The 109,563-nt window shown below is 46.1% G+C and overlaps 5 protein-coding genes and 1 pseudogene across 6 annotated transcripts; 2 read left to right on the top strand and 4 right to left on the bottom strand.

The window, feature by feature from the left end:
* Positions 1 to 1,878: 1,878 nt before the first annotated feature.
* PIGT (phosphatidylinositol glycan anchor biosynthesis class T) lies at positions 1,879 to 11,080 on the top strand. Its single transcript, XM_042930839.1, has 12 exons — positions 1,879 to 2,104; positions 2,652 to 2,829; positions 4,634 to 4,761; positions 5,094 to 5,194; positions 5,358 to 5,444; positions 5,960 to 6,047; positions 6,159 to 6,256; positions 6,347 to 6,512; positions 7,423 to 7,623; positions 9,345 to 9,510; positions 9,618 to 9,701; positions 10,415 to 11,080. The coding sequence occupies exons 1-12, from the start codon at positions 1,918 to 1,920 to the stop codon at positions 10,665 to 10,667; spliced, it is 1,737 nt and encodes a 578-aa protein (XP_042786773.1). The 5' UTR covers positions 1,879 to 1,917; the 3' UTR covers positions 10,668 to 11,080.
* A 3,973-nt stretch (positions 11,081 to 15,053) lies between these two features.
* Positions 15,054 to 17,722, bottom strand: LOC122214834 (early lactation protein-like). The gene is made up of 3 exons (XM_042930076.1): positions 17,647 to 17,722; positions 15,329 to 15,544; positions 15,054 to 15,208 (listed from the first exon to the last, which is right to left on the bottom strand). Exons 1-3 carry the CDS (start codon positions 17,720 to 17,722, stop codon positions 15,054 to 15,056), a joined length of 447 nt encoding a protein of 148 aa, XP_042786010.1.
* A 29,475-nt stretch (positions 17,723 to 47,197) lies between these two features.
* Positions 47,198 to 53,303, top strand: WFDC2 (WAP four-disulfide core domain 2). Of its 2 annotated transcripts, none has more exons than XM_042930837.1 (4): positions 47,198 to 47,318; positions 47,828 to 48,025; positions 50,663 to 50,815; positions 53,139 to 53,303. In XM_042930837.1, exons 1-3 carry the CDS (start codon positions 47,240 to 47,242, stop codon positions 50,812 to 50,814), a joined length of 429 nt encoding a protein of 142 aa, XP_042786771.1. In that variant the 5' UTR covers positions 47,198 to 47,239; the 3' UTR covers position 50,815; positions 53,139 to 53,303. The 2 variants fall into 2 exon arrangements, with proteins under 2 accessions (XP_042786771.1, XP_042786772.1); XM_042930838.1 differs by having other exon boundaries at positions 47,199 to 47,318; positions 47,882 to 48,025.
* Positions 53,304 to 69,855: 16,552 nt separating this feature from the next.
* Positions 69,856 to 70,390, bottom strand: LOC122214833 (annotated as a pseudogene).
* A 7,798-nt stretch (positions 70,391 to 78,188) lies between these two features.
* On the bottom strand, positions 78,189 to 85,320 carry LOC122215485 (eppin-like). Its single transcript, XM_042930836.1, has 4 exons — positions 85,064 to 85,320; positions 83,241 to 83,372; positions 78,993 to 79,160; positions 78,189 to 78,509 (listed from the first exon to the last, which is right to left on the bottom strand). The coding sequence occupies exons 1-4, from the start codon at positions 85,146 to 85,148 to the stop codon at positions 78,502 to 78,504; spliced, it is 393 nt and encodes a 130-aa protein (XP_042786770.1). The 5' UTR covers positions 85,149 to 85,320; the 3' UTR covers positions 78,189 to 78,501.
* Positions 85,321 to 92,862: 7,542 nt separating this feature from the next.
* Positions 92,863 to 106,540, bottom strand: WFDC8 (WAP four-disulfide core domain 8). Its single transcript, XM_042930075.1, has 7 exons — positions 106,535 to 106,540; positions 106,301 to 106,392; positions 99,963 to 100,072; positions 97,555 to 97,695; positions 96,099 to 96,266; positions 93,984 to 94,124; positions 92,863 to 93,002 (listed from the first exon to the last, which is right to left on the bottom strand). Exons 1-7 carry the CDS (start codon positions 106,538 to 106,540, stop codon positions 92,863 to 92,865), a joined length of 798 nt encoding a protein of 265 aa, XP_042786009.1.
* Between the last annotated feature and the right edge of the window lie 3,023 nt (positions 106,541 to 109,563).

Raw genomic sequence — 109,563 nt, 5'->3', positions numbered from 1 at the left:
CGAGAGTAGGTTTATCTATTTTTCAGAGGAAGAAAAGTGACACGGGTTGCTTATGCTCATATGGGTTAAAAGCTGCTGTGGGGATTTGAACCCTTCTCAGTCTGACATCTAAACTCAGGGCCTTTCTTCCATTCCATGTCTAGTGGGAGAAGAACACTATATATATAAGTAGAATGAGGGCATAATGACACTTTTTGACACTTCCTCTCTGGTTGGTTGGGGCATATCTTGGTAGACCTGTCCAACACCAAATTTGGCTCTTTGTAGTAGTATGGTTGTGAGTTTCCCCAAGAGACTGTGGGCAAAATCTTTTGTGACTATGTTTCTCATAGGGCAGCTGGAAAAACCAAAGCAGGAATTTTAATGTTGGAACTTTACAACTCAATAATAAAAAGGCAAATAAACCAATAGAAAAAGGGGGAGGGGTGGGCAAAAATATTTTAACAGACTTTTCACAAAAGAAAACAGATGTATGGCCAATAAGCATATGAAAAGATGTTCAACATCATTATACACCAGGGAAACGCAAAATAAAACCACAATAAGATATATGTATACCATATAGCTAAAGCTAAAAAATCCAAAAAATTAAAAACAAACGTTGAGCAGGATGTGGAGTATCCAGAACTCTCACATATTGTTGGTGCAAGTATAAAATGATACATTTTGGGAAAAGCTATGAAATTTTCTTAAACAGTTAAACATTTACCTATTCTTTGACCACTCCTAAGTATTTACCCAAAGGAAATAAACATATGTCTACAGAGTAACTTATACAGCAACCTAGTTCATAATAACTAAAGTCTTGAAAGAGCTCAGGTGTTCATCATCAGGATAAACTAAGGTGTATTCATACAATTTAATACTACATAGCAATAAAAAGAAAAGCTGCTGATACATGCAAGAACATGGATGGTTCTCAGAAGCATTCTTCCTGTGAAAGAAGTCTTACACAAGAAAGTATACGCACTATATGATGGTTTCACTTATATGAGCCAGTAGAACAGATTAAGCTATATTGTGGAGAAAAATCAAAACATTGGTTGCCTCTGGAAGGAAGGAGGACGCAGAGATTGACTAGCAAGCGGACTAACCAACTCTCTAGGGTTTTAGGAATGTTCTAGATCTTGATGGGTGTATGCTCTTGTCAGACTCAGTGAATGTGCACTTGGATTGTGCATTTCATTGTATGTAAATTTTACACCAAAAGAAAAATATCAACAAATATTAACCTTTATTTAATGACATGCATGCTGAAATATTTAGGGGGGAGAAGTGTACTTATGTCTGCAATTTACCTTGAAATGTATCAAAACATAAGAATTGAGGGATTTACAGACCAATATGTGATAAAGCAAGTATAGTAAAATGTCAATGGTGGAGTCTAGGTGATGGGGAAATACACGTTCATTAACAGGAGTTCATTCTTTGAATTATGCTGTATGTTTGACATTTTTCATAATAAAGGGGACAGTTATTCGGGGGTTTTACAGGAAAAGCTCTGCATCAGGTTTAGGACTGAGCAAATGGAGACACCAGAAGCACGAGACCTGTCACGTGACCTAGCAAAAGTAACCTTTTCAGCCTGTTTCCTCAACTATCATCACATAGGCACAGCGGCAGTGGCGACACTCGGTACTATTAAGCAAATTCTAATGGGTAGGAATACCGCAAAGTAGGGAGTCATCCATTCAGCCCCCCATCCCACCCCCGTCAGGCCAAACGTCCACCGCCCTTCGTGCCCTACGGAGCTCCCTTAGACGAACCAGCCACGAAGGACCTAGCTAGCCCGTCTCTCTGGTAATCTCACCCCGGTTTCCGGGACGGCACCGGAAGTCCTTTCTCAGACGCTCTTCCTATTGGAGGCCGGTCTTTCGTGGGGGCGGGCACCGCTTGGAGGCGGAAGCAGCCGCAGGCATGGCGGCGGCCTTGCCGCTCGTCCTTCTCGTGCTGCTGCTCCTGGGTCCGGTGGGCAGGGGCCATACAGAGCCCCCACGCGACAGCCTGCGGGAGGAGCTCGTTATCACCCCGCTGCCTTCTGGGGACGTAGCCGCCACGTTCCAGTTCCGCACGCGCTGGGATTCGGAGCTGCAGCGGGAAGAAGGTGAGAGGGTGAGACTGGAAAGGTGTCTGTGGCACTTGCTGGGACGGTGGGTAGAGACGAGCTTTGGGAGGCGGGGCTTGGTTCCCGGGAAGGGTTTCTGGGCCCTGGACTCGGGCCCCGACAAACTAGCTCTTTGGGAAAAGATGGGAGAGTCATTGAAGAACCCCGTTATACCGGTGGTGAAACTGAGGCCCGGAGAGGGGCAGTGACTCCTCCTGACTCCTAGTTCAGGTGCTCTTTCCGCAGGCCCAGGCTGCCACTCTATAACCCTTTAGTTAGAACCCTGCGTCGACAAAACTGACGATGATGCTATTGGCGGTTACTGTTTATCCTGGGTGGTAGGCGCAGTGCTAAGTTCTGTGAGCGATTGTGAGATGTTGGAGATGTAGAGAGGTAAGGGCACTTGGTCAAGATCACATCACTAGTAAATGACAGTTTGGTATGGCATTCGGATGTCTCTGGCCCCAGCGCCTGGGTTCTGTTGCTTCTTTGGGGTGGCTGAGAACCTGTCCTCCAGGATCATCACTCACTTGCTCCCCCTTTCCAGTATCTCATTATAGGCTATTTCCCAAGGCCCTGGGGCAGTTGATCTCCAAATATTCTCTACGAGAGCTGCACTTGTCATTCACGCAAGGCTTTTGGAGGACTCGATACTGGGGGCCACCTTTCCTGCAGGCCCCATCAGGTGCAGAGCTCTGGGTCTGGTTCCAAGACACCGTCACTGAGTGAGTGCCCACCTTGAGGACTGTTGCAGGCCATAGAGGGGACGTAGCAGCCACGGGTGTTGTCATCCTGCCACTGCTCTTGGGGGGCAGCAGTTCCAGTGGATAGCAATTCTGTGGGGGGTGAAACTGGCATCAGAAGTAAGAAATGATATCACCGCTAAGTGGCATTCTTTACTTTGGTGGTTTTTTTTACTTCCCTTAATACTTCCACAAGGTAGCACATGCATGTATCTGCAGAGGCAGGTAACAAAGAATTGAAGCTTACTTAGATGTAAGGCAGTAGAAGACTGTGGCAAACTGGATAACCTTTTAAAAGACATTCACTACCCTCATCATCATCACACCAGGAGGGCCAAAGAAAACATCTGTGGGCTAGAATTGGCCTACGAGACCCCAGATCTCCATGTTAGAGGAATAGCTTCTGTTTGGGAGAGGGACAGGTTTAGGTACTGCTGTTGTACCACAATTTCCTCTTAATTCCACTGTGAGAAATCAGTAGCACAAGTATGATTTAAAAAGGGGGGAATAATGGAGAGGGGTCGGGACTGTGGCTAGAGAGCTTGAGAGGACAGCTGCCACTCAGCCTCAGTAGATCGTTGCCATGTGGGAACATTGTTGCCTACTGTTGTCAGATACTCTCATTTGCCAGAGATGCCAGAAATCTGGATTTTAGTGTGCAAATTGGCAAATGTAAATATCGGTAATTTCAAAATTTAAGAAATGCTGTGTGGGCCAATATTGTGCACACCAAGTGAAACCGGATTATGGCTTGGGTAGAGCTTTCAGGCTTCCAAGTTTGCAGTCTTTATTTGAGGCTTAAGGATTGGGGCGATTGGAAAACTGTGAGCAGAGGATTATTGAAAAACCCCAGGACAACACTGAGGTGGTATCAGCTAAGGAGCAAGCAGTGATTTCCAGATCTGCCAACCCTTTCTCTCTTGCCTGAACTCTGGCTCCTTTGCCTTCTTGCCATCTGCTTTGCCGTCACTGTCTCCCCTCAGCTCATAATTGCCTGTAATGTGGAGCTGATGTTGAGAATTTTGGTTTTATGCTTTCTGTTATGAATATAGAGACCAAGTCCATTGTGATATTTCTCTTTCTGATTTAATTTGATGTTTTTGTAGGGTCCTAAAATGGTTGTTTCCCCTTGTTCAGTGAGCCTTTATAGATGTAGGGCTTCCCACTCTGAGGGTGGAACCAGGACTTACTTTCATGCCCAGGGCATTCACAGGGAAATATGTAGTTTTGCCCAGCTGGGCACACCTCAGGTGGTTCATTGGGATGATCTCAGCCTCTGAAGATGTGGGGCATTTTACATGGTATTGTGGAGCATACGTAGGTGACCCAGACTTGCTCCTTGTCCCCTGGTTGCTCATAGCCTAGTTGAGGAGAAAAGATGCTTAAAACAAGATGCTGCCACCACCTAGCCATGTCCCAGGAGGGACCTTGTGAGAGGCCCATATGGTCAGAACGATCACAGCACAGGAGGAGGCTGTGGTTGAGGAGGGCAGGAGAGCCTTCCTGGAGGAGGGGGCTTCCTTGAAGGTGGGCAGAGAGGGGTGAGTAGGGCATTCCCAGGCAGGAGGAGGAATCACCTGAACAGAGACCTGTGGGGATGCAGGGATGTCCAGAGTGAGGAAGAAGAGGTGGGTAGGGCGAGACCCAGGAGGTGGCTGAGCAGGGCACCTGGGCCCTGGCAGCTCCGGGAGCTAGTCAGTCTAATGATTTGGCAGCCAAGTGCAGGCTTGGACGGAGGGAGCAGAGGCAGCCCCGTGACAGTGAGTGGGTTTGTGTCTCCATCCAGCGTGGATAAATCTTGGAAGGAGCTCAGTAACGTGCTCTCGGGTATCTTCTGCGCCTCTCTGAACTTCATTGACTCCACCAACACGGTCACTCCCACTGCCTCCTTCAAACCCCTGGGACTGGCCAATGGTGAGATAGCCCCGTGGCCCTTTGCTTCTTGCTGGTACCTCTTGCCTGAACCTCTGCCTCCTTTCTCCTCAGCTTCCTCCTTCCTCAGCTGGGCTGGGTCATAAATCCCCTGGGTGTGCAGGCCCGGGAGGAAGGCTTCCCGAGACCGTGCTGTCTCTGCCTTGCCTTCTTCTCCCGAGGAGAGGAGGGATCCCATCCCCAGCAGAGACTGTTAGGGCGGTGGTGCTGGAGAATTGCATGGCGAGCAGGAGGGGGGTCGCCCCAACTTTGGAGTATGGGTCCTGAAGAGTTGGGCCCCAAAGCCCACCCCAGACAGCTTGAGTCTCCCTCAGGCACTGATCACAATTTCCTGCGCTACGCTGTGCTACCGCGAGAGGTTGTCTGCACTGAGAACCTCACCCCATGGAAGAAGCTCTTGCCCTGCAGCTCCAAGGTGAGGCCGGAGCTCCCTGAATGTGCGTGGGAGCCCTGGAGAGCGGTCAGGGCTGGCGCGCGTGCCCCTTCTCTGCCTGCCCCCCCCTCCCCCAGGCGGCGTTTGGAGCAGGTGTCTCACCATGCAGGGCACTGACCTGTCCCTTCTTCCTGCTTCCCTCCAGGCAGGCCTGTCTGTGCTGCTCAAGGCTGACCGCTTGTTCCACACTAGCTACCACTCCCAGGCAGTGCATATCCGTCCTGTTTGCAGGGTAAGTCATGGGGAATGGGAGTGGGGGTGCCATCCAGGGCCCCTGAGGGAACGTGCAGGTAAAGCACGTAGCCTAGTGTCTGTCGCGGGCTGAGCCAGTAGTAAGTGCTAGCCGTGATGCTGATTATATGGGGCATTTGGCCACACACCAAGGAAACTGAGCGGTTGCCTGGCAGGTGGTTAAGAACAATAGCTGTGTGTGCAGCTGCCAGCCCAGTCACTCTGGGCATGACCTTGGACAGATCATTTCATTTCCCTGAGCCTGGTTTCCTCCTCTGTCCAATGAGAACAATAGTAGGATCAGTTCCTATGGGTGTTGGTGATGGTTCATTCGACTGGTGCATAACGCTGCTGGCACAGGGTCAAGTGCTCAGTAGTGAACAGTAGGAAACCAATGGGTGGGAAGATACATACTAGACAAGGAATTGAGTCCGGGTGGGAGTCCCCGAGGCTGTGTGTGTGGTAGGGGGCGGGGAGTGATGCGTCCTCACGGCCACTGTCTGGCCCTTGTGGTAGAATGCACGCTGTACCAGCGTCTCCTGGGAGCTGAGGCAGACCCTTTCTGTTGTGTTTGATGCCTTCGTCACAGGACAGGGGAAGAAAGGTAGGCTGCCCTGGCAACTCATTATCGCCCCCCACCATCACTGGTCCTGCCCTGTCTGTGCAAACAAGGCCTGTCCCCAGCCCCCGCTGAACCCTGCCCTCTGCCCCTCAGATTGGTCCCTCTTTCGGATGTTCTCCCGAACCCTGACGGAGCCCTGCCCCCTGGCTTCAGAGAGCCGAGTCTATGTGGACATCACCGGCTATAACCAGGTACCGATGTCTCCAGTCACAACCGTCCCCCTTAACCCAAGGCCGGCCTGCGCCTCTGCTCTCTTCTCAGCCCTGCCCTTGTGCCCCCAGGACAATGAGACGTTGGAGGTGACCCCTCCCCCAACCACCACCTACCAGGACGTCATCCTCGGTGCCCGGAAGACCTACGCCGTCTACGACTTGCTGGACACGGCCGTGATCAACAACTCTCGTAACCTCAACCTCCAGCTCAAGTGGAAGAGCCCCCCAGAGAGCGGTGGGTGCGGACGGGCCGCTGGGCACAGTGGGCTGCAGAGGTTTCATCTCTGGGGGAGACTCCTAGTCCTTCCTTTCACCATGGATATGAATGAAGCTTGTATTTAGACCCAGGTCCCAAGTCACTGTTTTTGTTTTTTGTTTTATTTTTTTTTTAATGTTTATTTATTTTTGAGAGACAGAGAGAGGGACAGAGAGAGAGAGACAAAGTGCAAGTGGGGTAGGGGCAGAGAGAGAGAGAGACACAGAATCTGAAGTAAGCTCCAGGCTCTGAGCTGTCAGCACAGAGCCTGACGTGGGGCTCTAACTCAAAAACTGCGAGATCATGACTTGCGCCAAAGTCGGACACTTAACCGACTGAGCCACCTAGATCCCTTGAGTCGCTGTTCTGATCTAACTCCATCTTCTAAGCTCTGTGACCTTGGGCAGGTTCCTAACCTTACTGTCTCATCTGGAAAATGGGGTCATAATTACCCAGCAGAGTAGATGACGTAATTAATGTAAAACACAGAGTTCGTTCATTCAATCAGCAAATATTTTTTGAAGACCTAAGATACCCTGCATTTGAGAAACATTATGTCTGTTGATTGAGGCAGACCTGAGACAATTAATTAGTTGTGATTGCATTCAGTGTTACCAAGGAAAAGTGCGGACTGTCACAAGGGCAACTGGTTTGGGTTGGAGGGGGCACGGAGCTCGGCACATATAAGTGCTTAGGAAGTTATAGTAATTCTGTCATGCTGTGGACCGGGGAAGACGTGGATAATTCCAGAATGCAAGTTTCCCAGTTCTGATGGAAAAGCTCTTCCCCACTGCCTCCTGGCTCGGAGAGTCTGAACGAGGCCAGGGGAGTGAGCATGAGGAGTGACCCTTGCCTTTAGGGGCTCTTAACCATGAACTTCTCTGTGCAGAGGCCCCTCCGGTGCCCTTCCTGCATGCCCAGCGGTACGTGAGCGGCTACGGGCTGCAGAACGGGAAGCTGAACACGCTGCTGTACAACACGCACCCACACCGGGCCTTCCCCGTGCTGCTTCTGGACACCGTGCCCTGGCACCTGCGGCTGTATGTGCACACCCTCACCATCACTTCCAAGGGCAAGGACAACAAACCGAGTGAGAGCCGAGTCCTGGGCCGGGCCCCCCTCCCCAGCTTGCTGTCCCCCCGGGTCCCCCAAACCCTCATGTCTCCAGGTCATTCCTCAAGTGTCTTGGAGACACTGCACCGACACAAAGTCCAGAAGGGTTTGAAACGTGGACAGGGTAGCCTCACGGTGCCAGATGCGGAAGTAATTTCTACAAGACAAATAATTTTAACACGTGGTACTACTGATTCTTAATAGGGCTTTACGAAGGCAGTGGTTTCCTCGTCGTTTTCACTTACTTGCTCCTCCTTCCTTGGTGCCCTGGTCACGTCCTTTTGTGCTGATTCATGGGCTTGCAGTAGAGAACAGGTTAGCAGCAGGAGAAACAGTATAGAAACAAAAAACGATAAAGCTGGTGTAGACGGTTTTTGTCTCCTTGGGAGGGTTAAAGAGCTGTAGTTTCAAAAATGTATTTGTATTTTCTGTGTTGAAGAGGAGTCAGTATTTACTGCCTGCTTTCCGCTAGGTGGCAGGCATAGCACTGGGGCGCTTGTCGTTTGGAGTGGAGGGAGACCTAACAGAGGACTTCTCAGGCAGAGGTCCTGGCACATCCCGAACACCCAGACTTAACGTGTCTCAACACTTGCTGTTGCCTCATTTTTCAACCTGGGGTTGTTGTACTTCTCTTTCGCACCACTGTTTGTATCACCTTCAGAATCTCTCCTTCGGACATCCCACCCCTGTATTTTGTGGACTTTTCTGTTTTGTTTTTTAACCTTTCGCTCTGGAAAGTGTCAAACGCACAGCGTATGACGCTGCCCTGTGCCTGTCACAAGCGCCAGCGGCCTCCAGATCCCCTCGCTTGTGATCTCTGCCCTTATTCCGTTTCTCGATCTTGTTACGTTTCTGCTGGAGTATCTTAAAACGGATCCTAGACACCATAGCCACCATGCTTCAGTCTATGTCTCTAACAGGTAAAGGGCTTCTAAAAGAATACCACCCATTCTTGGCACTCTCGTTTCCCCCAGTGGTCTTAAAAATAACACTTTATAATTGTTTTTTTGGGTGAGAATCGAAACAGCATCCTCACATTGCATTTGCTTGATAAGCTCTCAAGTTTCTCTCTCTCTTTTTAATTCATAGGCTTTATTTTCTTAGAGCAATTTTAGGTTGAGAGAAAAACTGAGCAGAAAGCACAGAGTTCCCATGTACTCCGTCTCCTCCCACCCTCAGTTTCCCCATTATTAACATCTTGCATTGGGGTGTTTGCTCCTAAGTCTCTCTTAATCTATAACAGTTCCCACTTTTTTCCCCCCAAGTCTGTTTTTCGGAGAAACTCGGTCATTTGTTACATGGAATGTTCTACATTCTGAATCTGTCCTTGTGCCTGTGTTTAACATATTCCTCCCTCCCTTACGTTTCTTGGTTGCTGGTGGTTAGATATAGAAACTTGATTAGATTCGGGTTCCACATTTTGGTCAGGAAACTTCCGGTTCTGTGAACTTCCTGTTGCATCACATCAGGGATCTGATGCCTGGCGCCCCGGTTTTAGCGATGGGAGGATTAACTAGATTGAACGTGTCTCGGGACAGCTGCCCTGGAAACATCTTTCCCCTTTTCTAGGACCCTGCTTCCCTCCCTGAGCCTGCCTGGCTTCTGCGATCCAGAGCCTAAGACCTTGATAGGTAGGGGCGAGGGTGCAGATAGTCTGACCCCAGGAGAGAGGTGTGGGTGACCCTTGCCTGTCCCCAGGTTACGTCCACTACCAGCCCGCGCAGGACCGGCTGCAGCCGCACCTCCTGGAGATGCTGATTCAGCTGCCGGCCAACTCGGCCACCAAGGTGTCCATTCAGTTTGAGCGGGCGCTGCTCAAGTGGACCGAGTATACCCCGGACCCCAACCACGGCTTCTACGTCAGGTGGGCTCCCCTCACGTACTGCCCCGTAGCCTCCTGACCCCCCGCTGTGCTGCTTTGCCCCTGGTGGGGGAGACCCACCCACGGAAGGCCTGTCTGCCTCTCCACAGCCCGTCTGTCATCAGTGCCCTCGTGCCCAGCACGGTGGCAGCCAAGCCCGTGGACTGGGAAGAGAGCCCCCTGTTCAAGTCCCTGTAAGTATGACCTCAGCCGCCTGCTTCGGGGCGGGCATCCACACAGACGATCAGGTTTCTGCTGGCCAAAGCAATGTGCAGAGTTAACTCAATCCCAATAAAAATCCTAGTGGTCTATAATATTTGTTCTGACTCTGTGAAATGATTCTGAACTGCTTCCAGAAGAATAAAGAGACGAGGAGAGCTGTAGTTCTAGCCTGCGCTTACTCATTGATTCTCTTAACGAATATTTCATCGAGTGCTTATCAAATGCCAGGTGCTTCAGAGAGCCCCGGGCATACGGCAGGACACAACACAGCCTTGCCCCTGCCCTGCTCATGTCAAGAGGCTGGAGGGGAGATTCTGGTCTAGAGTGATGGGGTCACAGGTGGTGCTGGGGAGTACTCCAGTGGGTTATCCAGGAGGACTTCTCTGAGGAGACAGCCTCGAGGCTGAGACCGGAGGCTAAGGAAGAGGCAGCCCAGAGAAGGCCGGGCCCCTTTCCTCACGTCAGCACAAGGCAGCTCTCCTTTGAACAGGTTTCTGTGCTGTCTTACGTGTTTCTGTGTTGATCCGAGATGTCTTCTGTCAAAAGGTTTTGAGGCTAAGAAAGCTTTGCAAACCCTCACCGCTGCGCTTGGACCCAGTGCAGCCAAGAGTGGGGACGGGGTGGGGCAGGGTGGGGAGGGTTGGAGCAGCCTCCTCCTGCCTCACCTTTCCTTCCCGACCCCCAGGTACCCGGTCTCCGATAGCTCTAGCTACTTTGTGCGCCTCTACACGGAGCCGCTGCTGGTGAACCTGCCCACGCCGGACTTCAGCATGCCCTACAACGTCATCTGCCTCACGTGCACGGTGGTGGCCGTGTGCTATGGCTCCTTCTACAATCTCCTCACCCGAACCTTCCACATCGAGGAGCCCAGCACGGGCGGCCTGGCCAAGCGGCTGGCTAACCTTATCCGGCGTGCCCGTGGCGTGCCGCCGCTCTGAGGTTTGCCCTCTTCACGGCGGGGCTGCTGTGAACCTCTGGGGAGGGGCGGTGGTGACTCCCAGGGCTCTTTCTGCCACGTGTTCTCTACAGAGTTGGCTTTCGAACCAAACCGCCCCTGGACGAGGCCGAGCCCTGGAGTGTGTTGTCTGGTTCAGTAGCCACAAGCCAGATGTGGCATTGGAATTTAATTTAAATTAAAAATTCATTTTCTCTGCTGTACTGGCCACGTTTCAAGTGCTCAGTTACCAGAAGTGGTTAGTGGCTACTGTACTGGAGAGTGCGGACAAACATTTCCATCATTGCAGAAGGTTCTAGGACAGTACCGACCTAGATAACGGGGCACGTTGAAGAACTTGTATCACTGTGTGGTAGCTGGAATTGGCTAGTTGTGGAATAAAAAGTGACTTTCTTAGTTCTTGGCCTCCTGTTCTTGAGGCCCGGGAAGAGGGGTCTAGGGCCTTTTGCTGGGCGCCTGCCTAAGACTTCTACACTTTCCCCCAAACCCTAACAAACAAAGTTCCTTCACCTGCTGAAAATTCCTTCTTCTCTGGCTTCCCTGGTGCCCTCATTGGTGATTCCCAGAACTCCCTGGGTTTGGCCAGGAGTGTTTATATAAGCATATCCATGACCATGAACGTGAATCATCCTCCACCTTCCAGGGGCCCCGAGAACCAGTCCCCGATCACCAGGGGTAGGGCTGGAGAGGCAGAAGAGCTCTGTGTGTTGGTTTTCTAACCATGTTGTACATTAGAATCACTTGAGATGCTTGTGAAAATAATGCAGCTTCCTGGGGTCCAGACCGTGTGAATTCAGTTGGCCTGAGTGTAGCCCACCCTGCCTTTGCATTTCTGTCAGACTCTTCACGAGCACGTGTTGTGGGTGGTCCTTAGACCTCCCACAGGCTTTGGAGCCAGGCCCATCGGATGGAGGCCTGCCCCTGTCCACCTCCCCTTCTGGTTCTACAGCCCTGGGTTCCTGTAGCAGATCCTTAGGCAGACTCCCCGCCAACCCCCCACCCCCCCCCCCCCCACCCCCACCCCCCACCCCCCCCCCCCCCCCCCCCCCCCCCCCCCCGCCCCGGCCCAGTCTTCTGTCTCTGCCTCTGGCACATTTGGCATTAGTTGTATCCGTATTTGCAGTCTGCCTGTCCCTTCCCCAGCTCTCAATCATAGCGTTAGAATGCCCTGTTCCTCCAACCACACACTCTCCTCTACTGCCTGGTTCACGTTTACAAAACCAGAGAGATGTTGCTTCCTCCAGGAAGTCTTCCCTGATACACCAGACTGCTGTAGGTGCCCCTTCCCTCCGCTCCCAGAGCTCCCTGGACTTACTTTCACAGGTTCCTTATCATCCCGGCTATTCTTTTTCTTAAACGTCCATTAAACTCCTAAGGTCCCTGGGGGCACAGGGGCTGTCTTCTGTCTGGACCTGATCCAGCTCGGACATGAAAGTGCTCCATCAGCATATGTATGAATGGGTATAGGCTGTTCTGGCCTGGGATCTGGGGTTCAAGGGTAGGGAGGGGAAGGGCGAGGGGCACCTAGAAACCCCACAAGTATTAGTGCTGGGTCTTTAGCACAATAGTACTGGTGATGTCTGTACCGCCAACATAGATGGGGCTGTTTAGGTTGCCTCTGAGGGTTTTCCAAGAGCCCCCAGAATGTACGAGTGATGTGTGTGCAGGTGTGTGTGTGTGTGTGTGTGTGTGTGTGTGTGTGTGTGTGTAGGAAGAAGGTGATGAGCTAACTGAGACCATGGGCAAAACCACCTCGGTTTTGGTCACTTGAGTTTTTCTTCCAAGCAGTAAATAAGCAGGGCATAAATGGGATGAGAGTGCGGTGGGAGGGTGGCCGAAGCGGGCTGCAAGCCGAGTCAGCAGGGGGTCATGGCCTGGCTGTCTTTACACCCCCAGCTGGGTCAGCACTCAGAACAACCTCCGCTACCATGTCCCACGTGATCCGTGCACTGACCACACCATGCTCCTCCCTGAACTCCAGATCCATTTACCCAACCGCCTCCCTGCCGTCTGCGCTTGGACGTCTAAGAGCATCTCGGATTTAATATCAAACCAAGCTTCCGATCCTCTCCCCTTCTACCCTCAACAGGCGCATCCATGGTCAGCTCATCTCTGTTAACAGCACCCCTCATCTTCCCGGTTGCCCAGGCCAAAAACCTTGGACCCGTCCTTTATTCTGCCCTCATGAGCCGTGTGTGCCCGTAAACAACGTCCTCTACCTTCAAAGTGAATCCAGGAGCCGACTCCCTTTTCACACACCCAGTGCGGCGCTGTGGTGAGGGCTAACCTATGGTGAGGGCTAACCGGCAGTGCCTGTTTAAAGCGCTGCCCAGCAACTAGCTCCCCGCTTTGCTGTTGTGGTTTCCCTCTGGCTCTCACCGCCATCAGCATGCAATGTGTCTTACTTATCTTGTTTATTAATAATTAAGCTCCATAAGGACAAGGATTTTTGTCTTGTAGCTGCAGTGTCCAGAACAGAGCCTGGCATGCGGTTTGCATTCCAATGATTGCTGAACGAATGAGTGAATGAAAGGATGAATCTCAGGCGGTAATTTTGCTGCGAAGCAAGCCGGGTCACCCAAACATCTGGGTTCTGCACCTTGAAATTCTTGCTGTGCCAGCACCTGAGCTGAAATCAAGAGTCAGACCCTTCACCAACTGAGCCACCCAGGAGCCCCGGTTCTCAGTTCTTACTGTCCCATGTCATGAGTTGATCTGAGCAACTGATTAAATTCTTTAGTTGTGTGTATGCCGATTTATATTTTTTTACTTTAAAATCATTTTTAATAGTCATATTTTTAAAAATGTATAAGCTTCAGAGCAAAGACACTATTTCATATACCAGTGAAACTCTATCCTCGATTAATCTTCTAGAGCTCAATCTCTCAGGTAGTTAAGAACATGAAAGAGAATGGGGAAATAGAGGGGAAAACATGTCCTTTCTCTCAAATATGTATTATTTATATGTATTTGGGAATATTTGTATATTATTTATATGTATTTGGGAAGGGCACACCAAGGACATGAATGAAACCACCAAGGACAAGTGTCTACTCTGGGAATCCCAGGTCCTGGATTCTAGTATTGCTGTTTGGTCCCAGGCAGCCTTATTTCAAGGAAGGGGGGGCAGCAGGACAGGGTATGGGGGAGGCAGCAGCGATGGTCAGGGCAGAGGCCACCCGGCATTCCAAAAATTATGGAGCAACAGAATATTATTTAGTGTTAAAAAGAAAGAAATCCTGACAGGCCGCAGCAGGGATGAACCTTGACAATATGATGCTAACACTATAAGCCAGTCACAAAAGGACAAATGCTGTAGGATGTCTCTCGCAGGAGGAGGGGTCCATTCACAGACTCGGAAGGTGGGGTGGAGGTGACGGGACTGGGGAAGGGGGATGAGGCGTCAGTTCTCATTGGCACGAAATTCCCGTTGAGGAGATGAAAATGTTCTGGAGGCGGACGGTCGTGACCCTTGCACATCAGTGAGTATGCTTCAGGCCACTACATTGTACCCTTAGAAATGGGTAAAATGGTGAGTTTTATGTTGTATATATTTTACCACAATTAAAAGAATATATAAAATCCTAATTTTTCCAAGATCCCTCTGCATGGGGGAAATTCCCACCTGACTGACCAAGATCCCCTGAATTTCTAGCTCTTTCCGTGCTCTAGGACGTGGCTCCAGCTGAACAGGTGGAGTAGAAGCTGAGCTGGTAGTCAAGCCCCAGGCAGCAAAGAGCAGGTGCCGGGGCCTGGGGACAGACACGCAGGTCCCCAGTTTTGCATTTAGTCTGGCCTCCATGAGGAGGACCCCCTGGTGATAGGGAGCTTGTGTCCTTTGTCCTCATCCTTCTGAGGGCACAGGACAATGAGGGCCTGAGGGAATAGGGGTGGGGTGGTGCAGGTTTGATCACCCTTGTTTGCTGAGGTGGCTGTGGGCAATTTGTGAGGACAGGTTCTGTGCCCTTGCAAGAAGGCCTCAGGCCACACTGGCTTGGAATGCTTTATTGACCCAGGCCCAGAGGGCTCCGGGATGGGTTCCAAGCAGGGCCTGAGCACAGGAAGGGAGGCCCAGCCAGCCTTCGGTCAAGGCTAGGAGGATGTAGGCCCGGTCTTCGGCGGCTTTTTACCTTGTCCCTGTAATAGAGACAACAGTCAGTTTCCTTCTTGGCCGGTCTTTTGGTGGCCTAGGGCCAGGGCCGTCAGCTGGACCCCTTACCCACCCCCTTCAACAGCCACCCTCCCAGGGACCCCTGCAGCTCTCTCACCTCTCACCCTGATCACTGCCACCCTCGCCTCCGTCGTCTCTGTCAACACCGTCATCCCCCGTGAAGGTTACACTGCTGCCTTCCCTGGGCCAGCAGCACCGCTAACACGACAAGGCCTTACTGCGCTCGCCAATGCCGCCTTCGTCTTCGCCACCCATGCCGCCGCCAACCGCAGCCTTGCTGTCTCCACCCCACTGCCCTCCCTCCACTGCCACCAGCACCTCTTCATGAGGCTGGTCGTTCCTGACGTCATCGCCTCCCGTGGCAACATCACCATGGCATCACCACCACCGTCCTCATCCCACCGGCTCCCTTCCCACGAGCACCGCCACCCGATGGCCACCTTTGCTTCTGCCGTTTCTGTAAGAGGACTCACAGGGGGGTTTGCAGACCCTCCGACACATCTCCGTGGTCTCAAAGTTGTTGGCATTGCCCCGACAGCCACCGTAGGTGAAGTGCTCACATTCATGGGCTGTAGAGTTGTAGAAATAGCGGTAGAAACAGCCTCGGCAGGGGCCCTCGACGGGGGGGAGCCGGCACAGGGCAGGCAGAGTTTGGAGCAGTTCCTGGGGAGCCTCTCGCTCGAGATGGGCTGCAGGGGTGAGGAGAGACAGGGACTGTCACGTGGGTGTCCTTTTAAAGAGGTGATACGTACTTTTCTTTTAGAAGCATGTCTTCTACACCAAGCCCCCCGCTAGGTGCTTGCCATGGGTTGCACGATTTAAATGACCTCACGGAGCAGATATTACTTTCCCTCTCCCACAAATGAAGAAATGGAGGCGCAGAGATGTTTGGTAATCTTCCAAAAATCATGAAACCCAGCAGTCGAGGCCTGGGGTTTAAAGCCAGTTCCAATTTCAAATCCCGGACTCTGCATGCTACATCTTCTCATAACTTCACTCAAGATATGTGCTGTGGCCTTGTTTATAATTGCCAACAACCATAGTTTGGATAAAATATCAGGGGACTGATGGGTTACACGCAGTCGTGGATGAGAATAGTGCTGGTGTATATATATCAACATGGAGAGAAGTCTATAATCTTGTGAAACAAAAATCAAATGAAAGAAGACAAGATCTAGAATGGTCCCGTGGATGTAAAATATACCGATAAAACCGTGCAATGATGATTAGTAAGTTGTTTACCACTGTATTTGTAATAGTTTTCCTGGGTGGTGGAATTTCAAGTGATTTTTATATTCTAGTTATTTTTAGTATCATTTAAATGACAATGAACAGTATCATTTTTATAACTAGGGAAAAGGTATTTAAATAATATTCACTATCCATGAGTAACGAAAAAATAAAGACATGGACGTATTTTACTAAATCACCTGTTATTTTAACTCCTTTCACATCTGACTCTGGTTATCACATGAAGTGATTTATCAAACATGTGCATGTATACCTCTTCCCCCCCCCCCCACCCAACACACACATCCTCACCCATTATTTGGCGGTGGACACACGGGATCCCAGTGTTCATGGGATGCAATACACATTACTTGGATATGTACACTCCCCAACGAGGATGCACCCCTAAGACAATGAGCTCATGGGTCAACTCTGCTCCATGGTACCATTTTGTGGATCTTCAATTGATATGACACGCTCCAGGCCGAACCCATTCTTCGCTAGAATTGGAAAGAAACCATTCTAGGAAGGGAATTCAAGGTCTTTCATTAGGGCAGCAATCCTCAATGTTGGTGGAACATTAGATTCCTCTTGGGGAACTTTAAAGAAATCCCAATGCCCAGGCTTTACCCAAGACTAATTAAATCAGAATCTGGGAGTATGGGACCCACGTAGCCCCTAGGTGACTCCAGTGTATAGCCAAGTTTCAGAACCTGATCTCCTTTTTATTTAAAAAATTTTTTTGAATGTTTATTTTTGAGAGAGAAAGACAGAGACAGAGACAGAGCACGAATAGGGGAGGGGCAGAGAGAGAGGGGGACACAGAATCTGAAGCAGACTCCAGGCTCTAAGCTGTCAGCACAGAGCCAAATGTGGGGCTCGAACTTACAAACCGCAAGCTCGTGACCTGAGCCGAAATCAGTCACTCAACCAACTGAGCCACCCAGGTGCCCCTGATTTCCTTTTAAAAGCAATATGAAAATCTATTTCCTCTTGTAAGAATTCTGGGAGTAGGATTCTGGAAGGCAGGATTGCTCAGGCTGGCTAAAATAGGGGACTCACTTTTTAACTTCATATATTTACATATTATTTGTCTTTTTAAGACAAACCCATGCATTGCTTTGTAATAAAAATTAAATTTGGTGAGGACTGAATTAAATCAAACAGACATCTGTGAGGTCTGGCCCCAGATCTTCCCCAGACTACATGGAGACCATAGATGAACACTTCTTGTTTCCTCCAGAGGTGGAAGTGACCAGGTAGCCCTATGCAGCCAGCCCCCCACCCTATGCCTCCCTCTCCCCCACAGGCTATGGGTCTCAGGGGTCCTCTTTTTTTTTTTTTTTTTTTTTTGAGAGGGAGAGAGAGAGCGCGCGTGCAAGTGGGGGGAGGGCCAGGGACAGAGAGGGAGAGAATATTAAACAGTCTCCATGCAGAGCCTGATGCAGGGCTCAATCTCATGACTGTGACATCATGACCCGAGCTGACATCAAAAGTCACTTAACTGGCTGAGCCACCCAGGCACCCCTCAGAGATATTCTTTTTTAACCCCTCAGCTCACCTGAGGTCTTTTCTGAGCTGGCGATGCCCATCAGGCAGAAGGGGAAGCAGAGGGCAAGGAACAGGCTGACCTTCATGGTGTCAGTAGTAGCTGAGTGTTCTAGAGTGGGGCTGGGAGACTAAAATTTATACCTGCAGCTAAAAGCAGCTGTGCCCTCTTCCTCAGAGTTGAGGGAAGTATCTGGGTTTTCATTACTTGGAAGAGGAAGTACCCTCGACAAGGAGCGTGGGCCCAGAAGAATTGGACGTCTCACCCAGAGGCAGTGCCACTTGCCTGGGAGGACTTCTTGAAGCCTGTTGAGCCAGTGCCCTAAGTCAGTGCTTCTTCAGCATCTGGAATGCCGGTCCTCAGCCTCATCTACTGCACACTTGAGTTCCTGTGACCTTGGACTGGTAAGTGACTTCTGGGGGCCTCAGTTTCCCTATTCCCTATCTGTCAAACAAGTGGGCTGGACAACACGGTCCCTAGGAACCCAGCTTAGCTGTTCTCCATTCTGTTATTACTGGTTCCCATCCAGATCCTCCCAGCTAGTTGCCTCAACATCCCAGGAGAGAAAACATAGCTCTTTGTTCATTGCTTTATTTATTTAACTAAGGAATAATGAGTTGATTGTTTTATATAAATTATCACACTTATTTTTAAAAGATCAAGCTATACTGAATAGTACAAACGAGAAGCAAATGCCTCCCCAGATTCTACTACAGTCCTGTGCAACAGAAATATAATGCAATATATTACAGTATAGTTTTCTAGTACCTGCCTTTAAAAAAGTAAAAAGAAAAGTTAGTTTCAATAATAGTTAATTTAACCCAATGTATCCAAAATATTACCGTTTCAACATATGATCAACATGTAATAAAAATATTAATGCAATATTTTCCTCTTCTGCAGTATTGTACCCAGCCTTTGAAATCAGGTGTGTATTTCCCATTTATCGCACATCATGATTCATATTAGTCATATGTTGTGTGCTCAGTAGCCACACGTGGCTAGTGGCTACCATACTGAACAGTGAATTTCCACCACATGAAGTAACTATTAGTGACTATTAGAGTTTACAGGCAGTATTTTCCCTGAATTTTTGCATATTGCCTTAATACTTGAAGGACAATTTGATGGGGTAAAAAAAAAAAAAAAATCCTGGGTCATACTTTCTTTTCCCAGAACCTGGGACCAGGGTGGACCTAGCTCCACCAAATTCTGCCATGGAATGTTGCTAAGTGGCCTGAATGTTTTTGTCCTTTGAATGTTGCTTTTTTCCTACCTGAATGTCTAAGGACTTCTTTGCTTCTCTTTGAGATCCAGTAACTTAACAAGATTATTTTGACATCATTCTGCATCTTTTTTTTTTTTTAACTGGGACATGGAGGGCTTTTATAATCTACAGATTTTTTAAGGGAAATTTTCTTGTATTATTCTTGGAATATTTTCTGTTCCAATTGCTGAATTTTCTACTCAAGAGACATCAGTTATGTCAGATTATCATCATTTGTCTTCTTGTACTTGTTAAAAGTATGGCCCCTGGAGAAAGACAAATTTATATTCTTTTTTTTTTTAATGTTTTATTATTCTCGAGAGACAGAGAGTGAGCGGGGGAGGGGCAGTGAGAGGGAGGGAGACACAGAATCCGAAGCAGGCTCTGAGCTGTCAGCACAGAGCCAGACGCGGGCTCGAACTCACAACCTGTGAGATCATGACCTGAGCCAAAGTCGGATGCTCAACCGACTGAGCCACCCAGGCGCCCCGAGAAAGACATATTTAAATGTCAGCTTTTCCATTCACTATCTGTGCTACCTCTGCCAATCTATTTAACCTCCCTGGACTATAGTTTCTATTTGGAGACAACGGAAGCTCCCTGCGTTTGGATTCCCCAAGACCATGCTCAGGTTCAATTCATGAAAAGGACTCAGAGGACTCAGAGTTATTCTTAAGGTTACAGCCAATGCATACAGATTAAAATCAAGAAAGGGAAAAAGCATAGGGTGTGAAGAATGGAGGAAACCAGGCACAAACTTCCCTCCCCAGTCCAGTTACACAGGATGTGTTTCATTCCCCCAGCCCAACACGTTTGAAGTGTTGCCCACACACTGAAGCCTGGGTTTCTTGGGTTTTTATTGTGGTCAGTCACATAAGCATACGACCAACTTAGCCTAGCACAGGGGTCTTGGATTTAGGTGGTGAGCACTCTGAAAGCTGTAAGGTGTTTGACCCATGCCTACCAATTTTGCAGCTTTGGCTTTGGAGATCCCCATCTGTCCTAGATCTGTTATTCCTTGCACAAGAAGATTCCTTTATTTATTTATTTATTTATTTATTTATTTATGTATTTATTTACTTACTTATTTACTTATGTTTTTATTTATTTTTATTTTTTAAGTTTATGTATTTATTTTGAGAGACAGAGTGAGCAGGGGAGGGGAAGGGAGAGAGAGAGAGAGAGAGAGAGAGAGAGAATCCCAAGCAGGCTCCACACTGCCAGCATGGAGCCCGACATGGAGCTCGAACCCACAAACTGTGAGATCATGACCTGAGCAGAAATCAAGACTTGGATGCTTAACCCACTGAGCCACCAGGGCGCTCCAAGAAGATTCCTTTAAAGTGGCAGATGTCCTAACGGGTTTTAATAGTCCAACTTGTGCCTACGGAGAATTTGATGTGCCATTGGTCAAAACAGTCAGCATTCCTTATCTTAATTTATTAACCCAAGTTCCCTTGCAGATTATGCTGCAAACTTACCTCAAGGCTTTGCAATGGCTGCCACCCATTGTGCCCTCTCAATATAACTGTCCTGTAACCTTTCCAGGATCCCAGAACGTTTCTGAGGACAATATCTACCTGTACATATATGTATATTGTTTGGACCAGAGAGCTGCACACAAGGGAGCAGAGCTCAAATCTGAAAGTGACTCACCCACCATCCTCAGGAACCATGAGAGGATCAGTGAGCCCAGACTGTTCAGTTGGGTCCTGGCCTGGGTGTCTTGTTGTACCACAGGCTGTTAGCAGGCAACTTTGGATCTCTTCCTCATACCGAAAATTGGAAAAAAAAAAATGATTAAAGACAATCTGGTGATACCAAATAGCTTTATTTAACACTTCGTGAAGTGGGCAATCTCCATTCCCAAGGATCCAGAGAACTGCCAAGTGGGGCAGAGGGCAGGAAGATTTTATAGGCTAAAAAATAAGGGACAAGGAAAAGAAAGATAGAAAGTGAGGAAGGAGCAAGGAGATAAGTATAGAGCCCAGAGCTGGCTTGGCCTTTGGGGATTGCTGACCTGCTATACTGTGTTCCTGGTCAAGTAGAGCATTTTCAGGAACATGAAAGTGTCAGTTTCCAGGGGCATCTGGGTGGCTCAGTTGGTTAAGAGCCCAGCTTCGACTCAGGTCACGATCTCGCGGTCCGTGAGTTCGAGCCCCGCATCGGGCTCTGGGCTGATGGCTCGGAGCCTGGAGCCTGCTTCCAATTCTGTGTCTCCCTCTCTCTCTGCCCCTCCCCCTTTCATGCTCTGTCTCTCTCTGTCTCAAAAATAAATAAACGTTAAAAAAAAAAAAAAAGCTTCAGTTTCCTGACATGACAGCTTGGGCAGGAGTGGCTCCACTTTGGGCTGAGAAATTTATTTCAACTCAGGCCTGAGCTCAGATCCAAACGTTCTGACTGGGATTTGGGTGTGATAATGATGATCACGATAGGAAGCTTGAATGATTGAGCATTTACTACCCAGGGGCACAAAGCTGAACATTCTACATTCATTAGTCTCAAATACCCTCACAACAACCCTTAGAAATGGGAGTTGATTTTATAAACAACCCCATTTTGCAAATGAGGGCACCAAGGCCCAGAAACTCTAAGAAATTTGCCAAACTCAGGCCCTCTTGCCTATGACACATGCTGTTGAAGGGGTTCAGGACAAGATTCCCCCCAAATGGGTCACTTTGGCATATGGACTATTTTTTTTTTAATTTTAAAAATGTTTTTATTTGTTTTTGAGAGACAGAGCATGAGTAGGGGAGAGGCAGAGAGGGAGGGGGATACAGACTCTGAAGCAGGCTCCAGGCTCTAAGCTGTCAGCACAGAGCCCAATGTGGTTCTCGCACTCACGAACTGTGAGATCATGACCTGAGCTGAGGTCGAACACTTAATTGACTGAGCCACCCAGGCGCCCAGATCCTGCAGGCTGAAGAGAAATTTTTGCACCTCCCTTAACTCCCTGGATGAATCTAAGTTGGGGATCTTTCCCAGAGCAAGAGTTATTACCAGAGATAAATTTTATCTGACCGACTCTCCTGTGTGGCAGGGCAAACACCTAATTACCAAGCGTGGTCCTGGGGACAATTTGAAAGGGGAAAAACTGGAGCTGGGGACACCCGGTAGCAGTGAGCCTGTAAGAAATACAGCTTCTCCGGTCTCACCCTAGACCTGCTGAACAGAATGTGCATTTCAGGGGCGCCTGTGTGGCTCAGTTAGTTAAGCGTCCAACTCTTGATTTCAGCTCAGGTCATAATCTCACAGTTTGTGAGTTCGAGCCCTGCATCAGGCTCTGCGCTGGTGTCTCAGAGCCTGCTTGGGATTCTCTCTCTATCCTTCTCTCTCTGCCCCTCCCCCCCCTCTCTCTCACTCTCTCTCTCTCTCTCTCGCGCGCGCGCACGCACACACACACACACACTCTCTCTCTCTCTCTCTCTCTGTCTCAAAATAAGTAAATAAACTTTACATATAAAACAGGAATGTGAATTTCAACAAGGTCCCTAGGCAGTTCACAAGCATGATAAAGTTGGAGGAGGCTGTTACCCAGCATTTTGGCCCCTGCAGGCAGAAGCCTGGGGAGGTGGGGAGGTTACAAAATGAACAGGACTGACCCCAGCTCCTCCCCTTCCCCACTCCATTCCCCACTGGCTGTCTCCACTCCTCTGCAGGGATGTGAAAAGCTCTGTCAGACCCCAGGTTTCCACAGAAGCCCTTCTGAAGGCCTTGAAGATGAGCTCCCTCTGCCTCTCTGTAGTCGTTCTCATCCTCTTGAGCACCCTGGTGGCCAGTACCCGAGGGGATGAAACTAGTACCTCATCCCCAAGTAAGTCCCGCTCCCCTGTCTTCTACAGGCTGAGCCCATAAAGGGGAGACATTCTATGAAAGGGGAACCAAACATCCCTTTGCATTTCTCCAGGGACATTAGGAAATTTTAATTGCAGGGATTTTTCATGACTCTAAGAAGTAAATCAGTATGTTTTCAGCTTTTAAAACATTGTCCTGCCTAATGCTCATCAGACAACTCTACCAGAACCTGAGCCCCATCTCTGAGACTCCCTATTCCTGGTTTCTGCCTCTTCCCTGAACCTCACTGTAGTGTAATGAACAAAATGACTATTAGATCTTTGTCTTGCTTCCAGCCACGACTCAGGAAACCCTTGTGATGTACTGTCTTTTGGGTGCTAATGAATGACTACAGGCTGGATAGCATCTGGAGGGGCTGGTGGCCAGAAAAACTGCTCAGGTTATTAAAGGGCTAGAATTTTCAGCCCCTACCACTATCCAACCTCTGGGGAGGAGGAGGGTACTGAGAGAGTTCAATCACCAATGGCCAATGATTGAATCAGCCATATCGATGTAATGAAGACTCCATAAAAACTCCTAACCATGAAGGTTCAGAGAACTTCTGGGCTGATGACACATGGAGGTGTTGTGAGAGTCACCCTCCGGGTCTTTCCACCCCCCACCCTGCCCTACACATCTCTTCCATTTGACAGTTCCTGAGTTTTATCCTTTGTGATCAACTGGTAATGGCAAATCAAGTGCTTTCCTGAGTTCTGTAAATCATTCTAGTGATTACTCAGCCTGGGGGAGTGGTGGTGGTCAAGGAGCCCTGTATTTATAACTGGTTGGCCAGAAGTATGGGTGGCCCCAGGGACTTGTGACTGGCACCTAAAGAGGGGGCAGTCCTCTGGGACTGAGCCCTTAACCTGTAGGCTCTGTTCTAACTCTGAGGATTTCAGGTCAGAAATGAATGGACTTATAGGACACCCAGGTGGTGTTGGAAAATTGGTTGATGTTGGCAGAGACAACACATATTTGGTGTCAGGAAAAAACCCCAAGACTCATTAACCCCTGTGCTTTGGTGGCTGGGGTGAGGCTCAGGGACAGGAGAGTAATGGGTGTCCTATTATCTACATTTCTGAATATCTACTTCTCACCTGCATTTTAACAATTTCCCACAGAAGTCGGGTGTTTCATCATTGGGGTTGTGGTGGACTAGTATCTTGTCCTGACCTTACCACATAATAGGTGTCACTTTGGGAAAGTCACTTATGCTCAGTTTTTTCACCTGTCACCTGCCACCCAGGTTCTTTGAAAGGATTACCAACCACGAATATAAAGATTTAATAACACACCATGGCCCAGGATGTCCACTCTCCACTAAGGTGTCTCAGTCTGAAAGACTTGGTCTACCCATCTCCTTCCCCCAAGGAAAAAATATTCAGGTGTCCAATAATGATTTTATTTCTCCATTACTAAAATTAATCAGAAGGGCCTGGAACAGCTGAATGGAGCTTCTGCTGTGCCTGAGGCAAGCGCAGACAGAGAGCAGGAAATATAACGCTTCTGCGAGTTTGCCCTCCAGGCCAAGGCTGTGCTTCCCCCAGGCTGTTAGAATATTAGTAATAACTCAAGGCCCTTCCACTTGCCCCCATGTCTATTATTTTATTATCCTCTCAGGATACAGAATGGTGGAACCAGCTTCTTAATTATATATACAGAGGTGCCCCATCATCAAACAGATATTTTACTAACGGGAATTTCATTATAGTCATTCTATCCAATGACTGTGCACCTGGGTGAACATGAGATGGGAGATGAATTCATTTGACAAATATTAACTCATTTGACAAATATTTATCAAGTAGCTACAAGGCACTGTTCTTGGTGTGGGGACACAGCTATGACAAAACACAGCAAAGACCCTGCCCTCTAGGAGGGAAACAGACAATAGAGCCAGAGGGAAATAATACGCCAGGTCACGACAAGTGTTTTGCTGATGGGGAGTGACGGGTATAAAGAAGGCTATGCCTTTTCTACAGACTGGTCAAGGAAATCGTCTTTGAAAAGGAGATGTTTGAGCAGCGCTTGGAGAAACCAAGGGTGTGCCAGCTGACCAGCTGATGGAAGAGCAGTTCAGGAAGAGGGCTCAGCAAAAAGAACTTGCCTGGAGTGTTTGAGCAGCGGTGAGGAGGCCAGCGTGTCTGGACCTGAGCGGGTGGGGTGGGGTAGTGGAAGGTGAGGAGGCCAGGGAGGCCCTGGGGAGCAGGTCGTGCAGAGCCTTGTAGGGCTTTATAAGAACTCCAACTCTGGTTCTAAGAAAGGGATGGGGAGTTGCTAAGTGTTTGGATGTAGGAGCAATTCAATAGCACTCAAGGATCCCTCTGACTGTGGAGAGTGGTCCCTAGGGGGCTAAGGGTAGAGACAGAGGGACCAATGGGCAGGGTACTGCAATAATCCAGGCAAACAATGATGGAGTGTGAACGTATGCGACTCCCGCGGTCTATCCAGTTCTCTTGAATAAAACAAATGCCTTACTCTGTTAAGAATGATTCTCTTCCTGGGGCGCCTGGGTGGCTCAGTCGGTTAAGCGTCTGACTTCAGCTCAGGCCATGATCTCGTGGTTCGTGAGTTCGAGCCCCGCGTCAGGCTCTGTTCTGTCAGCTCAGAGCCTGGAGCCTGTTTCGGATTCTGTCTCCCTCTCTCTCTGTCCCTCCCTCGCTTGTGCTCTGTCACTCTCTGTCTCTCAAAAATAAATAAACACTTCAAAAACAAAAAAGTGTAAAGAATGATTCTGTTCTTTTTGTGAGTAATTAAACATCTTTTCTTTTTTTATTTTTTTTTTTAATTTTTTTTTTAACGTTTATTTATTTTTGAGACAGAGAGAGACAGAGCATGAACGGGGGAGGGTCAGAGAGAGGGAGACACAGAATCTGAAACAGGCTCCAGGCTCTGAGCTGTCAGCACAGTGCCCGACGCGGGGCTTGAACTCACGGACCGCGAGATCATGACCCGAGCTGAAGTCGGCCGCTTAACCGACCGAGCCACCCAGGCGCCCCACATCTTTTCTTTTTTTAAAACATCCTTTCTTTGCTGTTTTCTGATAATACATGCAGTAATGTGTTCATTACAGAAGACTTAGAAGATAAAGAAAAGCATTAAAAAATAAAGATTTCCAAATCCTACAACCCAAAGATTACAGATGAACCATTCTACTTTGAGAGCTCTTCATGTATATGAATGAATTGATTCGCTCATCATGGAGCCTGGCCATGCCAGGAAGAGCCACCAAGCAGGCGAAGCTGTTCTCTGAAACCACAACCTTCCCTTTCATTTCTCCTTGTGCCACCCCACCCCTCCCCAACCTTCCCTCCTCAGGGCCCTGGTGCCACCTTCCCTCTAGGTCCCTATCAAGTCCCTCTCAGGAGAATATCCAACTCATGAAGCCCACCCCGAGAGAGGACACACTTCACCTCAGCAGGAGGGCTGGGCAGGGAGGCACCTGCCTCTCACACAGAATATAAGGGAAGCCAAATACAGCCAAACCTTGGTTAGTGAGCATAATTCATTCTGAAACATGCTTGTAACCAAAAGCACTCATATATCAAAGTGAATTTCTCCATAAGAAATCATGGAAACTCAGACGATTCGTTCCACAACCCCAAAATATTCATATAAAAATGATTACAATGCTGTAATATAATACAAAATAATAAAGAAAATACAAAATATAAAGAAAAATAAACAACTTAACCTGCACTTACCTTTGAAAACCTTCATGGCTGGTGTGAGGAGGACAAGAGAGAGGAGGGTTATCGTATAGGACAACTTTCACATATCACTGCTATCTATTGGCTCAGTGAATCTTTTTCTTTTTGTGAAACTTTAACAAGGAACGTATCCAATGACTTAGAATGAAGCAAAGTATTCTTAAGGTTACACTTGTATGGAAAAGCAAAGGACTGTCCATAGGTGCTTTGAAGTGACAAAAAATACATTAGTGCCACTTGTGGGCACCTTCCCTCACTCCGAAAAATCACTGATTTCTGCCAAACACTATGGCCTCCAAGCATGGGAGACAATCACCTACAATCCCGCAGAGAGAGAGAGAGAGGAGAGAGAGAGAAGAACCATTGGCTCAGGTATGATCTCTGAAAAAAAGAAGCATGGGTTTATCCTACCATTGGAAAAATCTGGCTGTGCTGGTTTCCAGTGGAGGGTCACTGGGAATGAGTCTATTGTGCTTCAATGGGTTGGGGAGAGGTTCAAGGGCTTTTCTTGGGCAATTTTGTCCCAGGTTATTTATAGCTTGAATATCGAGTTTGAGCATTAAATTAGAATTTAATGAGTGCACCTAACAGCTACTCAAATAACTAACACTTACTGAATATTGTTAATTGCTACTTCCTTTACAGACATCATCTCTAAGCCTCTCAACAAATCTATGAGGTTGAGACTATTGTTTGTGCTTATTTCCCCGAATAGGCTGCTGTGGCTCAGAGTGATTAGTTTTCTTACCTAAAATCACATAGGCAATGAGTGGTGAGCTTAAATAACACGCAGTGCATTTTGCCCAAGATGTTCCTTAGGCCTTGGGGGTACTGGGATATGAAGGGGTGGGGGAACAGTGGGGGGCAGTGAGAGGGCTGAGGATGGGGCTCCAGGCCCCACACCGAAGTACTTACCAGACAGCTTTCTCTTGGTAAGATTTCATTTGAGAGAAGGGATCTCCTGCTAAAAAGGATTGGCATCCACATCCGCATAGCACATATCCTATGCTTCACAAAGCCAGGATGTCACTGGATGCAGGACTTTATTACTCCACGATATCCTGCAACCATTTTCTAATGTCAGTATTCTTATATAATGTTACTTACGTGTTGCAAACATTGTGGCATATTTATTTTAAACATTTCTTTATTTTTTAATTACAAAAGGTGTATATGCTTCTTATAACTAGTGGAAGGACACAAAGATGTGTAAATAAAGTTTTAAGATTCCCTCTCCAGTGTTGGGGAGGAAATTTTTTCCTTAATCTTTCAAAGGTTCTTCTGGCTGTCCTAAGAATTAAATTGACATGAGACAAATTAATAGGAGAAAACCTAATTTAATTTTGTATTTACAGGAACCCCACGTCCATGAGCAGTTCAAAGACAGGTAAATGAGGTCTATAGGCCCTCCTGGGCTAAGGTATGGGATAGGGGCATTGGGCTTTCAAGGGGAGGAGGGCAAGTCATAGGGCAATAAGAAGAAGGGCAGATGTTTGGCAATTAGATGTTTGCCCCACCCCACAGAAGAGTGAGTCAGATAAAGTTTTTCTCTGGCAATAACTCTTACCCTAGGAGAGATCCTCAATTTAGATTCTTCTAGGTAGTTAAGGAAGGTGTAAAAATATCTCTTGAGCCCACAGGGTCTCAGCTGCCTTTAGCTTGAAATAGACCACATATCAAAGTGGCACATTTTGAGAAGACTTGTTCGGAACCCCTTCACTGGTAGGTGTTTGTTGTTTCCAGCACCTCCAAATAATTCTCTGTTTCTCAGCACATACCGACTGGGTGTCCTACCATTTAACTTAACTCTGACTGGAAATAGTGGCAGCTCCCACTGCTCAGTAAAGGCTCTGTCCTATAAAACTGCACACCTACCCCCCTCACTTCAGATGCCAATTGCAGGTCCAAATTGTTACCTGTGCTTCTTACCAACTGGTTATAGATTAGACGTTCCCATGACCCCTCCTCGGGTTCTATTAATGTACTAGAGGCTCAGAGAAACATTTTACTTACTAGCTTACTGGTTTATTATAAAAGGATATAACTCAGGAATAGCCGGATGGAGGAGATGCATGGGGGCAAGGTATGGGGAAAGGGTGCAGAGCATCCATGCTCTCTCCAAGGGTGCCACTCTCCCAAATCTTCATGTGTTCACCAACCCTGAAGCTCTCAGAACCCCAAAACCCCTTAGGGGTTTTGAAGAACTCTCAGCAAAGTGGCATGATTGATAAAATCATTGGCCATGGTTGATTAAACCAATCTCCGACCCCTCTCCCCTCCTGGAAGGCAGGGGACGGGGCTGAAATTTCCAACCCTTAAATCACACGGTTGGTTCCCCTGGCAACAAATCCCTCTCCTTTGGTTACTTAGGAGCTTTCCAAAAGTAACATCATTGAGGTTAGATGGACACCTTTATGGTTAGAAAGACACCTTTATGGCTCTCATCATTTGGGGAATGCCAAGGGTTTTAGGAGCTTTGTGCCAGGAAAGGGAGGAAGATCAAGTATATATTTCTTATTATAAATTACAACGCCACATCCCCTCAGTATCCCATTATTCCCAGCCCCTTGGGGCAGCCATGGTTAACACACTGCTACATTTGCTTCCGTGTCTTTCTTCATTACAGCAGGATTCTTTAAAACATTTTTTGAAAATAGTATAAGCTTTCAAGCATACATAAAAATACAGCGAATAGTGTAATAAATCCCCATGTACCCATCATCCGGCTTCAGCAATTATCAACACATGGAGAATATTATTTATGTCTGTCATTTTTTTTCTGGAGTTTTTTTTTTTTTTTTTGAAGCTAATCTGAGGCATCCTGCCAGTTAACCCATAAATACTTCATTAATTATATACCTTTTTTTTTTTACATTATCACTATGTCATTGTGACACGTAACAAAATCAAGAGTAACGCCCCAGAAAGCAGGCCACCAAATGGAGGTTGCGCACCTCATGCTCCCCACCCCCTACCACTGTCTGGAGGCATGTGGGCTGTTTCAGTTGTGCACTGTGCAGACTGAGTTGTGCTGACACCTCATAAGTGACCCAGAGCCCCCTCGCACCCCAGTAGGCTGCAGCCGGCCTTCTGCCCGGAGCTCCCTTACCCGGGTTGCTGCAGGGTCCTGAAGATCAGTGGTTCTTCAACGCCGACGCTGGGCACTGCCAGACTTTCTCATATGGTGGCTGCAGAGGGAAAGAGGACTGCTTCTGGGGTGAGCAGGCGTGCATCCACACCTGCATTGGTGGGAAAGAGCCCAAAACAGGTGGGTGAGGTGGGGGGCAAGGCAGGGAGGGGAAGGGGCAGGGAAGAGGTGGGGTCCAGGAGCCCGGTGCCCCTCACCACTTCCTGAGGAGAGAGTGGCCGTAGTGTCTTGTGAAAACACACACTGAGCACACTCTCCAGGGACCGGCTCCACAGAACGTCCCCGCTAGTGGTGGCCCCGAGATAATCCGAGCCAGCCCCCCTGCACCCCCTTTTCAGATGGAAACATTGAGGCAGCCTCCCTGCTGAGTGGTCTGTCGTGCTCCTGAGCAGCCACCACGGAGGCTTGGTAAGCTCCCTTTCTTCTTGCCGGCCATCCCAATAGTGGGGAGGATCCAGGGTGCTCATTCCTGGGACGGTCCAGGACCTGTCAGGGCCTAAGCTATGTGGGTCAGGGACTTCAGTGATGACAGCCAACACATTCTTTTCTCCCGAACTCCCCTGAGATGCTGAAGTTGGAGGAAGCCCCAGCAGGGCTGGGCTGTGGCTGCCTCCTGAAATAATTCAGCCTCCTCAACCCTACCCTCCTTAGCACAGCCCTGCCTCCTTCCTTCTCCGCATGGGCCTTCTTGGTTTAGCCCTGTCTCTGCCTTACCCAGTAGACCCCAAAACCACAGGAGCAAGAACTAAGCACCTTTGTTCTTTCCCACCGCTTTATCCTTAGCACTTAGCGTGGTTCCCAGCATGAAGGAGACAGTCCATACATATCTGTGGAATGAACGAATCAATGCGTGAGCACATCTCCTCGCTAGCAGAGTGAGCCTAGGGGGAGAGGTTGGAAGCCAGGACTCCTCCCCGACCTCATCCTCACTGCATCCTCACCTTCATCCCCCAATATCACTGGGCTTTGAGGGTAGACGGCAGTAGAATTCTGGCACCCAGTTCCGAGCATCGTGGCGGCAGGAGTGCTTTCACCAAAGAAGCCCCTTTCTCCCCTCAGTGATGCTGTACATTTTCCGGTCTAGGACTTCAAACTCTTTGGCCTTGAGTTTAAATAAATTCGTTTTCCCATTAAGCTAACCTGAGTGGATTCTGTTGTGGGCAGCTAAGAACCTTCGCTGATACAGTCTGCCACAGTGGTGGTACGTCACATTCTCCTGCAGACCTGTGGCGTCTCTTCTTTTCCTGCCTTCAGACTGGGCCGAACCAGTAAGGGAAGCGAAGCCATCAGAGGGCCATCTACCTCTTCGCGACTACCCCAAGCCACACAAAACCCCTGGGTGACTTTAAGGCCCCTTTTCCATTCAGACTTTTGTTCTTTAGCTTTTGGGGCCAGGTCAGTTGTGCGGGCAGGCTGTTGTGGGCTCGGAGGGAGAAAAGAAGGAGTATGGGGCTCAATTGTCCACTTGTCCAAGGAACCCCTTTCCTATAGATGTGTGTGCATGCAGAGGAGGGCTCTTGCAACATGAGCAATTACCCATCTGGGGAGCACTTTCCATGTATGGGCTCTGTGCTTAGCATGTGATTTAATCACCCTAAGGATCCTGCGGGGGAGGAAACGGGGGCTTGGTAATGTCTCGTAGCTGGCAAATTCATTTCCTGGGGCCACTGTAACAAAATACTACAAACTCGGTGGTTTCAGCAACAGCTATTTATTCTATCACAGTTCTGGAGGCCAGAAACCTGAGACCAGGGTGTCTGCAGGGCCATGATCCCCCTGAAAGCACTGAGAAGGATCTGCTTCGGGCCTCTCTCCTAGTTCGTGGAAGTTCGTTGGCTTGGGGCAGCAAAAATCCAATCTCCTCATGGCATTCCTTCCATATTCTGATTTCCCCTTTTTATAGGACACCAGTCATAGGGAGGGCCCATCCTAATGACCTTATCTTCACTCTGATCTCTGTAAAGACCCTATCTCCAAATAAGGCCCCATTCTGAGGTATTTGGGATAGGGACTTCAACATATTCTTCTTGAGGGGGACACAATTCAACCCATAATAGCAAAGAAATGGCAAAATGTGGACCTGATCGACCTCAGCCTTTGTCCTTTGGATGGAGGAAGACTGCAGAAGGTGAGAGCCCAGCCTCTCCAGCCAGGCTGCAAGGGTCCAAATGCCTGAGTCTGTCTGCATTTGGGGCTCTTAAGAAGCAGAGGCAAGTAGCTTATTACGTAAGATGGAGGCAGGTGAGAAAGGGAAGGAGAGGCAGGCAATAAACATTGAGTTCTCAAGCCCACTACCTCTGTTCGTGACTGGTGTTTAATCACATGGGGATTCAGGGAAGTGGGTAGAACACTGTCCCTGCAGTTACCTCCCCCAAGAGGAGACGGAAAAGTGTTTACACACCAACTCCCTGTTATTCATTGGCTGAGGACTTCTGGCTTGTTCTGTTCACAGGCTTTCCTTGCGTGGCTTCCAAGAAAGCCCTCAGGCAAAGACGTGCAGGTAGTGGCTGTTGGAAGTCAGCCAGCAGCACTGAACGTGGCAGCTCCCAGAGGTAAGGGTAGGGCACATATCTTGTGCCACGCTGTTTATGTGGCTTTGAACAAGTTATTTAACCTCTCTGTTCCTATCTTCTTCCTACGTGGGGTTGTTGTGAGGATAAATGACTTCATCCATGCTGATCCCTTAGACCAGAGAGCCTGGCATATAATTAGTGCAATTGAAACATTTGCTAGGATTATAATTGACTAAATTGTACTGTCCTTTGCTGGAGAAGGAGAGACTCAGACACTACTCTTTAGAATACTCCCTTTTTCTCTTTGAACCAATAAGTCTCTCCCTCGCCCCTGCCCGGGCTTGCCACATTGGTCTTGACTCTACTCCCGAGAAACCCACCCACCGACAATTATACACAGACTGGGAGATGGCCATCAAGAAAGTCCTCCCATCTCCCATCAAGTGTCTTTTAGGTTCTTGTGCAACATTTTGCTAAGTCCCCTCTATCAGCTTTCAGATTCTTGGGACTTCAAGTGGGAGGAATCCCTCTTTTTCAGTTCCCTGCAATTTATGCAGAGGCTGCTAGAATGCCACCTCACCGTGTTGGGGGAGAGAGGTTCATGTAAGAACAGGATGGTCGGTAGGGTAAGAGCTTTCGAACCACCCTCCTGACTTGCTTCCCCTAGTTAGGCAAGAGAGTGGCAATCAGATAATGTGAAAATATGGACAACTGAAAGAAGATCTCGAGGGGGGCAGGGAGGAGGTGGGGTGTAAGCTCATGGAGATATTTCTCAGGATGTACCACTCTTCGGTTCATCATTAAACCTTCCCAGCTGCAAGGCCTTGTGGGACTTCTTCAAAATCCAGGGGTGCTCAGCCAAAGGGAGGCGCCCTAGCCAGAGTTCCCAGCTCTTGCAAGCAGATGCCCTTGACAGTGCTTTCTGGGAAGACGTGAGCTGAAGCGGCTTCGGGAGAGCAGTCTAACTGTCTCACTACAGATGAGGAAAGTGAGCCATAGAGTGTTCACATAGCAGGGATTGTTAAACAGAAGAGAGACATAGACAGAACTGGTTCTGTCCCACATTACCTTGTAGTCTTGGGCAAATTTCTCAACCTTTCCAAGTTTCACTTTCCTTATTTCTAAAACAAGGGTAATGAGAATATCTTTGGATGTCTCCATCCAAAGATCACTAGGAACATCCCTGTTTCTGCTGGAACGAGTTGGATTTATTACTCGTTGCGGCAAGGGAGAGCGCACACACACATCTCATGAAGAGGATGTTAGAAAGGACTTACGGGATTTGGGCTTATGTCAGGTGATTTGGGGACGGGTTCGAGGAAGCTGGCTCTGCTCTGGATCGGATGTTGTCAGGAAGTGGGGCGGTTCTCTGACCGGGTATCTTAACCCCAACAATAAGAAGGGACTGCTAGGTAGAGGTTACAGCCATGGTTGGTAAAGAAGGAACCGTCCTCCAGATTGGCTAGGATAGGGGATGCTTGCTTATTTTCGTGGCTTGTGCAGCGCTCACTCTTTGCTCAACCAAGATCACAGAGGGCCTTGTTTTTGTCTTGGTCCACCACAGGCACAGAAGGGCCTTGTCTGATGCTGATGTTCTGTGAAATTGTTTGTGTTCAGCAGGAGAACATCAAAGGTCAACTGTGAGTGCCAGGTCAGCTCTCAGAAGTAAGCCAGGGGCTGCTTTGTTCTGTCTTGTATCAATCTCATAGAATTATGGGGAGGATTAAAATGATATGACATTTGTAAAATGCTTTGTACAAGTGGCTGGCAGAGTACGAGAGCTCTGATAACAGCAATAATTAATACTGCTATTAATAAATGCATTCTTTAATTGCTAATTTAAAACTGTGTAATAAAAAACAGATTTGATACTAACGAGGAGTAGCTCTGGATGTTGCTGTGTGATCTTGGTCAAGTTGCTTCACCTCTCTGAGCCACAGTTACTTTCTTTGTCAAACAGGGTGGTGGTGTCTGCTTTCAGACATTCATGAGTTTGGTTATTTTTTTTTTTTTTAATAAAAACAAATTTTAACGTTTATTAATTTTTTCAGAGAGAGAGAGAGCACGAGCAGGGGAGGGGCAGAGAGAGGGAGACACAGAATCTGAAGCAGGTTCTAGGCTCTGAGTTTTCAGCACAGAGCCTGGCTCCAGGGGGCTTGAATTCATGAGCCGTGAGATCATGACCTGAGCCAAAGTGGAACGCTTAACCGACTGAGCCACCCAGGCGCCCCGCAAATTTGGTTATTTTTCAGGACTATGATGATTATGGTGCTGAAGTGCTCTGAACAGCACACACCAAAACAACTTACCCAAAAGCACATATGTGTTTAGTTTCTTTGGTTCTTGACTGCTTTTTAAATGTGCCATTGGTGGCATTTAAGAAAGGAACAAATAAACTTTTTTTTTTTTTTCGTAGTATCACCTCCCGGAAGTCTGCCCTTGGAAAGTCCCTCCAGTGCCCAAGGAATGTCACAATCTCTCTTCCAAATGGGTCCCAGGCTTCCTCAGGGGTAACTGAAGCCCTCTTGCTTCAGTGATAGGCCTCACCCAGGTCCATTCTCGCGCTCACCCCACCTTGCCTTTAATTTGACTTTCCGGGTCTCTCAAAAGTGTGAGCAGGAGGTGGAAGATACCTCTGATTTTCTTTGGGATCAAGGACACCTCATCTTCAGCGGGTAGGAACCTCTCTTTGAGGAAAGCTCTGCCTGCCCCCTGGTGGCAGCAGGAGGAAGTGCCGCCCCTCCCCTGTGACAGGGAAGATTTAGCTCTTTTGGTATCTGCTTTAAAAAAAAATGTGTTTTTTTTGTAGAGAAAGTGAGTTCATAAATCATAAATTAGTAGGAATAATTAATATACAATACTTGTTGTGCATCTGCATGCAGGACAATCTCTACTCTCACGGTCTTCACCTTCCCGTGAGACATTGAACAAATGATTAGCAATGAATGTGGTGACCATTTGCGAAGGGGAAGGGCAAGGTGTGACGGAAAAGTTAGCAAGGGACCTGGTCAAGTGTGGAGGCCGTAGTGGTGGATGGGAGAGATGCCCTGGGGACGTGAACTTGCAGCTGAGACCCAAGGGGTGGGCAAGAGTTACTTGGAGGAAGGTGTGTGTGTTGGGGGAGAGTGTTCTAAGCAGATGGGAAAGCAAGAGGCGGCTTGCAGAAGAGAAGACACTGAGAATAAGTGGGAGGCCAGGATGAGGTGGTAACGGGAGTAAAAGTAGGGACCCAACGAGTCTTGCAAAACAAACTAAGAGTTTGGGGCTTTATCCAAAGGCCAGAGAAAGAGCCTGGGCATCTCAGAACCTGTTGGCTGGATGGGAGGAAGGGTGGGACCTGTGGTGTGGGGGCATGACAGTTGTCTAGACGGCAGAGGAGAGTGGCCTGCACTCAGCAGAGAGCAATGGCCTGGGGAGGAGATGGTGAGAAGTACAGTCAACAGGCTTTAGTGATGGATTTCTCACAGGGGAGGTTAGGAAAAGGAAGAATCAAGGACAAGAGTCTGCTTTCTGGGAGAATGGGGAAGCAGGTCTTTGGGGGAAGGATGTGAGTTCAGTCTTGTAAATGTTGAGTCCATGGTGCCTGTAGAGCATTGAGGCGAAGATGTTGAGCTGACGTTGATTCAACCATTCACTCGTTCAGCAAATGTTTATTAGGGAGAGTATATGTGGTGATTGAAAGCCAAGACCAGACTCCATGGCCTCAAACTCTGGCTCTGCCAACTCACTAGCTGTGCGAGCAAATAAACCACTTCACTTCTCTGTCATCGTCTGACTCACCTGCAAAGCAGGACGGGTAGTAAGATTACCTACCTCTTTGGTTCTTAGTGAGGACCCAGGGAGTTAATTCATGTAAAGACGTCAGTGTCTGCACTCAGGAAGGACTCAATAACCGTGTCCTAACTGAGTGCTCACTGTGTGTGCCAGGCACTGTTCTAGGCTCTGGGTCATAGCCATGGAGCTGACCTTCTAGGTGGGGCTGGGGGATGGTACACAAGTAAATGATAATGAGCATGATATGTTTCAGATAGTGATAGCTGCTAGGAAGAAAGGGACACAGAGTACAGGGCCAAGAGGGCTACATTAGTCCAGGTGGTTCTGGATGGAGTGAGGGAGTAACCATGTGAGTATTGGGATGCGGGTGGAAGAAGGAACGCAAAGATCCAGGATGGTCGAAGAACACAAAGGCCTGCATAGAGAAAATACAGAAGTAGGCAGGGGCTCGCCCACAGGCTATGGCACCACGTTAGATTGTGATTCCAGGTGTGGTGGGCAACCACCGAAGGGCTTGGAGCATGGGAGTATTATGGCCTGATTTAATTTTTTCCAAGTCACCCACTGGCCACCAGGAAGAGAATATAATGCACCAAGAATGGAGAGAGGTCCGGGTTAGAGGTGAATATTGGAGATTCTTCTAGATGGAAGACGGTGTAACAGGGGCCGACGATATGGCCTGGGGACTGAGTTGAACAACAGCAACAACAGGGAGAAGGCAGCCCTGTTCTTGCCTTGTCAGGTGACCCTGGAGACGGGTCTATTTACTTTGGAGGGTGGTGCTAGGTGCCCCCATGAAATAACATGAAGAACAACCACCATGAAAATATGCTGTACATGTCTGCTCCTTCCGTAGACGATTCTGTGAAGCCTTCCACACTGATTCCTGGACTAGTGGCTGTGTATGTAGGCTGCCCTCAGGACCTGTGTGGTGCTGCCTGACCTCGAGATGCCAATTCCTTCTTAGTTCTCTCCTCTATGAAGTGGGTGTGATAAAACCTGCCCTGCCCACCGCCCAGGAATACATGGAGGATATGATTAGATAAACCCTGGGGAAAGATGTCGAGGGGAGGAAGGGAGGGTTTCTTTCTTCCTCTCTTTCTACTTCACATCATGGATGTTGCAAAGGCAAACAATTTTTAGGTGTCGTGACCTAGTGCGGAGTGTGTGCACAGAGTATCTTGGTCCAGAACTTGAGGCTGTCTGAGTGTGACGGAAACATTGGAGCCCGAGGGGATGAAGCAGAGCCAGCTATAAAGAGCCCAGGGCACCTACATGGCATTTTGACAAGAGCTATTGCTCACATGTTGACACTATCTTGGTTGCTTTGCAAAAAACTATCCCTTAATCCATGTTGACCTTATGAGGCTAGAACTATTATCTTCACCTTAAAATGAAGGAACTGAGGCCCAGAGAGGTTAAAGAACTTGCCCAAGGTCACAGAGCGAGGAAGTGGTAGATCTGGACTTCAAACCAGATCTTCTTGACTCCAAATGGCCGGCTCTTAACTATTCTCAAGGGATGGGGAGTAGATGGCCATTTGCCGATGATGAGCCTACTTGCTGGGTGTCTCTTCTTCACTTCTGCTGCAGAATGATTTCTGTGGGTTAACTTCAGTAACTGAAAGAGAGCCTATTCTAATTCTACATAGTTCACTGACAAGGCCAATAGGATTATAAAAAACCCTACCAACATTTTTCACCTGCTCAGTTACCTATTGGCATGGTAAACAATCCTAAAGCTAGTGTAAAATAACAATCATTTTACTACGTTCACGGATTCCATGGGTCAGGATTTTGGACAGGGCACAGCGGGAATGGTGTCTCTGTTCCATAATGCTTCGGGCCTCAGCTGGGAAAACTCAAACAGCTGGAGGTGACTCCATACTGGGGCTGGAATCATCTGGTAGAGGCTTCTTCACTCGTGTGTCTGGGCTCAGATTACAGTAAGGCTGGGCTAGCTGGGATGGTGACCCAGAGTGCTTACACGTGGTCTCTCCATGTGCCTTAGGGTTCCTTACAACATGGCAGCCTCAGGATAGTCAGACCTCCTCCACGGCAGCTCAGAGCTCCATGAGCTAGTATTCCGATAGAAACTTCCAGGAGAAAAGGTAGAAACTGCATGACATTTTATGACCTAGCCCCAGAAGTCCATAGTATCACTTCTATTAGACTATTGACTGAAGCAATCACAAGCCTGCCAAGATTCAAGGGAAGGGGACATAGACCCTCACTTCTCAAAACAAGGAGTTACAAGGAGTGTCAAAAATGTTGCAGTCGTGTCTAAACATTGCCACGTTACTCTTAGCCTCGAGGTAGGAATATTTCATGGTTCTCCAACATGCTTCCATTTGGGATGCCCATGACATGCATGACAATTATGTGGATCTCCATCCTTTCTGTCCCAGGAGGGCCCAGAAAGAGCAATAGATTGATTGTTTATGTCTCCCCCAAATTCATATGTTGGCAGTCTGATCCCAGTGTGATGAAATTGGAGGTTGGGCTTTTGGGGGGTAACTTGGTCATGACGGTGGGAGCTTTCATGAACGGGATTAGTGCCCTTCTAAGGAGAGGCCAGAGAGCTAGCTAGCTCTTTCTACCACATGAGGCTAGAATGAGAAGTTGGCGGTCTACGACCTGGAAGAGTGTCCTCACCAGAACCTGGTTGTGCTGGTGTCCTGATCTTGGGCTTCCAGCCTCCAGAACAGTGAGAAATAAATTTTTTTGCTTGTGGTACTTTGTGATAGCAGCTTGGAGGGGCTCAGACAAATAATGGGCATCCCAGCAGATGAATCGGTCACCACACAGCACCTCTCTGTGGCTTTATCTTCCTTTAGGGTGACAAGTCTAATAAATCAGCCCTGTGTTCTGGATGTTCTGGATGGACTGACCACCACCAAGTGATTCAGGATCCTTTGCCTAGTATAAGGAACCATTACCACTGATACTTGGCTCAGTCGACTGCAAACAAAACAAAACAAAACGGACAAAAAACCTCCCACTGTATCTCCAGTTTCCACAGCTGCCCTCTGACAATCCATTTGTTGAGAGCAGCTGGAGTGATTTTCCTGAATTATAAATCAGATGATCTCATCCCCCTACCTCCTAGCTGAAGCCAGCCCATGACTTCCCATTGTGCTGAGAAGACATCCCGGATCACAGGGCCCTGCACAATTTTGTCTCTGCTCCAGCTACACGGGTTTTCTTACTGCTCTTGGCATTCATCAGGCATGTTCCCGCCTTAGGGCTTTTGGATTTACTTTAGACTTTTTTTTTTTTTTAAACAATGGAATTTTATCTTGTTGAAAAACTCAAGTTTACAATCCCTCAGGAAATGGTGAACAAACACTCCGTTTCTTATCCCATGACTCTTTTAAAAATCGTTGGTAGATAAATATCCATGAACTGATGAAGGGTAAGGTGGACCGATGAACGGCTCTGGTGTTCACACTCCCTGCACGTGACTCACTCCACAAGGGTGAAAACAGCACTGGTGAGAAGTGATATGGCCCAATATGGGCATTGGATCGCATGCGAATCATTCAGATCAAGCCGGTGATAAACACTCATGTTTTGCTCATCCTGGGCAGCCAACTATACGTGTTTTACTGAAGAAGTATTTTGAGAGAGTCCTTATTTCAGTTATATTGTGAAGCACAACTATAAACATGGCTTGAACCGTTCCATTTAACCATCATTTGTAAAGTACAACTATATAACTTCTGCATTAGATCTGAGGTGTGAGGAGTATCAGTCTAGACCGAAAGTACCCCAGCTGCCGATTTCCACCATTTCTGAAAAGATCTAGATGTGTGAAAAAGGACTGTCCCCCACTCAAAGAGGACTGTGTCAGGAATTTAAGCTTTTTTTTCCCTTTCTGTTCGTAGTGCCCATTCGAGGGAGGAAAAGAAAATTTCACACTGTCCCTTCTTGCCAAATCCAGACCCATCGGCTATTGATTTTTTGTCTCCAAGAGATAGCTACTGTCTTCTTGCCTCGTTGTCACTGGGCTTGGCTTTCTGCCTGCCTGTCTGGGACGGACAGGTGCCTGGTTCTTTCTTTTGGCTCTCATTGGGACTGACTCTGGATTTCAGAAAGGTAATACTCTCTGCATTCTCCTTGGAGACGCTTCTGACGCTAAAGGGGGGGCTATTCAACATTGCCAGAAATATTTAAAATGACAACTATGTTCTCAAAGGGAAAGAAGCAAGGTGAGGAGATTGGAGCTGGAAGAGGCAGATCAACTTACGACGGCATTTAAGTTACGAACCAGTTCTTTGAGGAGTTGAAAGCAATTTTCCACATTTTACAAATTTTACAAAACTGGAAATACAGGTCTGAAGGCAATTTAGGGTTCCCCTTCTCCTTTCCCAATCCCTGAACTTGCCCCATTTGTCTTGAATTTACAGCTTGTAAGTTACAGGCTTTAGAAAACCAAAGTCCTTAGAAAAACTTGCATTCTTTCTCCGTCCCTTAAAATGATACATCTTATCATGTTTTTTGAAATGTGAACACAGCTCACAATCACTGAAGACTGGAGGAAAAGAAAGGGAGGGGAGGGGAAGAGGCCTTTTTAAAACAGGAACTGCTAAAAGGTGTCTTGTGCCCAAATTCTCCTATATATATCTCTTTAAGAAGAATTTTAGGGACAAGTACAAATTTTAAAAATCTTCTTCACAAATATTAGTAACTACAAGGACTTTAAATCAGTGTGTTCATGTGCATGTTGTACATGTGAGATACTGTTCTACTTTGGGACGGTATTGCTAAAATTAATTTGTAAAAGAGCCCTATTTAGTATGTTCGAAAGTAAGCACTTGTAAGGATTGGACGTTCTAAAACTCTCAGAAAAATAGAAACTAACCCCTATTTTTTTTTTTTTTTTCAAGTTCACCTGATCTGGGAAAACATTTTGATTGTTTGTTAAGTTAAAGTAGACATGGCTCAGGGCTCCTGGGTGGCTCAGTTGGTTGGGCAACCAACTTCAGCTCAGGTCATGATCTCACGGTTCGCGGGTTCAAGCCCCATGTCGGGCTCTGTGCTGACAGCTCAGAGCCTGGAGCCTGCTTCAGATTCTGTGTCTCCCTCTCTCTGCCCCTCCCCTGCTCATGCTTTACGTCTCTCTGTCTCTCTATAATAAATAAACATTAAAAAATTAAAAAATAAAATAAAATAAAATAGACATGGCTTAAGCCTTGCTGGCTCAGTCAGGGGAGCATATAGACTCTTGATCTTGGGGTTGTGAGTTCGAGCCCCATGTTAGATGTAGAGATTACTAAAAAAGAATAAAGTTAAAAAATAGACATGTCTTCAGAGTTATCAGCATCAAAATTAAAACTTTTATTCTGCCTGGGTTTACTTACATTAAATAAGTTGATATGATCTCTGTTACCAAAAAAAAAATTTTTTTTAATAGCTTGGGAAAATGACGGACTTTGATGTCTTATAAAGTTTCTATGGGTAATCTAAGCACAATTGTTAGTAACAAGTATGTAGGGGTAAATCAAATAAAACAATTTTTAAGTAAACTTTAAATAATCTTCCAAATCTTTTTGGTAACCTAACACCTTCAAGTTTTGCTGAGTTAGGTTAAGTGATAAGTTAAGTTAAATTCACTAAATATCTAGATCATTTCCAAATAAGATGAAATGCTCCAACATTAATTACTGAACCTAAGTTTATCTACTTTTGGCTTCCTTATTACAGGGAAACTAAAGATAAACTTGGGTCTGTTAGTAAACATGTTTTGTGCTTTATTAAAAGACTATATGGGGCACCTGGGTGGCTCAGTAGTTTGAGCATCTGACTCTCGACTTCAGTTCAGGTCATGATCTCACGGTTTGTGAGATTGAGCCCCACATCAGGCTCTGTGCTAACAGCATGGAGCCTGCTTGGGATTCTCTCTCTCTCTCTTCTCTCTCTCTCTCTCTCTCTCTCTGCTTCTCCCCTGTGCACACTTTCTCTCTCTCTTGCAAAATAAATAAATAAACTTAAAAATAAAATAAGACTATACTGTGAAAAAGTACATGTCTAAAAATTATGAAATGTATTCATCAATTTGCCAATCTTGAGAATGCTGGTATACAGGTCACAGCTGCTTACTTATTAGCTTTCACTAGAAATCAAAGTTTCTAAGAGTTAAAAATTCTAATAAGGGAAACAGCTCTCTATGCAAGAAAGTAAGATGTGTGTTTTTGGTAAAAAAGAAAGTATGAGGAATAGAAATTCATTTTTGTTGAGGAAAAAGAAAGTAATTTTGTCCTGAAGTGAGGCTCTTATTTAAAAAGAGAAAGCTGAAGACAACATCTGGATGTGAAAAAAGAAAGTTGTAGAAGTTTCATGAAAAAAAAAAAAAATCATTGGGAAGGAATTGTATGTGTGGTCAGAACTGAGGAAGATTGGAATGAATAAGGTGGGGGTTTTAAGGGTTTTGTTTGGCTGGTTTTTTTTTTTGTTTTTTGTGTGTTTTTTTACATTACTTACTGGTAAATTGCTTATTTGTATCCTTTGCACAATTTATTTTGGAATGACCTGAGTTTTAATATCAAAAGTAAGCTGGTGCAACATTAGAATTTGGTTTTCTCTCTGTTAAAAGGACAGTGTTTTTTGTTTTTGGTTGTTTTTTCTTAGACTTGTGGTCTGCGTAAGTCTTTTCGACCTCAAACATTCCAAAAGATTTGCTAAACTCATTAGGCTTACTTGTCGTGTTCAATTGCTTGGGGAGCTTTGTCCAATAAGAAGTGACACTAAGTTTTCTTTACGTTGTATTTGTAAGATTGTGGCACCTCCATTCTGCTTCTATAGTGATGGTCCCTCATTGCCAGACCTTTGCCATCCTGATGTCCTGGTAACATGGCAATAGTCAGCAACCCAAGCAGAGAAATTGAGGTGGAGAAACAATGGCTGTAAAATTAAGCAGACAGACAGGGCTATGGGAAAACCCAGACAACTGCTTGGTTCTTCCTAGCTTTCTGACAAACTTCTTTTTTTGGTGTTTGCATTCCTTCACCCATCAGAGGCCCTTTAAGATGACTCAAATTATAAATGGACGTTGGTGCAGAGACTTGTATAATATAGCAAAAAATAGTCTACCAGCAATGTCTGACTTGTCGGGTCCATAATCCTGGAAAAACTCTCTTTGTCTCCAGAGACCTCAGACCTCCTTCTTCCAGACACTTTGAATACCTACAGCTGGATTTCTTTTTAACTGCTGCCAAGTATGGGTTACCGATGCGTTTTTGTCATTGTTTGTATGTGTTCTGGATGGGTTGAAACTTTTCCCTCTTGCGAGGCTGATGCCCTCACTGTGTAGGGAGAAAACTGTTAAAAATGTGTTTCCCACTTGGGATATACCTTCTATAATCTCCAGTGATTGGAGCACCTACTTCATTGGACAAATCATACAACCCTTAATGAAAATCTTGCAGACTTCTTGGAATCCCATCAGTGTATAACCTTCTGCCAATCCCTTGTCTCATGCTAGTATGCCCAGCTGCTGTAAGCTTCTAAAGTGTTATGCTCAAGTCTATCATCAACAGGTTAAGGGGGACTTCCCAGATCCCAATGCAAAGGAAATTGCTGGTCACATTCTAAAGCCTGGTAACTGGGTATTTTAGAAATGTCATCAGAGGAAGACAGCCCTCGAGCCCTGTTGGAAAAGACCCTACCAAGTGTTCCTGATGACTAACACTATTGCAAAACTAGAAGGCATTGACCCTTGAGTCCACATTACACAGCTAAATGAGGCTCCACCTGTCACCTGATCCTGTGCAGACACCGGAGATCTCCAAACCAGGTTGGCAGAGGAAGAGAAGTAACTGACTTCTAGGTAGACTACTTCCTCCCAAGATGACTGATCGACTTCATACTTTAATTAAACGCGACACTCTTTCTCCTTCTTTTCCTTTCCTTTGCTCTGGCATTGGCCTGGAAAGTAATGCCCTCATCTGTATCTCCTAGGTCACTGCTAAGGGGATTAGCATCTAGTTTTTATCTCAGGATAGCAGAAAATCTAACTGTGCTCCTAGTGTTTCATAAGCAAAATAAGACATTCCCTAAATTTACATCATGAGTTACAAGGACCTACCAAGAGGCTTTCATGATTCAGGACTCACTCCTTTTGGCAGGTTCCTACCTCCCTGGTTAAGGATAAATATAAATGAGGCTGTGATCAAGAACGTATTAATTCTTGAAATTGTTGCAAAATCTGCTGCTAAAGCAACAGCTGCCCAATGAAGAGCCCTTAGACTCTCTGGCCAAAGTTGTTCTTGATAATAAAATAGCCCTTGATTATGTTTTATCTGAACCAGGGGATGTCTGCTGTGGCCGACACCACCTGCTATACCTGGATTAACACTACTAGGGAAGTTGAAATTCAATTACATAAGATCACTTAGTAAGCTACTTGGCTTGAAAGAGCGATTCCTTCAGTGGGGTCTTTCTTTCAGTTATTTAATTTTGATTGGCTTGAGTCTTGGGGACCACGGCTTCGAAGGGCAGACCAAATATTGGGAATTATCCCGTTTATAGTAATCATAATCATACTCTCTCAAAAGCTTTTAAATGTGTGTTCATAGCCACTAACCACCAAGCAAATGACCTCTCTGAGACTGAAATGTCAAAAAAGGAACAAAGATGACCAATTGAAAGCATGTGAACCTGAAGTCATAACCTGTGAATATCATAGCGATCGACCAAAAACATCATGACCTGTGAATGCCACCCAAGGGATCAGCAGAAGCTGCAAGAACTATAGAGTAGCCAAGAGTAGAGCTAATGCCTTAAATTTTGAGCCCATCTCTCAGTTAAGCTGAGATTCTGGTCAAAAGGGAGTAATTTTAAAAAGAAAACCACAGGCCCCAAATGGCATCACCTAGGTTCAGGCCCCAAGTCAGTAAACCAAGACTTAACACCCAACCTGACTGCAGTCTCAACCCCCTAGAAATGTAACTTTTCACTAGTCAACATGGGAATTTCCTGCTCAGCCCTAGGAAACTGACCATTCACCCCTTCTATTTCTCTTAGGAGGGTGACCCTTGCCCAAGACAATAAATAGATACTTTGTTAATGATTTCCTTTTTTCTGCTCCTTCTTTACCTTTAAAAACCTTTCCTTTTCTGTAGCCCCCTTTGGAGCTCCCCTCTACTTGCTGGATGGAATGCTGCCCCATTCATGAATCAATTAGCAAAGCTAATTAGGTCTTTAAAATTTACTCCATTTAACTTGTGTTATTTAACACCAGGAAGTGGCCAATCCCTGACTCAGACCCAAATGTATTGGTTCTAAAGCCTCTGCCCTTATTACCTTTTATGGAGAAGGGAAATATATATATGCATGTTCTTAGCACAGAGCCTAGGATCACAAAAGTGAAACATCTTTTCATGCTGTCGGCCATTGGCAGAGGAAACTCTTCTCCATCTTCTGGTCTACCCAACCCCCCTCAGCTTCAGACTAAGTGGCATTCCTGCAAGAAGCCGGAGCCAACCAGTAGGGAAGGTGGGGCGGGGTTGGGAGGTGGGGGGTGTAAAGGCCGGGGAGGAGCATGGCTGGGCAGTTTCCCTGCCTGGGTAGCTGTGTAAGAAAGAAGCTGTGCCCAAGGCTGAATACAGCCCAGTAGCCAACTGGGTCCAAAGGCTTTTAGCCTTTTGTATGCCCTAGACTGAGTTTCAGGAGTGTGCCTAGTGCTGTCCCCCACCTGGCTCCTGCCTCATTGCTGCTGACTGTTCTCCCACCTCAGTAAACAGCCCTGGCCCCTTGCAACCATGGCACATCTCTCTTCCCCAGGACGGGCATGGGAAGCTGGGGGAGGGATTCTCGACCTCTTTTAGCAGGAGCCATCTGTGGGGACAGTGGCCTGATATATTCATGTCACCAAAGCCCTACTCACCGGTCATCCCAATGGTCGGTGCCCCAGATACCCTCTAGCCTCCAGCAGCAAAGACCTCCTGGGGCTTACAGAACCTCAGATTGTTGGTTCAGGAAGGGTCTTGTCTAATGCCCTGGGTAACCCTAACCTTTGCCAGCCTGGATTCTAAAGCTTGGGTATATACTTACCAGGCTCGTTGGTTACAGGAGACACCATTTATCAAGCTCTCACACTCGCTGATCTACAACGTGCTGTGTGTCCAGGCTGGAGTTCCTATGTCAATCAAGTGGAGTACACAGCGGGTCCATGGCAGTAACATTACATTCGTGTTCTCCCTGAATTCTTATACGGTCACCATCTTTGTGGATGACAGAGTGGAAGCTCAGAACAGGGAGGTGATTCATTCAAGTTTCCTCAGCTGGGACATAATGAAGATGAAATCATACCCAGACCCCACCACCGCGCAGTCAACGCCAGATGGCTCTTTCCATTTCTCTGCACCAACTGTCTTGCCCGATATGTGTCACGTGGTAGGCACCTGGTGAATATTTATGATGGAATGGGAAAAAAACACAAGGGCTTGAAGGGAAGGAGATGTGGGTCCAGAACCTTGTCTCTAGAGCTTTGCATGGGACCTTGAGGGAAAGGTCGAAATCTCTGACTGGCATATACAGCTGATGATAATGGTAATTCTCGATTCATAGCTCTGCTGGGAAGATGGATGAGACTCCATGAGACCATGAGTACTGAGCCTGGCACACAGTCAGCCCTGACAGAGGGTTGGTGTGGAAAAGAGATGGAGAAAAGAAAGAAAGAAAGAAAGAAAGAAAGAAAGAAAGAAAGAGAAAAGAACAGACAGGACAAGACAAGGTGAGGGAGAGAGAAACATGTCCAAAATGGTTTGAGGCTCTTAAAAGGGGTTTCACCTTCATGGGCCTCAGTTTCTGTGCCAAATGGGTTCATTTATTTAAAACAAGTGCTTTTTCCGTAGCCCCTACCGTGTGCTCTGTATCACTACACTAGCCCTCCATCACTAACCCTTCAACCCTTCAACACGCTGATCTAGCTGCCCCAAATCTAACCACTTAATCCCCAGGCTCTACAGCTTTTTCCCGTGGGCCCTGCCCTTCCCTCTCCAGGCATTACAGGGAGACTCAGGAGTCAGGGGCCCGGCCCTCGCCACCGCAGCCGGGTGCTCAGGCCCCAGGGGGTAGGAGGGAAGGGAGGAGCGGGACAAGGGTCTGGCCGCTGCTGGTCTATAGCTGCGCCAGGCCTGGAAGCTAATCAGGTTCCTGGTTCCCACCGGGGCCAAGAGCGACATCTGATCCTGGGGGATTGTGAAACGGAGTGAGGTGGCAGCCCGCCCGCGGTGGCCGCTGAGCCCTCTCCCCCCCGCCGGCGTCGCCCCACCCCTGCCCCACTCCTCCCCACGCGCTTCGTTAAATCCCCGCATCCGGGCGGCGGCTCACACCAGCACCCCGCCCGGCGCAGCACCATGCCTGTCTGCCGCCCCGGCCTTCACGCCGTCCCCCTCCTCCTCGGCCTGCTGCTGCTCGGCCTCTCCCCTGTCCCAGGTGAGCCGGGCGGGGGAACCCCGGCGCCCAGAGGGGCCGCTCCCGGAGCGCCAGGACAGGCCCGGGGCTAGCTGCACGTAGCCTCTCTGAGAGCTGGAGGAATGGGGATTCCTGGGGGCGGAAGTGGGGACGCCCATGAAGACCAAAATTTGAGGATTCCCTGGTGCCTGAAGGTGGTGACCCTTGGAGCTGAAGGTGTGGGGTCCAATGTGCTGGAGGTGGGGGAGACCAACGAAGACTGAAATTTGGGGCAGAGGCTCTGTGCTGAAGGTGGAGACTTAGTGGCGGGTGGGGGGACCCTCTGCCGACACATCGGAAGCTTCTAGATGCTCAGCTGTGCGGGGGGGGGGGGGGCGAGGATTGAGGGCTCTGAGGACAAGGGTTAGGTAAACCCTGTACTCACAAGTGTCGGGGACCCCGGGCCTGGAGGTGGGGCCCTCTGAAGGCTGTAAGGGGGGCGCCTAGGGCCAGAGACTTAATTCCTAGGAGCTGACGATCTGGGGCCCCAGGTGGGCGTCTTCCGGGACTAGGTCTCCTGGCCCCACTGACCGTCGGCCTCCCAGGCAGAGAAGCGGAGAAAACGGGCGTGTGCCCCCAGCTGCAGGCGGACCAGAACTGTACGCAGGAGTGCCAATCGGACGCCCAATGCGCCGACAACCTCAAGTGCTGCCAGGCCGGCTGCGCCACCATCTGCCACCTGCCCGACGGTAACCCCGGGGCGCCCCGAGCGGGGCGGGGAAGGGCGCTGTGCGCTGGAGGCGGCAGAGCGCCGGGATCGGGGCAGGGGGACGCTCCCGCCGCACCCAGGGACCCCTGCAGAGTGGAGACGGATGGAACCCGATCCGCCGTGCGCTCCCTCTCGGGGCCCCGGGCCGGGGGGGGGGGGGGGGGGGGGGACAAAGGCGTCGCTGAAGCGCAGCGGGGGAGCGGGGGGAAGGGAGGTCCCCCACCCCTGGCCGGATTCCATTCCCCGGTGCGTGACGGATTTCCGGGCAAGCACAGGCTGGAAGGTGTTTCCGGAGGTCAGGGCACCCGGTTCGCAGTTTCCTCCGCGGCTGGTTGGAGCCGCAGGGAAGCCCGGGGCAGGCGAGTGGGCTGGGTCCCAACACCTGGGGCGCTCAGGCCTCTCGGAGTCCCTCCCCTGGGGCGTCCCCCAGCTCTGGCGGAAGGACTTGGAGCGCCTGGCCTGGCAAGACTCCCCTGGCTTCCCCTGTCCAGACGGAAAGACACCTTACAGAATTAGCGGAGCGCCGAGCCCATCTTAAAGATGTGGTTGTGAGCGTCAGAGAAAGGCTGTTGCCCAGGCCGCACCGTCACTCCGTAGCTCTGCAAGAGTCATAGCGAAGTTCAACTTTTGCCCCTTCTTGGAAGGCTGGTTTGAAGGAAGTTGGGACTCCTCCCAGAGCACCCCTTCCCCCTTCCTCCTCTTTAACACAATCTCTTCCACTGTAAGGAGAGAGAGGGAACTATGTGAAGACGTGGGGGGTCCACAAAAGGTCCTTGCTAGAGCTTACCCTCCCACCAGGCTATGGGGACGGTCATCAGAGCAGGGAATGGGCTTAGACAAGGTGGAATCCAAGCTTCTCACTTCTCAGAGGGAAAACTGAGGGCTAGAAGCAGGGATATGACCTGGGGTACCCAGGTATTGTGATTACTGGTCTTTATCCAGGATACAGCCCTTGTATCTTCATGCTCTGTTATTTCTCCCAAGATACCAGTAGTGGCTGGGACTGTTTATAATTAGAGACCTCAGATTTATGAGCAAGGAAGCGGAGAGGTGGAGGGACGACTGGCCCATCAGCTGGCTGATCAGCTGCCCATCAGCAGCTCCCGGGTCTGGAGGCCTCTAACCTGGAGCACAGAGAGGAGGACCAGCAGGAGATGTGGAGCTTGAGAGAGAGGAAGCACGAGGCAGACACACAGACAGACAGACGAGAGAGGTCCTTGGGGACAGAAGGAGTGCCTGACTGTTAGGTGCCGTCTTCTCTGGTCCCTTGTCTCAGATGGACAGACTGAGGCAGGAAGAGGGACGGAGCCAGATGGCTTCCTCGACTAGGATCTTAGTTCTGCCATCTGCTAGTCATGTGATCCTGAGAAAGTCGCTTTACCTCTCCAAGCCTCTGCTTTCTCTTCGGCAAACTGGGGATAATAATCCCAAACCCTGTAGGATTAACATGAGGGCTAAATGAAATAACACACTGAAGATGTGTTTGTGGAGAATAGACACTCTATACACAGTGGCGCGATTTGTCGGTAACCCTTTCCCGACTCCCTTTTGTCCCAGAGAAGCCCAGTATCCAGATCTCCTGCCCTTTGCAAGGGAATGGATTTCTTTGTGCTAGGAAATCAGCCACTCCTGTCCTCCGCAAACTAATCAGCCACTTCTGTGCCTGTGTTTGACTTTTGGCTGGGCTTGCTCCTGGGGCTTCTGGGAATTGAGCCCAGCTCCCTTCTCCTTGACCCAGGAAGTTGAGCATAGGGTGAGTGTGTGTGTGTGTGTGTGTGTGTGTGTGTGTGTAAATGGGTGGTGACAGGCTGGGCTCAGGTGTTGGTTTTGCTTCTTACCAGCGGTGTGGTGTTGGTGGCACCTGTCTGTGCCTCACTTTCCTGGTCTGAGATAGGAGCAGGGTTAGAAACAGCCCCGACAGAGGAAATACTTGATGTGAGGATTAGAGGAGGTAATGGATCTACACCAAGAACACTGTAAGCAGCACTTCTCTGCGGTGTTGTCTGTGAGTGAGCCATGGATGAGTGAGTGTATGGGGGGGGGCGGGGCATGGAGTGAGTGAAGAGACCGTGGGTGTGCAAACCCTCACATGTGCACAGCTTACGAAGCAGCAGGGTGTCTGGTGCGCAGACTCTGAAGCCCGATTCCTGGGTTTCCAGTCCTGCCTCCATGGGTGGCGTAATAGACAAATTACTTAACCTCTTGGTGCCTCAGTTTCCTCATCTGTAACATGAGGAAATATTAACAGTACCTCTCCCTCTTGTAGAATTATTGTGGGGATTAGAGGGGTTAATATATGTCGAGTGCAGAGAATAATGGTAGCACCCGGAGGCACAGCGGCTCTGGGACATTTCTGCTCTCCACGTTAGGCCGCAGAGATAGGAAAAGGCAGACCTGGGCCTCGACCTGACGTCCTGTGATTTCAAACTCGAGGATGGAGGGAGCAGGAGGAGGAGAGGTCTGCAGACAGTCTTGCTAGGCGACTCTGGGATCAACTCAGACAGGCGGGCAGCTCTACTGTTTGTGACACGGGGGCGGGGTGGGGGGGGTGCTGGGAGGAGTGTTCATCTCCCGGCATCCCCTCTGCCCACTTCCCGTTGCTCCTTTTTCTCCCCAGAAAAGCAAGGTTCCTGCCCCCACGTGAACACTGACTTCCCCCAGCTCGGCCTCTGCCAGGACCAGTGCAAGGTGGACAGCCAGTGTCCTGGCCTGTTGAAATGCTGCTACAATGGTTGCGGGAAGGTGTCCTGCATCACTCCCGTCTTCTGAGGTAGGTGGGGGGGGGGGGGGGGGGGGAAGGAAGTGCACCGAAGCCTATGGGTAAAGATGGTTGAAAAGGAGGACCTGGCGAACACAGCTCTGTTCATGTCTGTCCATTTACTTGCTTTCATCCAGTCAGCAAGTATCTGTTATCTGTCACGTGCCATGCACGGCTCTGGGTACTGAGGGCGGCCCATGAGCGAGCAAATCAGACAAAAACTCTGACGGGTTTTATGTGCTAATGGGCAACAAAGAAAAATAAATAAGGAAGTAGATTCTGTAGAATGTTCGAGGGAGAAAAGTACCCCGGAGAAAAAAACGAAACAGAAGGGGAGTAGGGGTGGGGCAGGGTGGGCAGGAAGTGGGGTTGCCATTTTTTTTTTTTTCCCCCACAGGAATTATCAGGGAAGGTCCCACCCAGAAGGCAGCCCTTGAACAAAGACTTGCCAGAACTTGAGGGGGGGAGCGTGAGGATATCTGGGGGGAGTGTCACAGGCAAGGGGCAGCAGGTGCAAAAGCAGGAGCATCCCTGGTGTTTCATGAAAAGCCAGGAGGCTGGGTGAGAGCGAGGAGGGCACAGGAAGAGGAAGGTCGGCCAGGGGTAAGTGGAGCATGTCTTAGGGGCCTGATAGGTCATTACAGGACTTTAGTCTTGACCCAGAGATGTGGCCGCCATGGAAATGGACGTGCTCCGACTCAGATTTGGAAATGATTGTTCCGACTGCCGGGTGGAGAAGAGGCTGTAGAGGGGCAGTGGCAGAAGCAGGAGACCAGCTAGGAGGCTCCTGCGAGAGTCAGCTGGGAGGTGATAGACCAGGGGAGGCAGGTGGCTATGTTTGGGACGTATGTGAAGGCAGAGGGGACAGCTGATGAATTGGGCTGTGAGGGAAAGAGATTTCTTCTGTTGCCTTAGCATGCACTTAGAAAGTCAGCAGTTGGGGGAGCAGCTGTTTCCTGGGAGAGAGGACAGTGGACAGTGTCAGGAGCAGGTGGGGAGGTGAGAGGCTCTTTGCATGTGGCCAGTGGGAGGCCAAAGGCTGATCCTTAGTTTCGCCCAAAGCGTGGCTTTTCAGGACACACACGGCAGACATCAGATGTCTGTTTGAAGTGTGAGGGGCACTTGCTCTGTAGCAGGCCGGGGCCACATCTGGCCACCTCTGGTGGCTCTACCCATGTAAGGAAAGGATTGTGGAGCCTCTCTTCCTCTAGTAACAACTAAAAATAAAACAATATCAAGTCCTAGAGTAAGTGTGAGGAAGTAAATACAAGACCCCAAGCTCGTGTTTGGTTGGCCCTTGGGGACGTCGGGCACTGTGACCAGGTCTCTGTGCCAGGTGCTGGGGCAGAAGGTGTCCACTGCCCTTCGTCACAGGGCTTGCAGCCCCGTGGCTGAGGCAGACGGATGGACGGACACTCCGAGAGCCTGTCATCAGTGCTGCACTGAGGGAAGGGTTGAGCGCTGGGGGAACAGAGGAGAAAGCCTCATGGGGTGGGAGGTGGCGTGGTGGTGGGAGGGAGCAGCCTTGGCAGAGGGATGATCCTGGCCAGTCCTCAGGGACGACTGGAAGGTCGGTTGTGGGGTGAGGTGCAGGGGGAGCAAGAACCTGGAAGTGCCCTTTGGTTGACATCTCAGTATTGATGGTGGGGCTGCCTTGATAAGCCCTCACCCCGGGGGATTGACAGGTCACTGGTGGGGCCCGGTATTGCCCAGGTGAGAGGACTGAGGCTACAGAGAGGGGAGGGTGTGCCCGAGGCCCTGTGGGTGCTATTTCAAGGTGTTCCTTCAGTGCCTGGGAGGGAACCACGGTCTCCATGGGCCCAGAGCTCTCCAGTGATACCAGTCATCTCCTGCCTCCCTGACTGCCAGTAGGTGGCTGGACTTGGTGGCCAGGAAGACCCGGGTGTGGATTTCACTTCACTAGCCTTTTTTACCTCCCGGGGCTGCAATTATTTTGCTTGTAAAATGAGATCAATAAGATCTCCTTGACCAGCGAATCCCAGCTTAACCCAAGGAATGGAGACATTCTAACTTCCTGGCGGCAGAAGGGCTTTGAGGGAGATAAATGATGACTGTCCCTCAGGAAGGCCCCAGCGGTCAATTGGGCCACGGTTACCCAGGTATGTCCCGGGCAGGTGTGAAGCAGAAGAGGTGAGTCCAGGACCTGCAGAGAAGTGCAGGCAGAGCCCCAGGGCCTCAGGAAGGTGAGGCTTTGCTGTGCGTGTGTGTTGGAAGGGGGGAGTCGGGGGGGTTTGGTCCAGAATTTAAGCTCTGTCTTCTTGTCTAGTATTTTGCGTATTGCTGTTGATGTATTATTATGGTTTTCTTCCTCCAGCTCTAGCCACCACCACCCGCGGAGTGGGGGAGTGGAAGTTTCTGCCCGGCCCTGCCTGGCTCCAGCCCAGCTGGGCTCCCCTCTTTCTGGCTTCTGCACTCCCTCCAGAGCTGAGCACAGCTTCTGTCTTTTCCAACCAATAAAGTGACCGTTTCCAGCACTGGGGGAAGGGCCATGGCCTCCATTCTTAACCTTTCTGTCCCTGTCTCTCCTGACTCTGGATTGATGGCGGGGGGGTGGGGTGGGGTGGTGGCGACCAGGTCATCCTGGCATGAAGTCCAGGGAGGGATCAACTCTGAGACAGTGAACATACACTCAGGGCTTGGCTCGTGTACTACTCGTATAATAGCGTTTTCTTTGGGGAGGTTGGTGGTTGTCCTTTCGGCGGGAGGGACGTGGAAGAGAGAACAGGCTCAGAGATGGGATGGAACGCTTCCAAAGTCACTCCCATTCATTGACGGGGCCTGCAACACTTCTCTGTGCCCCGGACCCAGGGCTGGGAGACTTGTTTGCGAGATCTCCTGGAGCCACAAAACAACCCTCGATGTAGCTGATGACAGTCCCGTGTTCTAGCCTAGGAGTCTAGCAAGTGACTTGCTTGCGGCCACATGGACAGAAGTTGGCAAAACTGGGGTCCTTTGATCGGTCCTTTGATTGTTTTTCATTATCTATCTGTTTGTTTATTTATTTATTTTAATGTTTATTTATTTTGAGGGGGGGGAGGGGCAGAGAGGAGAGGGACAGAATCCCAAGCAGGCTCCATGCCGCCAGCGCAGAGCCTGACACTGGGCTTGAACTCACGAAACGTGAGATCACGATCTGAGCCGAAATCAAGAGTCAGATGCCTAACTGACTGAGCCACCCAGGCGCCCCTTAACTGGTTTTTTAAATCAAACCATTATTTCGTACAAGTAATGCAGTCACATGGACCAAAATCCAAAAGGTGAAAACGACAACAACAAAAAGGGTCTTTCACCCTTGACCTCCTCCCCCTGCCCCGTGCCCTACGGAGGCACCAGTTCTACCAGTTTCTTCTGTGTTCTTTCAGAGACCTAGCCCTGTCTCAGTCCTCACCCTCTATACCCCTTTTCTTTCCCTCTCTCTCTCTCTTTCCCTGTTTTCCCCACCATCCCTTTCTCTTTTCTCTCTCTTCCCCTTGCTCTCTCTCTGCCCCTTTCTGTTTCCTCATTGACTTTTTTTTTTTCTGTTCTCCCTCCATGCCCCTCTCTCTTTATCCCCTTCTCTCAATATTCCTCTGCCCACCCCAGGACAGCTTTTATCTCCTTCTCTGCTCTACCCACCATTGGATGTGAGAGGTCAGGGCAGCTTGAGGGCAATGGTCTGGAGACAGAAGATCTTGGTGGTTTGGTGTTTGGCCAGTCTTATCCTTCTCATCCTCTTGTGAGTCCCTGCCCCAGGCCATGAACCAGGAAAGACCCAGGGCTTCTCCATCCACCCCGTTAGGGATGCAAGGTGAACATGGACCTGTGGGTGCTCAGTGCATAAGGCTGTCCCTTGGCGATAGATGGCAGTGTAGCCTTCTCTTTTCTGATTTCTGTCCCTGCCCAGGCTTGAGTCGCCTGAGCCCTTGCGGGCAGCAGCAAAGGCATCCAGAGATGGGCTCAGTAGAAGCCCCATGATGGGACCAAATGTGTGGCTGCCACCCCCGCCACTCTCTCCTCACTTTCCCCAGGTTTGTACGGGGAGCGAGCCCTAGGCAGGGTCCCGTCTAACCCAGGGATGGCAGAGGTATGCCTTTTGTATGCATGCCATCTTCCCCTCCGGCACCCACTCTGCAAACCTGCATCGCTCATGCTCCTCCTTTCCCTAACCCAGGGCTCCAGGCAGCTGCTACCAGCTCCCCACTGACCAGGGCCAGCGGGCAAATTTGCTGCTCCCAATTTAACTCAAATGAAGTGCCACCAACAGCATATCAGACCTGGTGGCTGAGATTTTACTGCATGAGAAGGCTGCCCGGGGCCACCCTGAGTTGGGGTCTGAGGGAGATGGACCCTCAGGGCCTCCACCAGAAACTTAAGTGGGGGTGGGACTTTTTTAAGGGGGTCCCGGCCCACGGGCCTCCTGGGGAAGATGAGGTGGGGAGAACCAGGGTTCCTGGAGTTACCAAGGATCCCAGTGATGAACAGGAAGAACTCTGCTGGAAAAAGAGGGTTAAGGGGTAGAGTGGGTCACGTGAGAAAATGGGTGGGTTTGGAGAAGCCCCCAGCCTAGGACATTCCTCTGATCAACTTTTGCTGCCGAGTGGCTGCTGCAGGCCAGGGACTCTGAGGGTCTTTGGTTGAGGGGTGTGAAGAGGAAAGAAGGGGGGACTGCTCTGAACTGGCCCCTTCCTCCCCTCTTCCAGGTCTCGATGAGCTATTTATTATGTAGCCAGACCACAGCCATGCTTAGTTTTGGCTGGGGGGTGGGGGGGTGGGCACGGGGTGGTGGTGGCTCCCAGGGCCAGGAGTCCTGATAAATTGCTGGCTCCAGATGGGACTGTCACTCTCGTGGAACCTCCCAGAACCCCTCAGTCCTGTTGACCCCCCCCCCCTCCAGAGTTCAGGGCAGAGTTTCTTCCCGCCTTTACTTTCTCTTACTTCCAACAGCAAACTGCTTTGCTGATGCCTCTGCGCCCCATCTCCAGTCCCAAGGGCTGTTCTGTGGAACAAGCATCTGCGGAAACAAGCATCCGTTCGGCAGGAAAGTGCAGGCTTCGGGTTGGATGGATGATAGGAGGTTATACACAAAAAACTGAAGTTCTAAAAACAGGCCAGTAGAGGATAGCCCTGACTGAGGAACAACATAAGCAGAGGCATTTGCTCACCCAGGAAATATTTATTGAGTGCCTACTATGTATAGATGGTGGGAGGTTGGTACCAAGGAGGTTGTGAGTGTGTGTGTGTATCTGTGTGTGTACGTGTGTGTGCATGTGTATGTGTGTTCATGTGTGTGTGCGTGAATGAACTCATGTTTACCATGTATATCATGTCAAGTGATAACTCAAAGATGGGTAAGAGGACTGGTGAACCCCAAGGTGGGGGTTGAGGTGGGTGTGGTTTCTTTGCAGAGGGTGTTCAGGGAAGGTCTTTCATTAAACATCATTCAAGTACTGAGTTGAGTGAAGGAGGGTATGAGCCATGTGACAGTCCATGGGAAGAGCGGTCCAGACCCAGGAAACTTCCAGGACTAAGGACCTGAGGTCAGAGTGTGCTCTGAGTATTTGAGGATGGTCCAGGAGGCTAACGTGGTTGGAGTAAATGAGGGGTCAGGGGCACGAGGGGAGATGAGCTCAGGGAGATAGCGCGGGCACAGATTATGGAAGGCGCTGTGGTCACTGCAAAGACTTTGCCTTTTATTCTAGGGAATTTAGGAGCCACGGGAGGGGTCTGAGCAGAGATGTGCCCTGATCTGACTTGTGTTTGAAATGATCTTTCAGGTTGTTACGTTAAGAATAGACTCTAGAGGGCGATGTGGGAGCAGGGAGAGAGCGTTACACTACCGCCACAGGGCAGGGAAGAAATGCCTTTTTGTTCCTGCGTCTTCATCTAGTGTCTTGAGTTCCCCCCACCCCCGCACCCCCCGCTCCGTGCAACTGCCGACCGATGCTTCAACAGCTGGGGATGTACCAACTGTGCTGTCTTCTGTGGCTGCTGCCTGGATCCCTTTGCCTTCTGCAGGTGGATGCATCTTGGGGAAACTAACTCGTGAAATAATCATATTGCAAACACAACAAATACCCACCTCCTGCCCCAGCTGATAATTCTACCACAGAGTCATGGCAAAAGTGAGAGGGTGAGGAAGCTTAAGAACAGAATGACAGCTGACAGAATGCCAACCCTCCGTTCAGTGCCACAGCGTGTTGGTGAGGGTCTTGGTTTGCTCAGCTCTGAAAGGTGGTACTTAGGCGAACTGCTGCGACCCCCTTAGCCACAGAGCAACTTGGCATTGGTAGGTCCTGCCTGCAGAGAGAAGAGGTCCTAAACTCAGAAGTCTCTGTATTTCCCCCGCAGCAGAGACATCAACCCCCAGGCCCAGCCAGACCAGACCTATTGGGGTGAGCTCATTACACACAAAGATGGGACCCCTTGAGCTGCTCTGTCCCCAGTGTTTGTGCCCCTCATACCTTAAACACCCCTCTGGAAATTGTTCATCAGATGAGCAATCCAAAGCCTGCGGTTTCTTATGGGTTAGGGTTAGTTTTAGTTTCTTCTTTAACTTCATTCATTCTTTAGTAGGATGTTCTATAATCTCCAAGTATTTGTTACCTTGCCAAATTTCTTCTTGTGGTTGTTTTCGAGTTCCACAGCATTGTGGTCTGAAAATATGCACGGTATGATCTCAATCTTTTTGTACTTACTTAGGGCTGATTTGTGTCCCAGTATGTGGTGTATTCTGGAGAACATTCCATGTGCATTGGAGAAGAATGTATATTCCGCTGCTTTAGGATGAAATGTTCTGAATGTATCTGTTAAGTCCATCTGGTCCAGTGTGTCATTCAAAGCCATTGTTTCCTTGTTGATTTTTTCATTAGATGATCTGTCCTTTGCTGTGAATGGGGTGTTGAAGTCTTCTACTATGATGGTATTACTATCAATGAGTTTCTTTATGTTTGTGATTAATTGCTTTATATTATATATTTGGGTGCTTCCACATTTGGCACATAAATGTTTACAATTGTTAGGTCTTCTTGGTGGATAGACCCCTTGATTATGATATAATGCCCTTCTGCATCTCTTGATACAGTCTTTATTTTAAAGTCTAGATTGTCTGATATAAGTATGGCTACTCTGGCTTTTGTTTGTTGACCATTAGCATGATAGATGGATTTCCATCCCCTCATTTTCAATCTGAAGGTGTCTTTAGGTCTAAAGTGGGTCTCTTGTAAATAGCATATAGATGGATCCTGTTTTCTTATCCATTCTGTTACCCTATGTCTTTTGATTGGAGCATTGAGTCCATTGACGTTTAGCGTGAGTACTGAAAGATATGAATTTATTGCCGTTATGATGCTTGTAGAGTTGGAATTTCTGGTGGTGTCCTCTGGTCTTTTCTAATCTTTGTTGCTTTTGGCATTTATTTATTTATTTATTTATTTATTTATTTATTTATTTTTATCTTTTCTCACCTCAGAGAGTCCCCCTTAACATTTCTTACAGGGCTGGTTTAGTGGTCACAAACTCCTTTAATTTTTGTTTGTCTGGGAAACTTTTTATCTCTCCTTCTATTTTGAATGACAGCCTTGCTGGATAAAGAATTCTTGACTGCATATTTTTCTGATTCGGCACGTTGAATATATCCTGCCACTGCTTTCTGGCCTGCCAAGTTTCTGTGGATAGGTCTGCTGCAGACCTGATCTGTCTTCCCTTGTAGGTTAGGGACTTTTTTTCCCTTGCTGCTTTCATGATTCTTTCCTTGCCTGAGTATTTTGTGAATTTGATTATGATATGCCTTGTTGATGGTCAGTTTTTGTTGAATCTAATGGGGGTCCTCTGTGCTTCCTGGATTTTGATGTATGTGTCTTTCCTCAGTTTAGGAAATTTTTCCACTATGATTTGCTCACATAACCCTTCTATCCCTATTTCTCTCTCTTCCTCTTCTGGGACCCTATGATTCTGATGTTCTTCCTTTTTAATGAGTCACTGATTTCTCTAATTCTTAAATCGTGCTCTTTTGCCTTAGTCTCCCTCTTTTTTTCTGCCTCATTATTCTCCATAAGTTTGTCCTCTATGTTACTGATTCTCTGCTCTGCCTCATCCATCCTTGCCACCGCGGCACCCATCCGTGATTGCAGCTCAGTTATAGCATTTTTTATTTCATCCTGACTAGCTTTTACTTCTTTTATCTCCACAGAAAGGGATTCTAGTCTATTTTCGACTCCAGCTAGTATTCTTATTATCGTGATTCTAAATTCTGGTTCAGACATCTTGCTTGTATCTGCGTTGGTTAAGTCCCTGGCTGTCGTTTTTCTGTGCTCTTTCTTTTGGGGTGAATTCCTTCGTTTTGTCATTTTGAAGGGAGAAAAGGAATTAATGAGGTAGAAAAAATGAAATTAAAAAAATTAAAATTAAAAATTAAACACACACATACACACACAAAAATCAAATAGATGATGCTAGATCCTAGGTGTGTTTTGGTCTGGGTGTTGAAAGTGGTTTGACAGATTAGAGAAAAAAAAGGGGGGGGAAGGAAAAAAAGGAAATTGTTTGAGAATTTTAAAAAATGGATATACTGAAGTAGTCTAAAATGAGATATGGGGTAAAATAGAATTTGAAAAAATATACACAAAAATAAAGAATATGGTAGAAAAAAAATTAAAGAAAAATATTTTTAATAAAAATTAAAAATAAATATGAATTTTTGCTTTTTCTGTATTTAAGAAAAAAGAAAAGAAACAAAAAAGAGAAAAGATAAAAAAAGAAAAAAAAGAAAAAGAAGAAATCGTTTGAAAATTTGAAAAAGTGAATACACTGTACTAGACTAAAATAAAATGATGGAAGTAAAATAGAATTTGAAAAAAATCTACATAAAAGCAAAACTATAGTTAAAAAATTAAATAAAAATATTTTAAATAGAAATTGAAAGTAAAAATGAAGTTTTTCTCTTTCTGCATTCAAGAAAAAGAAAAGAAACAAAAAAGAGAAAAAAGAAAAAGAAAGGAAAAAAAGGAAATTGTTTGAAAATTTGAAAAGGTGAATACAATGAAGTAGACTAAAATAAAATGATGGAAGTAAAATAGAATTTGAAAAAATTTACATAAAAGCAAAACTATAGTAAAAAATTAAATAAAAATATTTTAAATAGAAATTGAAAGTAAAAATGAATTTTTTCTCTTTCTGCATTCAAGAAAAAGAAAAGAAACGAAAAAGAGAAAAAAAGAAAAAGAAAGAAAAAAGGAAATTGTTTGAAAATTTGAAAAGGTGAGTACAATGAAGTAGACTAAAATAGTGATGGAAGTAAAATAGGATTTGAAAAAATTTACACAAAAGTAAAAAATATAGTAATAAAAATTAAAGAAAAATATTCTAATAAAAGTTGAAAATAAAAATGAATTTTTTCTCTTTCTGTATTCAAGAAAGAGAAGTGTAAAAGAGAAAAAGAAAGAAATTGAATAGATGGACCTGCTAACAGATTGAAGTAGGACTGAAATTGCTTCGTTTTCCCCGAGAAGTCAGTCTATGTAGCGCTTTTTAGTCCATAAACTAAGCCGGCAGTGAGACTTGTGTTCTTGAAGAGCGAAGTTGGCCCAGTTGGGCGGGGCTCAGTGTAACAGCTCCGCTCTCCACTAGATGGTGCTGCTAGCCTACTGGGGTGGATTGTTGCCACGCTTGGAGGTGCGTATGCGCATGCGTGGAAGTGGTGCAATGGCGCCACCCAGCAATTTCTGTTCTCCCGGATCAACAATCGCGCACCCGTCCTCTGTCTTCAGCTCTCATCCACTCCCCGCTTTTTCACTGTCCGTGACCAGGCCCCAGGCAGTACCTCTCTCCCGAGTTTTGTCTCAGATGCAGCTGTTTTCTCTGGCCCCTTACTTCTGAAGAACTGCGGCTTTCACCCGTTCTGCCCCTCTGTGGGAGGGACTTACCGAGCAATGGCCGAATGAGCAATGGCCGAATGTCGGCTGCACCCAGGAATGCTTGCTGGACCCTGCTGCTGCCGGTGCCCCGAGACTGTGGCCAGGTGCCAGCCCTGCCCAGAAAAAGTTCGCAAGACAGTGTAGCAGCAGCGTTTCAGGGATTATGGAAAATCACAACACAAATCTGGCACCAGGCTTCACCCTTAACGACCTTGCCCCAGCACCAGAGAATGTGGCTGCCTTCCGGGGTCTGCTGGGACCAAGTGGCTTCAACGGTCTCTACCAAATGTCCTTCCAGCTGTGGAACCACTTTTCCCTGTGTGGCCCGAGAACCTCCCGGACCCGACTCTCTTCCTGGGAATTCGCCCTTCCCACCAGAACACCGCCAGGTATCGAGCTGTGGAGTTGCAGCCTTTGCGCTCCCCTTGTTTACAGTCTTAATGGAATTTAAACCCTCTCCTTTCTCCCTTTTTTAGTTTAGTCCCTGCGGCTGTTTCTAATTTTCCACTTTCTCTCCAGCTGCTTTTGGGGAAGGGTGCTTTTCCCGTATTCTCCCCCACCCAGTGTCCGTCCTCTCTCCGCCTGCAAAAGCGTTTCCTACCTTTTGCAGCTTCTCGCTCCCCAAATGCACCTCTCCGTGCTGCGTACCTGCTGAATTCTGTGGTTCAGGTTGTGCAGATTGTTGTGTTAATCCGCCAATCAGTTTTCTAGGTGTGTAGGATGGTTTAGTGTTGGTCTGGCTGTATTTCAGGAACACGAGACACACAAAAAACTTCCATGCTGTTCCGCCATCTTGGCTCCTCTCCTGGAAGATAATATTTTGACTTTGAATTTTTAATGTTCTCCCTTAGAGTTTTGTATGTTTGACTTTTCTATAAAATGTAGGCATTACTTTTATAATGATTTATTATAATAAGATTTTTTTATTTTTTTTATTTTTTAAAATTTACATCTAAATTAGTTAGCATATAGTGCAACAATGATTTCAGGAGTAGATTCCTTAGTGCCCCTTACCCACTTAGCCCTTCCCCCCTCCCACAACCCCTCCAGTAACCCTCAGTTTGTTCTCCATATTTATGAGTCTCTTCTGTTTTGTCCCCCTCCCTGTTTTTATATTATTTTTATTTCCCTTCCCTGTGTTCATCTGTTTTGTCTCTTAAAGTCCTCATATGAGTGAAGTCATAGGATTTTTGTTTTTCTCTGACTAATTTACTTAGCATAATACCCTCCAGTTCCATCCATGTTATTGCAAATGGCAAGATTTCATTCTTTTTGATTGCCGAGCAATATTCCATTGTATATATATACCACATCTTCTTTATCCATTCATCCATCGATGGACATTTGGGCTCTTTCCATACTTTGGCTACTGTTGATAGTGCTGGTGTAAACATTATAAGAGTTTTTAAAGGGAATCTTACTGGCTGCTCAAAAATCTTGGAAGCTACTGCTAACTGTCCTCATTTCCAGTAATCTTGGATAGAGTGCATTTCATCTCCCTCAGTTCCATTTGCAGATTTTAAGATTCAGCAAAGAAGCATTCTGAAAGTCCAGAAAGGAGCATTCTGCTACAAGTAGGTCTGACTTGGCTAAGCCCCTCACCTTTAAATTTTGACTCCTATCTCCCCCTTCTTCATCTCATCTTGCTTGCCACCAACCCCATTCCGGACTTGAATACCCCTCACCCTATTCTACTTGTTCTTTTCTCTATAGCACATTTACCATCTATTATGTGTATTATGTATTGTCTGTTTCTCTCCCACTGAAATAGGAATTCCACAAAGGCAGGGTCTTTGTTTTGCTCATTGCTTTAGCCTCAGCACCTAGGACAGTGCCTGGCACATATATTTGATGAACATATATTTGATGAAGTGAATTGAATTGACTCCCTATCCTATAAGTTAAGAAATGGACTCTCTCTGTGATGCTGGACCCCTGCCCTATTCCCAGGCTATTATTATTTTTTTTTTTCCTCAAGTTCGCTGACATACAGTGTAGTCTTGGCTTCCGGAGTAGATTCCAGTGATTCGTCACTTACATATAACACCCAGCGCTCATCCCAACACATGCCCTCTAATGCCCATCACTCATTTTCCCCAACCCCCTTCTGAGGCTATTCTTGAAGCTCTAACATTCCATACCAACTTTGTCCTAATGCTGATCGAGGTTCTTGGCAGAGGGTGAGAAGCAGGAGGAATGGGAGAGAGACCTAGAGCTGCAAGCTGCCACCCAGCCTGTGGCCCTACCTGGCATTTTAAGGGGAAAGGGGACCAAATGGGAGTAGCCTAGCTCCATGTTCAGCTAATTTACCCCTAACTTCTGCTATTTACAAGGTTGGGCCACCCCTAGAACATAGTGTCCAGCCAAAGCACAGCTCTGCCTTTCTCCTTAGGCCTTATCTGATCCGATTTTATCTAAGGTCACTTTACTACACTTCAGGGTGGAAGCCCCTTTAACAACAATAAAACAACTGCTACCATTTGTTGAGTGCCTTTTCTTTCCAGGGACCATATAGAATACTTTTCACACGTTACCTCTCTTGAATCAACATAGGATTCCCACAAAGCTTAAAACCCATCTTATACACAAGGAGAGGTTAAACTACTTTGTTGTCACATGGATAGCAGGTTTCACAGTCAGGACTGGGACCCTGGCCTGTCCAGCTCCAATGTTCTTGTATCATTCATTCAACAGACACCTACTGAGCTCCCATAATGTGCCAGGCATAGTCTTAGGTGCTCTCTCCCTTCCCTCTGGGGATGTCAAGGAATTGTTGGAACAACACATACATTGTCCAGAGGTCAGAAACAATCACTTACTTGGAGAAGATGCAGGCTCAGTATATCTAAACAGAAATATCAAAAGCACAGTGTGCAAAGAGGGCCCAACTTTGTTTGGGTTAGAGAATCATTTGTCTAACCACATGTCCAATCACCAGAGTCCAGCACATTCCCCACCCAACTCCTTTCCTGGATCCTCCAGAGATTTGATTTTTCACAAGACAAAGCTGGCATGCTTTAGTGGGATTTAATGAGCCTTGGATTTGAAGTCTGAGGTTGTGCTTTTGAGTCCAGAGGCTCTTGAACTTGGGCAAACTATTTAACCTCTCTGACCCTCAGTTTTCTCACATATAAATTGAAGTGGATTATGCTGGTTTGGCTTGCTTCCCAGAATCTGGCACAAGTGTTCAATGAACATGCAAATGTAATTGCATCATTCATTGTAAGTGCACACAAAGGCACATGCCATTTGCAGGTGTGTGTGTGGGGTCATGAAGCCTTTCTGGAAATGAGGTGCTAACCAGATCAGGACCATGCTTGGTCCCTAAAGACAAGTGTTACACATTTTTCTTATCACTAGTAGCTCTTCCTTCTCTTGAAACGCGCTGAAGCTATGATACTCATCCTTTGGACACTGCTTCTCCCAACTGTAGTTTACAAAATGGTTGGTAAACTCCCTCCACCTGCCGATTTTCACTGCTTCCTCTACCTTTATTTCCTATTTATCTCCTCTTCAGAGGAGACGCATATCTACATATCAACATCTCTGGGATTCATCTTCTTTTGTACTTTGGTGGTTCGCCAGCATTCTTCCTGGGATCTCTTTCCTTCGCTCTCTCAGGTGGTTAAATCAGTTCATCAGAAACCAAAATAATGGCAGAAGGAGGCGCCCAGGGAGTGCACAGACTGGCATTTGCCATTCAGGCAGAGGAAAGGCAGGATTGCTCCTTTGTGAGAACTTACCAGGGTGCTCCCGCTTCTAGAGTAGCTGGCCTAGAAGTAAGAATTGGTCTTTTAACATACTATATAGAAGAGGAGTTTTCATCTGGGGAGGGGCAATTCTGCTCCCTCCAGGGACACTTGGCAATGTCTAGAGACTTTTGATTGACACAACTCCGGGGTGGGAAGGGACCTACTGGTAAAGGCCAGGCATGCTACTAAACATCATCCAATGTACAGAACAGCCCTACCACACAGAATTGTCTGTGCCCCAATATCAGTACTGCCAAGGTTAGGAAACTTGCAGAAGAATTATGGACGTAAGTACTTTTTAAATTAAAAAACATTTCTAACGTTAGCAGCATGATAAGAATTGCATGCAGTGAGGGCAGTACTTGACAAGGTGTACCTGTAATTTTTTTTGCTGTACAGCCTTTGTGGGTGGGTGTGGGAGGCACTGGACTTTGAAAACCAGGCACACTGTACCTGCTTGTCCTGGGGGATCTTTGACCATGACTCAGTAACTTGGCCCTTTCTCAGGTGATTGGGTGCAGGGTTACTGTGATTCCAGAAGATGGAGGGCAAGTTTAAGATTTATTAAGTGCACATTAGAGAAGCTGGCAGGTTCTTGCTGGTTATCCACCTCTTATCAAAGGACTCTTACTAACCCCACATCAACGATATGTGCATGTATGCATATGTGTATGTCTGTATGTGTGTAAATAATTAATTAAATCGCTTTTGACTGAGACCCATTTGATTTGGGTGGTATGGGGATAGGGGAAGTAAACTGGATGGAATTTTAGAAGAATGAAGTTTCCCCATTTATATTCTAACCTCCATATAACCTTTCTCTTATCTAGAAAGGAAAGGAGACTAACAACACTTGAGCACTAACTATATGTCAGGGAGATTTCTACCTTGTCTTATCACATTCTCATAAAAAGTCCTTGGAATAGATTTTATTGCCATACTCATTTTATAGAACAGGGGAACCAAGGCTTAGAGAGAAGACATGCTTGTACATATAATGAATACATTTATCATAAGCATGCACATACCAAATGAGTTGATTTCTATTTTTACCTTATTTATGTCCCAAATAAATGTCCAGAGGGCAAAAATAAGGTTAATCACTTTTAGAGTCAATTTATATCTTAAGAAATCCAAGAGGAAGATTTAGGAGACAATGACAGTTATATGGACTCTGTTGATCCTTCCCGATATGTTATCCCACGGAGTGCAACTCATTTTGTGAGAGGAAGACGTAGAACAAGGGCTTGGAGCCTCAGGTCTTCCTGGGAGGTGTGTGGTCTACAGTATGTTTTACTGAATCCTCTGTGGCTCTGCACAGATCCACCCTTCTCCCATCAATACCACCACTAATATGTTTTTGAACATCACTGGAGGTGGGAAGGATGAGATCCTCAGGTGAGTCTACGGGGGAGATCCTTTCTTTGTCTTTCCCAGTGGTTCAGGTGTGGTAACTGAGGCCCAGAGAAGAGACTGATTGGCTCATTATTGCACAGAAAATAAGGGCTGGGGTCAGCTTTAAAGAAGAGTTCCTCAAGCCCAAAACTTTTCTACTGTTTATGGAACTAGTGTAGCTTTACCTTGTTATTTTGGAGAGAATGTTCTCTCTGTTTCTCACCCAAGCTCCAATTCTTTCTGATAATTAGATCCTTCCAATGAGAAAGTAAGATAGTAAATGACCTCGGTGTTGCACACTTCTGGACATCCATGTTCTTCTAAAGGGCACCTCTTCCAAGGTAAAATGTAACTCAGAGGAATATGGGGTCCACAGCATATGATGACAAGCTTCAGGAACCAATAATGGGGAAGGACTCCATTGGACACATCACATAAGGGTGACAAACTCTCTGGCAATAAAAAAGGTCTCTTGTGCTCATTCAGACTTTTAGGCTCAAAGTCCCCTTCAGGTACCATCTTCCACCGTATCCATCAGCATTTCTAATTGCAAATGCAACTCTGGTTATTTTGAGCAGGAAGGAAATTTATTTTTAAAAAATTTGGGTAGTTCACAGGATCACCATCAGGACTGGAAAATAAGACTAGGAGAATGGCTGGGAACAAGGAAGGCTGCAAAGTTGAAGCCACAGTGAACAGAACACTGGGCACTTGTACTGTCTTGCCCCATCAATGCCATCACCATCATCCCTGCCAGTACTGTTCCCAGAAAAAGGATGAGGCTGTCTGTTGTCACTGTTGCCATCAGAATGAATTCTCCATTGGCCTTGCTTCCTTGCCTACTGGCTCCTAGTTCAGTGTCTGCTCAATGTGGGAGTGTCTGATTGGCTGAGCCCACGATAAGTACCTACTTCGTAGCTGCAAGAGAGGCTTTGAGGGAGAGTGTCTATGCTAGTAACTACCTGCTGTCTCTCAGCTGTAAGCCCATCCTTTCACACTCTTCTCTGTGATGCAGCCAGTGGGACTGTGAAAACTGAGTTTTCCCTCATTCTTTTGCCAGTTGCGTCTAGTTAGACTCTGCGTGGGAGACACATAGAAGAAACTGAGGGGAAAAAGCAAAATGAGGGGAGATGAGGCAACAGAAAGAGACATCAAAGAATCAATCACAATTGAAAATAGAACTACCCTAAGAACCAGCCATTGTACTACTAGGTATCTATCCAAAGGATGCAAAGATGCAGACCTGAAGGGGCATATGCATTCCAATGTTTATAGCAGCGCTATCCACAAGAGCCACATTATGGAAAGAACCCAAATGTCCATTGACTGATGAATGGATACAAAAGAAGTGGTATATATACACACAATAGAATACTACTCAGCGATCAAAAATAATGAAATCTTGCCATTTGCAATGACGTGGATGGAACTGGAGTGTATTATGCTAAATGAAATAAGCCAATCAGAGAAACAGTTATCATGTGATTTCACTCATATGTGGAATTTGAGAAACTCAGCAGATGAGTATAGGGGAAGGGAAGGAAAAATAAGATAAAAATAGAGATAAGGCAAACCATAAGAGACTCAAATACAGAGAATAAAGTGAGGGTTTCTGGGGTGGGGGCCTGGATTAAATGGGTGATGGGCATTAAAGAGGGCACTTTTGGGGATGAGCACTGGGTGTCATATGTAGGAGATGAATCACTGGGTTCTACTCCTGAAGTCACGAGTACACTGTATGTTAGCTAACTTGAAAATAAATTTTTTAAACAAACAAACAAACAAACAAACAAACAAATAAATAAATTTTACCTGGTTTAAAAAAAGAAAGAAAGAAATGAGGGGAAATGGGATTTTTCTTCCTGTTTCTGGCTCCAGTCAGCATGTCTCCAACAGCAAAAAACAGTTACACCTCCAGCTTCTGGATCCTTTTGGCAGTTTTCAAGCCACATGTATTGCACCTCCCCAGACACACCAGCACCAGCTGGATGCACCTCCCAACCCAGTGGGCCCAGCACTATCTGAGCCAGGTTCCCCTCAGAGGTCTGAACGCCAGTCACAAGTGCATTTTAGAAGACTGAGTCCCAGCCACACAGCCCCCATCTCTCTGTCCTGCCAGAGGCGTGAGCTCCAGCTGTGCCTGGGCCCCGTTTATGAGCACCTAGGTCTGAGATTCCCAAATAATTTATTCTCTCAAATCTTGGAGTCATGGACGCACTCCCTACCACTGCCAGTGCTCATATAACCAATTCTCAGCATTAAATCCTCTCTGTTTGAGATACTGAGTATAGTTTCTGTGACCTTTACTGAACCTTGACTGATAGGGAGTCTAGCTCTTTCAACTTTTATAGTGGAATTCTGGTTTTACCTCATATCAAGACTCCCTGTAGGGACTTCTTCAACTGTAGGAATGGGATTAAGATGTAGGAATGGCTGACAAAGAGCCATTATACACATTCTGATTTCCAACTAGGCCATAAAATCTGGCAACACCTTGTCACTCTTCAAACCTGGATTTTAACTTCAGCTTTGCTATTGATTTGCTGTGAGGTCTTGGACAAGTCTATTTCCTACTAGAAGCTTCCATTTGTACACGTGTAAAAATAAAAAGGAAAGTTATTGGGGCTGAGGAACTCAACATTTCCTGAGTTTCCAAATCATCTCCAGCTTCCTCTGGGCATCTCTGGCTCTGGAGACAGCTTCCAAGAGAGAATAAAGAGAGGGAAGATAAGGGGTCCTGGGTCTGCATGACACCATGAGAAACACTCGAAGATTCTATTTTGAGGTGTCCTCTGGGTTCTAATGGGCAGAGTAATGAGAAAATAGTTGATAACAAAAAAAAACACAGCATCTTCCACTGAGGACCTTGTAAGGTAGAGTGTTCCCTCCACTCAGCCCCTGAGGGCTTTGAGTTCATTCCTGAGGACAGCAGGTGAGAAGACACTGTCAACTGCAAAGCACACTCTGGCCATTTCCAAGGGCTGCTCTGGTCCATGGACCTTCTAGGGCAGAATTATTTTGTTCCAGTCATTCATGTATGTAAACATAATCAAGAACTGAGAGGTACTAATGGGATGGACAAACTTCAGGTCCTTATCAGATTTGGCTGGGTACCTGAACAGCCATAGTTCTTCAAATTGAGAAGTACTCTTTGACATTATTAATCCATCACCCTCGACTCATGGACAGGAAACTGAGGTCCTGAGAGGAGCATCCCTCCACCCTACCCTGTCTCAACCAGGTCATACATTCAACCAGGGGCAAAGTTGGGATTTGTATTTGGATATTTTTATTCCAAGATAAGCGTTCTTCCCACAGGATGTTGACCAGTGATGACTTGAAAATTTGGTCTGAATCATAAAGATGTACAAAGACGGGTTTCCCAGGAAAGGAGACTAACTCTCACAGATGTGTGCAGGCAAGGGCCACGTAAATGTGGGAGATGCCACACACAGGAGCCATTTGGCTAGATGGTCACTCTGCAAAACTGCCAGATTAGCAGGGCTTTGGGGGTCTTCCAGACAATCTTTCCCCAATGCTCCCACTTTTAATGATTCTAACATTCATCTAATGATTTTAATATTTTCTCCTGATCTCCTTCTGTAAAAGGAGCAAGCACCAAGATACTTCTTAAGCCTTTTTCCCGCCCACTATCAGTGGATTGGCCCTTAACTATCATCTAATCCACAAATTCTGAAACTTTAAAATCACTTGGCACTACTTGTTAAAAATGCATATTTATGGTGTCTTGAGGACCCAATTTTTATTTTGTTGTTGTTGTTGTTGTTGTTTAGTTTTTATTTCATAATCATAAAGTTAACTCTGCAATCCAGCTAGACTTGGAGGAGAGTAAGGAAAATACGAAACCCATAGCACTGCAACAAAAGAAAAAAAAAGCTTATAGGATATTTCAAGAAGATGGAGGTGAGGGGATGCTCTCCTGATCTAAAGAAGGAATGGTCTGGTAGTTAAGATAAAACACAAGTCAAATTTATTAGATTTGTCCACAGTCAGCAATAGTGACCTTCTTGCTGTTTGTGCCATTCCTGGGCCTAAAGCGCCCCATGGCTTTCACAATATTCATGCCTTCTTTCACCTTGCCAAAGATCACATGCTTGCCATCTAACCACTCAGTCTTGGCAGTGCAGATGGAAAACTGGGTATTGTTTGTGTTGGGTCCAGCATTTGCCACGGATGAGATGCCAGGACCTGTGTGCTTCAGGATGAAATTCTAACCATCAGATTTCTCCCCTTATAGACAGACTAGCTGCCAGTGCCATTATGGCATGTGAAGTAAAGTCTCCACCCTGGCCAATAGTCCCAAAATAATCCAGTGAAAGAAGAAAACTTTATCACCTATTTTTTTCCTCCCCAGTGTTCAGAGCACAAAAGTTCTCTGCTATCTTTGGTACTGTGTCTGCAAACAGCTGGAAGGAGATGTGGCCCAAAGGGTTGCATCCCACCTTGATATCGAAGAACACGGTGGGGTCAATTGTGGCTGGATGGTGTCTGCAAGGCCTGAAGGACATGTATTTTAGACAGCTCCTGCCCACCCCAAATGACCTAATGTAAGTGTTTGTCAATAGCATTTTCAGAAATACCCAACAGTTTAACCAGCCCTTTTTAAAGAGGGTGAAACTGAGCGAAGTGGAGAGGAAAGGAATTACTGAACAGTAAGTGGACCCCAGACTTTCATTAGAGCTTCTTGATTCAAGTTGTACAAAACAATGCACTTACTCAAAAGATACATCCAGGTTTTGGTGTGCGGTGGTGGCCAAACCTCCTGCTGTGGGGCTCAATCCTCAAGCCTGGCACCTTCTTATCTTGCCCAGTCCTTTGGGGACCCCTGTCATTCTTCCCCATGCCTTTTCTCTCTCCCATCCCTCCCCTCCTTATCCTTCCTCCTCCTTCTACTTCCTTTCCATATGTTCCTGTTATCTACCTATTGCAGCGAACGAAATTTCCCAAAACATTTTCTATTTCTCACTATTTTGTGGGTGGGTACTTTGGGAGGGAATCAGCCCAGTGGTGCTCTCCTGGGATGTTCACCTGGTTGCAGCCAGATATCTGCTGGGACCACAATCACCTGAAGCTCTGCTTGGTGGAAGCTCATTCATGTGGCTGGGACGTGACACTGATTCTCAGGTAGAGCTTTTCTGGGGCTTTCTTTTGGCCAGAGTGTATGATTGGGCCTCCCCAGCATGGTTGTCTCAGAGTAGCTGAACCTCTTACATGGAAGCTGCTTCACACACACCCCCAACAAGCATCCAGAGAGGATCGAGAGCACTTTTCCTGGCCTATCCTTGGAAGTCACACAGCATCATCTGGCTTTACTCTCCTGGTCAAAACAGTCCCAGCATTTGCCTGGACTCAAAGGGACAGGATGTGGACTCTACCTCTAGACTGAAGTATGTGAAAGAATTGTGAGTCCCTGCTTTCAAACTGTGTCTTTCCCTCCTTCACCCCTCCTCTCTTCCTCCTTCCTCTGCATCTTTTCTTTGCTTTCCCTAAGTCTTCCTCTCATGCCTCTCCCCAGTTACCTTCTATTTGTAGTGACTGTGCTGGACTCTGGAAGTGTATCCTTTATTGAAAGCTCAGGGAACAAGTCTATGAGCCTTTTTGGAGATGGATCTACCATGAAGTTGATGGAGCTCAAGGCTCAGGATCCCTCATCTGAGCAAACCTACTTCCATTCCTAAGCATCTTATGACAATTTTCCCAGGGCCACAGGGTCACCAGAGTTCCCATTTTGCAGGATTTCCATACTCCTCTCTCTTTCTTTTGGTGTTCCTGGAGGACCCAATGACTTCTTGTTCTCCGAACACTGCACAGGAGTAGATGTGAATTATTCATTCTCACAGATACCAGACCTCACAGAAAACTTTATTAGGGAAACTGGTGGCTTCCAAAGGATACATGGGGGCCCCGAGAGTTGAAGAGATAGGATCTCACACTGAGAAAGGGCCAAAGGGTAAAGGGCATTATGTTTGGAAAGAAGCTGAGCTGGAGGAAAGAGAGTAAGCAAATGCGGGGGGTCGGTTTTGGAGCAGCCAATGTCTTGGCAGCTGAGGAAGCCAATAAGAAGCATCAGTCAGGCACACATGGAGAGAGCCCTGGATTACAACCAAGTTCTGGAGGTTGTTCTACTTCTCTTTATCCTGCCCAGGGAGTTGGTGACTCTGCAAGATAACAGAATAGAAAAGGATGAGATGCTTGGGCCATACTCACCTTAGGAACCAAATCCTATAGTTAATGGAAAGAAGGAGATGGGGTCATATTTATATCTTTGCACAGGAAGAGAAAACAGAAGTGGAGTGATTTTGGGGGCTCATAGGGTGATCATGTGCTCCGTCTTTTCCTGTCAAGACCCAGTTTAAGGCTGTTATCCCAATGTAGTAACGAATGGCATCCCCTTTCACTGTCAAATTTCTCTGTTTGGTCAATAAAGCATGTGGTTGTCCTAGCTATAATCACCTTAAAAAGGAAAATGAAGAGGACGGGTGATGGTGCATGGTGGCCAGCCCTGGGTTCTGGGCTGGGTCACTGGGCCTCCTTCTGACATGGTCTTGGGCACTCCACCACTTGTGCTGCCACTTTCTGCACCCCGTTTCCATCTCCTACTTGCCAACTTCCCTTTGACTACTGCTTCTATTCCCACCTTCTCTTTCCCAAAACGTCCTCTATTTACCCTTTGCAAGGTGCATTCTTATCTCATGATTGGACTGATTCTGTCAGCTCCAGGCCCGCCAACTTCCTGGAATGGACCAGTTAACACCCAGACCTCCCACGGGTGCAAGTGAACTTGGGAGATGGGACCCCTGGGACTTACACATATCTGGGCAGAAGGACCTGCAGACAGCTTCAGACTGGAAGTTGTTGTTGTTTCCAGCACAACCACCGTAGGTGAATTTGGAGCAACTTTTGGTTTCCTTGTTGTACCACCAGCGTGGAATGACGGCCAGGCAGAGGCCAACTTCCTTGGGCAAACTGCATACGTCTGCAGGGAGATTGCAGAGCAGTACTCTTTGGGTTCTGCCTTGCTAGAGAATATTCCAGGCTTGTGGATAGGCTTGGAACAATGTAAGGCATGATATTTTTAGAGCTACATGAACATGCTAAAAAATATTATGCTGCTCTACTCCTCCATGCTTTTGCACATGCCTGGAGTGTCCATCCCTCTTTTGCTTACTAGGTGCAATCTTATTCAGTCCTCAAAACCATCCCTAGACATCAAACTCTTTGATGTCTTTCCTGGCCCTATTCCTCACTCTTTGCTTTTCTTTATTGCTTTTTTTAAATTTAAATTTTTGCTCTTCTTGTTTTCAATCTTGCACACATATTGATCACTTCTGTGTAATTATTTGTTCATATTTTCTGACTCCTCCATCAGAATGTGAGGTTTGCACCTTATGTTATTTTGGTACACCAGTTCCTAGCAGATAATCTGGCACTGAGAGGATGCTTTAGGAATATATATCTTGCACTTCAAGAAATACTTATCGAGTAACCATTTTGTTCACAATACTACAAAGTACAAATAGAGTTCTTTAGAACCTCATAGTCTAAAGCATAACAACAACAGTATTTATTAAAGTTCTTAGCACTTGACACATATTAACCTATGACCTTATGAGGTAGGTCCTCTTATGGTCCTCATTTTGCAGATGAGGAAACTGAGGCTCATAGAGGCTAAGTAACTTCCCTAAGGAAGATGACATAGGGATTTGAACATAAATACTCTATTGCTTGTGGGATCAAGACAAGATCCCTTACTCTGGCTGGCAAAAACCAACGTTGTCAGAGTCTTGCCTACCTAGCCTGGCTTTACCATCCTCATATTTCTCTCTCTTATCATGGGCACGCTTGCTCTCTGGTCTCTAGACTTTCTAGACTTGAGCAGGCTATCTCCTCACACAGGACCTTCGCACATACTATTACCTGTGCCTGAAAGCTGTTCCCTCCAATTTTTGCCTACTTACAACCCATCTTTCTGATCTTATATCTTGGATCTTTTCCCACGAAAACCTTCTTGCTTCCCTGGATTATATTGAGTAAGCAGAGACCATCATGGGTGTAAGAGGCACCAGGAAATACTTGTTGAAAGAAAGAATGAATGAATGAATAGTCCTTGATGGTCCTCTTTAGAGCTCAATCATATGGGCACAGCAGAAAGAGTGTAGGAGGTCAAAAATGGTTAGGGAAGGCATCCTGGATTTATACAGACAAAGAGGCCTGGAAAGATACTTGTTTCTTAGAGCTATCATATCTCCTGATGCCATGTTGGCATTTGATAGGACCTCCGTGGTTCCTTGACATCTCAGAGGATCGCGGAAGAATAGCCAAGAGACCATGTGGTCTAATGCCTATATCTTTCTTACACATGGGGAGACTAAGGCCCATAAAGGAAAATCTCTGTTACTCACACCACATACCTAAATAGGGGAGAAAAGAAATAAACTCCATCCCAGTCCAGCACTGCTAGGATTTGTGTCAGGCAGAAGATGCATCCAGACTCTTGGTCAGAGACCAGCCATCATTCAAGGGGAGGGGTCCAGCAATGCCAGTGCTGATGGGCAGAGAGTGCGGGTCAGGAGTGAGGGCACTGGATAGTTCAGGGAGTTTGTGTGTTACCTTCATCTGGGTCTACACATTTCTTTGCACAGTTAAATTTGCAACACTTCATCTTCCCCGAACAACGTTTTTTCCTCCCACAGTGGTCGATTTCTTTGAAACTGCATGGTGGTTTGTTTTCGGGACACTTCTCTGAGGGAGAAAACAAGGGAAGAAGGGAGGCCAGAACCCTCCAATGCCAGGCCCAGAGCACCACTGCAGAGTTAGAGAAGCCTTTTTTCACTTCATCGTCCCCAGAAGGTAGTGACCTTTAGATGGCACAGGATTTTCACACCACTGTCCCCACTCCCAACCCGATAACGACTCACCATGTAGTACCTACACCCAGCCCTACCCCCAGCCCCACCACTCATAGGATGCTCTCCACTAGGACTACTCTGGTCACTTGGCTTTCTTGTATTTGGATGTTCCCTGGGTGGGGGCAAGAGTGCTGTAGCTCCTCCAGGTGACTGAGATCTCCATTTGTGGAGTCAAGTGGCTGGACTTTGAATTCTGTGCAACCCTTAGTATGACAGGCATTATCTCTGGACCTTGCCTCTTTCATCTGCCTATAGAGTTGGTTTGAGGATTAGGCGACAAATCTTGTAAGCCATCGTCAAGCGGCCTGGGGCGTAATAATGATAACTAATATTAACGAGATGCTTACTGTGCCCTTGTCCTTTTCTCCTTAATTCTCATGACACCTCTGTGGGTGAGTCCTATCAATATCCACATTTTATAAACAGAGGAATCTGCAGCACAGGCAGGTTATGTGAACCTTTCCAAGGTCACACACAGCTACCGAGGAGAGGAACCAGGATTTGAACCTGCAATGAATGTATGGCTTCACTGCTGAGTGCTCAGTGTATTTTAGCTGCTACTTAAGGGATCTTCATACTTCCGCATTTCAAGGGACTTCCAGAGACCATTCTTTACTCCAAAAGCAAGGACCTTCTGGGGGTGTGGGTATGGGGAGACTTTTGGGGCTGCAACTGGGAGATTTAAAGCTGCTAAGGGTGGTGCTGGGCTGGGGGGGGGGGGGATCTTTCTTATAGGAAAGGTCCATAAGGTTCCAGCACCTTTTTAGTCCATCTTATGGCCCCCTGGTCTAGAAGGAATCCCTCTCATAATGACAGTGGGGAGTCCATTGCTACAGACTCAGGTCCCTGTGCTCGTGGAATGCATCTGACCAGGAGTTTGGGGTCTGAGAAAAGGACTGAGAATATCTCCCATTTCTCCTGCCCAGGGTCCCAGGCTGAAGGTGGAAGTGTTCCTCCTCTGTAGAATTCTTTGTTTCCCCCTCCCAGAAACTTCTGTTTTTCTACCGGGAGGGCTAGTCCCTGATACTTACTGCCAAGCAACCCCTCAACCAGCTCAGGCTCCTGAACTCTCCCCAGGAGGATGAATAGTGCCAGGACTGGCACAAGTCCCAAGGGCCCCATTTTAAGAGCTACTGGCCTGGCTGCTGGCAGGAAAATTAGGAACTGCTCCGCAGTAGCTCCTGCTTCTGATCTTTGGCTGTCCTGGCACAGGAGCCACACTTCCTGTGCCGGGGAACGCCAAGTCCCCGAGGCCACCGGTGGGAGTAGCTGGCACCCACAGCACCAACCCTGGGGGAAGGAGCTCTTGAAAAGCAGCTCCTACTCCTCAGCTGGCTGCGGCTCTCTGGCTCTCTGGTCAACCAGGGAGAGAGGCAAAGCCTGTCTGGGACTTCTAGACTCCCTTGGAGAAAGGGAAGTTCAATTCCAGCATCTTCCATTTTCCAGTGGAGTTTAGAGATCAAGAATATTCCAGTTTTCTTTCCAGTCTTACCCTTCTCCTGACATGTCTATTTGTCTCCTTATTTTTCTCACACTTTATTTTTCTTCTTTCTTTTTTTTTTTTAATTTTCCTTACATTTATTTATTTATTTTTGAGAGACAGAGACAGAGCGCAAGCGGGGGATGGGCAGAAAGAGAAGGAGACACAGAATCTGAAGCAGGCTCCAGGTTGTCAGCACAGAGCCTGACGCGGGGCTCGAACTCACAAACCACGAGATCATGACCCAAGCTGAAGTTGGACACTCAACCAACTGAGCCACCCAGGCGCTCCTATTTTTCTTCTTTCTGTGCTTCCTCCTTTTGCTGTGTGCCTGCCTTTTTCTCTTTTCCTGTGAGTCTTCTTCCGGGTCTCTTTCTCCCTGCCCTTCATTTCCCTTCTGTCCTTCTCCTTTTTCTTCTTTTTGGGCCATCCCTTTTCTTTAACCATCGTCAAAAAGTAAAGGTATTACCATGTGTAGCATGTGGGGAAGGAGACAGGTTTATCTCAGGTTGGACCAAATCTTCAGAAAGTATTTGTCAAGATCATGCTGCTTTGAGAGCAGGAGAGGATGCCAGCACTAACAGAAAGCCTCTATTATTGGGTGCAATTTGGAATGGTTGATGCAGGAGGGAAATAATAACTATCAGTTATGACATCAGAACCAGCAGCTATGGGGCATGAAGATTCTTCCATTGGGTTCTCCAACTTAAGGTTTGAAGGTTTAATAAGGCATGTTCTTGGCTCGCCTCTGATTTCACCTGTAGCTACAGGAGACAGACCTGGTGCACATTTTTGTTTTTCCTAACCCACTTTTAGAAAAATTGAGGTGGGATTCACATCAGATAAGATTAACCATTTTTAAGAGGACAGACCAGTGGCTTTTTAGTACCTTCACAATGTTCTGTAACCACCACCGTTGTTAGTTCCAAAATATTTTTATCACTCCAAAAGAAGCGACCTTGCTGCCTCAATTGGAAGAGCATGTGACTCTTGATCTCGGGGTTGTGAGTTCAAGCCCCACGTCAGGTGTAAAGATTACTTAAATAAATAAAACTTAAAAAACGAAAGCAAAAACAAAAGAAAACCTTATACCTACTAGCAGTTGCTATTTCTCCCCAGCCCAATCCCATCCCTGGCAACCACTAACATACTTTCTATTGCTATGGATCTACCTATTCTGGGTACTTCATAAAAATGGATTCATACTGTAGGTGACCTTTTGTGTATGACTTTTTTTTTGCTTAGAGTAACGTTTTCGGTTTTTGTGGCATATGTTAGTGTTTTGCTCCTTTTGTGGCCGAATGACACCCAGTGCTTAGAGACAGCTTCCAACTTCAAGTGTCAGAGTCTCTACTTCTGTGCTATGGGTTTTCTCTGGCTCCCTGACATCTTGCTAAGCTTGCATGTGGAAAAGTCTGGAAGAGCAAGGGCTTTAATACCCCCAGGCATCCAGGAAGGAATGGGAATCAATGACTAAATGACTCAACTGCCCCGTCACTGGAGATGAATGCAGACATTTGGACACATGTTTTACAGCATTCCTTAGAAGGCCCCTGGGAGAATAAGCTGCAGTTTCCCCCCACGGTAACCAGCTTATAGTCGACTCCTCTCTTGCCTGTATCATTTACCCGATCCCCACCTTGTGTGTCTTGAGAGATCTCCCAAGTAAACTGCTTTCACGCATGTCCTTGTCCCAGGATTAGTTTCTGGGGGATCCAAACTAAGGCAATGCCCAAAGACCTTTGCCTTAAAAGGGTCTTACGATTTTTTTGAAGAAACAGAGGAGGACAATGTCCCTGCAGCTCTCAGCTCTCGAGAGCTGACTGTTTCCCCTCCCTTTCATTGTGTCACAAGAGGCCTCAGTGACCCTTTATTCTCTGCAAAGTGTAATGTACCAACAGATGTGAATTATTCAGCTTCAGAGGCACAAGACTACACAAAGTACTTTATTGGGGTAAATTGGAAGCTATGCAGGGGGCTCTAGACATTGGACATAAAGAAAAGAAGCACAGAGATGGGTCAAAACAGAATGATACCATGTTTAAGAGTCTGAGATAGAGGAAGGCGAATGCAGATCCTGGGGCTCCGTAAGGGGAAGAGCTGAGGTCTTGGAATGTGAGAGTAGAACAGTGGAAACCAGCGTGGACCATTGGTCAGGCACACAGACAGAGCCTTGGATCATGAGCCAAATCCTGGTGGTTGTTCAGGTACATCCTTAATGCAATGAGGATTATAAGCCTGGAGAGAATGTAGGACAGGATCAGTTAAGCACTTGAGCTCAGCTTATCTTCAGAACAAGTCTTGAAGTTATGCTCGTATGTCTTTGCACAGCAGATTAAAACAAAGTGGGTTTGCTTTGGGGAGCTATGGCTTCCTCCTTAAAAGCGGAATTGGATGTGGTTGGGAGCAGATTGCTGGCAATCCAGCACTAATCTGGACGTCTTGTGACCTCTCTGAAGTTGGTCTCTGGGATTTCATCATGTCTGCATCCTCCTTCCATCCCTCATACTTGCCAGCTTTGATTCATGACCATGTCCCTTCCCAAACTCAATTCCCAGAAAGCTGCTATCCAACACTCTGCCAGGTGCATACTTACCCCCCAAGTGGAGCTGGCTCTGCCAGCACTGGTCTGCCAAGGACGTAGCCAACCCTGAACAAAGCAACCAACACCCAGACCTTTCAGCATGGCCCTAATGAGGTTGGGAAGCCCCAGGGACTCACGTTTTTTGGAGCACATGTTCTGGCACATGTCTTTGGTTTGGAAGTTGTTATTGTTTCCTTTGCAGCCACCATAGATGAACCTGGAGCAGGTACCCTTTTCCTTGTCATACCACCAACGATGAAAAAAGGCCATGCAGGGGCCAGTTTCTTTGGGCATATCACATATGTCTGTAGGGAGACCCCAGAGTTGAGAAATAAGAGTGCCCACCCCTCAAAAAAGGAGCTGTTATTGTTACCCCTGGACACCACCAGAGATGAAACTGAGCAGGCTCCTTTCACCTTTTCACACCTCAGGAGCCCAGACCCATTGGTATATTGTGCACATTGTAGGGAGACCCCAGAGTGGAGCTGTTTGGGTGTCTGCATCCCCGGAGAACATCGGTCTCTCCCATTCCTTCTGGTCACTGTCCCTGTTATCTTCCTGAGAGTGAGGAGACTAATTTGAAGGCTCTGCTCCCAAATCAGTGTGTGTATTGACCTCCCACATTACCTGTCTTGTCCTTGACTTCCTCTTCTGTACAATGGGAATGCAAAATCTCACCCTGCTTGTGGCACAGAGCCATCCTGAGGTACAAGTGAGACTGCCTTCATGGCACTCGAGGTTGTGAACTCCTTGATTATATCTGAATGTGCAGCTTCTAGCAGTGCCTGGCATAGAGTAGCTGCTCAGTAAATACATCCTGAATGGATTAAAGATATGGAAGTGCCTTGGAAATGGCAAATTATAAACCACATACTCTGCCCCCTAAACCATGCCAGGAAGAGAGAATATGGGATCATGAGTAAAGGGGAAGTCCACTCAGGGAAGCCAGGGACTAGTATTTTAGATGGTCCAGCACCTTTCTTCCCTCAGTTAGCTTCAGTCCTGTTATGGGTTGGATTGTGTCTCTCCCTACTCACCCCGCCCCCATTTGTATGTTGAATCTTAATCCTCAGGATTTCAGAATGTGACCCTATTTGGAAATAGAGTTGTGGCAAATGTAATTAGTTCAGATGAGTTATACTGGAGTAGGATGCATCCCTAATCCAACAGGGCTGGTTTCTTTATAGAAAGGGGAAATTTGGACACACACACACACACACAGAGAGAGGAAGAGAGAGAGAGAGAGAGATGTGAAGCTGAAGGCAGAAGTCTACAAGCCCAGGATTGCCAAATATTGCCAGCAAACCACCAGGAATTAGAGGAAAAGCATGGAACAGATTCTCCCCCTCATAACCTGAGAAAGAACCTGCTTTGCCAACACTTGACCTTGGACTTGTAGCCTGTAGAACTGTGAGACAATATATTGTTGTTTAAGCCACCCAGTGTGTGGTCCTTTGTTGCTGCAGCCCTAGCAAATGAATGTAGATCTGAACTCAACTCTGAGTTCCATGAGGGAAAGCTTCCCATAGCTGAACAGGCAAGTCCTGCTGATTCTTATCCTCCTCTTAGCTCACCTCTCTGCCACTCTTTTTAAGTCTTGGTGTTTCATGCCTGGACTGTTGGGATAGCCTGGAACTGATCTTCCTGGCCCTGTCTCTGGCCCTTCTAATCAGTCCTTCATTCTGCCTGCCAGAGGGAAGCACCTACTGGACCTGAAGCAAAACTGATCATGTCATTCCACAGCTAGGACCTTTACTTCATGGCAAAGTCTTCCACTGACCCACAAGCCTTTTGTAGTCTGGATCCCGCTTGTGGGTCTGCACCACCACCTGACACCACAGTACCATTTGAGGTACATGCTCCTGCAACCTTCAACACCCCATGCTATCCCACACCTCCACACCTTTCGCTTTCATTTCCTCTGTCCACCCCGCTGTTGTTCATTAGCGACAGTCCCACTCTCCCTTCAAAACCTTCCTCAGACATCAGCTCCTCTGTGATGTCACTGACTCCAGTCTAAACCCCACACCCCCATAGCTTCCTGGACCGATCCTTCATTGTTCCACCATGCTTCTGAATCTCTTGTGCATGGTTGTCAATGGATTCCCTCCTCAGTCTTCTCCATGAGGTCATGAGCTTCCAAGGGAGCAGAGATTGTGTCTGATTTCATCTTGGAGCCCCATTCCTAGCAGGTGGTCTGGCATAGAATAGGATCTTGCAGAACGTTGAGGGTAAAACAAAATGCACCCTGACCTGAACCGAATAAGCCATTCATTGAGCACCTACTATGTGCAAGATGCTTTTTAAAATAAATATTTATTTTTGAGAGAGAGAGAGACAGACAGAAAGTGCCAACATGAGCAGGGGAAGGGCAGAGAAAGAAGGAGACAGAGAATCCTAAGCAGGCTCCACACCATCAGCACAGAACCCCATGTGGGGCTCGAACTCACAAACCTCGAGATCATGACCTGAGCTGAAACCAAGAGTGTGACACTCAACTCACTGAGCCACTCATGTGCCCATCAAGATGCTTTAAGAGACAAAAGGCATGGCCTCTGCTTTTTAGGAACTCCCTAAACAAATAACTTAAGCTAATATGTGTCACTTGGCTAAATTGTGTCCAGGAATTGCTCTAAGCACTTCCTGTGCATCATCTTGTTTGGTCCTCCAAATAGCCTTTAACATTGGTTCTTTTCTTATCTGGGGAAAGTGAGGAACAACAGGGGAAAGTTGTTAATTTGCCCAGGCTGGTGACAGACTAAGACTTGAACTCAGAAAACCTAGATTCAAAAACACTCACCTTTATTTTATTTTATTTTATTTTATTTTATTTTATTTTATTTTATTTTATTTTTTAATGGCATGCTTTTATTTATTTATTTTTTTTCAATATATGAAATTTATTGTCAAATTTGTTTCCATACAACACCCAGTGCTCATCCCAAAAGGTGCCCTCCTCAATACCCATCACCCACCCTCCCCTCCCTCCCACCCCCCATCAACCCTCGGTTCTCAGTTTTTAAGAGTCTCTTATGCTTTGGCTCTCTCCCACTTTAACCTCTTTTTTTTTTTTTCCTTCCCCTCCCCCATGGGTTTCTGTTAAGTTTCTCAGGATCCACATAAGAGTGAAAACATATGGTATCTGTCTTTCTCTGTATGGCTTATTTCACTTAGCATCACACTCTCCAGTTCCATCCACGTTGCTACAAAGGGCCATATTTCGTTCTTTCTCATTGCCATGTAGTACTCCATTGTGTATATAAACCACAATTTCTTTATCCATTCATCAGTTGAAAACACTCACCTTTAGGCAAAGGAACAACTCACCATCCTCTTGCCCACTCTGCCCCATTGTCCATTGTCAAGTCCTGCTTACTTTACTGCCTAGACATCTTTCAAACACAGCCCACTCTTCTCCATCCCCTCAGCTACCTCTCTGGTCCAAGCTACCATATCCTCTTTTCCTGAAATCCTTCTGTTTCTCCTCTGTTAGTGATAAAACCCTGATCGCATCACTGTCCACCTCAGTGGATTTTCATTGCTCTTGGGATCAAAGTGAGATGCTAGCCCACCAGACCCTATGTCACCAGATCCTTTCCCTCATGCCGTGCTCATACACACTCTTGCTGTCTGGCCTCTCTAAGCCCCACCATTGAGCCTTTGTGCATGTTATTCCCTGTGCCTTGAAATCCCTCCCATCCACTCTTTGCCTAAATTTCCTACCCATCCTTCTGAACTCAACTTCAGGTTTGCTTTCTCAGGGAAGGCTTCCTTACCTCCCTGACCACACGAGTCAAATCCCATTATGACTCTCAGAGACACTCAATACATATTTGTTAAATAAATGAGTAAAGAATCTTTGATAGTCTTTTTGGAGCCCAAGAAGATGGGCATGGAGTTAAGATTGCAGGAACAAAGGAAAAACCCTCTGGTCTGCAGTAGTCAAGGGATGTTTCCTGGTGCTAAATTGAACTTAGAGAAGCAGACAGACAGCCCCTCAGCAACAAAAAGCTGGTAAATACCAATAGCTTACTTATCACTTGCAGCAACAATGTGCCAACAATGGCCACATGGAGACTAAGAAAATCATGAGTTAGAAATAAACAAAAAAAGAAAACCATAAGAGTGAAAGCAGCCAAGAGACTATCTGCTTCAATCCTACACTCACATTCTGTTTGGGGAAATCAAAGACCAGATTGGATGAAGATACTACCTAATGTCACACATAATATTAGGGGCAGTGATGGATGTAAATTACAGGTCTCCCCGTCCAGCAATCTTGCTGAAAGACCAGCCCTTAGTAAAGCAGGGATGATGCTACACAGGTGGACAGAAGGTGAGGGTGTGGGCAGAGGGGCTGGTTATTCTGAGGCTCCTAGTATTACCTTGGTTGAGGTCTAAACACTTTTTTCCACAGCTGAAGATGCAACACTTCTTGTTGTCCAGACATTGTCTGTCCTTCGTACATTCATCCCTTTCTTTGAATTCACATTTCTCTTGGATTCTGGGGCATCTCCCTAAAGGAAAGGACAGTTTTACAACCGTGAATCTTAGAGGGCACAGTGTCCACTCTTCTCCCAACCCAAGGCAACTCTGTAAAGTCAGGGATGTTTGCTTTCTCTTTGCTCATCCACAGGAGTCCTTTTCCTTAGGGTGCTCTCATGTATTTCCAAGCACTGCCTACACTGACTTCCCTTCTGACCGCTCTCTACCTTCTTACCCCATCTCTAGTTCCACCCCTTAGCCCCATCCCCTCTAATGCAGGATTTCTCAAACTTGCCACTCTTTATGATCATTATTTATGGGAGGAGGAGGGCTGTCCTGTGCACGGTAGGGTGTTCAGCGTCTCGGGCCCCTATCCACCAGAAGCCAATAGCACTCTCCAGTTTAACAATCAAAAATATCTGCAGATATTGCAAATGTCCCCTGGAAGGCAAAATCGCCCATTGAAATCCACTGGTCTAAATTAATCTGGTCATTTTGGCCTGGTTGAGGAGTCAGTGTTTTGGAGTTCCTCCCAGGGGCGCTATTGCACAATGATTAATAACACTCACCCTGGCGTCAGAGAGTTGGGTTTTTAAATTCTACATCTTGGTTTACCACTCACCTCTCTGAACCTTGGTTTCTTCACTTGTAAACTTGTTTTAGCCTTACAAAGTTGTTGAGGAGGAAATGAGACAAAGTGCATAAAGTTACAATCATAGGAACTGATGCATAGCAATGTTAACTAACGTTTATCCACTGTTTACCATACGCCAAGGACTTTTCTGTGCATTTTAAATGCTATCTCAGGGCGCTTGGGTGTTAAGTGTCCAACTTTTGATTTCAGCTTAGGTCATGATCTCACAGTTGGTGAGTTCGAGCCCTGCATCGGGCTCTGTTCTGACAGTGCAGAGTCTGCTTGGGATTCTGTCTTTCCCTCTCTCTCTGTCCCTCCCCTACTCCTGTTCACACTTTCTCTCTCAAAAATAAACTTAAAAAAAAATTTAAATGCTATCTCCCATAATCCTCCTAATACCTCTAAGAGGTCAGTTCTACTGACATCCACATTTTGTGCAGGAGGAGACTGAAGCACATGGAATCTAACTAACTTGCCCTAGTTTATGGCTACTGAACAGTGAAACCAGAGTTTGGACCCACCATGTCTGACTCCAGATCTCTCTAACTCCCTACTTTCTGACTGTTGACTAAATGGTAACCAATTGTCATTATTACTCTATAGTCATGGAGGATTACTGTCTTCAGTTCAAAGAAACTTCTGGATACTGTCTTTTATCCCAAAGGTAGGGAACCCCTGGGGATGCAGGAATACTTCATAAGACTACATTTGAAAGAATCAGGAGTTGATAGAGATAATATCCTGAGAAAGGGGGCTATTTTTTGTGGGGTAAGGGGAAGATCCCCTAGACTTCCCAGATTCTTAAAGCCCCTCCCATAAATGCAAGATCCTGTGACTCTTCCTTCCACCCCCAATCGACCCTCCACTTCAAAGGGGCTGAAATTGGGGGTTGCCTCAGGTCCAGATGCTTGCATTCAGAGAGGGCATTTCCATAAAGGGGGAAATTGGAAGAAATATTCCAAATACCTCCCAACCTTGGACCAGGGCTAACATGGTGGGAAGCAACTCAAGTCTTAGCACCTGTTCCTTGTTTCATTCTCCCAGCACCCTCCCTCTCTTCAGCACGAAGGCTGAGGCCCCACTACTTACTGGGAAAGATCCAGTCACCGAAACCCTGGACATTCACTAGAAAGGCGGATAAGACCAGGATGCTCAAAAGTCTAGAAGACGCCATTCTGAAGAAGAGCTGGCCTGTTCAGTGGTTCCAGAATATGAAAATGTCTGGCCAGCCTATTTCTTCAGTAGTCAGTATCTTGGATGTGAGAACTGGAGTGAAGCCAGACGCTTCTTATCCTGCCGGGAACGCCAAGTTCCTGAGATCGTCAATGTAGCCAGCTGGCATCTACAGCCCACAGCTCTGGGGAAGAGTCTTTTCTTGGATGGTTCATGATGCTCAACAGCCTGGGCTAGGCTAGGCCCTCTGGTCCACCGTGGGGTGTGGGCAAAGCTTATCTCACTTTCCATGTGAACTTAGGAGTACATGCCACCATCAGGGGTCTTGATAACTTTGAGAGTTACGGAATGTCCTCATTCTCCATTCACTTTCCACTTTATCTGCACACTAACTGCTATGCCCCTTTTGTTTATCTCTGACAATGTATCTCTATGGATGTCTTGGTATCTCTTTGTTTAGATGCACTTCTCTGTGTTGGTGTCTGCCTTATTCTCTTTTTCTGTGGGCTTCTCATGGTCTCTGTGTCTCTTTCTCCCTCTCCCACCATTTCACCCAAACTTCTCCCTTTTCTCTTTGGGTAGTTCATATTATTTGACAAAGGCCAAAGAGTAAATATGTTACCACAGAGTGGAGTGTGAGGGAGGAGGAGCCTGTCAGCAGAGTTTTCAGATACTGTTTGTCAAGGTCATATTGCTTTGAGAGCAGTGGAGAATGTCAGCAGGGCTTCTAGTGAGTGTCCTCCATCCATCTTGTTGTCTGAGGAGGAACTGTAAAATGGGGAGGCCTGCCTGAGAGACCACACCCCAGTTGAAGTGCATAGACAGTAGAGTTGCTGGCTTCTGACTGGACTGGTGAAAGGGCCCTGGAGAGAGTGCTGGAGAATTTGGCAGCATTCCTACATGGACTCCACGATGCCTGCCAGCCAGCCAGTCAGTCCCGGTAGAGGGAGAGACTCTCCTTAGAGAGTAAATGTTGTCTGTAGGGTCCCTGTTTCTTTCTTCAACTAGCTGTTGCACTTTGGGTCAAGTTGTTCTCCATTTGTCCTACATGATGGGCAGAAGCCAGACAAAGCCAGCTGTATCATCAGTGAGTGACTATATGGTCACAGAATTTAGGATCACAGACAGAGCCCCCTGTGGGAATCTGTGGTGTGTGTCTCAGCCTATTGACAGTGATATTCTCAGCTAGGAAGGCCCGAGACACTCTTGGGGGCATATTTACTCAAAGTGAGGCCCACAGACATTCCCTTGACAGACATGCCTCCACCACCATGGGGAAGCATTGTGGTTGGACCAGCCTTTGTGGTTCTTATTGTTATCACAGGACTTACCTCTGCCACACCATCAGGGAACTTCAGAGCACACAATTTATTATTACTCACAAGCCCTGGAGGGTATATGGCATGCCAGAAGGCCACACAGAAGGTTGTGGACAAAGAGAAGGGTAGGAAGTGTGGACCTGGGACTCTCTGCCTTTATTAGGGTCCAAGGGTGGAATGTCTAGGGTTTCATGGATTCACTTTTTATTGGCGAATTTAAAGCATATAAAAGTGGGAATCAGGGTGTGGGGAGGGAGAAGCAGGGTCACTCGGGTGGTCTGTTATCTGGGATCCTCGAGGCCTTTCCAAAGGGGGAACTTCATGGGTGAGGACAGCCTGGTTCCTTATCTAGCTGTGTTGTTAATATCTGTGTTATACAGCTGGCGCTGCATTTATTCGATATGGATGTCTTCGAAATGGATGCCTCAGCACTCAAAAGCTTAGTGTCAGGCACTTACATTAAAATAAAAAAGCTGCATATCAGGCACTTATACCACACAGTCCAATCCCATCAGTTTCTGGATCCCACTGAACCCCACAAAGGGAGCAGGGAATCGAATTTCTAACGAACCACCAAGATGTCTTGAGCAGTGCTGTCCCTCCCCTCTTATTCTATGTCCCTCCCATACTCAGGCCAGGAGAGAATACAAAGCTGAACCACCTGGTGCAAGGACTCTGAGGGCACACGTCCATTTCTTCATCTTAGAGGGGTCATAAGGCCCAGAGGAGTGCAGATTATGACTCCATGTCACCAAGTGAGTGAGTGTCTGAGATACAGGTAAGAGGGAAAGGAGTATCTGAGTTCTTGTCAGAGGTCACTGTGGAACCTTCTGATATTGGTGTGAATATAATATCTTACTATGGAGTTGCAGGTAGGGAGGAATAGTGCACACAAAGGGGATGAAGGTGATGTCCATAGTGGGGACAGAAGCTAGGGACCCACAGAGACTGTAAATGTCCAAATGGTTCCCAGTGCCCCAGGGAAGGCTGAATTCTTCTCTAAATTTTCTTGAAAGTAAATGAAAACTCAGAAATTCTAGTTGTTCTATCAATTCTGCCTTGCCTAATTTCAAGTCCCACCCAAGGGTCTCACTTTTCAAGCAGATGAGATGAAATTTATGTCTTGGGGGCCTAGGATGAGTGACCTCTTTTGCCCCTTCCCTTACTCAATTTCTTGAAGAAGGCTGAGTAAGGATCCATGTGGATCTTTGCCCTCCTTCCCTTATCTCCTCTCACCGATGGTCAGTCATGGTGCCCTCCCTCTACCTCAGCCACACTTCTATTCTAGCACCAATCTGCTGGTCAGAATGAGGGACTCCAAGGGGTACCAAGGTAGATGGCCTCTACCTGGAGATTTCTGCTTGTTAATTAGGCCAAGACGTTGATCAAGCTTCCTGTGCTTGGCTTTCTGTGTTGTTTTCTGTGCCTCTAAGTGTGTTACTGAGTTTCGTGTTTGTTTCCTCAAATAAACCCTGAGCTCCATTGAACAGGTCTGTGTCTAGGACCTAGTGTTTAGAACATTAATAGGGCCAGAATAAACACTCGGTGCAAACTACTGGATGAGTAAGGTAGCTATGTGGACAGATGGATGGCTCATAGTATGATGAATGGGAATATAGTTGGAAGAATACAAAGGATGGGTGAGGGTATCATGGATATTTGGGTGCATGAATGCCTGAACATGGCTGGGGGGATGAATGGCTGGGTGAATAAATGGATTGGATTGAACATAAGGATGGATAGGTTAGTAATGGGACAAACGGGTAATTGATGGAAACTCTGAATGGCAGGTAAATGAGTGAATTGTTAGGTGGATGGAGGGGAGATGGGTGTAGAAATGATGGAGACCTATGTTGACAGGTATGAGAGAATGTGTTTGTATGAAAGATGAGTAAAGGCTAGATATAAAACAGGCAGCTGGATATGTAGAAAGAAGGTGGGTGAGAAGGGTAAGTGGGTGGATATATGAGTGAGAGAATGGGTGGAAAGATCAATAAGTTTAAAGGTATTTCAATGCAAGCTAGGTGAGCGGATAGATAGGTGGTAAATGCTTTGAATGATTGGTGGATAGTGTGGGTGGGGTGGAAACATGAGTATATTGAAGAAAACATTATACAAAGTTAAAGACAAAGAATTATGTACAAAATCAGTTATACTACTTTAAGGTAATACATTTGAAAATAGAGAGAAAATGGATCAATTTTAGCAACGTATAAAAGGCCGAAATTTACAGAGGAGGAGGTAGAGAGCCTATATACACTGTAAGGTAAAGTACAAGAAAAAAATTAGTAAAAATAGGGTTGCCCAGGTGGCTCAGTTGGTTCAACACCTGACTCTTGATTTTGGTTCAGGTCATGATCTCACAGTTTGTGGGATCAAGCCCTGTGTTGGGCTCCAGGCTGAGTGTGGAGCCTGCTAGGGATTCTCCCTCTCTCTCTCTTCCTCTCTCTCTCTCTGACTTTCCCCTGCTCGTGCTCGCTCTCTCTCTCAAAATAAAGAAATGAACATTAAAAATTTATAAAAAATTATTTCAAATATACCACTATAGAAGAAACCTTACCTAGTTGCTTTTGGAGCTCAATTTTGTGTAGCCCTAAAAAATAGAGAATATTATTAAAATATTATTATGGAAATTTTTATTTAAAATATTACAGACCATAGGTGGTGCCTGGCTGCTCAGTAGGTAGAGTGTGCAACTCTTGATTTCAGGGTCATGAATTCATGCCCTACATGTTGGGCATATATATTACTTAAAAGAAAATAAAAATAAATTGAGATATTAAAATATTACAAATCATAGGAAAAATAAGTAACCTCCCAATTAGTTTTCCATGTTAGTTTGTTGAAAGTAATATGATTCCAATAGCAAAACATACAAAAGTAATAGGCCTATTTTTCTCTTGATTGTTGATGTGAAATTTCTGAATAAACTATTTGCTTAAAGTACCTTCGGTGTATTAATAGAAGTATACCCTCAATATGATTAAGGTCAGTCCTGGAATGCAAGGATGGTTCAACATATGGAAATTTAATAATATAAGTTCTTATACTAACAAATTAGAAGAGAAAATTATTACATGATTAGATGCTTAAAGTGTATTTGATAAAATTCCACAGTAATATCCAATAACAATAGTAAATGTATAAAAAGAAAACCATCCAAGTGCAGTAAAATCTATTTATCCCAAAGCCCACAACAAATGACATTTCATACTGCAGGAGACACTGATTTTAAGATAAAGAACCAGACAGGGATAAATGTCATTACCTTTATTTTCAACATTATTTCAGAGTCTCTACATGATACAAAAAGACAAGAAAACAAAGTCATGACATTGGGAAACAAGAGAGTCAAATTACTCATCATTTTCAGATATGATTATATATAAAATATAAGTAAACTCATTAAATATTGTTATACTTCTTTTTTTTCCCAACAACAATTTTTAAAATTATCTCAAACGCTTTGTTTTAATCAAGAATATCTTCTTAGAACCTGTCGTGTTTTTTTCCATTTCATTGCTTCTAAATATACTATTGTTTTTGCTTCACAAATGATATTTCTGAATCCATTCTTCATATTTTAATCCAACCTCATTTATTTATTTGTTTTTATTTTTTATTTAAGTCCAAGTTAGTTAACATGTAGTCTAATAATGATTTCATGAATAGAATTTAGTGATTCATCACTCACATGTAACACCCAGAGCTCATCCCAGCAAGTGCTCTCCTTAGAGTCCATCACCCATTTAGCCCATCCGCCTACCCAACATCCCTCCAGCAACCCTCAGTTTGTTTTCTGTATTTAAGAGTCTCTTATGGTTTGTTTCCCCTCTCTTTTTTTTAATTTTATTTTTGCTTCCCTTCCTCTATGTTCATCCCTTTTGTTTCTTAAATTCCACATATGAGTGAAATCATATGATATCTTTTTCTGACTTATTTCACTTAGATTTAATGCACTCTAGTTCTATCACATTGTTGCAAATGGCAAGATTTCATTCTTTTTGATCACCAAGTAATATTACAGTGTGTGTGTGTGTGTGTGTACACACACCACTTGTATGTGTATCTATGTATACCACATCTTCTTTATCCATTCATCAGTTGGTGGACATTTGGGCTCTTTTCATAATTTGGCTATTGTTGATAGTGCTGCTATAAACATTAGGGTGCATGTGCTCCTTAGAATCAGCACTTTTGTATCCTTTGGATAAATACCTAGCAGTGCAATTGTTAGGCTGTATGGTAGTTCTATTTTCAACTTTTTGAGGAACCCCCATATTATTTTCCAGAGTGGCTGCACCAGTTTGCATTCCCATCAGCAGTGCAAAAGAGTTCCCCTTTCTTAACATTCTCACCAACATTGGTTGTTTTCTGAGTTGTTAATGTTAGCCATTCTGACTGGTGTGAGGTGGCATCTCATTGTGGTTTTGATTTGTATTTCTCTGGTGATGAGTGATGTTGAGCATCTTTTCATGTGTCTGTTAGCCATTTGAATGTCTTCTTAAAACATTTTTTAACGTTGATTTATTTTTGAGAGAGACAGAGACAGAATGCAAGTGGGTTAGGGGCAGAGAGAGAGGGAGACACAGAAGCAGAAGCAGGCTCCAGGCTCTGAGCTGTCAGCACAGAGCCTGACGCGGGACTCGAAGTCAAGAGCTGTGAGATCATAACCTGAGCCGAAGTCGGACGCTCAACCGACCAAGCCACCCAAGCGCCCCTGAATGTCTTGTTTGGAAAAGTGTCTACTCATGTCTTCTGCCCATGTCTTAACTGGATTATTTGTTTTTTGGGGGGGAGGGGTGTTGAGTTTGGTAATTTCTTTATAGATTTTGGATACTAACCCTTTACCTGATATGTCTTTTGCAAATAGCTTCTCCCATTCTGTCAGTTGCCTTATAGTTTTGCTGATTGTTTCCTTCACTGTGCAGAAGCTTTTTATCTTGATGAGGCACCAATAGTTCATTTTTGCTTTTGTTTCCCTTGCCTCTGAAGACATTTCAAGTAAGAAGTTGCTGTGGCTGAGGTCAAAGAATTTGCTGCCTGTGTTCTCCTCTAGGATTTTGATGGTTTCCTGTATTAAATTTAGGTCTTTCATCCATTTGAGTTTATTTTTGTGTATGGTATAAGAAAGTGGTCCAGGTTCATTCTTCTGCACGTCTGTCCAGTTGTCCCAACACCATTTGCTGAAGAGACTGTCTTTTTTCCATTGGATATTCTTTCCTGTTTTGTCAAAGATTAGTTGGCCAGATATTTGTGGGTCCATTTCTGGATGCAAAAATTCCCAACAAGATATTACCAAACCAGGTCCGATAATACATTAAAAGAATTATTCACCACAATAAAGTGGGATTTATTCCTGGGATTCAGGGATGGTGCAGTATCCACAAATCAATCAATGTGATACATCACATTAATAAAAGAAAGGATAAGGACTACATGATCCTCTCAATAGATACAGAAAAAGCATTTGATAAGATAGAGCATCCTTTCTTGATAAAAACCCTCAAGAAAGTAGGGATAGAAGGAACATACATCAAGATCATAAAGGCCATAAATGAAAGGCCCACAGCTAATATCACCCTCAGTGGGGGGAAAGGGAGAGCTTTCCCCTAAGGTCAGGAACATGACGAGGATGTCCATTCCCACCACTGTTATTCAACATAGTGTTGGAAGTCCTAGCCTCAGCAATCAAACAACAAAAAGAAACAAAAGGCATCCAAATTAGCAAGGAGGAAGTCAAACCTTCATTTTTCACAGACAACATGATACTCTACATGGAAAACCCAAAAGACTCCACCAAAAAACTTCTAGAACTGATTACATGAATTCAGCAAAGTTGTAGGATATAAAATCAACACACAAAAATCAGTTGCATTTATATACACCAATAATGAAGCAGCAGAAAGAGAAATCTAGGAATCAATCCCATTTACAGTTGCACCAAAACCCATAAAATACCTAGGAATAAACCTAAGAGGTAAAAGATCTATACATGAAAAACTAGAAAGCTTATGAAAGAAATTGAAGATGCAAAATAAATAGGAAAACATTCCATGCTCTTGAGTTGGAAGAACAGATATTATTAAATTGTCAATACTACCCAAAGCAATCAACATATTCAATGCAATCTCTATCAAAATAACATCAGCATTCTTCACAGAGGTAGAACAAACAATTCTAAAATTTGTATGGAACAAGAAAAGACCCCAAATATCCAAAGTATTATTGAAGAAAACCAAAGCTGGAGGCATCGCAGTTCCAGACTTCAAGCTGTATTACAAAGCTGTAATCATTAAGACACTATGGTACTGGCACAAAAACAGACACATAGGTCAATGGAATAAAATATTGTTATACTTCTTAAGACAGCTTGGCAAGGTTTCCACTTACTATTCATTTTTGAGGTTCCAGGCACTTCAGTCCACAATGTGAACAGCACTTCTGTGACACTGGGCAATCATTATCCTGAAGGCACTTGGGTCTATCAAATGTGGAACACACCACAGGCTTGTGTGGGCAGAAACCTGATTTGGCTTTATGGGATAAAATAAGACACTTGATCTTGAAATACTTGATTATAGTTTGAGACAAAGTTGGGAGATTTGGGGAACCCTAAACAGAGCTTTCTTCTGATGAAGTCTCTTACCCTTCCCCCTAGAGTAACAATAGATTGTACAAGGCAAAGTATCAACTTTCTATGGCTAATAATTTGAGGAGTATCAAAAGGCTTGACATCTCTGAGTTACAAAATCTGATAGGATTCCTGCTGGCCCTCAAAGAGCTAATGGATTTATTTGGGTTATCTGATCCCAGATTACCAGAGATAAAAGGAATATGGGAGAGCACCCAGAACTTCCTTTTTAAATATAAACTGTACAAATTGAGGATCATGTAGGGAAAATGAGTTGTCTACGGCCATAATGAAAATGAGTAGAAGAGTTGAAGTCAGTTGAAAGGACTTGGATTTCTTCCACCATACTGTGCTGTACCTCAAAACACTAACAATCTCTGGGACAAGACTATACTAACTCAGCACTACATGAAGGAGTGAGACCTAACCTCAGAAACTACAGAGTTCACTTCTGCCCCAACAACATTTTGCTGCCAATCATTACTCCAGCACACCTACAGGATGTGGATATGCTCTACATGCTCTGAAGTTCTGTGCAGACATAAGGGCTTATTAGGAATGTACCTAATGGTTATCATTTTTTTTTTTTGTACAAATAAGTGGGTATTGTCACCTGTCAGCCATTGAAGATGAGACTTAGAATAAATAAGTTCTCATGGGGAAAAATAGGAAGTGATACTATGCATGATTGTCTTTGAAGCCTAGCAAATAATTTTCCTGAGATCAGCACGACAACACAAGAGCAGTTATTGGGCATTAAAAAAGGAAAAGTTCCCAAGAGACGCCTAAGGTCAACTGAAGGGGTATCTCCTATTCCATGGGACAACATGACATCCTTAGCATATGCCCCGGAGACTTTGGGAGGTATACCCCCAGTCCTCACCTGTCCAGGCCATGGCACAAACAAAGCCACACATGGATTCACAACATTTGTCCCTTTGGGGGCAATCGATGTCACTCTTACACAGAGATGAACATTCCATACGGTTCTTGAAAGGGAAGAGTGGGCAATGTCCTTTCTTGACTAAAACAAGAGCAGATGTGAGTTCTCTCAAACCCCAGCCCATCTCACTGTTTTAAACAGCTTTCCCTTCCCCTCCAAACTAGTATCTCTTTCTGTCACTTGGTTCACTCTACCCTGATGACCTCTGGTAGGCTGTGAAGGAATGTAATGCCTCACCATCTCATGGGATGTAGTAGAAAGAGAGTAAGGCTGGGTGTTTGAAGCCCCAGGTGAGAAGATGACTCCCCAGACCAGGGTGGCAGCTGTTGATGTGGTAAGAAGGCAGCTGTTGATGTGGTAAGAAGTGGTCAGATTCTGGATCTATTTTCAAGGTAGATCTAAAATGATTTCCTAATGCAATGGATGTGGATTGAGAAAGCGCAATGCTGATTCATCAAGAGTTACTTAGAAGTTTGTGTTGTTTTGTTTTGTTTTGTTTTTTCAACCAAGCTGGAGAGAAGTATGGACAGAGCAGGTTTGAGATGGGAGAGCAAAGATGAGTGGTTCTCAAACAAATGAAGTGTGAGATGTTTTTGAGATCCTGATGGAGGAGAAGACAAGGCAGTTGGAGTTTGGGAGTCAGATTCAGGCTGGAGATACAACTGTGTGAGTCACTAGGGTAGAGATGGTATTGAAATGAATTCTTTAGAATTTTGTTCATGTTTTCTGTTGTCCTTATCTGATTGCAAATTCTATGAGGGTAGGAGGTGCTTCCTTTCTCCTTCCCCTCCACCTTCTTCTTCTCTTTCCTTCTCTTTCTACCTCTTCTTCCTCTTCCTGTTCTCCTTCTCCTCCCTCTTCCTCTTCTTCCTCCTACTGCTTATCTTCCTCCTCCTCCTCCTCTTTCTTCTCTTTCTCCTTCTTCTTCTTCTCCTCCTTCTCCCCTTTTTCCTCCTCCTCCTCGTCCTTCTTCTTCTTCCTCAGGTCAGATTCTAACAGACCATGGTGTGTTTGACTCTCAAAACTATTGTTAGGTTCTTTCTGAGGTCTAAACATAAATTTCCCCCAAACCAGCTCAAACCAATTTCCCTGGCCTCTTCTTCTGGTTTCTGAGAGAGAGCCAAGGTCTAGTTTATAGTGCCATAATTCCTTACAGCCTCCCACAAAGGGTCAGGCCACAAGGTTGCCTTGGCCATTCAGGCTCACTAGGCCTATAGAATTAAAATTTCAGATCTACCCCTGACCCACTGTGAATCCTTGGGCAACTAAATTTACCTCTCTGTTTTCTTGTCTGTAAAATGGAGGTGATGGTATACATTTCAGCCTGCATTGCAGAATCTGAGGTCAAAGTTCTAGTGCTGCTTTGTAAAGTCACACAGTGCTGTGCATTTTGAACATCAACGGCCACCACCTCAATTATTACCATTTAGCAAACCGGCACTATTGAACAGCCATCATGTCAAATATTTGTGTCCTGATCACATATAATCATACCAACAACTCAGCAATGACTTTTGTTATTCCAGTATTATGGGGGAGGGAACTGAAACTCAAACAGGTGAAGAAATTTGCAGTAAGTGGGAAAAGGGGGATTTTTATCTACATCATTTGTCACTTAAGCTCTGTAAGACATTGTCTCCCAACATTAATGCTAATGGTCATTATAGTAAGGAATTAATCCACAGCCCTCACCTTCACTCCACCCTATTCTTCACCTACTCCGTGCTCTATCCCTACTTCTTGGGAAACCAGAGCTGACCTGCTTATGTTTCATTTTTGAGTAAGTACTTAGGTAACACTCAACAGGTATGTGCACTATCTGTTTCCTGGCACAACAACTCCATCAGGTCAATACTATCATGACCCCCCCATTTTGTAGACAAGAAAACTGAAGCTCATGGAAATAGGAAACTGACCCAAGACCACCTGTTCAGTGAATGATTGAGCTAAGAGTTGAACAAAACATTTTAACCTTAAAGCCTGAGCATATGAATATTCTGATGTACTATTTCCAGTTACACTAGGCCCTCAGATGGCCAGGCATATAAGTCTTACCAATTAATGTGCAAGCCATTATGCAGTGTTCCTTGCTGATGAAGTTGTTAGCATTCCCATAGCAGCCTCCATAGGTAAAGGGTTTGCAGAGGTGATGTTTATTGTCAAAATACCAGTGCATGATATTACTGTTACAGTTTCCTTGCTCTGAGGGTAGCATGCAGGGTTCTGAGGGCAGGAAACAAAGAGGGAAGAACATAAAGGGTAGCAAAAACAAAGAAGGGTTCAGGCCCTCACCTTTGTGCAGTTCTTGGTATTAGATCCAAGTGATTAGGAGACCATCATCAATAAAATTTCTAGCCTAGCTCTACTACAAATACTCTATGTTGCATTGAATCTCTGAGCATCATTCACACCTTTCAAAAGACATAGTGAAAAGCATATGACGTGCTTTGGAGCTGATCTTTCTTCTCTACTGCCTGAGCTTTGGGAGGACAAGACTTGTTCAATGACTCTATCCAAAGTGCCTAACAAAGTGCCTGGCACATAGATAGAATGAAACATCAAGAAGGAAAAAAAAAAAAACCAATCTCTCATGTTTGGAAATTGATCAGAGCTCACAGCTGAGCCATGGTGTGCCCCTGTCAGATATTAACCAGCTCACCAGACAGCTACATCAAACAAGGTCACTCTGGGACCATGATAAAGGGAGACCAAAAACAGTAATTGTGAAAGCCACAGAATACCCAACATCTATGAGTGATTTATGTTTCTCTACATTATGGCTTTATCCTCAGTCTAGCCTCCCTTCTCTGTAGATAAGATAACATGAGATAATCATAAAATTGCCCCACTTTCTGACAACACCCCATATAGACCAAATCCACCCCTGCAAATTACTCAGTCAAAGCCTCAATCCCATAGTAGATTCTTTCCAACAGCTTCTTACTGAGATCTCTCAGGTTGTCTATGGTGAACATTCTCCCTCACTGCAATGAGTAGTAAATCCAACTTGTTCAAATACATATGTGTTCCTGGTGGTCTTTGGCCAAAGGACACTAACAGTAGATATTTTTTGAGTGAATAAATGGATATCTATATCTATAATGCACAATTTCCTCTTATGAGATGCTCTATACTTTGAGTTACCAGAAAACCTCTTTGAAGGCCAAAGAGTCCAAAAATAAGACCAGCATCTAAGCTGACTGGGGTTTACATTTACCACAGTGGCAACAATAGCCTCTTGACACATAGGAAGCATACGACAAGTATTAGTTATTTGTGAATGCTTGAATGTTGAACCAAGAAGACTAACATCAATATTATCCAGTTGCCATCCACCATGCTTAGACTCATTGTTTGTACTTGAGGGTTGGAATATAATTAGAAAAAGAGAAAATCATGAGCCCTGGCCTCTTTGTCCTACCATTCAAGGGAATCATTCAGCAAGTTCTAGACGGGGCAGGAAGTAAGACACCTCAAAAGGCACCTGTGCCCTCAGCCCTGGTGCCACTACCTTGGAGTGGATCCATGCACTTCTTCCCACAGGCAAATGAGCAGCACTTCATCTGTTCCGCGCAGTGCCCATCAGTTTGGCACCAATCTGGAACTTTAGTTTCACAGGTGATCCTCTCATGGGGGCACACTCCTGGTTTCTCTGCAAGAGAACAGTGTCCACATTCACATCCCTTGAGAGTTTCAGCTCTCCCCCCCGCCATGGCAAAGGGGAATAGTGACATTCTCTCAGCCCTCTCCTCTACCTTCCATCCTCAGTGCTTGCTTTGCTTATCTTATGGGCTGGGTCTGCCTCTCACCACTTGTAGCTCATTCAGATTGATCTGAATCAGGAAACTGTGTTTCCTGGAAGAAGGAAAGGGAAGGGAAGCATCTCAGATTCTACAGCAGGGAGTTAAATAGGGACCAGGAGCCTTACCTTAAGTTTGGGAACTCCTCTCTCCTCTTAAAGCTTAATATTTTAATGTCTAATCCCTCTGCCTCCAGTATCTCAGTTGACAGGGAAATTAGTGAGGAGTGGTGTAAATATCACGGAAATAGGAATATTGTGGTCGCGATACCCGATTTGGGCCCCCGACTCCTTGTGAGCTCGAGAACAACCTGAGTTCCACTATGTAACTTCACAGTTATCTTTAAAGTGGGCAGGAGTAGTGCAGCGAGAGGAGCACTATAAGACAGACCTGGCGTGGGAGCCTGACTCCAACACGACTAGCTAAGTTATCTTGGAGAAAAAAGTCTTCCTTCTGAGTCCTAAGCTTTCCACCTATAAAATGAGAATTTCAATCTCTTCCTTACAGTCTGCTTATAAGCATTAAGGAAGATGATGTCTGTAATGCACTCATCACAGTACCTGGCACGTGGGAACAGCGTGGCAGATATGGGATTGCTTCCTCCCTCTGTAGGGTTAAACATGGCTGCCTCATATCCGTCCCGGTAGGAGGCAGCATCTTAAAGTCGCACCCCCCCCCAGATTCCCATCCTCTGGTTATTGAATTAAACATGAATTTAGGTACTGCTGTGGAGAAATTTCATAGATGGGAGCAAAGTCCCAAGTTAATTGACCTTAAAATACAGAGATTATCTGAGTGGGCCAGACCGAAGCTGTCGAGTCCTTTAAAAAGGAGGGGTTTTCCCCTGATTAACAGAGAAGAGGTAAGAGAGATTCGAAGGGTGAGAGGAATCCAACAGGCTATTAGTAGCTTTGAGGATGGAAGAAGCTAATTGCCCTGGACTAAGGGTGGCCTCTGGAAGCGACCTCAGTAGTGCAAATGCTACAGCTAGTAAGCATGGACGAGGACCCTGGGTCCCAGATGGAAACTGCAGCTCTGGCTGACACCTGGATGTCAGCCTGGTGACAGCCCGAACAGAGACAGAACCTGAGCCAGACGCACCACACCAGACCTCTGAACTACAGGTAGTGTGTTACACAGCCAGAGACAAATGTCTCCTCACTAGTGTTGACTTTACCCAGGCCCACCTCTCTCCTGCATCTGGGGGCATTTAAACCTTTTTTGGGTTCTACACTTTAGCTCCTTCCCCCTCTGTCAGCTTCAGCTCCCACTTAGAATCCTCCTCCCTCCCAGCCAGCCTTCTCCAGCCACTTAGCTTGTCCATGTGGTCTCCCCTGAAACACACAAACTGGGGATTCCTCTGCAGCTACTGGGAATGCTCCCCAAAGTTTGGGTCTTGCTCTCTGCTGTCATTACTTGACACATACTTCCCACAGACCACATCCATTCCCACGATGCTATCTGTGGTTCCTATGCCTCCCTCCTGACCTATCCCCACTTCCCAGCTAAGACACATATCCAAGCACCTGGCAACATACACCTGGGCATCTCATAAGACCTCTTTTCCCACATGTACAAAACTGAACTAGCATCTCCCTATGCCTTAGCAGTGCCTCCTTCTCTCTGCTCCCATCTTTATATTGGCATCAATATGCCCCCAGGCTATCGAGAGAACCCTGAGATTCACTCCTCCCTCTCTGTCACCCCAGCATCCTGTCAGACATGGACTCGGGTCAGTTCCTCCTCCTAATCTCTCTCCAAGTCCCATGGCTTCCCCTCTTGGCCACCACTTCCAAGACAGCTCCCGACCTCCGCCCATGTCTCTCTTCCACTTGTGCCACCTCCTCCTCACTGTCCTCTCACCTCAGGTCCTCCCCAGTGTCTGATTCACCTCCAAAAAATTAACTTGGAAAAGATACAAATGAGGCAAAGTTAAGGAAATAATTTGGGGGCTCCAGTCAGGGAAGGATTCAAAGGTTCCAGGGTGGGTGAGCAGGGCTAGTCCTCTGAAGCCACAGTAGAAGTTCCTTCATCCGACGTGAGTCCTTGCCTGCTGTCTGACCCTCAGTCCCAGGAAGGCCTCCTGAAGAAGGGGCAGCCGTAGCTTCCCTCCACCCACCTTTGACTCTTTTCATTGGCGATGAAGATGTCTCCTCCAAAGAGAGAGAGAGAAGCAGCAGGAGCACTACATTCCTTGGGGAGAAGGTGGAACTGTGGACAGGAAGGTGCCTGTGTGGGGTGACAAGAGGCGGGGGATTAGGCACAAGCCAGACAGAGATACAGAGGGTGTGCTGAGAGCCATGCAGATGGTCCACACTTCCCTCAGTTCACAGATGAGGAAATCAAGATACACGGTGGGGAAGGGGGTTGTCCGAGGTCACGTGGAGAGTACGGCAGGCCCTTCAAGCCCAGGACCCTCCTGTTGGCCCCACACTCTGTCCCGGCACTGGGCCATGTCCCACCGGGACCCTCGCCCATTGTGTCACTCCTACATGAGAGGTCACATATCAGTGATCACAGGGATTTGTCTGGAACAGTTGCAGGGCTGGTCTGCCCACTGTCATCCCCAGGGCAACCCCAGACACGAGAGAACACCTTTTTCTTGCTCCACTGATGGCAAGACACTGATGGTAGGAGACTTTCAGGAGGGCCTGAGATGTCCCATTGGGTCCAGGAGCAAGAAAGTCCCAGATGACCGAGGGTTAACCAAAGGATCCCTCATTTCCTTTCTGTTGTTATCCAAGCCTAGCTTCTGATACTCCTAGAGCACCTCATAAATAGACGACCCCCCCCCCCCCCCCACTCACTCAATCCCATTTCCATATGTCTCTTCCTGGTCCTTATGTACTGTTTCATTTTGTGATGTGAAGAACTGATAAGGCCATACAGTGTTACCTCTCAAACTAAGATGCGTTTTGAGGGGCACTTGTCTGGCTGGGCATCTGACTCTTGATTTTGGCTCAGGTCCTGATTTCACTGTTTGTGAGATTGGTCCCCCGCTATCTGCGGAGAGTATCCTGCTTGGGATTCTCCCTCTCCCCGCCTCTCTGCCCCTCCCCCACTCGTGGGTGCTCACTCTTTCTCTCTCTCTGTCTCTCTGAAAATAAATAAATAAACTTAAACACATTAAATTAATAAATACATAAATGCAATTTGAAAACAGCAAGAGAGGAGGGAGGCAGACAGGAAGAGAGAAAGAGAGAGACAGAGAACGTCATTATGCCCAGAATGCACCTATATTATTGGTGGAACTTCAGACCTTGCCAGGAGTCCTTTTCAGATCTCCTGAACCATATTACGTGGCTGCCTAAGAGGAAAGACTTGTAGCAACTTATCGTTTCCCACCCCCGCCACCGGAATTCTAATCCTGTGTCCTCTCTGAATGTTACAGCAATGCCTGGACTGTTCGGAATGGCAATTATGGCCCCAAACTCAGTGACAACTGGTTTTTGGTCCTGGCTTGGTAACTTACAGGTGTAGCTGTATGCGGATCCTCAGTTTCCTCATCGAGGAAATGGAAATGATACACCTACCTGGCAGCTTTGTTGTCACTGTGAGAGTTAGATGAGATTGTGTGAGATTCCTCCTGAGTGGTATGGAGTGGTCAAAAGCAGTGCTGGAGGTTGGACCCGAGTTCACACTGTGGATCCCCCACTTGCCAGCTATGTGGCCTTGGCTCAGCCACTGAACCTCACTGAGCCTCAGTTTTACTTTTCTTTCTTTCTTTCTTTCTTTCTTTCTTTCTTTCTTTCTTTCTTTTTCTTTCTCTCTTTCTTTCTCTTTCTTTATTTCTTTCTTTCTCTCTTTCTTTCTTTCTTTCTTTCTTTCTTTCTTTCTTTCTTTCTTTCTTTCTTTATTGATTTTATTTTTAAGTCTCACCCAATGCTGGGCTTGAACTCACAAGCCTGAAATCAAGAGTCGCTCATTCTGCTGACCAAACCAGCCATGCGCCCCCAAGCCTTGGTTTTCTTTAAAGGAAATAGTAACACAACTACTTCTTACACATTAGAACAAATTGAAGTATGTGGAAAGCATGGTGACTGGCATATAGTGCTTAATATATTTTAGTCAATAAAAAAATAATTCACTGAATGAAAAAAAAAGTTATTACCTTTTCAGCTTTTGAGTGTCCTGTAACACTGTGTATATCATTGCTTTTATTCCCCCAAAAGATTAGCCAAGGCCCTCGGGTGCCTTAAATTCTCGTAATCAAATCACCCTTTTGGTGTGAAGTCTTACACCTGTTAACCCAGTCTTGGGAATTCATTGGTTAGATTAGCCTGTAGTCAGTTAGTAGGAATCAGAGCATCCCGGGGATGGGGGGGGGGGGGGGGGGCAGGGCGAGATGCAGACCAAAGGTTGCCAAATATAATACAGCACGTCCGGTTAGAATTTTTCATAGAAGTATATCCCATGAAATACAAGGACCATCGTTATACTAAAAATTATTTGGTGTTTATCATTCAAATTTAGTCGGTCAGCTTATATTGTTATTTGCTAAATCTGGCAACTTTATTTTTTTTTAATTTTTTTTTAGTTTATTTATTTTTGAGACAGAGAGAGACAGAGCATGAATGGGGGAGGATCAGAGAGAGAGGGAGACACAGAATCTGAAACAGGCTCCAGGCTCTGGCTGTCAGCACAGAGCCCGACGCGGGGCTCGAACTCACGGACCGTGAGACCATGACCTGGGCCCAAGTCGGACGTTTAACCAACCGAGCCACCCAGGCGCCCCTAAATCTGGCAACTTTAAAACAGTGGATTCATTTTGATTTGAGGAGGATCTGTTTGGGCAAGAGACTACAAAACATGGGTCCTATGGGGAATGAGCAAATGCGTGTGGGGGACTTGCCCAGTGGCCCTAGGCAGCGGGACAGACGTGGGAGGCATGGGCACTAGGGTGCTGTAGCAACAGCAACGAACCAGGAACGAAGAGACTTTGAAGCCATGCCATTTGGGGCTCCTCCTATGTCAGTCTACCCATGTGAAAATGACGAGATTCGACTCAGTCAGTCCTGATCATGCTGGCGCACACGTACCCCTGAGGGCACAGGAAGGTTTTCCAGAGGGTACACAGGCACGGACAGATTTAAGGACATGATGTCCTGCTTCTCAAATTCCGCATTTACTTCTTCCTGAAGTTGGTCTGCCTGAGGAAGAGCCTGCAGTCTGCCTTTCTCCTTCTCTGTCTCGCACAAAGCCCCGTGCTGCTTCCAAAAAAGGAGGGGTAGGGACCATACTCCTTACCTATCTCTTGCATGTGTCCAAAGTGTAAAAACTGACTTACAAACAAAGGAACACTTTGAGAGTGCATTTTCCTGAGGACGCTTCCCAAAGAGCAAAGCAAAAATGTGTGGGTAGGAAATACTAAGAGGTTGGTCGGTACCCTGTTTCACTCAGGTGACAAAGTCATAGTATGTCACTGTGCCTTTAGCTCCCTCTTCTAGAGTTAGAAATCCCAAGAGTGATGGCACATATCCACAGGGATGTGTATGAAAACATTAATTTCAATTGAAAAATGAAGTCAGCTGTATTGTGGGAGAAAGTGGCCTGATTTGGCCGATTGAGGACTGACTTTGCCAATTAGTTGATTTGTTTAACATTTTCCATAAATAGAGTTAAATCTGTGGCATAAATTTTTTTAATGCTTATTTGTTTATTTTAAGAGACAGAGAGAGAGAGTGAGAGAGAGAGAGGGCCAGGGGTGGGGTGCAGAGAGAGGAGACAGAGAGAATCCCAGACAGGCTCTGCACTTATAGCTTGGAGCCTGACGTGGGACTCAATCCCACGAGACCATGGCCTGAGAGAGAATCAAGAGTGGGATGCTTAACTGAGCCACTAGCTGCTTCCCCCAACTTTAAAATGTATTTAAAGCATGCAATAAGATAAAAGCATTTTATAAAATATATATTATGGAAGGTCTATGGAAGCTAGTAGTATTCAAACTTTCCAGTGCTTACAGTGTATCAGATTAAACAATATGTCTACATAAAAGAGTAACAAGTCTAATTAATAACATTATTGATCATTTGGTAAATACTGGTAAAGCCTTTTTGGTAAACTTTCCAGAAATGGAGAAAGTCACGTGTGATTTGTGATCAGTATCCTAATTCCCAGGAAACAAATTCTTTTCAAGTATAAGGTTTCCAGTTCTATGCCTTGTAAACATAGAAAGGGGATTTAAGTAAGCTTATATGAATATTTAGATTAGATCATTAAAAAGAGTTTTTTATTATAGAATATTACATGATTGGGGGGCAATGATCTGGAAGTTTGAAGAACCACGTGACATACCTATACTAAAACTCCTTTTGTTCCCATGCACTTACATATCACCAAGAGATTCATTACCTATAGAATTTTGTTTATCAATAAAATTTTGCCAATCGATAATTTCAATGTATTTACTTATATGGTCACTATTATAATGTTATCGAAGTAACAAATGGAATGAAAAATCAGTCTGTAAGAAAACATTTTATTCCTAGAGTCTTATGGTCCCAGGAATTGAAAACTTTACATTTTAATCTATATACATGTGTTTATGGCATAGCAGTATGAAAAGGTCGTGATTAAAAGGCTTTTGAGCATAAGATTATATTACATTAGATTGTGAGTCTGTGGGGCAATAAGAATGGAAATACGAGTTCTACGAGAAGGAGAAGTGTTTTGAAATGTCCAACTCTTAAAGAAATGCTTTCCATATTTTTTTCTCTTTGTTTTTTAAATTTTTAAAATTTTATTTTTTTAAATTTACATCCAAATTAGTTATCATATAGTACAACAATGATTTCAGGAGATTTTATATATATATATTTGATATGAAATTTATTGTCAAATTGGTTTCCATACAACACCCAGTGCTCATCCCAACAGTTGCCCTCCTCAATACCCGTCACCCACTTTCCCCTCCCTCCCACCCCCCATCAACCCTCAGTTTATTCTCAGTTTTTGAGAGTCTCTTATAGTTTGGCTCCCTCTCTCTCTAGCTTTTATTTCCCTTCCCCTCCCCCATATATATATATATTTTTTTTTAATTTTTTAATGTTTTATTTATTTTTGAGACAGGGAGAGACAGAGCATGAACCGGGGAGGGTCAGAGAGAGGGAGACATAGAATCCGAAACAGGCTCCAGGCTCTGAGCTGTCAGCACAGAGCCCGACGCGGGGCTCGAACCCATGGATCGGGAGATCATGACCTGAGCCGAAGTCGGCCGCTTAACCGACTGAGCCACCCAGGCGCCCCTCCCCCATATACTTTTTAAGTGGATGATTGTGGGTATCAAATTAGGATGGTATTTTGGCTCCAAAGGATTTGTTTGTGTTTTTTTTGTTTTTTTTTTTTTTATTTATTTTTGGGACAGAGACAGAGCATGAACGGGGGAGGGGCAGAGAGAGAGGGAGACACAGAATCGGAAACAGGCTCCAGGCTCCGAGCCATCAGCCCAGAGCCTGACGCGGGGCTCGAACTCACGGACCGCGAGATCGTGACCTGGCTGAAGTCGGACGCTTAACCGACTGCGCCACCCAGGCGCCCCATCCAAAGGATTTGTTTTAAAAGTTATGCTGTGGGGCGCCTGGGTGGCTCAGTCGGTTAAGCGTCCGACTTCAGCTCAGGTCACGATCTCGCGGTCCGTGAGTTCGAGCCCCACGTCAGGCTCTGGGCTGATGGCTCGGAGCCTGGAGCCTGCTTCTGATTCTGTGTCTCCCTCTCTCTCTGCCCCTCCCCCGTTCATGCTCTGTCTCTCTCTGTCTCAAAAATAAATAAACATTAACAAAAATTAAAATAAAATAAAATAAAAGTTATGTTGCAGTGTTTAAAATATTAACGTTCACAACATGTTTTCATAATGCATTTGAGATTCCCTCATGTTGTTGTGTGTTGTCTGGACCTTCTTGTTGCTGAGTTATGTTTCATCGTATGGAGGCACCACAGGTTGTTTATCCATTCACTAGTTAACGCGCACTTGGGTTGTTTCCAGTTTGTGGTGATTATGAATTAACTCCCTACAGTTTCATACAGGTTTTTGTATGAGCATAAATTGCCATGTCTCTTGGGAAAGTACCAGGGGGTAGGATTGTTAGGTTGTGTGATAAGTATATGTTTACAAGAAGCCACCAAAATGCTTTGCAAAGTGTCTGTGCCACCTTGCATCTCCACTAGTGGTGCAGGAGAGCTCCGCTTGCCTCACTTACTTGCTAGCATTTAAGATCGCAGATGTTGTATTTTAGTCGTTCTAATACATGCGTAGTGGTGCAATTGTGAGAAATTTTAAGAGATTAAGGCAATTTGCTTGAATTTCTGGGACCATAAGATTCTAAGTCACTTAAAACGATGGTGGGGATATTTTCCCTATTTCCCAGCTGTCCCTTTGACAACGTTCCAAACCCAGTGGGCTCCTCCTTTCTTGAGCCTGGGTAGTCAGAAGCTTCCCCAGAACCCCATCGTCGAACCTACCTCTTTGCCCAGCTTCCCCACATGGCAGAGGTTGCTCTTTGCAGTGAATGGAGGAGCGTTTTGCAACTGAAAGGTCCACAGGTGGTCAGCAGCTAGGGGAACAGTTGAATTTCCAGGTTACCATTTTCAGAAACTACAGGTAAGGCCTCACTATGATTCTATCACATCCCATAACCCCCTACTGCTCCCCCCACTCCCAACCCATGCCGGGAGTACACCAGCCTCAGGTCCCACTTCCATGGCCGAGAGCTCCTTCCTCACATCTTCCTCCTCTCAATGGCACGGCACGTCTCCTGCTTGGCTACTCAACCAGCAATATGCCTTTTGCCTCAGTCACTTGGCAGACCTTGAGGCGGACAATTAGCTCCATGGATCTCCTTCATACACCCTGTCCCACGCTTGGGCACAGTAAGCAGATGCTTCCTCCCAAGATGTGATCTTCTACATAACTCCTATCCAGTGATCTACATTCCGATACTGAATCTCGCTAAGTGTGGCATGCAGAGCACTGCCTATCTCCACAGTGTGTTGTTTAAATATCTTAAATCTTTGTAATTTTTTGTCTCTTTGACTGTCAATAATTCGGAACGGTGTGTGGAGGGCTCTCACTACAAAGATTTCTCAATTTATGTCTGCAATTGCATCGGTGTTTGTTTAATAGATCTTGATTCTATTGATTTAGGTAAATGCAAACATTCCTGGTGAATGGAATCTTTTATTGTTATACAGTGACTCCTCCTCTATCCTGAGAATAAACTCGTCTTACGGTTCTGTATTTCCTGATATCGATCTAACTATACCATCTCTTTTTTTTGTTTGCATTTGCCTCGACTTTTCCCCCTCAGTTTGCTTCAACCTTTCCATGCACTTGTGTTTCATTTTTGAAACAGTGTAAATCTACATTTAAAAAATCTACATTTAAAAATCTACAATCTTTACCTATTAATTGATATTTATGGGATTTAATGACATGTGGGTTCATTTCTACAATCTTATTTTGAGTTTTCTATTATCTATCCTTATTATTTGCAGATTCTGTATTTGCAAATTGGTTTTGTGTGTTTGTCAAACAACTCAATAACAAGAAAACAAATAACCTGATTAATAAATGAACAAAGGACTTGAGTGTACTTTTCTCAAAAGAAAACATACAAATTACCAACCATATATGAAAAGATGTCAACACCACTAATCATCAGGGAAGTAAACACCAAAACTACAATGAGATATCACCTCGTGTCTTCTTAGAATGCCTATCATCCAAAAGTCATAAGATAACAAGTGTTGGCAAGGATGTGGAGAATGAGGAGTCTTGTGTGTGTTCGGTGGAAATTTAAATTGGTGCAGCCACTGTGGAAAACAGTCTGGAGGTTCCTCAGAAAAATAAGAAACAAAACTACTATATGATCAAGCAATCCCACTTCTGGGTATACTATATCCAAAGGAAATGAAAGCAATACTGAAGAGATATCTGCACCCCCATGTTCACTGTACCATTATTCACAATAGCCAAGATATGGAAACCATCTAAGTGTCCATGGATAGATGATTGGATGAAGAAAATGTGATATACATGAATATGATTCAGCCTTAAAAAAAAATCCTGCCATTTGCAACAACATGGATGAATCTGGAGGATATTATGCTAAGTGAAAGAAGCCAGACACAGAAAGGCAACTACTGCAAGACCTCAAAAAGTGGAACTCATAGCAGCAGAGAGTAGAATAGTGGTTGCCAGAGACTAGGGGATGTCTAAGGGGACAAGCCTTCTGTTGAAAGATGGGTAAGTTCTGGGGATCCAATGGATAGCATGGTGACTATAATTAATAATACTGTGTTGCGTACTTGAAATTTTCTAAGGGAGTAGGCCTTAAGTGTTCTCACCACACATAAAAAGGGGGGGGGACTATTTGAGGTGATAAATATGCTAACTAGCTTGATTATGTTGATCATTTCACAATATGTACCTATATCAAAATTTATTATACCCACCTTCAATATACACAATTTTTACACATCAATGTACCTCAATAAAAGCTTACAGATTTTTTTTAAATACAAAGAAGGTTCCAAAGGGTATTCAGAACTAGATTAATTGCTTTAAGCCAGCATGTTGAAAAAATTTTTTTAAATGTTTATTTGTTTTTGAGAGAGAGAGACAGAGTATGAGCAAGGGAGGGGCAGAGAGAGAGAGGGAGACACAGAATACGAAGCAGGCTCCAGGTACTGAGCTGTCAACACAGAGCCCAACACGGGCCTTGAACTCACAAACTGTGAGATCATGACCTGAGCTGAAGTCAGACACTTAACCAACTGAGTCACCCAAGCACCCCTAAAAATTTATTTCTACTCTCTCTATGCTTCTGGTGCTACTCTTGAGTAATCCTCGGTGAATCAAACAATCTCTTTCTTTTTGCTTTTTACTTCAGGTATATGTTATGTTTCTAGATATTCTACTTGGTACTTTTTCAATATTCTGGTGATTTTTTTTTTTTTTTTTTTTTTTAGATTTTATTTTTAAGTAATCTCTACACCCGACATGGGGCTTAAACTCACAACCTCAAGATCAAGAGTCATACTTTCTACCAACTGAGCCAGCCAGGTGCCTCTTAAATTCTTCTGCTTCCCAGTCCCTAACAAAATCTCTAGTAGTGATGGGCAGCAGCTGGAATAAGATTGGAAGGAGCCAAAACTCTGAGAGAAGTGAAATCTTCCTCCGTTGGGTCAGCTGTAATTCTTTTTTTTATTTTTTATTTTTTCACGTTTATTCATTTTTGAGAGACAGAGCACAAGTGGTGGTGGGGTAGAGAGAGGGGGAGACACAGAATCTGAAGCAGGCTCCAGGTTCTGAGCTGTCAACACAGAGCCCGATGCAGGGCTTGAACCCAAGAGCGATGATATCATGACCTGAGCCAAAGTCGGACCCTTCACTGACCGAGCCATCCAGGGGGTCAACTGTAATTCTAAGAGAGTCGGTGGACCCCTGTTGTCCTTGTTTCTCTTTTCTCTCTTTGGTTTGTTCTCCGCCACTTGGCTCTGGATATGGAGCTGAAGTTGCGGAAGGGCCTGGCAATGCAGGGTAAACAAAGCCTAAGTTGTTTGGAGACTTGGGGAAACAGAAGGCACTGGGGAGATCACCAAGGGAAGGAGTTGAGAAAGCAACTGGGTTATTCCTGGGTTCACCTCCAAGCTGTGCATGCTGACATGCATCGAGAAATGAACTAACAGATACACCATGACCTAGGTCCCAGACTAGTCACTTG

Source organism: Panthera leo, chromosome A3 (assembly GCF_018350215.1).
Source record: "Panthera leo isolate Ple1 chromosome A3, P.leo_Ple1_pat1.1, whole genome shotgun sequence".
In the NCBI taxonomy this organism is placed as follows: Eukaryota; Metazoa; Chordata; class Mammalia; order Carnivora; family Felidae; genus Panthera; species Panthera leo.
The sequence above is the reverse complement of the archived record's forward strand: the minus strand, read 5'-3'. Positions and strand labels throughout refer to the sequence as shown.

Coding starts and splice junctions, on each gene's coding strand:
- PIGT (XM_042930839.1), top strand. CDS start 1,918: ATGGCGGCGGCCTTGCCGCTCGTCCTTCTCGTGCTGCTGCTCCTGGGT. Junction 2,105..2,651: donor GGAGCTGCAGCGGGAAGAAG/GTGAGAGGGTGA, acceptor CCCCCTTTCCAG/TATCTCATTATAGGCTATTT. Junction 6,257..6,346: donor ACATCACCGGCTATAACCAG/GTACCGATGTCT, acceptor TTGTGCCCCCAG/GACAATGAGACGTTGGAGGT.
- WFDC8 (XM_042930075.1), bottom strand. Junction 100,073..106,300: donor TGGGGAAGCTGGGCAAAGAG/GTAGGTTCGACG, acceptor CACCCCACACAG/GCACCTTCCTGTCCACAGTT. Junction 93,003..93,983: donor TTGTGCCATGGCCTGGACAG/GTGAGGACTGGG, acceptor TATCCCATAAAG/CCAAATCAGGTTTCTGCCCA.
- WFDC2 (XM_042930837.1), top strand. CDS start 47,240: ATGCCTGTCTGCCGCCCCGGCCTTCACGCCGTCCCCCTCCTCCTCGGC. Junction 47,319..47,827: donor CGGCCTCTCCCCTGTCCCAG/GTGAGCCGGGCG, acceptor CTGGGGCCCCAG/GTGGGCGTCTTCCGGGACTA. Junction 48,026..50,662: donor CATCTGCCACCTGCCCGACG/GTAACCCCGGGG, acceptor TTTTCTCCCCAG/AAAAGCAAGGTTCCTGCCCC.
- LOC122215485 (XM_042930836.1), bottom strand. CDS start 85,148: ATGGCGTCTTCTAGACTTTTGAGCATCCTGGTCTTATCCGCCTTTCTA. Junction 83,373..85,063: donor CGGTGACTGGATCTTTCCCA/GTAAGTAGTGGG, acceptor CCTTTCCTTTAG/GGAGATGCCCCAGAATCCAA. Junction 79,161..83,240: donor GTGTTTAGACCTCAACCAAG/GTAATACTAGGA, acceptor GTCTCCCTACAG/ACATATGTGATATGCCCAAA.
- LOC122214834 (XM_042930076.1), bottom strand. CDS start 17,722: ATGAAGGTCAGCCTGTTCCTTGCCCTCTGCTTCCCCTTCTGCCTGATG. Junction 15,545..17,646: donor CAGCTCAGAAAAGACCTCAG/GTGAGCTGAGGG, acceptor TCACCCCTGCAG/CCCATCTCGAGCGAGAGGCT. Junction 15,209..15,328: donor GAGGGTCTGCAAACCCCCCT/GTGAGTCCTCTT, acceptor TTGCCACGGGAG/GCGATGACGTCAGGAACGAC.